We start from the raw sequence: 141164 nt of genomic DNA on the forward strand, positions 1-141164 counted from the left end.
TCCAACTTTTTGTGACCCCACGGACTGTAGTCCGCCAGGCTCCTTCTGTCCATGGGATTTCCCAGGCAAGAATACCAGAGTGGATTGTCATTTCCTTCTCCTGGGACTCAGGGATCGAACCCACATGTCCTGCATTGGCTGTGGGATTCTTTACCACTGAACCACCTGGGAAGACCATGTGATGTTAGAGGGATTTAAAAACTCAAAAACCACCAATATCGCCAACTATTTGGTCAAGGAGTTTGACCTTTTTAAAAACAAATTTAACCTTAGGAACAGATGTGCAGTTTCACAGACCGCATGTCCTCTAGGCTGGTGCCTCCGAATCCCATGTCCGGGGGAGCTGGCTTCAGGCTGCATCTGGGTAGGTTTAGGGGATACAGTGGCTGGTAAACAGATGCACGGCTTCAGGCTCACAGGGCAGCGTGCAAGATCCTCAGCTTCCTCACACCCTGCTTGCTCCCGGACTCGCTGTGATGCTGCAGTTAGCATAGCCGCATGGCTCTGTCTTCTGTTCCATTTCCTGCACTATTGCCTGGTAAAAGCAAGAATGAAGCGGGCCCTGCACTTGAGAGCCAAGCAGCTGAGTGAAACTACAACATGGAGCTTTGCTTTCTAAATTAATGCATTATTCGTTCATTTTTGGCTGTGCTGGGTGCTGGGTTTTCATTGCTGCATGCGGGCTTTCTCTAGTTGCAGTGATCAGGGGCTGCCCTCTAGTTGCACCTGTGCAGGCTTCTCATTGTCGTGGTTCCTCTTGTTGCAAAGCGTGGGCTCTAGAGTGAGGGCTCAGTAGCTGTGACACACGGGCTTAGTTGTCCCACAGCATGTAATCTTCCCAGACCAGGGATTGAACCTGTGTCCCCTGCATTGGCAGGTGGATTCTTAACTGCTGGACCACCAGGGGAGCCCCAGATCTTTGCTTAGTATCAGTCAGCAGGAAATTTCCTCCATGCTAAGCATGCTTGTGAGTGGAAGGAAGACTGTGGGTGACTTTGGGGTTTCCTTCATCATACGTGCCTACATTTTCCAAATTTTAAACTTAGTATATATTAATGACACACTGAAAAATACCATTTAAAGACTGAGCAGTGCTGTAGTATGGTAGACTAGGTTATTTGGACCAATCCTCCTATTCAAACTAGAAAATGATGGATAAACGTTGAAATGAGTCTTCTTAATGGCATTGGAAAGCTAACAAGGAGTCAGAATCACCAAATGGGAACCTAACCAGAAGTACATATGAAAAAAATTGGGTAGAGGCTGGGCTCAGGGATGAGTCTCTTCTGGGCACAAGCAGGCATTGCCACACTTTACTTCAGTTCAACAAGCTTGAAGTGCAAGGAGTGTTGTTAGTTGCTCAGTGGTTCCGACTTTTTGCAATCCCAGGGACCATAGCCCACCAGGCTCCTCTGTCCATGGGGATTCTCTGGGCAAGAATACTGGAGTGGGTTGCCCTCCTCCAGGGGATCTTCCCAACCCAGGGATTGAACCCAGGTCTCCCACATTGCGGGCAGATTCTTTACCATCTGAACCAACAGGGAAGCCCTGAAGTGCAAGGAGAGCTCGGCAAATCCTCGGGGGCAGGGGGGTGGATCTGAGAGGAGATACATTGCAGACGAACAGAGATTCCCTGAGGATCCTGACACAGCAGAAGTAAGCCGGCTCCCCAGAACCCCAGCAACTGGGGAGGTCACCCCAGTGCCAAGGAGGGTGGGAAGGCAAGGTCCCTGAGAAACTGTGACCACATCCCAGCCCTTCCTTGGATTTTCAGCCTCAATTTGCATCACCTGGATTGTCCAAAAGACAATCTGGACTGGATGTCAGGAGCTGGCAGTGCCCATGGCTGTCTGGCAGCAGCAAAAGCAATTCCCCTTGGGAGAAAGATGCTCTGGCTGAAGTCTTTCAAAGGTTATTCACAAGCAGTTCTTCAAGACAGAAGCAGCGTCACTGCAGCACAAACAGATTGATATATTTCCTCTAAGGACGAGACACGCTCGAAAATGTCTGCAGGGAACTGAAAGCTGTAAAAGTGATCCAACAGATCTGAGAAAAATAGACCCTTTGCAAATTACTAATCATAATCAAAAGTTATATGGACAAATTAGACAGATTTGATGGGGTTCAGCAAACAATCCATGAACCAGTAGGAGGAATTTTCCAGAAGGACGGATTATCCAGAAGTGCAGCACAGAGGGAAAATGGGGGAAATGAAGAGAGGTTAAGAAAGCCAAAGGAAAGGAGAAAGGAGCCCCAGAAGAGAAAGGAGTAACAGCATCTTCTGAAGGGAGAGTGACAGAGAAATCCTGCCACGCATGGCTTCATGGGGACCAGCCATTTCCAAGCAAGGTGAATAAAAAGAAATAAACAAACATATCTTAGTGAAACGGCAGGATAATAGAGAGGAAGGTAAAATAAAAAGCGGTTAGAGAAAAAGAAAATTATTTTCCAGAAGGATCTTTAGAACATCTCCAAATATCTGGAAACAAACTAACACTTCTAAGCAACCCAAGGGCCAAGGAAGAAATCAAAAAGGGAATTAGGAAGTATCTCGAGCAGAATGAAAATCAAAGCACAAATATTAAATTTTGTAGGATGCAGCTGAAACAGAATTAAAGGGAAATGAAGAGCTCTCAGATCAATGAATTGAATTACAAATAAATAACAAAGAGATCTCCAAATGTTTAGAAATTAAACACTTTAATCCCAGAAAGGAGAAAATTGTGCTATCACCCATGATGAAGCAAAGAGTCTGTATTTACCCTTTCCCCTCAAATGTCTAGAAAACCAGACAAAACATATGAAACAAAGGTTTTGAAGTCACTCCTTCCCTTCCCTTCCCTCTTCCCCTTCTCCCCCATCCCCTCCTTCTGTTCTTATTCCCAGCTTAATTTCACAAAGCATTTGAGGAATGCCATCAGGCTTGTCTCATTAGAACAAAATCTCCTCGAAGCTGGTGGCTGGGTCTTCTGTTTTGTATCTCATGTGTCCTGGTACAACGTCGCCAAGTTGTAGTAACCACTGGATGTTGTTAAATGAAATGATCATCTGTCAGTCCACAACCATTGTGACCCCACTTGGCAGCACACAGAATCTCTTAAATTTGTATTTTGCTTTGTATTTCTCTAAGCTTTTGAAAAACTTTTATTTCATTGGATTCTCTCAGGAGTTCTGTGCAGTAGGTGGACAGGTTTAATATGATCACTTTTCAGGTGGTTAAGTACAGAGATCCACTTCATCTGTAACACGCATGGAATATCTCTCCTGTTATATTGATTGTTCCTGGTAAGGATGATTAGAAGTTAGATGCCTTGTTAATCTTTTTTTCTCTTCTGGATTTCAACTTGAAGACAGCAGAGGGCGCCTGACTACATGAAAGGTACGCTCTAAATGTTAATGATAGGTTAGATTTAAGATTATTCATTAAAGTTTCAAAAATGTGAATTTCACTAAAATAGGACTCTGTACTTCATCTTTCTACTATTTTTGGATTCTGATCTCATTTTAAATGTTCTCTTCTCCCTCTTTTTTGGTAATGAGAGTTTCAATCTCACGTAAATCACCATGACACTATTAATTCCAAGAACCTTCCAATTTAGCTTCAAGATTCTTTCAGATAATTGAAGTATTAAATCCTGCATCTACCAGATCCTTCCAAATCTTCAGTAGGGAATAGGATCCCCCTTTGGTAGCTCTGAAGAGGCGACAACTATAATGTGTTGCAAACAGACATGCTGTGACTGAAGGGCCATCTTGCTTCAAGTGCATTGCCTCCAGATTACCCAATTCTCAAAAAGAATACAAGGATTAGGTATGTTCTTAGCCATATTGCACTAGAGGGAATGTAACAATTTCTGAGAGGCAGTATTGAGGCTTTGACCCCTTGTTGCTCACCGTTGAGGGTAATTATGTCTGCAGGCTCAGGGGCCAGGTTCCTGTGAAATTCTGCATTCCCTTCTGACTGACTGCTAGCTGGTTCTTTTCTCTGGCATCTGGAATGTCCTCCCATTCTCCTACCATCAGTGCTGGGGACAGCAGCAGCCTGAATCCTAGTCTACCCCCGCCCTCATAGTTCCCCAATTATATTTTCCTTCCTGAAGACTAGGTTTATGGACAGAGCTTGGAGCTGGCTGAAAAAGCACTCCTCCCTGGCTGCTCACTGATTAATAAATTGATTGGATCTAAGTGGATTTTGCTACCCATCAGTTCTTGGATTCTTTGGCAACCCACTCCAGTATTCTTGCCTGGAGAATCTCACAAACATCAGAGGTTGGTGGGCTACAGTCCATGGGATTGCAGAGTTGGACACAACTGAAATGACTTAGCACAGCACTCATAATCAACAGAAATTGATGAGGCCAGAGAAGAAATTCAGCAAGGCTTTATTGGGACTTCTGCTGCAGCAGGAGGGAGCGAAACCAAGTAGCAGGTTCCCTTGCTTGCTCCCAGATCGGGGATGGGGCAGGTGAGCTGGTCCCTTATACAGGTGAGGGTAGGGTTGGTCCAGAGGTGGGGGGGGGGGCGGTGGTGGCTTCCTCACTCCCTTAGTGGTGCTGTGTGCAAGGATCATGTACAGTAACCATGCTTTTGTTTCTGACTTCTCAGAAGTGGCAGTTGGGGTTTTTGTCTTTTTGTATCTTGTTCATAATTTGCCCCAACTGTGCATGTATGCGTGCAGTTGTTTTTAATCCCTTATAGTTTCTTTGCATTTTGTTTATGGAGGAGGCATTTGTCCAGGTGCAAGCACTGAGGAAAGGGTCCCAGGTCCCAGCCTGTCTCAATTTCTTTAAGGCTGAGTCTTGTGGTGTTTCACTCACAAAGCAGGAAAGATTATTTCCTCGTTTATGCTTTCCCTTTGCTGTGTGTTTGCTTGTCCTTGTCCTTAATTTGTTCTATTTCCTGATTCTGAGCATGAAATTATGCCTTCTAAGCAATGAGAGGCATTTTCACTCTGCTCTGTCCAAACCTTAGCAGTCCACGTACTATACGTATTTTTTCACATTTATTACGTTTAGTCAAAAGCTAGCGGGCAGTTTCGGTTTTCCAGACTTGGAAACTGACTGCTCTTGGAGCGGGGTCATTAGCCCTGCGCCATGATGGAGAGAGCAAGTCCCCTCACACAGTATACTTGAGGACAGTCACCTAGAAGGCGGGTGGGCAGGGCTGTTTTCCTTGCCGAGCACAGTATCCTCAGCCCCTAACAGTATCTAGTGCGTTTTACACCTTCGCTCGGGGTCTGCGAATCCTTTAAGAGCATGACCGTCTCTCCAGGGCAGGAAGCCACAGCAACTATTTAATTTGCCAAGGGTTCGTGCTACCGAGTAAGCCAACTAAGCCACTGTGCACGGGGCTCAGCACTGTTGAACAAACACGGCGGAGCGACAGGCGCCGCGTCCCCGGCACAGCTGAAGGGGGAAGAGGAAGGGGCGCGGCCACGCTGCTTCTAGGCGGACACCACTCCGAGCCCGAAGGCCCAGGCCGGTTTGTATAAACGGACCATGAAGGACTACGGAAGCAGCCACCCCCAGGAACAGGCCCCACCATTCGCCCGGAAACGCGCGAGAGGCGAACCGGAAGTGACGCACTCTCTACGCGCCCCCAGCACGTATTTCCTGCGCGCCGCGCGCCGCTAGAGTCTCACAGGCGGTTCAGAAGCCTCCTTGGATCCGGCGCGATGGGCAAAAAGGGCAAGAAAGAGAAAAAGGGCCGCGGGGCGGAGAAGACGGCCGCTAAGATGGAGAAGAAAGTGTCCAAGCGCTCGCGGAAGGAGGAGGTGTGCGGGCCCGGGGGGCGGGCAGGCTTCTTTCGTCCGGGGTCGCGGGCGTATCCGGGCCCCCCCTTGAGGGGCGCTGGCGGCGGCCGGGCTGATCCGGAGCACCTCTGCAAGCCTCAATCCTCCGCTTTAAACGGGGCACGTGACCCTCAGGGCAGCCCTGAGCAGTGAGCATCGGTGGAGGGAGTGGGACTGTGGGAAGTTCCGTAACTGTTGATGGTGACCAGGGCTATTTCTCTGTGTCTGTCCCTGTTTCCCTCTGTCTCTCCCTTCCTCTCCCTCCCTCCTTCCTTTCCTACCCTCTTTATCTTTCCACGTCTTTAGCAGGGTCTGCAGATGACTCAGTACTAAACTTAGAGGCGAGCGCTCTGTTCCTAATTGACTGTTGCTCAGGGACTCCCTAACCCAGGACAGTTTATAATGGTTAATGAGTGTTTGCTGCCTCCAGGCTTTGTGCTCCCTGGGCTTTCTCACAGCCAGTTGAGTTAGGTAGCTTTGGCGTCTCCACCTGACAGTCAGGAAATCAGAAGCTAACAGGTTACGCAGGTCAGCTGTGAGGTGGCCGGGAACTGAAATTTGACCAGACATCTCACATCCAGAGCTATTGACCACATACCCTGTCCCTTTTCTTCGTAAGGCATTCGTGTGTCTGTTTCGTCATCTATCAAATAATGAGGTTGGGCTCTTTCTCTCTCCATCTCCCGTCATTTTTCAGTTGGGGTTGGGGTGGGTGACTACCCTGGAGGTCTTTAGGGACAACTTAGAGTTCCGCTCAGCACAGAACTCATGTCTCAGATACCTGGTGACATCTGCACACAGGTGGCGGTCACACAGATTGATTCCTTCCCTTCTGCACGGTCCTGCTGAAGCCCCATTTCTTCACCCTGTCTGGGCGACCTGCATCTCCTGGGCTCTGCCTCCTCAGCAGCTCACTCCCCAAGGGCTTGCAGGGAAGGTTTTTAAAGACAGGGTGACAGAAGGGGCTGTCGCAGCATCAGCTCATGGACATTCTTCTGTTTGGTTGATAGTGAAGTAGTTGGGAATCAACGTCATCAACCTTCTGATTTCAGCTGGTCTGGAGTCTCCATCCTTGTGGGCAGCATGCAGTTAACTTCTTCCACTTGGTAGGGTTTTCAGTATCTGCAAAACAGCTCAATGGACATGGCTCAGAATGTCCATGGCTTAAAGTCAGAAAAGTCCTGACTTTAAGGCTAAGTTACTTTTATTTTGTCTTTCTTGACTTTTTTCTGCAATTTCCCACTCTTCTGATTAAATTTATTCTTTGGAACTTGAGAAGGCCTGGGAGGCTAAAGTTTTTCTACAGACAAGAGTCAGGCGGGGGACATGGCGGGGGTGTGCGGTGGGGTGGGATGGGGTTGTTCTGTCCTGGGAAGACCCCAAAGACCCCAAAGTCTTGGTTAGAAGACAGCACGGCCTGTGCTTCTAACAAAGGGGGCGACCAGACCTGCTCCCAACCACAGACATCATGGTCGCTCCTGTTCTCGAGTGACAGGGTGTTCAGTGCTTCCTGCTAACCTCGCCCAGCGTGCGTCAGTGCCATGACTGATACTCGCCCCATGACTGATACAGCAGCTCTCCCTGCAGGCCTGCTTGTCGCAACCATGCCTTCCTCCCACCTTGATCCCGTCTTCCCTTCTGCCTTAAGGAAGGTAATGACACTGGACTGGAACCTCTGAGTTCGTCAAGGTTCCACTAGTCCCTTGTTCACCTGTCCCTTCCTGGAAAGAGCCAGTGGTTCAGTAACTTGTCTTTAGTACCTAAAGGAGCATGTTTTGCACTCGGGACTTGGAGTCAGCAGGTCAGCTGTTACACAGAAGTAATAGGATGACAGGTGTTTCTGTGGACTCTTGTGAGGGTGCAAATTGGTAGAGTCAGTTGGGTCTTAAATTGTCAGTACATACAAAAATGGCAGATACAACATAGCAGTTGCACACATAAAGATTTAGCTTGGAAAAATTACCCCCAGCTCTGCAAAGACAGATCCTCCAACAGCCATGGTAGTATTGCTTGTAGAGTTTTGGAGTTGAATCAGATGTTCAGCAGCAGTGGAATGGGTGGAGAAGCTGTGTGGCACTGCCACCATGACAGCGAAGAGACTCAGGGCATCAGGCTGCTCTTTCAGCAGGGTAAAGCAAAGAAACAAGTTGCAAGGGAATATTCAGTGTGATGACATTTACATGGAATTGGAAAACTTGAGACAGTAATGTACAGAGCTTAGAGATACGTTAACAGGTAGTGAAAGCATATAGAAAGATGCCTGAGAGTCAGGAGCCCTCAGTTCCAGGCAGCGGCTGCTTCCGGGAGGTGAAGGGGGTACCATGGGGAGGGGGGTTGCAGGTGGCTGTTCAAGCCCAGGGCAAGTGATGTTCTGCTGAAAGAAGCCAAGAGGGAGCCTGGGCAGCTGGAGAGTGAGGAGGTAGGGTGAGACATGAGGTGGGCGAGGGAGGAAGAATGGCCTGGAAGTATTTGTAGGTGCAGGAAGGACGCCTCTCCGACTTTCAGGCCCTGCAGAGTGTGGAAGCTGGGCAAGAGCTGGCATGAGGTGAAGTGGGGAGAAACGATGGGGGACAGATGCCAGGTGTCAGCATGAGCCAGGTGCTAGGATGAGCGTTGACAGGCAGGTGGGAGACTTTGCTGTGACAGACGGGTCAGCATCCCTGTGGGCTGGGGGACACTAGTGTAAATTCAGGGACTGAGGGTGGGAAGTCTGAGTTCCAGCACTGCCCAGCCGTGTGCAGAAATAGGCACCTTAACCTCTAAATCTGTAGTTGTAACAGTGGAGATGTTCTTACACAGGTTGGCTGCAGCTGGTAGTTGACGACCCCCCCGCAGTGTGCAGGCACATGTCAGTAAGCAGACTGACATGTCTGGGTCACTTGGAACTTACATTTTGTTATGTTGGTAGAAGGTGGAAACTAGATAAATGAACTTAGAAATGTCAGACCCTGCTCTGCGGACAACAAAGCAGGCTGGTGTGGTGGCCCGGGCTTTGGTTTCTGGCGGTGATTGAAGGTGTTGGCGTGAAATTGGGTGGGCTTGTCTGAGAAGAAGGCCTTTGGTGGGTGTGGGGAGTGAGGGTTTGGATTGAGATGACGCATGTGCCGTGTGCCGGAGCTCAGGTGCTGAGTGTTTGTCCTGTGTCAGCTTCTGTGACTTTGAAGTGGAAGGAACAGTTCTAATTCCTGTCAGGTCAGGGGGTCTGAGGAGAGCTGACCCAGGCATTTGGCCATGTGTAACTGCTTGTCTGTCTGCAGGAGGACCTGGAAGCCCTCATAGCCCACTTCCAGACTCTCGATGCCAGAAAGACTCAGGTCGTGGAGACACCCTGCTCGCCACCTTCCCCACGGTAAGCAAGCTACAGGGTAGCTTCTGACAGTTTTCTGGTAGAAATTGGAAAGCTGCTTGAAACAGGCACCATGTTTTCATAAGTAACCGGGCACTTGGGCATTTCCATCATTAGAACCCACTAGATCAGCTCCTACTAGACAAGGCGCTTTTTTCACCTCTGCCTCTGACGGGTGGGAGGGAGGCAGTTCAGCTCTGTTGTTGCATGGAAACACGGAGAGGAGGTCTGCCGGCCCTGCTGCTCATCAGGGAGGTTATGCGGGTTTGAAACCCCACCTGGTGACAACCTGTGTTGAGGGTTTTTTGTAGACAGTGTTGTGTTAGTTTCTGCCATACAACAAAGTGCCTCAGTTGTGCATGCATACATAAATGTTGTTGTTGTTTAGTTGCTAAGTCATGTCCAACCCTTTGTGACCCCATGGACTGTAGCCTGCCAGGCTCCTCTGTCCATGGGATTTCCCAGGCAAGAGTACTGGAGTGGGTTGCCATTTCCTTCTCCATGTGTCTGAGGTTTTTAAAGGCTCCTCAGAGGTACAAAAGTTAAAAAATCAAGATGCTTTTCACTGTGCTCATTCATAGCGCTTTTATGTTCTCACGTGGAAAGTGTGACCATTAAACATAAAACTGTAAGCCATTTTAGATGGGTTTGTAGTTTATGTGAGGAGCTCCAGTGTCTGTTTTTAGGGTTTCAGACCCGGTGGAAGGAGGAGGAAGGAGCAGGCTGTGGTTTTTCCTTGGCTCCTTATCCCTTTGTTCTTGCCTCCTCAGCAAATGCCAGCAGTTCTCTGGTTTGATGCAGGACCCAGGGCTCCGTCATTCTTATCCCTGCTCCAGGCAGAGCATGGCCAGGACACAGAGCTCCTCGAGCTAGGAGCCCAGGGAGGCCAAGTGACCCTGATGAGGAGATGCATGTCCTTCGGAGAAGGGGAAATGCCTAACTTCCCAAGCATCCAGGGCTGTCTTGTTAAGCTGAGAAATGATTTGCTTCATTTCCTTCAGGCCTGAGTGGAGGCCTTGGCCCAGCACATCACAAAGGGAGGTGGTGGAGTGTCCCCTCCGCCTCAGTGGGGTGCAGGACATGGCCTGAATCCCACGACCTTGCCCCCAGCATGTGGTCGTTGCCTTTCAGGGTCAGGAGCAGTGTGCTTACTTCTGAGCGGACACCAGGGGCTTTCCCTAGGCTCCCAAAGGTTCCTCCTGTCCTTCAGTTCATAAATTCCCCTGGGAGTCAGGGTTTATTTTCATTTTATTTGTCATGTTATCTTTGGGTCAAGCCTAAGGGTCACATATGGTAGGTGGACATGTTCATCTGAATTGTTGAAGCAGATAAATCCATGAGATCGTGAAGGCTTTACCTGTGCAGGGCCCCTGAGGGAACTCGCTTTGAATGCGGGTTGATTTTTTTTGGGGGGGGGGAATGACGTTTGCCTTAAAGTATGTTGCTCTAAAAGTCAGGTGTAATGTTCCAGTATAATTTGAAACCTTGGCAGTGCCCTACGTCACCAGGTCACTGGGCAGCCTCCTGAAGGAAAAGGGCAGGTGCTAGAGATGAGATCTGCTGGGACACAGACCTTTCAGGGGTCACCTCAGTACTGTCTCAGTTCCTACCACGCCATCAAATTACAGGAAAAATCCATGAAAATCACCAAGTTTAAGTGTGTGTATCCCCACGTCTTTGCTCAGAGATGATTTAATGGGAGCGTGAGGGCAGGGTGCTCGGTTGTATTGGAGACCACGGTGCACTATTTTGACTTGAGGGTTTGACTACAGAGTTTCTCAGCCTATAGAATGTCTCTGTGTATAATAAATCCCCAGTTAACAACGACAACAAAAAAAAAACAGTTTTCCCTTTCCCTTTGAGAGGCATTGTTTGGCATTGATGTGGTAGAGGACATCTTGGGAACACTGCCCCAGGGGCTTCTGCACAGAGAGTGTTTTCCCTCCCCGTGGCCATACCCTTCAGTGCTTCCTGCTGAGATGTCAGGGCTCACTTAAAACTCCTGCAGAGCTGTTGCCTCATCCTCATGTGTGAAAGTAAGCAGAAAGGTGTGTGCATTTTCCACATGGAAGCAGTCTGGGATGTGTATTGAAATGCTTGAATAGTGGACCTCTGAAGACAGTTAGATTGTGATGTAGGAGGACAGAGCTGTGAAGCAGGACGGCTCTGGGGAGAGTGGCACAGGAGTAGGAGCCCCCGACTCCCCCCCGCCTGATGATGTTTCGCCAGATGCTGTGTGAGAGGCGCTGGGCCCTCCTGGGAGGCTAGCCTGGGTGTCAGTGTCCTGAGGGTGATGCTGCCATTAAGGGCGGTGCCTCAGCTTCCGTCCTCAGCCCGGCTTCTCTTTCCCAGAAGTTCAGGACAAGCTGGTCCCCGGTGGTGCAGCCTGTGGAGGCAGGGAGACAGGCCCTCAGTTTGGGCGTCACGTGGTTTGATTTTGTGTTGAGCTGCTGCTTGTGTCTCTTGCAGGTTAAATGCCTCCCTCTCCACTCATCCTGAGAAAGATGAATTAATCCTTTTCGGAGGTGAATATTTCAATGGCCAAAAAGTAAAGTATATATTTTATTCTTTCCCTTCAAATTTTCCTGAGTCTCATTTAGAGGAAAATTCCTTTTAGGCACTGATGTCAAATTCCCGTTGTTCTTTAACTCCCCGTCACGTGTCCTGCCTCCACACGGCAGGACTGGCCTGGGGTGTGGTCCTTGACAAGCCACCAGGGTCCTTGCGGGCCCTTGAGGGTCACGGCTCTTCCTGCCTGCATGAGGTGGGCCACGCCCTGCTGTCCTTCCTCGTGATAAGTTCCCAGAGGTGTTTGAATAGGCAAAGTGCTGATACATGGTAGAGCAATTGATAACATCATAAAAACTGTAAGTTTGATTTTTGAGCAGACCAGGTAGCCCTGTGTTTCAGAGCTACAGATGAAATAGTTCCAGAGTCCTGAGCTCAGCTTCCCTGCACGGCAGTCCACAGGTGGTCTTTGTCTTTGTGTCAGCATCCTGGAGGGTCCGGGAACTGGCCTTAGGAAGCACACTGCCCAGGGAGAGCTGGTGATTGAGCTCTACCTTCTGCTTGCCATTGCTTGTGTGGAAGCATCGTTCGTGAAGTTCCTCTTCCTTCCTGCAGACTTTTCTGTATAACGAACTCTACGTCTACAACATCAGGAAGGACAGCTGGACCAAAGTGGAGATCCCCAACCCACCTCCAAGGCGCTGTGCTCACCAGGTACGTGTGTGTGACCGTCGGCCTCCCCTCTTCTCATGTTGGGGTCCTGACGCAGGATTCCGTGACGGACTTTCGAGCTGGCAACCTCCTCACTCTGCTGTCTTCGCCTGGAATGTGTTTTTTCTATTTTTTGGCTGTGCTGGGTCTTCGTTACCACATGGGCTTTTCTCTAGTTGAGAAGAGCGAGGGCTGCTCTCTAGTTGCGGTGGCCTCTCTCATCACAGAGCAGAGTCCCTGGGGCATGCGGCTCAGTAGTTGTGGCGCACGGCCTCAATTGCTCCGCATCATGTGAGGTCTTCCCAGACCAGGAATAGAACCCATGTCCCTTGCATTGGCAGGCGGACTCCCACTCGACCTCCAGAGAAGTTCTCTTGTTCATTCTTATAACTAAGTATTTGAAACAGTGTTGGGGCTCAAAAGGTAGTTTGAAAGAGTGAAACCTCTCCAGTGTCAGCCTCCCAGGGCGTGACTGAAACATTCCTCCACACTGTGGTTCTCCTCCTGATTCAGTGCTCAGAAGTAGCCTCCTGACTTGAAATTGGGTCCACAAGGGGGACCTGCCTGCCTGAACTGCATCGACGTCTTGTGCATAGCAAGGCTTGCAGCCATTTGGACTGGTTCATATTTTGGAAGAGAAGCGTGCACTGCTTTTTGATTTAGAACCTAGATCTTAGTAAGCCTGGGTTTTAATTAGTAACTGGCTCTTGATAAGTTCGAGTCCATTCACCTGAGCCTACTCCAGCTCTGAGAACATGTGCACCCCGGCCTCCAGGCTAAGCACCGAGTCCTGTCCTGGTCCAGGAGTACTCTAAGTGCCCCCGCCCGATGCCTGGCCAGTTCCCGGGCCCCAGGCAAGCAGGCTGAGGGGCTTCTTTGGTGGTGTTTTCTTATCTGTTTCAATTAGTTATTAACTGTCCTTGAAGAACTAGTATCATAAGAGTCTTTGAGATTTTGGTTCAGTCATTTGGGCAGGCTCTGATTCATATGTATATCTTGTGAGTACTTCTTGAGTCTAGGACTTAATTTTATCCTTGTAGGTAAGGTTGGCTTGCTATTTACTCTGTGAATTTTCCAACAAATCAGAGCTATGGGAAACAGAAAACTGGGGGTGAAGTCTTTTGCCTAGAGATCATTATAGTGCAAATTCCACTGCATTATATTTTGAGATGTAAAAATTTCCTCATTTTGGACTAGTTCAATGAATGTGGTAACAGAAGCCACGTTCTTTATCTTCTCTTTAATCAATCACGGGTAGAAGGAGTAGAAAGAGAAATCTTATATGTGCACCCATCATTCTGTCATTTCTCTGAGATCCTAGATTTTTGGGGGTGAAGTTTATTTTAGCAGGTAATTTGAAAATTTAATGCCATTTTCTAAAATTAATACAGCTGGTGAGAGAAAGGAAAAGGCCACAAGGCCCCCGAAGGTGTGCCCAGCAGCCTCGTGGACCTCACTCATCAGGTCTGCCTGGTGCTCCCCTCCCGGGACCCTCCCTGGGTAGAATGTTCAGATGCTCCTGTCTGGGTGGACTGAGCAGGACTGTTGAGAGTTGAAGGGCGGGGGAGGAGGGGTTTGGGCGCAGCTGAAGTTCACCTCTTCTTACTCATCTGATGGTTTGTTTTTCCCGAAGCAACAACTCACTTGAAACAAAACACATTCTTGCAAACAGTAGAACAAACAGTTCCCTATGGTTTAAATAAAGAGTCACCTCTGTTCTCGTCAGCCTTTGTGTGTGCATGAGCAGTGAGTAGTCGGTGTTTACAGAATGCCTACTCCTGGGTGATTGGAATTGTGCCCACAGTGCCCAGGGGAGCTGCAGAAGGCATTTCCTTGCTGCTCAGTCACAGCTCTGTCATGTTCCACCTGAGCAGCAGGGGTGGCTTGCTCACTGGGAACTGGACATCTTTTACACGCGAGGCGCACTTCCAGGGCTGAGATGCACCAACAAAAGGACCCATTTACCGTTTTTTATTATGTCTCCTGGGTTGTTTTCTTTGGTCCTGGTGGCCTGGCAAGTTGTTAGGACTCGGCTTTCCCAAAGTGGATGCATGTGGCTGACATCAGAATCCACTCACAGAGTCTGTGTGTTGTTTTGGACTCCATTGTGCCTTTTTTTTTTTTGGCCTTTGGAGGGAGAGTTGTGACCTTAAGGTTTTCTGGACATGATTTTATTCCATTGAAGACAACAACACAGAAACCCAAATGCCTGGGAAGCGTACAGCCTTGTGTGACACGTAGGAAGGTAGACACTGGTGGGGGAAGCCCTGCCTCGGCCTGGGAGCAGAGCTGTCCTGCTTTGGCCACTGGACGGTGTTCGACCTTTGTTAGGTCCAGGGGACGGTGGCCGTCAGTCCGTTCAAACCATTACTTCAAAACAACTGTGAGTATGTATATGTGTGTGTGAACATGTGTTTGTAAAGGAGTTTATTGCTTTATTTTCAAATACATAAATTAATCACTCCAAAGTGGGCCAGGGGGCTCAGTGGTAAAAAATCTGCCTGCAGTGCAGGAGACACAAAAGCTGTGGGTTCCTTCCCTCATTGGGAAGATCCCCTGGAGGAGGAGATGGCAACCCACTCCTGTATTCTTGCCTGGAGAATCCCATGGACAGAGGAGCCCGGCAGGCTACAGTTGATGGGGTTGCAAAGAGTTGGACACAACTGAGCGCATATGTGTGTATTTTCTTTGTACTGTTCTTCCCAGTTGATGCATTGTTTGTAATGCTATCCCAGGCATTAAATAGCTTCTATAATAAGATATTTCAAAACTACGTTGTATCGCAAAGCGTGAATATACCACCCAAACTTCTTTAAACTCAGAAAAATGTGTTTTGTTTGGGCCTAAGCTAATTTTCATGTCTGGTTTGAAGATTTGAAATAGTTCCTTACAATCACTGGGGTTTTAGAGTCACAGGAAGTTGATTTGTCTTCTGATAGGTCAATGCTGAGAGGGTGCACAGAACTGAGTGGAAATGGCGTGGGGGGCCACATCACCCTGCATGTGTCACCGGGACCCTCCAGTTAGTCCACGGCAGGGGTGGCATGGTGATGGAGCCACAATTCTGCGGCATTAAGCTTAGTTAAGTGACAGCCTGTGCTGCAGTGAAAGCCTGGGGTGCTCCGAGGGTGCCTGGAGGCGGCGTCCTGGGAACCACTGTCTGACCGCCCAGTGTGTGCTTGTCCGTGGAGGTTTGCTGGGGCAGGAGGCGTTCACCCAGAATGCTTGGGCGTGCCTCGCATCCAGCTGCCCCAGCCCACTTCTCCTGTCCCAGCCACATGGTGCCTGCTGCCTTGGACACTGCTTCTGAGCCCCCGGCCAGGAGCTACTCGGCCACTTGGTGTGAAGATGTGCCCAGTGGCCTGCCCTGCTGCCAGAGCCCTGGGACTGGTGACACCAGGGCAGGGTGGCTCTCCGTCTGCCCCCTACAGGCATTCACTGACTAGGTAGCACCCCCACATTTTTGGGGTACTGGCAGAAGTGATTTCTGTGAAGTCTGTCCCCTCACGTGATTCACATAAGAGCAGCCAAGTTGAGTCTCCCCCAGCCATGCCCTCCCTGGGTGGCGGGCCCTCCAGGGAGGGGCTCCATTGCCCACTGGCCTCCAATGACTGTGGCTCTGTCGGCCCAGGCAGTCCTGCATAGTCCCGTGTGACCTGTGAGTCCTGGGCCTTCAGAACCAGAGGGGCAGGCCTTTGAGGCTGGGGTGTGAGCTTGGAACTGAGTGACCAGGGAGAGGTCTCCAGTTGGACTGAAAGCTGTCTGGCTGTGCCCTGACCCATCACCATTCTCTCAACAGGCCGTGGTGGTGCCCCAGGGTGGTGGGCAGCTGTGGATCTTCGGTGGGGAGTTTGCCTCTCCTGACGGAGAGCAGTTTTACCACTACAAGGACCTCTGGGTGCTGCATTTGGCCACCAAGACCTGGGAGCAAGTCAGGTAAGGTGCTGGGTGATGAGCCCAACCCCTGGGCCCACGCCTGTCCCCTGCCAGCATTTGGAGCTCAAAACACGTGGCTCTGGGAAAGCACATTGTGCAGGCCTGATGGTGATGGCGGTGGCATGTGGTGGCGTGTCCCGCGGTGACCTGCCAGGCTGTGTGTGACACGTATCGTGCTCCATTTTAATTGCTATATGGTTTTACAGCCAGGTTTTTCTCATTTACTTAAAATTACTCTGCCATGCACTCATTGTTTTCATAAGAGCTTTAGGATCAATTTTTCAGGTTCTGTCCTTAACCATTCTAATGGGATTTCGATTGGATTGCAGTTTGTAGATTGCACCTAGGGAAAATTAACACCTTTCTAATCCTCAGGGCCCCCCCTCCCACGCCATACTCCAGGAACGTTTCACATACCTGCTCTTAGGAGTCTCAGGTTTAATTTTGTCATTCAGTAACCTTTAAACTGGCCCAGAAGTAGACTTTCCAGTCAGAGGGCGTGTGTTCCTAGAGCCTTCTCCTGTGGCACTGCGGGCACAGCTCTGAGCAGCACCCAGGGGTCTTGTCTGGGGTGTTTCTACATGTTTTCAGGCTCCATCCTTGCTTCACAGCAGCAGGCACTACCGCGGGGCGGCTGCCTCGTCTGCACTAAGAGGGGGTGTCCTATAGGACTCAGGAGGTTCGATAGCACAAGTTGGTGGTGGAGTGGCTGGGAGACTTGTCAGCCTGTGAGGAGGGCTCAGAGCCGAGCGGACACCTGTGTTGGTGATTCTTGGACTGCGATGCCTGGGGATCTCTGAAGATGCATCTTCTTGCCCTCCTCCCTCCAGACGTCATCTGATCCAGAGCCTCTTTAAAATGGGCTCAGGAATCTGCATTTGACAGCAGCCCCTCCCCACTCCTCAGTGACCCTGATGCAGACAGCCTTGGATCTCAGCTGGAGGCTTTGCCTACCAGCGGGTCTCATGCTTATCTTAGGCACTGTTCACTGATGTGAAAAACGTCTGCTGCCCTGTAAGAAAACTCACGTAAAATGCCTCTTAGATCCTTCACAATGAAAAAGAGTGTGGATATGGCTTCTGTGATTTACTACTTATTGCAAAATGGAAGCACCTCCCCACTTGTGTGGCAGGGACGTGAGGGCCTAACTGACGAAGGCCCAGCATAGCTGCAGAGAAGCCGGTGGACTGATTACTCTGGGTGGCTTTGTCTTGGAGCTGCTGCTGCTGGTCACTGGGCCTGGTTATTAACACGCCGACATAAGGGCCATGGTGGGGAGAGCGGTGACTGCTGGCAGCTTCTCTGTAATTTTTTCTTAGTGACCGAGAAGCAAAGGGAAGGAGCTTCGGCCAAAATGAAGGCTGGTTTTGCTATTTCTGGGGAATATTGCTGAGCCCGGGGGAATCCACACGGTGTGGGCTCCAGTCCTGGGAAAAGTGCAACAGGAGTTCACTGTGAACTGAGTTTCTCCAGACTCCAGGATTTGGCCCTGCTCTCTAGAAAAGTATTAGAACCCCTAGAAGAGTTTCGTTTTCTAGGAAATGTTTTTTACTCTTCTGGGTGTAGTTTGAGGGAAAGAGAGAGAGAGAAAAGTTTACCCAACAGTGAAGGCAGCAAGGACAGGTTATATCGGCACTGGGGTCTGTAGAACCTTTTTCAGCTTGTGAATTAGCGTTTGTGGAGCCATGCCTGAGTACTGGCACGGGGGCTGATCCACAGTGCTCTTAATGTATGAAGCCTGGACGTTTCCACCAGTTTTTCTTGAGCAATGACACCAGGGACTTGACAGCTAAGTGGATATTATGCCCGAGCTCCTCGTCTGTCATCTCCATGGGGCCAGGAGCCACTGCCAGACCCAGCACCATCTCCATCTGGAACTTGATCCTGGGCTTCACTTCATCCACTTTGGTCTCTGTGTCCTCATTGTGGGTCTGCAAGGAAGGGAACCTGCCAGCTTTCTTCAGGCCTGGGCCCCACATTTGTGGGGTCTACTTGATCAGACTCTGAAGCCAAAACCATATCATACTTCTTGGCCAGCTTCTTATTCCTGTTGAATTCCTTTAGTGCCTTGATGTCACCGTGGGGGATACCCACAGCCTTGGCCTTATCACAGTGTTGCTGGTCTCCCAGAGCGTGTATGGAGAATAGGGGCGGGGAGTGGGCTTAAGCCTGATGGTCCTGAGAAGTGTTTGAGGGTCATAGTTCTTTTCGTTGTTGTTTGGGCCACGCCACACGGTGTGGGATCTTAGTTCCCTGACCGGTGTTTGAACCCATGCCCTTGTGTTGGGAGTGCGTAGTCTTAATCACTGGACCAGCAGGGAAGTCCCTTCTTGGCTTTTAAGCAGGCTTTTCTCCTGGGAAGCAGGGTGATTCCCAGACGTCTGCCTCGTCCTTCCTGTTTGCCCTACCCATGTTTCTGTAGCACGTTTACGAGTAGCCCCTTTGGAGACTTGGCTGTCTTCCTTTATGCACGCTCTCCATTCTAGCAACGTTTAATAGACGTCAGGACAGTTTGAAAACAAGAGGAAAAGTCCTGGTGTTACTAATGTCGAGGAGACCAGAGGTTAAATGTCAGCACAGCCTCCCGATTTACGTTCGGCAAGCGTGACCAGCTTTACTAGATGTTTTGAGAGTCCCTTCAGTCTCTGCCTTCGGTGGTAGGTGCCTGCACAACTGACCTGATTTTAAGATTCTGTCTACGAATCCTGTTTTTACTTTCGTAACATACAGCCTCTCTCCCTATGCTCAGCTGTATTTCCTCCAGAAAGTAGGGGAGAAGAGTGGGCTGTGCTCTGTGGACGTGCAAAGGCAGCAGTCGACATTTATCCACCTGTCCTGTCTCTTGTCTTTCCTGGAGGAAGAAATGGCAATCTGCTCCAGTATTCTTGCCTGAAACATTCCATGGATGGAGCTACCTGGCAGGCTATAGCCCATGGGGTCGCAAAGAGTAGGACACTGCTGAGGTACTGAGCACCTGTCTCTCACAGCACAGACTTCTCTGTGGTAGTTTATTATTATATGAACACCCCCACGAATGGTGGTTTCGGTACTGATCGTAATAGTTAAAGAAGGATACAGCTCTGATAGGCTGCCTGGATTCTAGAAACTGCTGCTAATTATTCTGTGCAATGTGATTAAATACTTAATAACTCCCCAAATCTGTTTTTTGAGTGGTGCTTGGAAAAGTGGGGCCAGATTCTGAAGGTACCTATTTGGTTATGGGGAAGATGCTGTTCCCTGTGGTTTGAGTCCGGCTTCCGGCCATGTCAGAACCAGTCTTGCGGAAAGGTCCCTTCTTTTTCTGAGGATGGGCCGCTAGATCAAGTTACCCATCAGCTCAGCCTGTGTGGCCTTGAATCTCTGGGGTTACGAGAGAAATTTTTCCCTCTGCTCAGTAAATGTCTCAGGAACAGCGTGGTACTATGGCATATCTTTTGTAAGGTGTAAACTTTAAAATAACTCGGGGATGCATTTGCATACTGAGTGCCTAACGCTCTGTTTGTATCCGAAGCCCATGGAGTTACTTGATGTGTGTGCATTTTCTGTAAATGTCACTGCAGCGGTGGGTTGGAAAGGGCCTGGGTGATGCTGAGTGGCAGCATGCCCTGCCAGAGCGCCGCACCACACGTAACTCGGATGTGCTGAAAGCTCTCCCTCCCACGGCAGGACACATGTATTTTTGTGCTGCTTATAGATCTGGCTGAGTAGGACATGTGAATTTTTTAAGACTCCATATTTAGGAGTGACGGCAGTTGAAAAGTGCCTGTTGAAGATTGAAATATAAACAGGTTTTTTTGGGTGAGTTTATTTTTCTGATGGGGTATATAGAGCCTTTTTATAGGAAAAAATTCCCATTTTGGTTACAAAACACAGCCGTACTTGGCTACTGCCAGGAAAGTTAATTGAGTCCTCCGTGCCTGGCCCACGGAAGGATGACATGCCCTTCAGATTCTTGGGTGGGAGGCCCTGACCTGGCCACCCTGGGGGTCATCTAGGGGCTTGGCTTGCTGGCACTGTTTCTGTAGGTCACTGGGCCTCTGCAGTCACAGTTACTAGAGTAGCACTGGGAACATTTGTGCTCGCCTGTGTACCTTTTCGGAAGTAGAATTGGAAGCGAATCTACTAGCTTTTGAATGAAAACCTGTTTCCCAGGTTGTGTATTTGTAAAGTGTTATAACAGAAAGTTCCTCAGAAAGGCAGTCTGCAGCGCACCCAGCAAGGTGGTGTTCTTCTCATTCACTTTCTCTGTTGTGTAGGTAGCTGTATGTTGGGGCTTGTCACCGTGGCACCCAGCACGGGGGCATGGGGTGGTGGTGTGGCCGCTTCTCCTGTGGCCTGCAGCCCGCTCCGAGGACAGTGCTGCTTCCTCTCTGCAGAGAGTACAGGCGTGGACCTGTGGTGTCGCGGCCTGGCACAGCCCCTCCTTCTGAACTTGTCCTTCTGGTGTTTTTTATCATGAATTTACATGAGAAAACATGCTTACTCGGTTTGTGGGTGATAAAAAGCTAGGGGGGAAAGCAAATAAGTTGGTTGGCAAATTCAGCTTTCAGAGTCATCTTTGTGGACCAAATCAAGCAGGATGAAATTGAAGTGGGGCTGAGTTTTCCTTGTAGGTTGCATTTGGAAGAACTGCCCATGGTAGAAGGGAAGAAGGATTTAGTAAGTTGAAATCCTGGTCGTCATCTGCATATGGTGACGCTACCCCAAGGCTGATGCTTAAAGATTGGATTAGCAGGATATAGTTGACAGGGACAGATAGTTTTTGGTTGACTTTCCATGGCTGAGTACATTGGTCAGTTTGAATGACATGTTAAAAGGAATGTTAGTAAACTGGGCATTAGGAGAGAGAGACTGGGATGCTGAGGCGTTCGAGGAAAGGTGAGAGAAAGGGATTTGTTCTAGATTGGAATAAGGAAGGACCCTGGGGGTCCTCATGGCCACGTATGATGAGTCGTTCATCTGAGATTTGCTGGTGGGGAGATGCTGGGATGGGCAGCTCGAGCTTCTCATTCATTTTGAGTCTCTGTTGTATCTTTTAGGGCCCGCGGTTTGGGGGAAAGCTTTGTAGAAAAAAGTGGAAATTGTAGAGAGGAGCTGGACTGGGGGGCTCAGGTTGTAACCATCCTTTGTAGCCTGGACTTGGTGGTTGGATTGTGTAGGTGGGAGAGCCAGATGGAGACAGCACCAGCGCAGAACAGGGTGAGCAGAGGTAGCTGGCAGATGGGCCTGGCTTGACCACGTCAGCACTTTTTAAATCGGGTCACTTGTTTCTGTACTCTTGAGTTTTAAGGGTTGTTTATTTTGGATAACAGCCCTTTATCAGGTGTGTTCTTTGCAAATATTTTCTTCCAGACTGACTTCTAATTCTCTTGATACATCTTTTGCAGAGCATAAGTTTTAAATTTTAATACAGCCCAGCTTGCATGCGTGCTCAGTCACTCAGTCGTGTCCGACTCTCTGCGACCCTGTAGACTATAGCGTACCAGGCTCCTCTGTCCATGGGGTTCTGCAGGCAGCACTACCGAGTGGGTTGCCGTTTCTTCCTCCAGGGGAGCTTCCCTACGCAGGGATTGAACCATGTCTCCTGCGTTGGCAGGTGAATTCTTCACTGCTGAGCAGCCTGGGAGGCCAGCTTGTCTGTCAGTCATTTTACATGTAGGCCTGGGATCCATTTTGAGTATTTTTTGCAAAAGGACACGTAAGGTTTGTGTCCAGGTTCATTCTTTTGCATTTGGACGTCCAGTTGACCCAGCACCATTTGTTGAAGAGACTGTCTTTGCTCCATTGTATTGCCTTTGCTCTTTTGTCAAAGATCAGTTGGCTGTACTTTTTAAAAAATTGATTAATTAGGTTTTGGCTGTGCTGAGTCCTTTGCTGCACACAGGCTTTCTCTCATTGCATCGAGTGGGGACCATTTTTCATTGCGGTGCACAGGCGTGCAGGCTTCTCGTTGCAGTGGCTTGCCTTGCTGCGGGGCATGGGCTCTAGGGCGAGTGAGCGTCAGCAGTTGCTGTGCGTGGGCTCAGTAGGTGTGGCACATGGGTTTAGTTGTTGCCCCATGGAGTGCATGGTCTTCCCTGAAACCATGGCAGGCTGACTCAGCCACTGGAGCACGAGGGAAGTCCTGCTTGACTGTACTTAGGAGATCTGTTTCTGGGCTGTCTTTTCTGTTCCACTGACCTACTTGTTTATTCTTTCACCAATACCCCACTGCTTTGGTTACCATAGCTTTGTAGTGTAGTCTGATGTCAGGAAGTCTGGTTCCTCCAGCTCCGTTTTTCTTTCTTGGGATTGTTTTGGCTATTTGAGGTCTTCTGTGTTTTCATACAATTATAAAAATCTTAATTCTGTGAAAAATGCCATTGATAATTTGATGGGGATTGCACTGAATCTGTAGATTGCCTTGGGTAGTATCCTTTTTTGACAACATTGATTCTTCCAAAGAACGTGGTATGTCTTTCCATCTGTTTATGTTAGTTTCAATTCCTCCCCTTCCCCCCCATCTTCAGTTTCTTTAATCTCCGTCTTATATTCTGAGTACAGGTCTCTTGTCTCCTTAGGTAAATTTATTCCTAGGTATTTTATTTATTTATTTTTTGATGTAATAAATGGGACTGCTTCGTTAATTTCTCTTTCTGATCTTTCATTGTAGTATATAGAAACGCAGCAGGTTTTTATGTATTAATTTTGTATCCTACAACCGTACCAAATTCACTGATGAGCTCTAGTAGTCTTCTTTTTTTTCATGGTTTTCTGTTATCATGTTTACAATTTCCTGTATATAGTTGCATGTCATTTGCAAACAATGACAGATAATTACTTCTTTTCCAATTTGGATTCCTTTTCTTTTTCTTCTCTGATTACCATGGCTAGGGCTTCCAAAATGTGTTGAATAAAAGTGGCAAGAGTGGACATCCTTGTTCTGTACCTGATTTGAGAGGAAATGATGTTAGCTTTGAGCTTGTCATATGGCCTTTATTATGTTGAATTAGGTTCCCTCTGTGCCCACTTTCGAAGACTTTTAGTCATAAATGGGTGTTTTGTCAAAAGCTTTTTCTGTGTCTGTTGAGACGATTATATGGTTTTTATTCATCAGTTGCTAATGTGGTGTATCACACTGGTTGATTTGCAAATGTTGAAGAATCCTTGCATTCTTGGGATAAATCCCACTTGATTATGGTGTGTGATCCTTTTAATATGTTGTTGTATTTAGTTTGCTAGTATTGTGTTGAGAATTTTTGTGTCTATGTTCATCAGTGATATTGGCCCTGTAATTTTCTTTTATGGTATCTTTGTCTAATTTTGGTATTAGAGTGATGGTGGCCCCATGGAATGAGTTTGGAGTGTTTCTTCTGCGGTTTTTTGGAATAGTTTCAGAAGGGTAGGTGTTAACTCTTCTCCAAATGTTTGGTAAAATTTGTCTGTGAAGCCATCTGGTCCTAGACTATTGTTTGTTGGAAGTTTTTAAGTTGCAGTTTCAATTTCAGTACTTGTGATTGGTCTGCTCATATTTTCTACTTTTTCCTGGTTCAGTCTTGAAAAGCAGAACCTTTCTAAGAATCTGTCCATTTCTTCTAGGTTGTCTTATTTTATTGGCATATAATTGCTTGTAGTAGTCTCTTGTGAGTCTTTATATTTTGTGATGTCAGTTGTAACTTCTCCTTTTTAGTTTCTAATTTTATTGATTTGACCCCTCTCCCATTTTTTTTTTTTTTGGTGAGTCTGGCTAAAGGCTTATCAATTTTGTTTATCTTTTCAAAGAATCAGCTTTTAGTTTCATTAATCTTTTCTGTTGTTTTCCTTTTTATTACATTTGTCTCTGCTCTGTTCTTTATGATTTCTTTCCCCTTTTGCTAACTTTGGGTTTTGTTTCTACTTCTTTCTCTAGTTGCTTTCAGTGTAAGGTTAGGTTTTTTTGTTCAAGACACTTCTTGTTTCCTGAGATAAGATGGTATTGCTGTGAACTCCCTCTTAGAACTGCTTTTGCCGTGTCCATCAGTTTTGGATGCCGTGTGTTTGTTGTCATTTGTTTCTAGGTTTTTTGTTTTTTTTTTACTCTTTGATTCTTCAGTGATACATTGGTTGTTTAATAACATTGTTTAGCCTCCACATGTTTGTGCTATTTAAAGTTCTTATGACTGATTTTTGTCTCATAGTGTTATGGTCTGAAAAGATGCTTGATATGATTTCAGGTTTTCTTAAAATTACTGCAGCTTGCTTTGTGACCCAGCTTGTGATCTGTCCTGGAGAATGTTCTACGTGCAGTTGAGAGGAATGTATATTCTGCTGCTTTCAGGTGGGATGTTGTACAAATACCACTTAAGCCCATCTACTCTAATGTGTCATTTAACGCACTGGGGGATTTTTGCAGAAGCTAACACCTGTGGCTGGCAATTTGTTACATGAGTGAGTTTTGTAAACAATTGTTCATGTATTTGGCTGGTTTGGACCTTAGATGTGGCGTGTGGACTCTCCAGCTGTGGTGCGTGGGCTCAGTAGTCACAGCACATGGGCTCCAGAGTGCGTGGGCTTTGGTAGTTGCGGTACCTGGGCTCAGTTGCTCTGCGGCACGTGGGATCTTCCCAGACCAGGGATCGAACCTGTGTCCCTGCATTGGCAGGGGGATTCCTGTCCACCGTGCCACCAGGGAGTCTCCCTTGTGAGGCTTTGATAAAGCAGTCTGTCTATATGTACAAGATTGTTTCAAGTTGCTGGTGTTAATTTCAAATGCACTTCTAATATCCTACACTTACATTCTCCTCGTGGTTGCTGAGTTTGGTGTCATATTTGTGTATGGTCTTTCCTACCTTTACCGCATGTTTGCCTTTACTGATGAGCTTTTCTGTTCATAACTTTCTTGTTTCTAGTTCACGGCCTTTTCTGCTTAGAGTTCTTTTAACATTTGTTGTAAAGCTGGTTTGGTGGTGCTGAATTACCTTAGCTTTTGGATGGCATCTCTGACTCGATGGACATGAGTCTGAGTAAGCTCTGGGAGTTGGTGATGGACAGGGAGGCCTGGCGTGCTGCAGTCCGTGGGGTTGCAAAGAGTTGGACATGGCTCAGCAACTGAACTGAACTTGCTTGTCTGTAAAACTCTTTAAAAAATGTGTGTTTACTGGGCTGCGCCTGGTCTTTGTTGCGACATACGGGCTTGGATGCCTTCTGCCCCTTTCCTCGTGTGTGCTGCCTGTTATTCCCTGGATACGGGGCGTGCGGGTGTTGTGGCCCATGCACATGCCTGGTATGACGAGGCAGTGATCAGTGCCTGCTTGTGGGTCCCCGCAGTGGTGGCGGCCGCTGGGCCCGTGGGCCTGTGGAACAGTAGGGACAGTGCTCGGTGCCTGCTTCTGAGTTTCTTAGCGGTGGCAGCCTGCGAGCTCCTGAGATGGCAAGGACAGTGACTGGCGCCCAGTGCCACCCATGCGCCCTCCAGATTGGGGGCAGCCCTTGTCAGGTGCTCGCGGTCTCTTGGCGGTAGTGGTGGACTGTGTCCTCCTCGTACAGCGGGGGCAGCGCCTGGGCCTGCTCGTGGGTCATGTGGCGGGGGCAGCGCTTGGGGCCTGCTCGTGGATCATGTGGCGGGGGCAGCGCTTGGGGCCTGCTCGTGGATCATGTGGTGGGGGCAGCGCTTGGGGCCTGCTCGTGGGTGTCTTAGCTGTTGTGACGCCCATGTGTGCCTTTGGAGTTCATGTAGGTGTGTCCTGTTCCCTGAGAGTATGTGTGCAAGGAAGGGAGCTCTGTGGTGGTCCTGCCCCTCCTTTGTGTGCCCCCAGCAATGGTGCCTTGCCTCTGGCGGGCCCAGGCTTCTTCCCAGTGCACCCTCAGTGGCCATAGTCCAGCCTCTTCAGGCTCTCTCGGTGCAGCTAAGCCCGATCCTCCCCCTGGATCTGACCTCTGACGCCCGGGCATCAAGCATGAGGCCCCCGCGCACACCTGTGGACAAGCGTCTGAGGCTGGGGAGCGCAGGGTGGCGGTCCCCGCTGGCCGTGCAGGTCCCTCTGTTGTGCCTTCTGCTCACTGGGTCCCGTGCTCTTCTCTGAGGCTTCAGAGCCCCTCCTACGTCCAGGCTGGTCTCCCTGCCCGTGAGGGGCCTGCCCCGGGTGCAGAGCCTCTCCCGCTCCTCAGCCCCTCTGTGGGTGTGGGTCCCTTTCACATCCGTTCAGTTTGTTTGCTTTTTCTTTCTCTTGCCTGGTTACGTGGAGGTTTTCTTGCGCTTTTGGAAGTCTGAGCTCTTCTGCCTGGCGTTTAGTAGATGTTCTGTGTGAGTCGTTCTACTCGTAGATGTGCTTTATTGTGTCTGTGGGAGCTCACGAACTCCACGTCCTCCTCCTCCACCTGCCAAGTGCCTATTTTTTGTATATTTTCAATTTTAGATCACCAGGTGGTCCTTCAGGCCGGAGTGGACATCGAATGGTGGCCTGGAAGAGACAGTTAATCCTTTTCGGTGGCTTCCATGAGAGTACAAGGTCAGTACCAACAGGAGGGTCCTCTTTTCCTGGTGTAGTAAGGAGGGGGCTCTCTGGGAAGAGCTGCTTAGAACACACTTGCAGGACACTGCCCATCCCTAAAGCAAGGGCTGACGGCATGGGCACATTGCTTGGGCAGTCGCACAGGAGGGCCCCGAGCTTGGTTTACTGCTCTGCTATCCCTGTTGTGGAATTCTTCATAATTGTTAAAATGACTGTTTATGAAGTGTTTCAAGAGTACAAAAAAACTTAAAAGTTTTGTGAAGAGTAATCTGTGTGGTCATCATCTGTATCAAACAAATTAGTTCGACCTTGAGAACTCAATTACAGTTTTATTTATCTTACATGTAGAATTTTTTTGCTAGATATCTGCCACATGAAATCTGAGAAAACAGTGGAATGTGATGAAGTCCTTTAAGAACCGAGCCCCCGGCTTCCTTAGTTCACCTACTGAAAGCCTTGCTCCCACGGAAGGGTGCATTTGGTGGTGGGAGCGGGTCAGAGAGTCCACATGCGCCCCCGTCCTGTTCCCAGTGCCCTGCTATGGATGGGTCTCCCATCGCCACAGTGGCCTGCCTGTGGGCGCAGGGCCCCAGACAGGGTGCCTGAGTGCAGGAGGAGTGGCAGGAATCATGTCCGACGGTGGAGCCGCTTGCTCCTTCCGCATGTCCGTGTGTCCTTCCTGCGGAAGCAGGCCCACCTCTCATCATGTGACTCTGACCCGAGCCCCTTGCCCACGGCTGCCTGTGACCTGCCTTCAGGGCACCATTCCCCCGTGTGTGACTTGGGCAGACCCACCTGCCCCGTTCGTCTTCCTTCTCAAGGCCCCATCTGTGTTTTGAGTGCTTTGCCCCTGAAGTCCCAGGAGCGTGGCGTGAGCAGGGCCACTGTGCCTTTTGGAATGCCTCAGAAGGCACAGTGTGTAGGAAAGGCACCTTTATTTTAAGTGAAGTTCACGTTTTCATGTTGCCACCTCTTTGTTTTGTCCCTGTGTTACAACAGAGATTACATCTATTACAATGATGTGTATGCCTTCAACCTGGACACTTTTACATGGAGCAAGCTGTCCCCATCCGGGACTGGGCCCACACCCCGGTCGGGCTGCCAGATGACTGTCACCCCTCAGGGCAACATCATCATCTATGGTGGCTACTCAAAACAGGTAAGACGTGCAGGACGCAGAGGGGCTTCTGTCTGCTGTGCTTTCAGTCTTGCCAACGATGAGAACCTCAAATAAGTTTGCACGTTAGTTTAACGTGAGTCTTTTCTGTTGTTTAGATGAGACATGGACAGAGGTGTATGGTCTCCTCCTCTGTGAACACACTGAGGTCCTGTACAGCCTTGCTGCGTTCTCATCCGTGTGCCACGAGGTGCACCCCCCCTCCTTCCTCTCTGCCCCACTCCCACTAAGCCAGTGGTCAGCCCTTGCTCTGGAAAGGAAAACAGTCAGTTTTCTGTAGTTGTGATCTGCCCGGGCCTCATCTAGACGTGAGAGACGTGGGCTGTGGCCAGGGCTGCCTCTTAATCACAGCACATGCTCCACAGAGCCAAACAGGATGATGAACAGCAAGCCGCCTTAGGCTGACCCCACTTTAATCAAGACAGGGTCTCATTCCCCACCGCTGCTTCTACAGCTACACAGACAGCGAGGGGGCAGTCCTAGCACCACGATTCAGAGCCCACTGATGCCAGGCCTTGGCATTGGATGGAATGAGAAGCTGGTCTGTTTGCCTTCTTGGGGGTTTACCAGAATTGATGAAAGACGCGGGTGTGATGGTGTGGTTCGTCTGGGTGGGGACACCCGTCACAGGAGCAGCGCATGGCTCCTCCTGCCCTTACCACCCAGCCTGGAGTGTCTGGTTGAGCTAGGCGGCAGCCTGTGTCAGCAAGCCCTTAGCTCATGGGAATAGACCTCTTGGTGGCTTCTGTGTTCCACAAACAGTCCATCTGGGGACCTCAGCCATCATCAACCCCAGTTCTGAAAAATCCCTGCCATTGTCGGTCCAGCAGAACCAGTGTGAAGTGGTGATAAAGACTGACCTCTGTTGCCAAGGTGCTGAGGGCGGCCTCTGGCCGGCAGTTGTGCTGGCAGGCGGAGAAGGAAGGCCCCGTGTGCCTCACTCTTCGGACACGGAGCCAAGAAGCAGTCCTGGCAGGTTTATGGCAGTGCGTCCTGGCCTGTCTAGAAGGCGCCCCCAGCACACACAGTAGGGTTGTTTGTCCACCTGCTGCGAGGCGGCCCAGCGTGCCCTTGACCTGCCCTGCTGTCCCCTGTGCTGACCAGGCCTTCTGCTCTGCTGTCAGGCTGCTGCTGTGTCTCAGTGCTCAGGCCGGGAGTGACGTGGGGGCCCTTGGCCCCTCCCTGGCAGCTCTGTGTCCCTCAGCTTGGTGCCCCCATGCCCCCGCTCCAGTCCTCCCCCAGTGCTGTTGGGAGTCCTTTCTCAGAGTGGCCGGGAGTCTGGTCCGCTGCAGTGCCACCTTGGAGTGCCAGAGCGCGCCCCCTGCTGGGACCAGGCACACCGAAGTTGGGAGCCGCCAGGGCTGTCTCCTGCTGACAGTTGAAGGGCCTGGCTCTGAGTGTGAGGCTGGGGCAGCAGGAGACTCAGGACATGGTCCAGGCAGGAGGACGTGGGGGCACGTGCACAGGCTGTCCTGGGCTCTGGGGTCACTGACGGTTGTGCTGTGACACCTTAGCGCTGTCACACTTGGCACACGTCTCTCAGATGTCCGTGTGAGCAGAGGAAGGAATTGTGTGTGAAGTGCACGCCCGAGTCACCACTCTGTGGAGTCAACATCCGCTCACCCTTGAGAACAGCCAAGACCCCAGGTGGATGCGCCACAGCCCCCGGGCGTCATGCCCACCCCGTGTCTTCCAGTGGGAGGGCTGAGTGTTGTGCCAGCGTGCTGGGCGTCACTGGAAAGGACAGCACAGGCCACCACGAGAGAGACCAGCGCACAGTGGGCTCCAGTTACCCCCGTGAGGATCGGGGGGTGGAATGGGGGCGTTGCACACCAGGAGGAGCCCTGACGGCTGCAGCATCCTTGCACCCCGGCCGCTATGTGGAAGCCATTGACCCGGTGGGCAGAGCGCCTGCTTGGGAGGGGCTCTGGCTCACAGGCCACAGGGGCCGTATTTACACGTGACGGTGAGGAAGACCCGCTCCGTTCATTGGTCTAGGAAGGATGGTTGCTGTCGGTGGAGCAATACCATGGATACCACAGGTGTAGGGGGCCGAGGGGGAGGGCTGCGCCGGCTGTAACTGGTTTCTAGTGACCTGCCTGCGGCGCCGACTTCCCCTGTGTGCCCCTGTGGGTGAGGCCTCGGTGTGGGCTTAGCTCCCGTGAGTGGGGGGCATTGGCCTGGAGGGTGGGCCTGGGGGTGGCAGCCACTTCCTGGTCAGCCTGCAGGACGGGAGGACTGTCTGTCTCGGGGACTGTGGCACGCAGAGGCTGGCCGCCTGACTGAGTTTCCCCACGGATGAAAGAGGAGGCAGGGGCCTGGCCTCGTCCTTGGTTCTAGGACGCTCAGGCCACAGTCCAGTCACAGAATGGGGATTGTTTCGTTTTCTAAAAGGAAAATAGCTTTTCCCTTTACATTAAACACAATGCATACTCATTAGTAAACAAGACAAGATGAATTATGTGCACTTCAGCTGAGAGAACAAAACCATACTGCCCAGTGATAAGGCCTCGCACCCAGACCTGGGATTCAAGGACTGTCCAGTGAAGTCCCAGGGCTCTGCGAGGAAGCGGCCAATTCCAGAACTGGGGCAGGGAGTGTGTGAACGGTGCCGGAGCCCAGGAAACTCAAGAAATCTGCGCCAGTGGGGCACATCATGGGCCTGGGACCCGCCCTAGAGGGTCCCCAGGGGCAGAGCTGGAGGCGTGTGAGCAGCGGAGTGAATCAGGTGGTGTCGGACTGTAGTCCAGAGGAGACCCGATGGTGCACGGGTGCAAGGCAGATGACAAGCCAGTGACTGAATAAATTCATACACGAGGAGGAGAGGCAGACGCCCTGTGCACTGTTCCACCCCAAGGCAGACCCTCCACCTTCCAGGAGGTGGAGCACGACCCCCAGCTCCCGTTAGAGGGGCTGCACAGAGGGACGCTCCTCCCACGAGGACAGGCTAGAAAGTTGGGGTGGGGGCGGTGACTGGACCACGGAGAAACCTGGTGAGCACCTCAGCCAGGTGGCCCAGGTCCACGTCTGCGATGGTGGCCACGGTGACAGCACGCACCCCTGGTGGGGTGGGATGGAGGGGCACTTGACCTCTGAGAGCCCACCTGGAACCCACAGCCTGTCCAGTCATGAGAACAGTGTCGGACGGGTCCCAGTGGAGGGCGCTCTACAGGACACACAACCAGCACTCCTCAACCTCAGGGTCACCAGAAACAGGCCAGTCTGAGCAGTCTTCATGGCCCAGGAGGCCTTAGGATCCACGACAGCCTGGTGGGCTCTGGGACAGGAGAAGGACGTTGGGGAGAACAGGAGTGTGAGTGAGCCATGGGCTCAAGTGTGGCTCATTGATGGTGCCACATGCACCCATGCAGTCAGGGGATCACAGGAAGGGGAACGGTGCAGGGCATATGGGAACTCTCCGTACCAGCTGCTCAGGTTTTCTGTACACGTAGAAATACTCTGAAGTTAAGAGTTTATTAAAAATCGGGAGTTTGAAGGACAAAGACCTGCAAGTAAAAGCTGTTGCCCCAGCAACTGGAGCCCCCAGGAGAGCCAACCTGCCAGGTCGCCGTCCAGACGCCTGTGCCCTGACGGGAGGTGCAGTGTGCACACTGGGTGTGCTCTAGAGAGCCACATGTCTGCCCGGGCCGTGGGCCTGGTGTGAGGCAGGGGGTGCTGCTGAGAGCTCGGCGCAGCCTCCGAGCGGCTGTGCCGGCGTCTGCAGTTTCATCCGGTCCTTGGACCACAGCTCGAGTCCTGATATTCGGAGGTGATGGGGGTGGAGGGCACGTGGGGTGAAGGCAGAGGGTGGCTGTGTGATGACAGGAGAGGTCCCCGCGCTAGCCCGTGTCCACCCCGAGCAGCGCTCGCCTCTCGGCCGCAGGTGTAGCCCTGAGCAGAGGGCTCTGTCTGTGCGGATGGGCTTGGAGGGAACCTGTTGTGTTTCAGATTTTGAAGCTGATCTGAGTGAAGCCTCCCGAGTCGCCTCCGCAGGAACTGGGACCACGAGCTTGAGGGGCTGTGCATGGTGTGGTGTGGCACTTGTTCTCACGGCTCCCTGTTCCTTTTGCAGAGAGTCAGGAAAGATGTGGACAGAGGCACCCAGCACTCCGACATGTTCCTGCTGAAGGCTGAGGATGGGAGCGAAGGTGTGTGCGCTGTGCCAGGGACAAGCCACGTGGGCGGCTGTGTGTCGGCGGGAAGGTGGGCAGAGGGTTTGGGGCTGGTGGGGAGCCCCTGCACGTGCCCCCTCACCCACGGGCAGGCCTGTGGACACCTCTCAAACAGTTCCCACATCCCCTCCGGGGCACCGAGGATGCAGAGTTAAAAACCCTGGTGGTGTCGGTCCATTCACGGTGCCTGTGTCATCTCTCACTCCTCCTGCTCAGTGGTGGGAAGTAGACTCCTGGAAGGCCTGTGGTGGGGTGAAGTCACCACTGTTCTTTTTTGTTAATTCAAGTATAGTTAATGTTCAGTGTTGTGTAGTTTCAAGTACTCAGCAGAGTGATTCAGTTATAGCTGAGTATCTCTGTTGCTTTTCAGATGGTTTTTCCTTATAGTTTGTAAAATACTGAATGAGGTCTTGTGCTCACAGTAGGTCTCTGTTGATTTTACACACAGTGACGTGTCTGTTAATCCCGTACTCCAAATCTGTCCCTCAACACTTTCCCCTTTGGTAATCCTGAATTTGTTTTCTGTCTGTGAGTCTGTTCTGTTTTGTGGGTAAGTTTACTTGTATTGTTCTTTTTAGATTCCACACGTAAATGATATCATATGATATTGTCTCAGTATGATCATCTCTAGGTCCATCCGCGTTGCTGTAAATGGCGTTGTTTCATTCCTTTTAATGACTGAGTCATATTCCACTGTGTATATGTATCGCATCTTGCTTCATCCATTTCTTCTGTCGGTAGTCACTTAGGTGTCTTCCCATTGTTCATTTTTTAAAGCTCAAAAACTAGTGATTTGGTGAGAGAAACCACTGCCTCCTCCCTACCCTACAGCCATCTCCTCTACTACATACGAGTTTAGGGTTTTTTTATTGCTATAACAGTGCTTTATACTGGCTTTTCTCAAAAAAGGACTGCAGTGCTGGCCTGCCCCAGGGCGTGGTATGAGGGGTCCCAGAGCCAGTAGGCCGGCCTCCTCTTCACCCCTGTCTTCACAGCACCTGCTCAGTACGCCAGGCGAATGTCGGGAGGCTGTGTGGACGGGTGACCTCTGCGTAGACCGGCCCTGGGGAGGCTGGCCTGGGAGGCACAGGCCACGGCTGTGCCCTCCTGCAGGTCCATGGGTCCCTACCTCCTCTCCTTGGCAGGCAAGTGGTCGTGGACACGGATTAACCCTTCTGGAGCCAAGCCCACACCGAGGTCCGGATTCTCAGTGGCTGTGGCCCCAAACCACCAGACGCTGCTCTTCGGAGGGGTGTGTGACGAGGAGGAGGAGGAGAGCCTGGAGGGGGACTTCCTCAACGACCTGCACTTCTACGACCCCGTCAGGAACCGCTGGTTCGCAGGGCAGCTGAAGGTAGCGTGGGCCCCCGGCCTGCGACACCTCCCTCACCTCAGGGCCTCCCCTGTCCCTGGGTCTGTGGAGCTCTGTGGCACCATCGTCACCGTCTTCACCATCACTGAAGGCGGAGAGCAGGTCGCCCCTGCCCTTGATGCCAGCACAGGCTGGGAGCGTGGCTCAGGGGCTGCTGTTCCGGGGCTCAGCTCCCTGGGGCTGCCTCAGGTCGGGGGCCTCAGAAACAGAGCCCTAGGGCCAAAAAGGAGGGCGGTCCACCCTGTGGGGAAGACTGGCTCCAGGCGAAGTACCCTGGTGCCTCTGATGGGGGTCGGATGGCGTGAGTGCTGTGCTGTGGCTCGGCCCTCCGAGAGGTCACCCTGGCAGGGTGTGGCCCGGGATGAGGGGCGGGCGCGGGGGCGGGGGTCCTCTGACACCTGGGCACTCGCGCATCGTGCTGCCCGCTCTCCGTCCGCAGGGGCCCAAGGCGGAGAAGAGGAGGCGCAGGCGGGGCAGAAAGGCGGAGCCCGGGGGCGCCGACAAGCAGGCGGCGAAGGGGCCCAGTGCCCAGGAGCCCCTGGAGGTGGTCAGGGAGGTGGTCTCAGAGGACGGGACCGTGGTCACCATCAAACAGGTGCTTGCTGCCCCCGGAGCGGCGGGACAGCTGGAGTCGGATGACGACGACGGCCCCGAGGAAGCAGGTGTCGCCCCGGTGGAGCCCAGCCCCCGCTCCAATGCCATGCTGGCCGTGAAGCACGGGCGCCTCTACCTCTACGGTGGCATGTTTGAGGCTGGCGACCGCCAGGTGACCCTCAGCGACCTCTACTGCCTGGACCTCCACAAGATGGAAGAGTGGATGGTCTTGGTAGAGACAGACCCGGGTGAGGGGGCGCGCCGTCCACCCCGCGCCCACAGAGTGCCTGCAGGCCCGGGCAGGGCGTGGGCTCACCCCAGCACCACTTGTGAGCCCCGGACCCACCCCAGGCAGTGTGGCCTGGACACCTGTTCTCCCCAAGGGGCCCTGTGTGCCCGGAGTGGACCCTCCTCCCCACTGCCCTGTCATACCACAGGCAGGCCACTGCTCAGTCCTGAGCTGAGGCTGAAGTACCTTCAGATCTTCAGTCTGGGGAGAGGCTTGGAGTGGCTGAGAGACCCTCCTGTCTCGGAGCACAGCCTCCCTGCCCAGCCCTGCTGTGAGAGCCAGGGGTGAAGTGTTGGCCTTGAGCCCCAGACGTGCTGGGTGGGCCCTGCGCTCACGTCCCAGTGTTTAGGCAGAGGGTGGCGTCCTCAGGGCAGCCGCACTGACACTGGTTCTCCCCTTTGCCTAAAGAATCTCAGGAGTGGCTGGAGGAGACCGACACGGACGAGGACAGTGAGGAGGCTGAGGGTGCCGAAGGTGGCGGGGAGGAGGACGAGGACGAGGAGGAGGAGGAGGAGGAGAGCGGCGAGGAGGGCGGGGGTGAGTGCTGGGGCACTGGGAGGAGGGGGAGGGGAGGAGCGTGGGGCCAGGGGAGGGGTCCACTCCCCCGAGCTCACAGCTCCCCTCCTTTTTTTTGGTCACAAGATTTTAAAGTTTACTAGGTTTTTGTTAAAGCTTACTTTGCTGTGTAGCTTAGATGGTAAAGAATCTGCCTGCAATGCAGGAGACCCGGGTCCGATCGCTGGGTCGGGAAGATTCCCTGGAGAAGTAAAGAGACTCCCATGGACAGAGAAGCCTGGTGGGCTACAGACCACGGGGTCGCACAGAGTTGGACACGACCGAGCAACTAACGCTTTCCTTCACTTCTTTCACTTTGCTGTGTAGACGTGCCCCCGAGGCAGGCAGCCGGTGTGCGTGTCTCACTGTGCGGAGGGCGTGTGAGCACTTGCTGTGAGCGGGGCCTGTGCTCTTTCCTCATGCAGTCCTCCATGGAAGTGGGGTGCTCACACGCTCGCTCCGCAGGACGTGGGCCCCTTCCTCACTGAACATATTTCTCTGTCCTTCCCCACCAGAGGAGCACCCCTCGGTGGCACCTGGTGAGCTGTTCGCAGACTACCTGCCCAGGACGGAGCAGCACTGGCTGAGGTGTGCGCGGGAGAGCGTCGGGCCCGGCGCCCCGGAGAGGAGGGTGCTGAGGGCCGCGCAGGCCCTGGCCCAGGCCTTCTACGACGGCTCGGCCGGAAGATGGACCAAGGGAGGCGCGGTTCCCTGTGGCTTAAAATAAACTGGCCTGGCCCGAGGCGCTGCCCCTCTTCTGTGCTGCACATCTGGCTGGGCCTCTGGCAGGTCGGGGCCGGACTGAGGGCGAGGGTGAGCTGCGTCCACAGTGCAGCGCCTGGTGGGACGCGGGGCCCACGGGGCTTCCCTCGGCTGGAGCAGGAGTCCAGCTCTGCCTGACTGCACAGTCAGCCGTCTCATTCGTGTCTAAAAGGTGCCGGTAGCCTCCTACCGCTTGCTGTACAGTTTTCTTGGTTCTTTGGAAAATAAAGTGCCTGTCGGTGGGTGGTCTGGTTGCTGTGCCGTTGGGCCTGGCCTGGGGTCTCCTGGTGTGTCTGCCGTGTCAGGGTTGCCTGGACCCTCTGTGGGCCTCCTGCCTGCTCCGTGCTGTGCTGGCTGGCTGGTGAGCCCACCTCCCCTCCCCACCTTTGGATGGGCTCCACCCCTTTCTCTCACTGGCTCCCCAGGACGGAGAGGGGGCTCCCCTGCGTGGAGAGGAGATCCCCTGGAGGGAGCAGGGCCCCCGGGTGGGGAGGGGGTGCCCATGGACAGAGGAATCTCTCCTTGGATTGAGGGGGAACTGCCCTGGACAGTGAGGGGACTCCCTTAGGGTGGACTCCCTGGGTGGAGAAGGGCCCCTGGATGGAGAGGGGACTCAGGGGACTCCCCTGGATGGAGGTGGGTCTCCCCTGAAAAGATGGGGCTCCCTTGGATAGGGTGGGGGCTCCCCTAGACTGAGAGGGGGTACCTGGGACAGGAAAGGGGCTCCGCTGGAGTGACAGGAGGCTCCCTTGGACAGAATGGGTAACCTGGGATGAAGGGGGACACCCTAGACAGATTGAAGGCTCCCCTGGACAGACAGAATTACCCAGGATGGAGTAGGAGTTCCTTGGGCTGGAGAGGGGCTTCCCCTGGAAGGTGAGGGGATTCTCCTGGAAGGAGAGGGGCTTCCCTTGGAAGGGGAGGGGCTTCTCCTGGAGGAGAGGGGCTTCCCCTGGAAGGAGAGGGGATTCCCCTGGAAGGAGAGGGGATTCTCCTGGAAGGAGAGGGTATTCTCTTGGGAGCAGAGAGGCTTCCCCTGGAAGGAGAGTGGATTCTCCTGGAGGAGGGGGGATTCTCTTGGAAGGTGAGGGGCTTCCCCAGGAAGCTGAGGGGATTCTGGAAAGAGAGGGGCTTCCCTGGAAAGGGGGGCGGGATTCTCCTGGAGGAGAGGAGCTTCTCTTGATGCAGAGGGGCTTCCCCTGGAAGGAGAGGGGCTTCCCCTGGAAGGAGAGGGGATTCTCCTGGAGGAGAGGGGCTTCCCCTGGAAGGAGAGGGTATTCTGGAGGAGAGGGGTTTCCCCTGGAAGGAGAGGGGTTTCCCCCTGGAAGGAGAGGGGATTCTCCTGGAGGAGAGGGGCTTCCCCTGGAAGGAGAGGATATTCTGGAGGAGAGCGGCTTCCCCTGGAAGGAGAGGGGATTCTCCTGGAGGAGAGGGGATTCTCCTGGGGGAGAGGGGCTTCCCCTGGAAGGAGAGGGGATTCTCCTGGAGGAGAGGGGCTTCCCCTGCAAGGAGAGGGGCTTCCCCTGGAAGGAGAGGGGATTCTCCTGGAGGAGAGGGGCTTCCCCTGGAAGGAGAGGGGCTTCCCCTGGAAGCAGAGGGGATTCTCCTGGAGGAGTGGGGCTTCTCCTGAAGGTGAGGGGATTCTCCTGGCAGCAGAGGGGCTTCCCCTGGAAGGAGAGGGGATCTCCTGGAGAAGGACTTCCCCTGGAAGGAGAGGGGATTCTCCTGGAGGAGAGGGGCTTCCCCTGCAAGGAGAGGGGCTTCCCCTGGAAGGAGAGGGGATTCTCCTGGAGGAGAGGGGCTTCCCCTGGAAGGAGAGGGGCTTCCCCTGGAAGCAGAGGGGATTCTCCTGGAGGAGTGGGGCTTCTCCTGAAGGTGAGGGGATTCTCCTGGCAGCAGAGGGGCTTCCCCTGGAAGGAGAGGGGATCTCCTGGAGAAGGGCTTCCCCTGGAAGGAGAGGGGATTCTCCTGGAGGAGAGAGGATTCTCCTGGAAGGTGAGGGTTCTCCTGGAGCAGAGGGGCTTCCTCTGGAAGGAGAGGGGATTCTCCTGGAAGGAGAGGTGATTCTCCTGGAGGAGAAGGGCTTCCCCTGGAAGGTCAGGGACTTCCCCTGGTAGGAGAAGGGATTCTCCTGGAAAGTGGGGGTTCTACTGTAGGAGAGGGGCTTCCCCTGGAAGCGGAGGGGATTCTCCTGGAGGAGAGGGGCTTCCCCTGGAAGCAGAGGGGATTCTCCTGCAGGAGAGGGGCTTCCCCTGGAAGGAGAGGGGATTCTCCTGGAAGGTGAGGGTTTTACTGGAGGAGAGGGGCTTCCCCTGGAAGCGGAGGGGATTCTCCTGGAGGAGAGGGGCTTCCCTTGGTAGGAGAGGTGATTCCCCTGGAATGTGACAGTTCTCCTGGCAGAGAGGGGCTTCCTTTGGAAGGTGAGGGTCTTCCCCTGGCAATAGAGGGGCTTCCCATGGAAGGAGACGGGATTCTCCTGGAAGGTGAGGGTTCTCCTGGAGGAGAGGGTCTTCTGGAAAGAGAGCAGTTCTCCTGGAAGGTGAGGGTTTTCCTGGAGGAGAGGGGCTTCCCCTGGAAGGAGAGGGGTTTCTCCTGGAATCTGAGGGTTTTCCTTCAGGAGAGGGGCTTCCCCTGGCGGAGAGGGGCTTCCTCTGGAAGGAGAGGGGATTGTCCTGGAAGGTGAGGGTTCTCCTGGACGAGAGGGGCTTGCCCTAGAGGAAAGGGGCTTCCCCTGGAAGGAGAGGGGATTCTCCTGGAAGGTGATGGTTCTCCTGGAGGAGAAGGGCTTCCCCTGAAGGAGAGGGGCTTCCCCTGGAGGAGAGGGGATTCTCCTGGAAGGAGAGGGGATTCGCCTGGTTTGAGCTGGGGCTCTCCTGTACAGAACAGGGGCTTCCCTTCATGGGACAGGGTCAGTGCAGTGTCCTCCTTCCATCGCCCTCATGGGGTCCTCCTGTTCCGGTCTCCCCTGCCTGGCCTGGCTGTCTCTGTCCTGCTGCTCCCTTGGGTGGCCAGTACCCCAATGTATCTGTGCCCATGCCTTCACATCCCCAGTGCGGGCGCACAGTGTCCCAGAGGTAGTGTTCCTGGGCTCATGCACACGCGGTACAAGCACAGCTTTGTCTCTAGTTTTACAGAGACAAAGGCAGCTGCGCTTGCTTCCTTTCAGGCTGAGTCAGAGACATGGTTGGTAACTGGGGCCTGTGGTTTCTTGGTCTTGCTTCCTGCCGGGTTCCTGATGTGGGCAACTCTGGGCAGAGCAAGACTGGCCAGCCTGAGCCTGGCTGCCCGTCACTCCGCCCTTGTATGGGGTCCTCCTCTTACCAAACTGCCTGGTAGAAAACCCGCGTCCCCCATGAGACTCATGACGCCAGGACAGTATGAGCTGGGTGTCGTGAGCTGGCCACGTGTGGCCGTGGGCACAGGGGTTGTGATGTGTGGCAGGCACTGTACGTCAAGTTTCCGAGACAAAAGCAGGAAGAGCTGGAGGCAAGCCCTTGGGTGAGCTGAGCTTCACCCAGAGGAGATGGCCTCCGCCCAGGGGCCTGGGGGGACCCGCAGGCCTGGTCCTGCTGCTGGGTCAGGAAAACCCAAACTAAGAAAGGGTGAAAGACAGAAGCAGCTCGTTTCACTCTCCCCAACATTCGTCGGCTTCAACAAGTCCGTCATGTCCCAGGCTTGTTACCTGGACCTTTCCTTGGGGCTCTCGGGAATGTTCTCTTGGGTTTTTAAGTGGGGTGGCCATATGACTTACTGTCCAAACTGGGACTCTAGAAACAAAAGGGAGCCGTTTGATGAGCAGGCCGGCACGCTGGGGGACTTTCACCGGGCCGTCCAGGAGTCTGGGCACCCGCCTTGCACTCTGCACACTTCCTGAGGGAGTTGTGGGCTTCCTGAAGGTAGGAAAGTGGAGAGTGCCCTTACGCTCCCACAGAGCCCCCATGGAGGGCGTCCAGCAGGGAAGCGGGCCCACGGTTGCGTTCCTGCAGCCACGCCGAGCTCTTCTGCACGGACCCCGTCTTCCCCGTCGGTTGTCCGGGTGCAGCTCCAGCTCCCAGCCTGGGGGCGCCCCGCCCCGCTCTCCACAGCCCAGCTGAGCAGCCCAGGTCTCTCGGTTTCTCTGCCCTGGTTTTCACATCTCGAGCTCGGAAGCAGCTGTCAGGGGACAAGATGCCTCTCGCGAGGCTGCTCTGGGGTTAATTAAAGCCTGCCAGCGCTCCGCACCACTGGTGCTGCCACCACTCCTGTTCTTCTCCGTCACACGTGTCCACCCGGGACGTGCCTAGCAGTGGCGGGTCAGCCGGCCTGGCCCAGAGGGAGCCCGTGGACGTGCTTGTTGGGAAACCCGGGGTGCCAACAGGTTGGCCGGCCAGCCGGCCTGCGGGGCAGTCCCGTCTTTGACCACCATCTGGAAACCGGTTAAAAACTAGCTTGCGGAGCCCGTCAGCCCCAGGGTGTGATGGTCTTGGCGGAACCCACCTGGGATTCCCCATTCAAGCAGGCGCTGCTCCGTTTTTCAGGGGTGCTGCCGGCAGCCGGACGCGGGATGGGATGCCAGCCTGCCTGCGGTGAGACCCCTGCCTCGAATGATGGGCGTTTGTGCTGCCGCTGTCTTGCACGCGGCTCAGGGTGTTTGCATGTGAATGAAAACCTGTGCGGGTACCTGCCTGCGCGGGTACCATCTGTGTCCTGCAGTGCCCGGAATGTACCAGAGGTCTCTGACCTTTACCAAGTGTCGCGGATGGAATCACAGGACACACACCCAGCACAGACGACGCGCAGAGCTGCGAGGAGCAGGCATGTTTATTTGGTTCTCTCCAGGGCTGCGGCAACCACGCGGTAGTAAAAAAAAAAAAAGAACCAAAGATGTACAAAAACATGGAACATCCCTTTAGAATGTAACAGCATCAGAAATGTATCTTCTGCAGATCCTCCCTCCCTCTCCTGTGTCCCCCACTCCCCCGAAGAAGACCCCCAAACTCAACCCAACTGGGAAAAGGAACAGGGGGTGAGTCTGTAACAAAAAAAAAAAAAAAAACTGAATTTAACTGGAACATGCTCTAATCTTTAGTTTATTTCTGGTTAAAAATATAGCAATCCAGTGCAGTGTAGTAAAGAAATCTGCTCGAAACGCAGCAGAGAGACAGCTGAACAGAAGCAGAGCAAGCAGAGCCCACGGGCGCCGAGCCCTGGGCCTTCCCAGGCTGAGCGCGGGCCCCACACACGCATCCGCGCACGCGGCCCGCCAGGCGGGCACCCAGACGGTCTGGGACCTTGGTGTTTAGTTTGGATGGTGGACAGCGCTGGCGGCAGACACACCAGAACCTGGTCTTGTGGGGCTGAAACAAGTACGTTGCATATTCTGGAGGTGGATATGTCATGACTGCTCAGGAGCTGTCAAGGCCCCCTGGGTTGCGACCACATTCCTGTCCTGGGACCTGACCAGCCCCCAAGTGCGCGTGAGGCATCTAGGAAGAAAACGCGTGTCTGCCGGGGCAGTGGAGGCAGGCACAGGACGAGAATGTGGAGACTGCGGGCTCAGAGACAGCCAGAGAGGACCACGTGGCGTGGGGGCCGACCGTGCTGTGGACCTCGGCAGGAGCCTGGACTGTGGACCTCGGCAGGAGCCTGGACAGTCATCTTGTGCCCGCAGTGCACGAGCGCCACGTGCTGGGGCCCAGGCCCAACGGCAGGCTGTCCCCATGAGGCCTCTCCCCCATCCCCAACCACAGTGCTCCCTCTCTCCTGCCCCCAGTGCCAGTCCCCTGGACGCCCACTGCACAGCAGCCCTGGGGGCCTGGGTCGGTGGGAGAGGGAGAGACAGTGAGAAAAATAAGGACTTGGCTATAAGACTTGGTGTGGGGAGGTGGCCTTGTGAGGAGGGCCGTGGGGCAGTGCCAGGGACCGGGGTGTGATGGCTTCACGGGCAGGAGAGAGGGCAGATGCCTGCCCCCGCTCCTGGTGTGCAGCAGAGGTCTGAGACGGAACAAGGCCCAGGGGGATGCCCACGCCTATCACCCACTCGTCCAGAACAGGAACGCAGGGTTACTGGACTCCCTGTGTGCGGCCCGTCCCCAGCCCCTGGCCCCCGCCCCACCCCGCCCCAGCCCCCCACGGCTGGACCACCAGATCCTCTGCCCAGGCTGCCCCCTCCACGTCCCAGATGGAGTGTGATGACGACGACGATTTTTTTTTTTTTGCCGCGGACTTGCCGGGATCCCTTTTCTTTCCACGTCAAGCTGGAGGGTCGGCGTGCTGGCCTCCTTCTGCCATGCCACACAGCATAGTGTTATACAAGCAAGGAACTGTGGCTAAAATCCAAAAAACATTACCCAGAAAAAAAGGCAAACTGTGAGTAATACCCAATCGTGTGGTTCTGTGAAAAGACTCGGAAGTTGTCATTGGGTGTCCAAGCGACGAGCCTTCCCTTTTGTTGTTTCGCTTTGAAACGTCTCCCGTTTGTACCCCAACTGTTTTTTGCGAACGTGACAATCTCCTCAGATGAAAAAGTTAATAAACAAAATGGCGACTCCGATGTTTAGCAAGATCACCATGGCAACCAGGATCGGCGCAGAGCCCTGGAACAGAAGGAGAAAAGGTGAGGTGAGCCTGAGGCCGCTCCCCTCCTCCTGAGCCAAACTAGGGGTTCCAGGAGGCTGCGGGGGGACGGACATGGATCACTGAGGAACCAGTCAGAGGCTCCCTCGAGCGTCCAAGTCTGGACTCTGAAGCCCTTCAGGCCCGCACCTCTCCTGCCCCGGGTCTCTGAACACGGTCGCCCCCTGGCATGGTGTCGCTGCCTCCAGCTCTGCACAACCAGGCTTCAGAAGTGGCCCCTCCACCCAAGTGTGGCCCCAACCCAGGGAGGGCAGAGCTCTCCAGTCCTCTCCACAGGCTTGTGGCGTGCAGCCGCTGGGAGCCCCCTGTGCAATCCTGGGACACGAAGCCCACCAGGGCACGCGGACCCCAGCCCTTCCCTCCCTGGACCTCAACCCTCTGCAGGCCCCAGGGCTGTACAGGGACAAACAGAGCGGCTGCCCCCGCCACCCCAGGTCTCTGTGGGAAGCCCTTCCATGGAAGGGTTCGGCAGTGGTGGTGCTCCCATAAGTAGCTTTGTCTTAAAGCACCCAAGACGCGCTTTAAGAGGTTTTAAAGCAGGAGCACGGTTCAGGGGGCTAAGTATAAAGCCCTTCCTGCATCTCCCACTCTGCCCATTGCTTGGCTTCCTAAACTAACCGCGTGCGCGTGCACACACACCACACATGTTTCTGAAGGAGAGCTGGGTGCTCAGTCCGCGAGGACCACCTGGGTTCAGAGAGGGCAGGCGTGTCTCAGGACAGCCCTCCACTTGGACACAGGCTCACACTGGCTGCTGGGGACTGGGCACGCTGCGAGGGGCCCTGAGGGCTGGTCACACGGGGCGTCTGTCAGCCGCTGGGCCGTGGTCGGAGAAGTTTCATGGGTCCTGCCTGCCGCCATGTGGTCGAGGAAGCAGGGAGTGTCTACTTCCAGGTGGGAGCCAGGGGTGGGGGGAGCAAGGGACCTGGGGGGTCCCTCCGGGGTGCAAGAGCCCCAGCGCTCAGTCTGGCCCAGGTCTCTGTCCTCTCCTCCAAACCGCCTGCCCTCCGCAGTGGGTGTGCAGGAGACAATGTGGACTTCACAGCTGAGCAGGAGGCGCCCCACCCCCAACAGGCCCAAGGAACCTGGGTCACAGCCCCGCCCGGGTATCTGATCCCAGGGGCCTGAGGCACTATATCCATCTCACCCACGTAGGAGCGGACACGCCTGTGTCCCACCTGCTCTGTCTGGCCTCTGGGTTTCCGTCCAAGACACAGAACTTTTCTTAAAGGTGAGGACAGCAGGGGGAGAGGTCTGAGAAAGCTGGAGTAAGGTCTGGGGGTGGGCGTTCCAGGATGCCCATTTCTTTTGGGGGAGCTTTCAGAACCACCCAGGTGCTTTTGCTGGAAAGATGGCCTGGGGGAGTAACCCTCTCCTGGAGCTGTCAGAGGCAGTTGGGGAATCCCCGTAGGTGGGCTTCCTGCGGGGGAGGGTACTGAGAGCTAGATGGGCGGGGTCGGGCTCTCGCTGTCCACCCCCCATCCCCGACCCTGCCCGGGACAGCTGGTGCCCACTCACTGTGCTGGCCTTGAGCTCGTCCCCGTTCTCATCGTCAGACTCCAGCGCTACGGGCGAGGACCTCTGGGGCGGGGAGAAGGTCAAGTCCCAGCGCAGCAGCCGCGGCTCCGCCCTGTCCCCCAGCCTCAGGCTCTCCAGCCTCTGCACTGCGGGCTCCGCGCATGGGGCCGGCCTGGCGTGCTCCTTGTTCTGGGACTTGGACCGCAGTCTCTGGGCCCCGAAGGCCCGGTCCTCGGGGCGGTGGTCCTCCCCGGGGCCCCGGCCGGCGCCCCCCTTGCTGTAGCGTCTTTTCGGGGGGTGCACGTCCTGTGCGTACGAGTCCATCCTCAGCAGGGGCTTCATCTCCATCTCGTAGTTGCTCAGCTTCTCCTCGTCCAGCTCCAGCAGCTTGGGGCCCCCGGGGCCGGGGTTGCCGGCCCGGTGGTGGGAAGTCCAGGAGAAGGTGGTGGGGGACTCCGTCCGCCGCTCCCGGGGCTTGGGGTTGCCGGACTGCTTGTGGCCCGCGCCCCGGGTGCGGAAGTCATCGGCCGGCTGGCCGCTGCGGAGGACGCCGCTGCGGACGCCGCGGGAGCCTCCGGCCTTCTCCTCGGCCCAGCTGTTGCGGGTGTAGTCCCCTCCCCTGCCCTCCAGCAGCATCTGGATGTCCCCGCCCCGCTCCTCGTCCACGGAGACCTGCCGGGAGAAGTGGGCCATCTTGTTCCTCGCGGAGGGGGCCGGGGGTGGGGTGGCCGTGGGGCTGGAGGGGAAGCTCTGCAGGGGGCTGTCGTCGGGGGTCAGGTCCGAGGGGGTGGTGCCCTTGCGGTACAGCTCGGGGCTGTCCTGCTGCGGGGGCGTCCCCGTGGAGGTCACCTCGATGTCGTCGCTGGAAAGCTGATGCTTCGGCCGCTGGTACTCGAGCCCTGTGGCAGGGAGGAGACAGGTGCCGGCGGGCAGGTAACTCGGGGGGTTCTGTGCTCAGGCCCAGAGGGGACCAGGATTGGGCCAGGCAGCACTCACTGCCTGCCAGTGGGTGGCGGGGGGGCAGAGAAAGTGGGAGGACAGTGTTCTCAAAGTCCCGAGGAGACCCCCATCCCCATCTGTGGGCACTTTTGAGGGTGACCGGATCAGGATGATGGGGTGGCCCCCAGCTGCAGAGGTGACCCGAGGTCCGAGAGTGCATCCCCAGGCTGCACCCCCATGCGTTCCTGCTGAGGACAGAGCGTCTTGTGCTGGGTGACCCTCCGCAAGGCAGGACGTGGAGTTTAAGTGACAGTCCCACTGCCCCTGCCCCATCCTGGGTCCTGGGGTTCTCCAGGCCGCCGTGAAGGCAGGACTGAGAGCAGAGCTCCAGGGGGTGGTCCCAGGACGGATCCGACCCCAGCACCTCAAGAGCCTTCCAGTCGCTCTGGGAGACGTGCATCTAGAGCAGTGATCCTGAGCTGCGCGAGGAGGGTGGCGGGTGGGCTGCCAGGACCTCAGCCTCTGCAGACCCTTGGACCAGTCACCTCCCTTCTCCCGAGGAGGGAGGAGGGTCCCCGGTCTGGCTGACTCGAGGGGCTTCTAACTCCTTTCATCCGCTCCCCACTCCGAGAGCACAGGTGGGCACCCCCTGAGTGTCTCCGAGCTTCACTGACCAGCTCGGCCACCAGCTCGGTCATGTGTGGCTGCTGATGTTTAAATGTGGACTAAAGAGCAGGCTAGGGGCTTCAGTGGTCACAGTTTCTGCGTGGCGGGCAGCCACCTGGTCGGGCAGAGCAGGGTCAGAGTTTTAGAACAGCCCTGGGGGGTGCGGAGCACACCAGAGCCTTGGGGGACAGGCAGGCAGGAGGGATGCAGTGGGCTGGCGGGGGGCTCTGGGGCACAGCCCGTGGGAGGCGTCCAGGGACCCCGACCGCGCGGACTCACCATTTTCCCGGTGCTGGAAGGAAGGGGAGAACTCTTTGGCAGTGATCCGGGCGATGCGCGCTTCCTCCTGGGCCTTCTGGGCCGCGGTGAGGGCTGCCTCCGCCTTGGCCCGGGAGTGGGAAGTCCTGGGCGGGGGAGACGGGAGGGCAATGAGGGCCCGGGATGGGCCAGGACAGGGCACCCGACACCTCACTCACCCACACAGTCCCACCAGGGCCTCGGTGCCCTCCAGCCGCTGTGGGCACAGGGCAGGCCACACTCGAGAGTGGAACCTGGCCTGGGACGAGCCCAGTCCTGCCTGAGGAGTGTCCCTCCTCCCCGGGTCCTGGCCACAGACTAGACCCCCGACTGACTCGTCTCAGCCTCCAGGGGTGGGCTGGTGCTCAGTGTGGCCCTGACCAGAGACGGGGATTCTGGGGGTGGCTATTCCCTGATGGACAGGGCAGCCTGGCATGCTGCAGTCCACGGGGTTGCAAAGAGCCGGACATGACTGAGCGACTGAACTGAACTGATGCCACCGCCAGCAGCGCTCAGAGTGGGCCGTGCTCCAGGTGGCCGGCCTGGAGTAGGAAGGGGCGGGACCCACCAGCCTGGCATAGAGAGGGTGCCAGGGCCCAAGGAGTGTGGCCTGCCTGCACACGAGCTCTGACCTGCCCCAGGCGACTGCTTAGCCTCTGTCCCACCCTGTGTGAAGGGGTGCTGAGCCAAGAGCTGCACAGCTCCTGTTCCCAGGTCACAGGACAGGATGGGTTTGCTGGCCCCTGGCCCCCAGCCCAGCATTTCTTCCCTCCAGACCCTGTCCTGGCCACCACAGTGCCTCCGCAGGCTGGTGCCGCCAACCCTGTGGACGTGGAGGAGACACACCCAGGGGGTCTGAGAAAACCACCCAATGTGGGTGGGAGCCGTGGTTTCCAGGTGATGAGAGAAGGCGAGGCCCGACTCCCCTTAGCACTCAGGGCGATGGTTCTCCGCAGTCGCTCGGATTTGGTGATGGCCCTGCCCTCATGTGGGGGCACAGGCCCAGCGTGGGGACCTCACACCCCAGGGTGGACACGGGAGCCACAACTCCAAACGAGCTTGATGTACGGCCCAGAAACTTCCAGAAGGACAGCCTCTGGCCCAACGCTCGGACCTGTCCCTCCCCAGCTGAGTCCGCATGAGACACGCTGGGGGCAGCGCTGGGTCACCCAGACGGAGGGTCTCACCTGCCTCTGGGTTCCACTTGTTCCTGCCTCCTGTCCTGGCTCCAGGGGCCTGCTTCCCAACTGCCAGTCCCCTGAGACGATTGCAGCCTGCCCCTCCAGGGGCCTGCTCCCTCCCCCGGAGCGCTCTGAGCAGCCTGGCTACACACCCCTCAGCGCCCATGGGACCCGCTCCATGGGTTCCACCTGGAGACCTCTCACTCCTTGTAAGCCACAGGGTTCTGTTTTTTTCAGAATGCCCCTGCAGGACGAGTTTACAAGAAGAAAACAGGGTGTGACATACACAGACAGTGTGCACGTCATCACGTGGGCAGGAGTGCAGGACCCAGAGGAGCCGCCTCCAGGCTCCCCCTGCCCGCCAGCCCGCCGCCTCACCTGGGAGCCGGCCGCTAAGACAGAATTAACCGTAAAAGCACAATGTTGGGGAAATTCTTCCCTTCCACACGGTTTCCGAACAACGGGGAAAGACAGAGTCCCTCAGTGTGGCTGCCGCCCGGGCCCCTCGGAGTGGAAGTGGAGAAGCAGCGCCCCGTGGACGATCCCTAGGGGAACCCGTGGTTGTCATCATGACAGACGAGGGGCAGGAAGCTTGGGGGGCGGCAGAGCCAGTAATGCGGGACCAATTTCGAACACGGAGCTCATCGGTTGTCATCAGTTGATAAGCCATGGCTGCAGCCCACGGGCTCCCGCGGGGTGTCCCCCACCTGCACCCCTGAAGGCACAGGGCATGTCTGTGGCCCTCAGGGGCTGTCCCGTCCGCCCTGATGGGGGCACAGCTGGCCGAGGCCCGTGTTCACTTTGAGAACTGGCAGGGTTGCGTCAGACCCGGCGAGGGCCACTGTGAGGCCCCGGCTGCCCAGGCCCATCTTGGGGCCAGAGCCCTGGGGACAGAGGGGCAAGAACCGAGGCAGGGTTTCCGGCTGCGGGGGTCCCATCGGGTGAGCCAGCTCCCCTCCACGTCTCCCCCTCCTTCTCTGTCCATCTGCCGCGTGGGACCCGGTGAGTGACCCCTTCATGGAAACCCCGACCTGGAGACCAGGGCACCCTGAAATCGTACTCGAAGTGCTCCACCTGCTTCCTCCTTCCCCTCAGCAGGGGCCCACAGTTTTCGTCTGACCCCGTGAGGCCCCACAGCCCCACACACGCTGGACTGGACCGATGGTCCAAGACTCACACCGTCTTGGACTGACGGTGTGACCTGGTTCCTGTAAGGCAGCTCCCGTAGCTGAGAGGGCTGCGGTCGGGGCAGGAGGCCAGCTCCCTTGGAACCTGCCCGTGGGCCGGGGCTTGCCTCAGCTGATGCTGCAGCTTCTCCAGAATGTGCCAGGGGCTGGCTTTTGTAGTAACACTTTATTGAGATATAACTCAGAGTGTGTATTATATATATAATAATGTGTATATATATAATATATATGTAATAGTGTGTATATACATAGAACAGTGTGTGAATATATATATCGGTGTGTGTATATATAATTGTGTGTATTCATATATAATAGCATGTGTGTGTGTATAATAGTATGTATGTATATATATAATAAGTAGTGCAGTGGTAAAGCGGAGAAGGCAATGGCACCCCACTCCAGTACTCTCGCCTGGAAAATCCCATGGACGGAGGAGCCTGGTAGGCTGCAGTCCATGGGGCCTAAGAGTTGGACACGACTGAGTGACTTCACTTTCACTTTTCACTTTCATGCATTGGAGAAGGAAATGGCAACCCACTCCAGTGTTCTTGCCTGGAGAATCCCAGGGATGGTGGGGGAGCCTGGTGGGCTTCCATCTATGGGGCCGCACAGGGTCGGACACGACTGATGTGACTTAGCAGCAGCAGTGGTAAAGAATCTGCCTGCCAATGCAGGAGACGCAAGAGATGAGGTTCAATCCCTGGGTTGAGAAGATCCCCTGGAGGAGGAAATGCAACCCACTGCAGTATTCTTGTCTGGAGAATCCCATGGACAGAGGAGCCTGGTGGGCTACAGTCTATGGGGTCACAAAAGAGTCGGACATGACTGAGCACACATCCACACACACATGTATATAGTAATGTGTGTGTGTCTATATCACAGTGTCTGTGTATACACACTAGTGTGTGTATATTGTATGTTAGTGTATTATTTAATAGTGTGTGTATATATATATGTAATTGTGTGTATATAATAGTGTGCATGTATATACTGTGGTGTGTATATATAAAATCGCATGTGTATCTGTAATAGGGTATCTATAACAGTGTGTGAATATGTGTAATTGTGTGTATATCTATAATAGTGTGTGTGTATGTATAAATATAATAGTATATGTATATATATAAAAGGGCTTCCCTGGTGGCTCAGTGGTAAAGGATCCGCCTGCCAATGCAGGAGACGTGGGTTCAGTCTCTTGGGTGCTAAGAGCCCCTGGAGAAGGAAATGCAACCTACTCCAGTATTCTTGCCTGGAAAATCCCATGCTTAGAGGAGCCTGGCTGGCTACAGTCCTTGGGGTCACAAATGAGTCGGACATGACTTAGTGACTAAACAACAACAATATGTATATAACAGTGTGTGTATAATACATGCACATGTGTATATGTGTGTATCTGTAACAGTGTGTGTGTGTATATAATACTGTGTATCTATAACAGTGTGTGTCTATGTGAGTTTGTATATATAACAGTGTCTGTATACATATATATAGTTAAGTGAAAGTGAAGAAAGCGAAGCTGCTCAGTCATGTCCGACTCTGTACTACCCCATGGACAGTAGCCCACCTGGCTCCTCCGGCCATGGGATTTTTCAGGCAAGAATACTGGAGTGGGTTGCCATTTCCTCCTCCAGGGGATCTTTCCCACTCAGGGATTGAACCTGGGTCTCCTGCACTGCAGGCAGACTCTTTACCATCTGAGCCACCAGTGAATCCCATATATATATATATACACACACACGCACACACACACACAATATGTATATATAAAAATGTGTGTATATATAAAATAGGGTGCATATATAATTGTATATAATAGTGTGTATCTATAATAGTTTGTGTATATATGTGTTTATAATAGTGTGCATGTCTATAATACTGTCTATATAATAGTGTGTCTACAAAATTGTATCTATATAATAATGTCAGTATATATAATAGTGTATCCATATAATAGTGTTTGTATCTATATAATAGCGTGTGTATATATAATAGTGTGTATACCATATCTAAAATAGATAGCCAATGGGAATTTGCTGTATGGCTCAGGAAACTAAAACAGGGGCTCTGTATCAACCCAGAGGGGTGCGATGGGGAGGAAGATGGGAGGGAGGTTCAAGAGGCTGGGGATATATGTATACCTATGGCTGATTGATGCTGAGGTTTGACAGAAAACAATAAAATTCTGTCAAGCAATTATCCTTCAATTAAAAAATAAATTAAAAAAACTGTATATATACATTAGTGTGTGTACATATGTGTGTGTATATATACATGGATATATAGTATATATATTATGTACACACTATTGTATATACACCCACTATTATATATAAAATACTGTGTATCTATGTAACAGTGTTACAGTGTGTTGTATATAATATATATGTAATAGTGTGTGTGGAAGATCCCCTGGAGAAGGAAATGGCAGCCCACTCCAGTTTTCTTGCCTGGAAAATCCCATGGACCGCAGAGCCTGGTAGGTTACCATCCATGGGGTCGCAAAGAGTCGGACACGACTGAGCGACTTCACTTTCACTTTCATAATATAATAGTGACTACACACACAATGTATACGTATATAACTCGCCCATCCGAGGAGCACAATTCGGTGGTTTTAGTCCATTTGTGGAGCTGTACTACAACCACTGCAGTCAATCCTAGAATCTTCTACCCACCCCCAAAGACGCCGCTCCCTCTATCAGTCACCCCCATCTCCCCCAGAGCCTCCCCACCAGCCCTCGGTGGTCAGCAGGGTTCCCTGTGTGGACGTTTCATGCATGTTTGAGTTGACCGAGGGAGACGCACGTCACAAGGGCGCCGCCTGGGAGGTTGCGGGGCAGGGGCGTCCGGCACGTCCACAGGCCACGCAGCCACCACCCCTGTCCAGTGCCGGGACCTTCGCACCAGCCCCAAACAGCCGCCTCCCCAGGGCAGTCACTCCCACCTGCACCCCCAGCCCAGCACCAGGGGTCTGAGCCTCAGTTCAGCCCCTCCCATCGCTGCATGGAGACGGTGACCCCCTCCTGGGTGGAGTGGCGGGGCGAGTCCCAGGGCTGCTCCTGGGGTCTGAGTGGCGCGCCGCCACCACCCTGTGCTATCTCTACTCCCGGGGACCCGGGGTCGTCACCTGGCTAACGAGTGTCCCCCAAGCCGGTGACGTCCACGCTGAGCCTCCTGAAGGCCCTCAGACGTGACGTCGGGACGGGCCTGGCCCCCAAGTTGAGTGTGCTCCTGTCATAGACAATGGAACCCTGAGAAGTAAACGTGTCCAGGTTGTGAGCCAAGCAGTGGAAGCGCCTCAAGCGAGGAGGCTGCAAGGACAGGAGGGTGGGGGCAGGGCTCGTGTGTCTCCAGGTGTGCCTGTCATTGGAGCGGGTGCCTCGAAGCCCTAAGAGTTCCAGGGACAAGGTAGGTGATTAAATCGTTACTCCCACTGGGGGTTGGAAGCAAAGAAAAAAGTATGGGAGACCCTGTATGTTCACGTCACTCCAGAAAGCAGGTTTGCTTATCCCCAAAACCATGCAATAGGAGCAGGAGACATACCCTAAAACAGCAGAACGGTGGTGGCACGAGACCCGCTCCCTGCCCAGGGGGCTCAGGCAGTTACTGATTCCTAGGACGTGTTCATTAAAGCTATAAGGAAAAGGCGACATGATACTGAAGCCTGGGATGATGTCCCATTTTTAGCATATGTTACCACCTTTTCGCTCATTTCCAATGCCTCACAACAGTCCTGGATTGACCAAGCAGGGACAAGAAGACTCCCCTGCCCAACCTGGAGGAGAAGCTGATGATGGAAGCCTGACGCCTACTCAAGAATGAGGAAGAAGGTGGTCTTTTTCTCCTCCCCAGTTTTCCTTTGATTATAGAGCTGTAGCCCACCTTCTCGTCCACCCACCTGTAAGCCTCACAAGCTTCCTGTTCTAATAAGCGGCTTCTTATCTATGGCGTTGTGTGCTCGTGCGCGGGTGCTAAGTTGCTTCAGTCGTGTCTGGCCCTTTGCGACCCCATGGACCGTAGCCCACCAGGCTCCTCTGTCCATGGGGATTCTCTGGGCAAGAACGCTGGAGTGGGTTGCCAGGCCCTCCTCCAGGGGATCTTCTTGATCCAGGGATGGAACCCGAATCTCTTGTGTCTCCTACATTGTCAGGTGGGTTCTTTACCACTAGTGCCCCCTGGGAAGCCCTATCTATGACTTTGCCTCTTGCTAACTTCTTTCCATGCTGAGCAGGCTGATGCATGAACAGACAGTGGAGTATTCTAGGGTCAGGAAGAAGGAAGGATTCGGGCTGAGCACAGAGAGGGTGCTGGAGGGCCCGGGCCAGGGAAGGACTCTGAGCTCCCCGGGGCCCAAGGCAGGCTTGAAACAGCATCGATCCCATTCAGGGGGTTTGCCGGACAGAATCAAAGCCTCGGCTCAGAGAGAGGTGGCCAGCCTGGGCTCTGGGCCTGGAGGAAGCATCTTGGCTTCCAGGCTTCCTCAATGCAGGATGGGGAGCCACACAGGCTGAGTCCAGTACTAAGTGTGGAAGGCTGGAATGACCCAGCGACCAGCACTGTGGGCCCGGAGGGGACAGTGCACGTCCGAGTAGGTTTGGTGACTCCACGTCGACACCCCTCCCCTCCCTCCAGGGAGCATCCCCTGACGCCCGCTAACGGCAGGTCCCCACACTCACTGTGACAAATGCCAATGCTGGAGCCCAGGGATGGGGCGGCAGGAAGAGGACCGTGGGGGAGCGTGGGCAGGGCAGGCCCCTGGGGCAGAGGCAGGGCCAGACTGCGGGCCATGGGGGATGTGGCACAAGGAGGGTTTGTGCGCTGTGAACTAGTGGGGCTGCTGGTCCGTCATTAGAGGAACGACGTGAACCTTACTGTATCAGCGCCCACCTGGAAGAACTCAGTGCAAATCCCCCCAGAGGTCAGGCCAACAGGCGTCACCTAGCGCATCTCTGCACACACATCCTGTGTAAACACTCGTGTGCCATCCCCCCTGTCCCAAGGGAGACGTGGCTCAGACATGACAGCAGCTCTGGGGATGGGCTCATCCAAGAGGCTGATGGAGGCCCAGCTTTCATCAGGCCCAGCGTGATGGGCTGTTTCCCTGTTTATTCTGAGCCCATGGAACTAAGAATAAGCACCTCCTGCCCACCCTCCTGGGAGGCCCGGCTGGACGGCGGGAGCTGGGTGCCCATCCTCAGACAGCCACCTTGGCCTGGCCTCAAAGCCAGCGTGGTGGGTGTGGCTGAACCCCGACCCCCATATCCAGCCCCCTTCATGGTCTATTTGGTGAACACCCCCTCGACCGGAGGCTCCCAGAGAGGAGGTCCCACTGTTCCCGCCTGCTCGGGAACACACACACGCACACACACCCGCCGAGAGGGAGGGATGAGAGACATCCCAGAGGGGCCGCGGTCTGGTTCCTGCAGCTTTGCTTAGTAAAAACACACGGACATTAATCCCCCAACATCATACGTATATTTACACATATACGTTCACACATATATAAAAAGAACACGCTGCGGCAACCCTAAAATAAAATTAAATCAAGCAACTGCATTTAATAGAGAAGAAACCTCCCAAGGCATCGCGAAGGTTCCCCGGAAGTGAGACATTCAGGGCTCTCGGCTGGCAGTGAGGTGACGGCCCCCATGGGGACCTGCCCGCTGGGGATGCTGAGCAGGGTTCGGGCCGGCACTGTGAGCCGGCTGGGGAGTGCTGGGTCCCCACCACCTGGCAGGTCCACCTGGTGCCCTGCACCTCTGCCCCCTGTACCCCAGCTCCCAGAGAGGAGGGCCGGGCGTTCCCGCCAACCAGGGGGACACCACCTCCCAGACACAGGGCTGCACAAAACAAGGCCATAGGTGCATCAAACGGATGGACAGATGGGTGGGGCGTGCAGTGACCTGCCTGGGTCCCCTCGAGCTCTGTCCATCTGGGAACTGGGAATGTCACCTTATTTGAGGGTGGGGTGTGTGTGATAAAACCCCAAATGGCCAAGCCCCTCCAAGTGTCTGACTCAGCAGGTTTGGGCGGGCCTGGGAACCTGAGCTTGTCTGCAGCCAGCCCTCTGCCCCCAGCTGACACTGCAGTGAACTGGTTCGACGTGTTCCCACACCCCAGACTGAGGCGTGCCCACCCCCGGGGCTGCCCCTGGCCGCCCAGCTCACTGTCTGCTCAGGAGGAGGTGTGTGGTCCCACTCGTGGCCGCCAGCCCCCCTCCCCAAGTCCAGGCTTGACCTTCTCATGCCCGGATTCAATTCAGCACTTGTTGAGCGCCTGCTGTGCGCGTGTAGGGATGCCCAGGGTTCAGGGGTCCTCTACACACTGTCGTGGGCACTGTTGACCCTGGAAGCTGGCTGGTTTCCACACCTGTGATGACCCTGAGGTCGGTGTGTGGGTCACTCCTCACTGACCAGTCAGGAGACTGAGGCACCGGGATCTGGCGCGCTCTGGGGCTCAGGGCAGGGACAGGTACACACGCTTCTCCAGCCAGTGAAGGACCGTCTTTCAGAGGTGGAGACGTGCCTTGAGCACCTTCAGGGGGAAGGCGCCAAACGGAAGCCAGGTGTTAGGGCTCCCACCCACCCCACTCCTCCTCCTGACGGCCTTCTTGAGGGCCCCCAGGAGCCTCTGGAGCCCACCCACATGTGATTCCAGCCGGGATGGCCAAGCTGAGCATGAGGTCCTCGGTGCCAAGGGCTCCTCCACGGGTCCAGGAAGAGGTGTTCTTGGCCCAAGGAAGAAGGATCGTGGCCCTGCCCGCCTGACAACCTGGGGCCCTGCCCTAGCTGCCCAAGGCCATGACCAAGCTCCACGTCCATCTCTCATCCCCACGGCCCCTGCCCTCTGGCCTTATACTGTCCTCCCAGCAGGTCTCCCTGCAGACGGCACCTGACCTCGTCACCACCACCTCCTCCCTCTGGTTTTATAACGGTTTAACTGAGGTCGATCCATGTCCCTCCATGACTGCCTTCACGGGCTGTCTTCTCCATGTATGGCATCCCCTCCCCCAACCTCGTAAGGGCGCTGTCCTTGGACTCAGACCACCCCTATCTAGGATGACTATGTCTCCAGACCCTCACTCTGGTTGATCTGTTCCCCAAAGAGGGCTGCGCTGGGTCTCCAGGGTGTCTGCAGGTGGAGGTGACTTCTCAGGGGTACCACTCAGCCCACCCTGGTGGGTGGGATGTCAGGCTGGGGACAGGGGGCGGAGGAAGGGCAGGTGCCCCACTGTCCCTCCAGCCCCAGCCCCACCAGCCCCCACCCCGGCCACAGGATCTCTTCTTTCTAACTGTTGTGAGCAAGGCCGCCCCCTGCCTGGAGGAGGGCAGAGCCAGACCTGTATCTGTCCCCACCTACACGTGGCCTGAGTAGTGTGGGCATCTCTAAGGGCAGAATCCAGGGCTTAGTTCCCTTGAAGAGAGGCTGGTAGGCAAGCCAGAGTCGAGGGGAGAAAAAAGGGGAGACAGAGGCGCAAAAGCCTTCCTTTCATAGGCAGGGCCAGTGCAGTAACCCTTTGCCTTCGCATCGTTAGGTCCTTGCTAGGGGCTTCCAGCCGAGAAGCAGTGCATCCCTATAGATGGAAATATGCAATATGCAAGGCTGTGTGTACACCAGTGAGAACGCAGTCCCAGGCATGGACGCTCCCCCAGGACGACTGGGCTAAAGGCAGGTGGCTGAGCCCTGAGCCCCGAGTGGGCAGACACAGCAGAGGGGCCCCCCGCACTGCGTCGCCAGGAGACAGGGTGGGGCAGTCAGGCCCCTGAGCAGCTGGGCTTCATCTCTTTCTGACACTTCAAGGTAACGGTAAGGTGGAAGGGAGGAGCTGGGCCCTGTTTGAGTAAAGGTAAGGAGGCCATATATTTCTCATTCCCAGGGTCAAGGAGATCTCCCAGACCACACATGTGCGGAAATCAGAGGAGGGAGGAGTGTCAGACCATAATATGTCCCACCAACCTCCCAAAACCCTCGTGCTGGAATCCATCTTGGGTAAAAGATGCACATATCTGGGAGGGCCCTGGGTCAGATCGAATATGGACACGAAGCCAGACAATGCGAGATGACTGGCCAGAGAACACCTGGAAACTGCCCGCCGTGTGAGCATTTACACCATCTCCCAAAGTGCAAGACTCCCTGAGCCTGCCCACATATCCTTCTTCATGTTTTACTTATAATAAACATTCTACCTGTTTCACAAACTTTCCTTCTCTTTGCTGAACATTTTCTTCAAAGAAGAGAAGACCTGGAGACCCACTTCTAGCTGCCAGTCTCTGGTGGTCTAGTGGCTAGGATTCGGTGCGCTCACCTCCAGGGCTCGGGTTCAATTCCCCGTCAGGGAACTCAGATCCCACTTCAAGCCGCTGCAAGCTGTGGCCACCCTCCCTTCAGCCCCATGGCCCCTTGAAGTCGGCAAAGCCCCCATCTCACAGACAAGACAACTTGGGGCCCCAGGGGTGGAGAGGCTTGCTCGGGGTCCACAGGGGTGGTACAGAGCCCAGGGTGCGTGGGATAGGCCAGGGGAGGACCAGACTCCCGACCCCTCTGAACAGAAGCCGCATCCAGGGCCTCATGTGGCCCCATCAGCTGCTCGCTGGCTCCCCATTCAGGACTGCCCTCATGTCATCTCTCCCTGTCCACACCTTCGGGCCACAGAGGAGAGCAGAGACGGGGCAGAAAATGGAGAATGGAGGCTTTTTCACTAGGAGAGGCGCCGACCAGAGCCTGCTGGCTGATGGGGACTCCGACGGTGCCAGCCAGGAGCCAGGCTGTGGCGAGCACCATTGGGGGGGCATCAAATCCCCACATGACCCAGTTCACAAGGGAGAGAACCGAGGCAAAGGAGACCCAGCATCACCCCCAGGGCAAGCATGGCTCTCAGCCCCCACGGCCAGGTGTGTTACAGAGAATACTCGTATGTTGTAGACATTGAGAACACGTGTGTGCTGACTTGTGTTCCCCCAAATATACACGCTGAAGCCCTAAGCCGGGCACCCTCGAGTCTTTACTGAGGTCATCGAGTTAAAATGAGGTCACTTGGGTGGCCCTGATCCAGTTTAAACCCTTAAACCCTGATGACCGGTTTAAGAAGAGAGACCAGCACACACACAAAGAGGGAAGGCCACGTGAGGACGCAGGGAGGGGGGAGGGTCTACACGCCAGGGAGAGACGCCCCCAAACCAGCCTGCCCAGAACTCAATGCCAGACGTCCGGCCTCCAGGACTGGGAAGGAATAAACCTGCCATTTGAGCCCCCGTCCACTGCCTCAGTCCATCCAGACAAGTAAGGCAGGGGGCTGGCAGGATCTTCAAAGATGACTCAAGTCAAAAAAGGACAGTAGCTGGGACTTCCTTGGTGGTGCAGTGGTTAGGACTCCACGCTCCCAATATGAGGGGCCTGGGTTCAATTCCTGGCTGGGGAACTAGGTCCCACAGGCCGCAACTGAAGATGCTGCACATTTACGGCTCAGTGCAGCCAAAAAAGCAAACAAACAAAAAACAAGCCAGAATAAAACAAGGCCCTTATTGCAGCTATTTTAATGGCATTTTCTACTGAAGCCAGGAAACTGGTAAGGGTCTGTACTGCCTGAATCCCACCTGAGGCCCTGAAAAGGGTCTTTCATCTGGTCAGACCCAGTTAGAGCGTCTAAGATGAGCAGCCCAGAAAACCAGGGAACATTCTGGATCAAACTGCGACAGCTGGCCTCTCTTCCTCCTGTCATATTTCCCCACTTCCCCCTCCACCTCTTTTTTTTCTATTAAAAAAACCTTCAAAGGAAGAGAAAAGAGAACTCAAAGTGATGAAGGAACTGCCGTCCAGTGCCCCAGCAGGTCCAGCGAGGCTGACTCACAAAGCACAGAGCAGACGGGGGTCAAGATGCCTCACAGAGGGACGTCCGGCCCCAGCGCTGAGACGAGAGGGGGCGGGGGAGGCCCTGAGGTCACGGGTCTGACGCTGAGACCCCACCCGGTGAGCAGCCTTGGGGTCTGTAGGAGATCCTGGGGCTGCAGTAACAAGTGACCACCAACTGGGGGCTTAAAAGAGAAACCTATTCTCTCCCAGTTCCAGAGGCCGGAAGTTCACACCCCGAAGCCCTGGAGAGCTGTTCCAGGCCTCCCTCCCGGTTCCTGCAGGGCTGGTGGTCCCTGGCAGTCCTTGTCATGGGGCTGCGCCGGTCTCTGCCTCCATCTTCCCGTGGCCTCTTCCCGTGTCTGTGTCTCTCCTTGTCTGCCTCTTATAAAGACACTCATCATTGGATTTGGGCCACCCTGAGCCAGAATGATCCCGTGTCAAAATCTTTAATTACATCTACAAAAACCCTTCTTCCCAATAAGGGCATGGTCTAAGGTTCCAGCTGGACAAGTCTTCTGGGGTCCACCATCTAACCTACTGAAAGGTACTGCTGTCACTGTTCAGTCATGTCCGACTCTCTGTGATACCATGGGCTGCAGCACGCCAGGTTTCCCTGTCCGTCACTATCTCCTGGAGTTTGTTCAAACTCATGCCCATCCAGTTGGTGATGCCATCCAACCATCTCATCCTCTGTCACCTCCTTCTCCTCCTGTCTTCAGTCTTTCCCAGCATTAGAGTCTTCTCCAATGAGTTGGCTCTTCACATCACGTGGCTGAAGTATTGCAACTTCAGCTTCAGCATCAGTCCTTCCAATGAATATTCAGGATTGATTTCCTTTAGGATTGACTAGTTGGATTGCCTTGCTGTCCAAGAGATTCTCAAGAATCTTCTCTGACACCACAATTTGAAAGCATCAATTATTCGACACTCAGCCTTCCTTATAGTCCAACTCTCACATCTGTACGTGACTACTGGAGAAACCACAGCTCTGACTATACAGACCTTTGTCAGCAAAGTAATGGCTCTGCTTTTTAATACGCTATCTAGGTTTTACAAAGCTTTTCTTCCACGAGGCGTCTTTCAATTTTGTGGCTGCAGTCACCATGCTACAGATGAGTATAGTCCTGTAGTCACTATAGGGTATTAATTCTCCACTTCTCTGAAACCTTTGATCTCAGGCCAAAATAACTCCCAGAAAGTGACCCCCCCGCAACTTGCCCCTCTGAGAGCAACCCAGGTTTCCCAGGACCCTCATCAATTCCCAAGAAGGTATGATGGGGGTGAGTGTTGGCATCCAGTCTCCATCCACCTCCTTCTCCATCTGGGGCATGTTATGCCTCTCTGGGTCTCAACTGAAAAAGGTACAGTAACAAGGATCCTGTGGGGTCTCAGTAAAGGTTCCTGAGACAGGGCGTAGATGGCACACAGCTCAGTTTTCCTTTTTAGTGGGTATTTCATAGACGAGGTTTGCACGGTGGGTAATTTACATATCATAATTATGACATAATAACTTCTCCTATTTAACGGTGCAGTTCAATGATATTCAGGGTACTTAGTCCTGTAACTGTCACCATAACCGGATTTTACATTTTCAGCACCACTAAGAAATCTCATGCCCATTAGCGCTCACGGCCGTTCCCCGGCTCACGGCAGCAGCCAGTCTGCTGTTCTGTTGTTGTTTTGATGGAAGTATTTCTCTGGGGAGGAATTAAGGGCCGGCACTGGCAGGGGAAGGGCAGCTGTGTTTGACTGGGTGCAGCTGAGGGGGTGGGAGACCGGGGGCAGGGCCTCGCTGCAACCCTCTTCCTGCTCTTCATGGTGCCTGGCCACTTCTGAACTTCCTTTGTTTTGGACAGTTCCTTTCTGAGTTAGAAAATACAACAAACTCTGTGGATGGCAGAAACCAATGCAATACTGTAAAGCAATTATCCTCCAATTAAAAATAAATACATAAAAAAAAAAATACACCAAACTCTAGAAAACCACCCTCCTGGATCAAAAGAGGAAACGGCAGAGAGGAGGTATAAAACTCAACCCAGACACAGACACGCCCTCCCACGGCAGGGCCCCGTCACCGCCAGACACCCCCTGGGAGAACAGGGCTCGCTCGTCCCCTCGCTCCAGGTGGGCTGACAGCCACGCGCTGGACACGTGGGGGCACCAGGGACTCCGAGCACAGGGGGAGGACCCGCCCTGAGGAAGTGGGCGGCCTGATGGGGAGGCTGGTTTGGACACGACCACGGAGCAGTGTGCGCTGGCCGTACTCTGGAGTGGACACGGGTCTTCCCGAAGCCTGAGAGGAAGGAGCTGGCCAGGCAAACAGTCCTGGGATGAAGTGGCAGCGGGGTTCAAGGCCCGGGGCAGGGGAGCAGGCCGTGTGCTGGAGAAGCTGGGGAGGCTGATGTGGGTGTCTGCCTCATAGTGGGGCAGTGGGACCAGCCCGGAAGATGTAGGTTTAAAAATCTTCCAGTGCCCGGCTATTGTGGCTGGATGCTCTCTCTTTTAAAAAAAAAAAAAAAAAAAAAAAACACACACACACACACACACACACACATGTGTGTATATATAGAAATGTGAGTTCTTTTTTTTAAAAAGGGTTTAAATAAAAACTGTGGAGAATGAGTGTGAATTCCCCTTCCACCCTCCCCATCTACTCAGCTCCACAGTGCTGAGTAGACAGCGGCTCTGTTGTGTCTGACTCTCTGCGACCCCATGGACTGTAGCCCACCAGACTCCTCTGCCCATGAGATTCTTCAGGTAAGAATGCCAGAGTGGGTAGCCATTCCCTTCTCCAGGGGATCTTCCCGACCGAGGGATGGAACTCGAGTCTCCTGCGTTACAGGCGGATTCTTTAGCGCCTGAGCCACCAGGGAAGCCCCCAGCCCCACAGTAACTACTATTAACTCTGGCCGACGCCCTTCCAGCTCTCCTTCTACATAAAGGGATCCCTTGCTTCTCCAAAGTTCACTTTATGCCACTTTGTTTTTCAGAAAAACCTACATTCATCCCTGTTTTCCATCATTCATATGAGAAGAGAGGAAAACTGAAAACAGAGTTCAGGGCTGGCTGTGCGGCGAGAGGGGCCAAGCCCCTTCCCAGGGAGCCACAGCCAGAGTCTCAGCATCAGCCGCTGGCACTGTGACCTCCATCGGAATCTGTGGGGTTTTCTTAAAAAATATAATTGGATTTATTTATTTGTTTTGGCTGTGCTGGGTCTTTGCTGCATGGGCTTTTCTCTAGTTGTGGCGAGCAGGGGCCACTCTCGAGTTGGGGTGGGAGGGCTTCTCACTGCGGCGCCTTCTCCTGGGGTGAAGCACAGGTCTAGGCACGCGGGCTTCAGTAGTTGTGGCTCACGGGCTTAGTTGCTCCGTGGCGCGTGGGATCTTCTGGAGCAGGGGTCGATCCCGTGTCTCCTGCACTGGCAGGCAGATTCTCTACCACCGAGCTGCCCGGGAAGCCCCTGTGCTTTGCCTGGACTTTCTTGTGCATCTGAGAGCCAGATGTGCCCCGAGGTCCTTGTAGTTCAGTCGCTCAGTCGTGTCCACCTCTTTGTGACCCCACGGACTGAAGTCCTACTTCTTTGCTTCACATCATTCCAGCTCAGGAGAGAGTTTATACATGTGCTCTGCTTTTGGATAGTGGGGGAAACCCACACGTACAGGCACACTCGTTTGAATACAACTGGGGTCACACTCCACGTACTATTTCCTGAGACTTGCTTTTGCCTGTCGCATGTCACACACATTTCGACGAATGAGTTCCCCGTGGTTTTCCACACTGTTTCTGAAGCCTGTACAGGCTCCCACGCTAGGAAGTCTGGACGCCGGCACCAGCCCCGCCCCCGACCTGGTTCTGCCTCTCGCCTCTTCTGTTGTCCGCCTTCCACTGTGTCTTGGACATTGTTCCACACCAGCAAACGCAGGCCTTTCTTGTTCTCTTTCGTGGTTTTTGAGCCAAACACACTGGGCCTGCCCCACGGACAGATGGGTAGGCTGCTCTCTACTCAGTTGTTTTTTTTTTTTTACAAATCAAGGGCCAGTGACATCCTTGTGCCTTTGGTACTGACACACAAATCCACCTTCAGGACACGTTTCCAGAAGTGTGGCTGCCCATTTCCACATCTCCAATTCAGTGGGACACTTTTTTTTTTTCCTTCCCAAGCTGACAGATGAAACAATATTATACCCTTGTAGTTTGAACCTGCACTTTGGTTATTAACAGTGAGGGTGGGTTTGTTGTTCATTTCAGGACCGTTTGTAAAGATATGTTGAGGCTGCCAGCACCATCCCCTCTCCTCATTTAACAGGTGAGAACACCAAGGCCTCTGCAGGTAGGGCCCTGCTGGTACTGCTGGTGCGTTGACAAGCCCACCTGTGGCCTGAGCTGGGCAAGCCCAGAGAGAAGGGCCATGATCAAGGGGGTGGGGGTGGGGCTGGAGGTGGGGAGAGGCACACCCTAGTTGCCACGGCAACCCACAGGCTCTGCCGCTCATTAGAAACTCGTCTCTTGAAGAGTTGATTTTCCACCATCATCTCTCCCTCCTTCCCGCCACCTCCCTCCAGGCTGCAGTCTATGTTTAGAGCGAGCACCCCCCTTCTCCTCCCGCACCCCGCACCCCAAGCCCCCGCACACCAGGAATAGCAGGCGAGCTGCCGCCCCATGAGTAGCCTATATTCCCACCCAGCGAGGGGGAGATGGCTGATGCCAGCACTACCTTCCAGTGGGCAGGCCGCATCTGCCAGGGGTTGTCTGTGTGCCCAGACAGGGTGGGGGCCAGGGAGAGGGCTGGGCAGGGGTGGGACAGAGGGAAGGAGACCAGGGTAAGGCCCCATGGAATCCACAGTCACTTAAAACCCAGTTAAATAAAAAAATTTTTTTTTTTTTTTAAATCAGTTTAAAAGGAAGCAGGTCCCTGCCCTCTTTGGTTTGCCTACTTACTGCTTGAAACTTGAAATAACTCAGTTGTGTTCAGTTTCACAAGGCACCAGACTGTCCACATCTGGACTGGGCCCAGGACTCTGGCCCCCATGGCTCTCCAAGAACCCTGAGGCAGCCCGCCCCGTCGCCCACCAAATTTCTGTGACCTGGCTTAGCTCAGCGTGGCCTGTGTGCCCAGCCCGACATCCCCGGTCCCACGGAGCAGCAAGCAGTGGCGGGACATGGGCCCCTTAACAACACTGGCCACACTGTGGGACTGGAAGGGCAGGCAGGGCCCGGAGAGGTCAGGGGGCAAGCAGCTGCAAACTTGCCCCTGGGATAAAGGACAAGACCTACGTGCTGCCCCATCGAACTGCACTGAGTTAACACAGATGCCAAGGATCAGGCATGTCAAGATGGTGATGCTGAGCATCAGGGCCCTTTGGGGTCGGGGACCCAGATGACCACTCTACCTACAGCCCACCCAGTGCCCTGCTTACCCCCGCGGCCCCCTCTGTGATGGCAAGACTGCGTCCTGACTCCAGGAGGGCCAGGACCCGATCCCACTGGCCCTGGGATCTCTTGACCAAAGTCACTTCTGTGGGGAAGTCCTTCCTGCACCCCCCACCCTTTCCCCTTGGCACTCAGGGACCAGATCCTGTTCCTGCCTCAGCGCGGATGCTCCGTGAGCAGCATCTTCCTTCTTCCTGCCAAGTACCAAGGACAGCGGCAGGGGCCAGACCGGCCCCACCAGGCATCCGGGGACTGGACAGATGGTGGACGGATGGTGCAGGTGAGTGATTCTCCAGGAACACTGGCTCCCCAACCCTGCCCCATCCCAGTCCCTTGAGAATGGCTGTGCCCGTCTCCGGCGTCTGTCTGGGGCACAGAGGTATCTCAGGAGACACTCTCCTGCTGAATGAGCGGATGGAAAAGAGGGTGTAACGGCATGGCCAGTCGGGGGATGGCGCTGTGGGTGAGGGATGGGCCTTCGTCCAGGGTCCACCCACGGATCCAGCACCTGGCCATTCACACAGCAGAACCCACGGGCGCTGCTGGCTGGTTGATAAAACAAAAACCAGGCCAGGTGGGCCACGTGTGCCCAGGCCTGCGGGCCGGCCCTGCACTGAGATCCTGCGGGTGGAACCTGTGGGCTCCCTCCTCCAGGCCTCAGTTCCATGAGGAGTGGAGACAAAGGCCGCTCAGAGGTGGTGCCAACTTTCTGCCAGGTCCCTCTACCTGGGCCCCCGTGGGTGCAGCAATCACCCACCCGTGCCCATTCGGAACCGCCACTGGTGACCCCATCACTGCTTTTGCTCCTGCAGAGTGACAGCGAGCTCGATCAGGGCCGCAGGCTTGTAGGAACTGGCTGCCAGTGGTGGGATGGGCCTCGTTCAGTCCCTGACTTGCTGTAGGAAGTCCCCACAGTCCAGGAAGGGCTGAGCTATGCTGGTGAAAAAGTCAGTCACTCAGTCGTGTCCAAATCTTTATGACCCCACAGACTGTAACCCGCCAAGCTCCTCTGTCCATGGGATTCTCCAGGAAAGAATGCTGGGGTGGGTATCCATTCTCTTCTCCAAGGGATCTTCCTCACCCAGGGATCAAACCCAAGTCTCCTGCATTGCAGGCGGATTCTTAACCGTCTGAGGCACCAGGGAGCTGTGCTGGAGGCAGAGCTAAAGGAACAACTCCCACAGCCTCCTGGACACGGGGCTGGGCTCCACATGTAGCTGGATTCTTGCTGTGTGATGCTGGCCCCCCATTTCCTCCGATGTTTGTTCCTTGTCCTCCCTCCGACAGCTCCAGGTCCTCTGCCTGCAGTAGCACTTCCTCCAGGAAGTCCTCCAGGTCTCCACCAGCTTCTCTGAGCCCCAGAGCCCCTAAACATAAGCTCCTCAGCCAGAGTGAGCACACGAAGGCCCCTGCAGGGCCAGGCACAGGGTCGTGCCCTGGATCAGCTGCTGGTCTTGCCACGAACGTCATTAATCCTCCTCCCTCTGCGCCATCCAGCCTGCCCCCCTCTCCTGGGCTGGTGGCTCTCAGGCATCCGGCCTACCGGTCCCAGCAACCCGACGCCCTGCAATTTCCATGTGGCATCCATCCCAGTGGCTGGTGTGAGGATCACCCCGCTTTACAGAGGAGGACGCTGTGGCCCAGGGGAGGTTGATAAGCTGCTTTGGGTGACAGACGGGGCAGGGGTAAGATCCTGCCTGCTGAGCTCAGGTGCCCGCTCCTCCCACTCTGATGAAGCTCCAGTCTGGGCACAGGCTTCTGTCTAACAGTAACCAGTCTCTCCTTTTCTTTTTTCAGCATCTCCCAAGTCAGGTGTGGGTGGAACAAGACACCTGGTCTGGGCTCGGAGCCCCACCCTGCAGGTGAGCATCCTGGATCAGGAATCTACTCACTGACCTGACATTTCCTGCAGGTGTACAGGGGGGACCAGGGGCTTTCAGCCAACTCCACCCGGGAGGACCCAGGGTGGACCCCGACACTGGACTGCAGACGTCCCTCGTCCTATGGGACGTGAGGTGGTAGATGCCAGCAGTACCTCAAGGCTCTGCGTCCAGCTGGAGAATCTGGGGGAGATTTCATAACTAATCATCAGTTCTCCAAAGACACAGCTGCGCGGGCTTAAGCTCACGGGACCTCACAGAGGATTAATGAGATGTTTGTAAAAACTCTGGAGCTCCCCGGAGGCCAGATCCCCGGCGAGTGCTAGAAGCAGGCAGGAGGAACCCCGCCGAGGGAGGTGGCCCGAGGGGGTGGGGGCTCGGAGGCATGGTCCCAGGGGAGGAAGGGGAGGAGATGGCACTGGCGTCTAGCTCTTAAATCGGTAATCTGAGGGCACAAGGGGCTCATCCCTGGCCACGAAAGATCTCTTTAGAGATTGAGCCCCAGTCACTGCCAGGGAGGGAAGGACAAGACCTTGCCCCCTCCATCGGCTCTTCCGACTCTCCCTGGATACTGGGCAGGGCCAGCCTGACAGGTCACTGTTCGTGAAATGAAACCCCCGGCCCTCACACAACAGAAAGGGAGAAGTTATCACCTCCTCTATGAAATTAAGCAGGATGAAGGCTCAGCTGTGCTCACCAGCTCCCCACCCAAGTCCCACCAGTGGGGCCCGGATTTGAGATGGACCAGAAAGGGTGTGAGCAGGCACCTCACCTCCAAACACCTGTAGGTGGGGTGGGGCTCGATGGGACCCCAAATCCTGGTGTCCACATCAGAGAATGCAGCATGGTGCTGGAGCAAGGCTGCCCCCAAGTGCCAGGTCAGCCCCGGCCAAGGCCCAGCTCTCAGGCGTTCAGGCAGCAAATGTGGGGAGTCTGGGTGGAGACCAGGAGGACTTCCTGGAGGAAGTGCCACTGCAGGCAGAGGACCTGGAGCAGTCAGAGGGAGGACAAGGAACAAACATTGGAGGAAATGGGGGCCAGCATGCTCCGCTCACCGATGCACAGCCAAAGAAAAGAAACACCCAAAGCAGGATGGACAGAGCCTGAACACTCCCCTGGTGGGCCAGTGCCTGTGGAGCTAGAGGGTGGTGTGACACTTGTACACAGAGTCAGAGGCCCCTCTTAGGGCGGGCACTGCCACTCACAGCCCACCAGCCAAATCCAGCTGATGCCTGGAGCTGAGAGTGGGTTTTGCGTTTTCAATGATTTTAGGAAAAATGACTTCCTCGCTTGCTCCTTGGAAGAAAAGCTATGACAAACCTAGACAGTGTATTAAAAAGCAGAGATGTTACTTTGTCGACAAAGATCCATACAGTCAAAGCTATGGTTTTTCCAGTAGTCATGTATGGATGTGAGAGTTGGACCACAAAGAAGGCTGAACACCAAAAAAATGATGCTTTTGAACTGTGGTGTTGAAGAAGACTCTTGAGAGTCCCTTGGACTGCATGAGGATCCAACCAGTCCATCCTAAAGGAAATCAGTCCTGAATATTCATTGGAAGGGCTGATGCTGAAGCTGAATCTCCAATACTTTGGCCACCTGATGCGAAGAACTGACTCGTTAGAAAAGACCCTGATGCTGGGAAAGATTGAAGGCGGGAGGAGAAAGGGACATCAGAGGATGAGCTGGTTGGATGGCATCACTGCCTCAACGGACATGAGTCTGAACAAACTCTGAAAGATGGTGAAAGACAGGGAAGCCTGGCACAATGCAGTCCATGCGGTCGGAAAGAGTCGGACACGACTGAGCAACCGAACAGCAACAAACGGCGGTCCAGTGCTAACACTCCAAGCTCCCGACGGAGGAGGCCCGGGTCCCATCCCTGGTCAGGAAGCTAGATTCCACGTGCCGAAACCCAAACCCAGAGCAGCCAAATAAATAAGATAAAAATAAATAAATATTTTTTTAAAGAAAAAAAAAAAAAAAAGAGATGATTCTATGACAGGGGAGCTCAGGGCCACCAAAGCCTAAAATATTTACTGTCTCATCCTTTACGGAAAAGCATGTTGCCACTGATGGAGGGGAACTTTGCAGGTCAAGGACTCACACCACTCTAGCTCCGAGGCCCTGAGATGGAGGTGCCTGGCTCAGGAGCCCAGCTGTCACCACCCAGGACCAGGACCGGGTTCTCCACGCAGGTGTGGGGGTAGTGGTTCATGGGCTGCCTGGGGTCAGGGCCGACCGTTAGATCTAACCTCAAAGCCGAGGATGGAGCCACGATGACCCACCTGCCAACTGAGGACGGAACACTCTGGACAAGAGACAAAGTACTTTGAACAGCCTCAGGAAATGGATGAGTGTGGATGTGGTCGCCAGGGTGAGCTGGGCCGGGCGGGATGCGGCAGAAACCGGACTCGGGCAGGCAGGTGCAGGTAGGGGACAGTTTTAGAGGCTGGTGAGTGGACCAGCCTGTATCCCATCCCCTCTGCTCCCAGCTTGGAGCCACAGGGGAAGGCGTGGTGAGCGCTTAGCGTCAGGGGCTCACAGGAGACCATTCCCACAGCGGTCAGGGATCAGCCTATGGTCATTATCATGGACACAACCTCACAGCAAGGCCCAAGCTCAAGGCCCAGGGAGGAAGGGGTCTCTACCCCAACCAGCAGGTGGGAGAGACCACAGCCCTTGCCAGCCCTGACCTGGCTTCTTGGACCAGCCCCTGAGGTGAGACAGGAGGTTCCAGGCAGGCCCACGGTCCAGGGCGGGGTTCCCTGAGAACTCCCTGGGGAAGAAGGGTCTAGTCTGACCACTCGCAGTGAGCCCCTTACCTCCCACTGAAGACAATGCCTGTCGGCACCTGCCCCTTGTGGGTATAGACCCAAAAGAACTGAAAACAGGGTCTCAAAAGGATATCTGCACACCCACATTCACTCCAGGATTATTCACAACAGCCAAAACGTGAAGTGACCCACATGTCCATCAACAGACTCGTGGATAAACAAAACGTGGTCCATCCACACAGCGGAGTATCATTCAGCGTCAGAAGGAGGATTCTGACACACATCACCACGCGGATGTACCTTGACCTTAGGCTCAGTAAAATAAGCTGGATGCAACTGTACAACTCCACTTTCGTGAGGTTCCGAGAACCACCAGGCTCACACAGAGAGTAGAAGGGCTGTGGCTGGGAGCTGGGGAGGGGGCTGGGGCTGGAGAGGGGATTGGGAAGGGGCTGGGGAAGGACTGGGGATCCAACTCTTTCGTCTCCTGCATTGGCAGGTGGATTCTTTACCACTATCACTACTGGGGAAGCCCATACATATGGTGGTGCTACTGGTCAAGAATCTGTCTGCCAACGCAGGAGATGCAAGAGACGCGGGTTCGATCCCTGGGTCGGGAAGATCCCCTAGAGTAGGAGATGGCAACCCACTCCATTGTTCTTGCCTGGGAAATCCCATGGACAAAGGAGCCCGGCAGACTACAGTCCATGGGCCACAGAGAGTCGGACACGACTAAGTGACCTAAGCACAGCATGTTATGTATGCTTTACAAAAATTTTTTACATTAAAAAAAAAAAAGTGCTGCAGGCACCAAGGGCCAGAGAGGGTGAGCAGCTCACTCTGGAGCTTCATGTCCACAAGTGGGAGCCCCGGTCCGCTCCCACAGCGCCTCCTGGTGTTCCTCCCAGCCCCTGCCCAAACCCACAACAGACGGTCTGGATCACTAACAAGGCCCTTCCACTGAGCCCAGACTTGGCCTCAGAATCCTTCTCAACCCGGAGCCCAAGGTGGCTTCTGCCCATCAGACAAGGTAGGGGGTGGTGCTCACCCCAGGGCCTCACAACTCATGCAGTCCAGCACGAGGCCCCAGACGCAGGGCAGGCCATCTCAGGCCTTGGCTGGGCCCCCTGGCTGGCCAGATGCCTCCGCCAGAGCCAGTGATGACCGAGGTCACGGCCACGGTGGCACCCTGCCTGTGATCGCGCCCTTGTTCAGCTACTTCACACAATTACTGGGCCTGTCAAGTCTCCTGCCGGGCAGACAGCTAACAAGGGCACGTTCAGTCGGAAAGGGCAGGAGCTGGGCTGTGGGGGGGCAGACGCCGCACTCCAGGCCGGCAGCCAGCAGGGCTCCCAGCTGCCCGCCCACCAGGCTGGGGTTCAGACTCCCATAGACTCTGCCAGCAGCCGCCCAGCAGCTTGTCCAGCTTCCCCACAGTGGAAACAGGGAACACAGCCCTGCTGCACCCTACCTCACTGCCACCAGCGCCCACCATTTAGGGTCAAGGGCAAGTCCCCTTCTCACTGTCCTCCCTGTGCCCAGGGTCTGTGTCAGAACCCACAGGGAGAGACAGAGGCAGAAGGAGACACAGAGATGGAACCCCTGTCCCAGTGCTTTTGGGAAAAAGGCAAACGGCAAACACAGAATGCTCCAGCCAGATGTCACGTTTGGGGTTCAAATCATGGCCCTGCTGTTGAATAGCTGTGACCCCCAGGAGGGGACTTTCACCCACTCTTGCTCACTCGTGAAGTATTTGCTGAGTATCTCCTCAGTGCCAGGTTCTCACCTGGCCCTGGAGATGCCAGTCAACAAACAGGCAGCACCCTGCACCCAAAGAGCAAGAGTCTGGGGCAGGTGGGGTGGAGGAAGCCAGGTTCCACCTCCCTAATGTGGGCAACACAGTGCCCGAATCCTGGGGCTCAGGGGAGGCTGCACAGAAGAGTGGAAGCTAGGTCCTCAAGAATGACCGCCCTGTGACCAGGTGTGCCTGGAACAGCTGCTGCCCACCCAGGAACCCTGGCCCCACTCCTGCATAGCAGCGCATGGCTGCCCAGAATAAGGACTACATTTCCCAGCCTCCCTTGAAGCTGGGTGGCCATGTGACTCCGTTCTGGCCAATGGGGTGTGAGCTCAGTGTCCTGTGCACCTTGGAGGGGACAGTGTGGATGTTCCATGCAAGACATAAGCAACTCCTTTGCACCGCTATGAGCTTCTTATTGTGGCAAACGGTATGGAGTTAACCCTCTGGAGCGTGCAATTTGGCAGCAGGGGTGACATCCACAGTGTCGTGTGACCATCAGCACAATCTATTTCAAACCCATTTCCAGTGCCCCAAACAGAATCCCAGTACCAGTCCCAGGGACTCTCTGCCCTCCCCTGCACAGTCCTGGGAACCTCTGCTCTCCTTTCTCCTCTTCTAGGTATTTCACTTGAATGGAGTCAGACAGGACTTGTCCTTTTGTGTCTGGCTTCTGTCACTCAGCACCACATCCCCGGGGTTCATCCACGTTACAGCCTGTATCAGACCTTAAAACCGATGTTATTTTAGGTCTTGTCAATCTGCCTCCTTCCTAATACACCAGGTGCTGTGGACTGAGTTTTGTGCCCCCTGAAATTTTTATGTGAAGCCCTACCACTGCAATGTGACTATATTTGGTGAGAGCACTTATAGGAGGTCCTTATGGATAAATGAGGTCATAAAAGTGGGGTCCCCATCCAGCAGGACTGGTGTCCTTATAAGAAGGGGAAGAGAGCTCTCCGCATACACAGAGGACATGCCACGTGAGGACACAGAGATGGTGCTGCCTGCCCCCAGGGAGAGAGGCCAGAGCCGACCCCACAGGCACCCTGACCTCAAACACTGCAGACTCTAGACCTGGGAGAGACCACGTCTCGTGTAAGGCCTGTGTCTGCGAGATTTTGTCACATGTCTAAGACACCAGGGATGGAGCAGGACAAGGATGCCAGGAGTGGGTTAGGCTGAGGAAGGTGCTGTGTTTCCTCAGTTGTGAAGCAGGCACACAGGCTCCTGTGCTGCCCTGAGGGCCAGTGAAGATGGGACACGGAGGCCTCAGCGTGACCAGTGGCATCCTGCTCGTCTGACCAGCTCGGGGAGGCCAGTTCACGGTCGGGGCACTGACGAGTTAACTCTGGGGGTTGCTGGCAACCCTGAAGAGACCTACTCATCCAAGCCCCACTGTCATGGCCCCGTCTTTGGCGGCCCCACTCAGGTCAGCTTGCAGAGGGTGGCCGGGCAGTGGTGGGGCCGTGACGGCAGTGGAGCAGCCGAGATTCCAGGTGTGCTCGGGCCCTGTGCTGTGCGCACTTGCCTCCCGCCTCATTTAACCCCGACTCCCCAGGAGGCGGGCCGGGCAGAGGCACGGATGGAGACAGGTGCTCGGTTCTCCACGTACTGGTAGGGACGCCGGCTGATGCTGTGCTGATCGGCAGTAAGTAGTCTAACTGCCACTCCTGGGAATAGTCATGATTGTTGAGGGGAAAGAGGAAATGAAAATCAAAACCAAAACAGAAAATGATCCTGTCCTACAGACAGAGAAACCAGCTCAGCAAGGAGAGGCAACACTGCCAAGGTGGCCACTGGCCGGAGGCCAGCTCTGCACCTCGTGTGCGGGATTCTGTGCTCACAGGGGTTGGGGGGAGGGGCTGTTATTGATGGAGGTCCCCACCTCTCGCCAAATACACACCAGCAAGACTTTGAAGCAGGAAGACCAGGGCCATGACGAGGCTGGAGACATGAGCCACAGCTCTTTCTAGCCCCGGAGTGCCACCCCCTGACCCCCGAGGGAAATGGTGGCACACGGCCCTTGTCCACAGTGGACCACGGGAGCCCCCGTAGCCACGCCCTTCGGGTGCTTGGCAACAAACAGCAGCTTGTCTGCAGTGACAATGTTTTCCTGGAGCCAAACCAGGGCAGGGATTTATTTTGAGTCCTTGTTGGGAGGTGCCAGGTGACCAGTCCATGTGTGCGGTCACCCTTCCACAAGAAGACGGTGGACTGGTGACCAGAACCTGAAGGACAGTGTCTGTGGGCAGCGAGAGGACCAGAGTCTGGCAGGAGAATCCTTCTGATTCCTGAGTTAGTGTTTAGGTAGCCTCTTGTGAGCTCCCACCACCCTGAAGATCCCAAGGTGGAAATATAATTCCTGAGGGTTTCCTGGAGGCAGGGACATGCTGAGCATTCTACAAGTGTCCTCCCGGTCCATCCCAACTGCCCCCAAGAGTGGGTCTATCATCACACCTGACATACTGACAGGGAAACCAAGGCTCAGCGAAGGCTCACGTGAGAGCCCACCACGGCTGGCCTGACCCTACAGCCCCTAACCCTTACTACTCAGACATGTTTCTCTTTATTAGAGAGGCCCCCTCCTTCCCTTTCTCACTCCTTTACCTACTGGGTGCTGAGAAGGAAACAGTCCTAACTTCAGGGAACTCATAACCCAACAAACAGACAAAAACTGCACCGCCAGACAGACGCCAACACAGAGGGGAAGAGAAAGTGCTTTGGGATCACAGAAAGGGAGCAGCTGATCCCTGCCTCAATCAGGGATGAGTTTGGAAAGGTATATCTGAACTGGGTCTTAAGGGGTGCACAGGAGTTGGCTGGTGGAGCTGAGGCGTTCCGAGCACAGGGAACAACGTGTGCAAAGAAGAGGCTGCCCAGAGGGTGTTGGGGCGGGTGTGTGGGACAGAGGGCCAGAACACAAGGGCAGCCGTCCAGCCGGGGATCTGGACTTTATCCTGAGGCCTGGAAGCACTGGGACAGAGAATAGCAGACTGCTGACCCTACGGCTGCAGATACGCCCGTCTATCCACTGCAGAGATGTACGCAGTCTCTCACCAGCCCCTCACCGGTGGGTGGCAGCACTGAGACCTGAGACTCACAGCTGGAACTCTACTGCCTACACCGTCCCTCCCCCGAGCCCAGAAGCCCAGGGCAGGGCTAGGAGCTCAAGGGAGAGAAGCCAGAGAAGCCAAGGTGGGATGGGAGAGCGGCCAGCATTCCTGACACGGCAAGGTCCTGGAAGCCCAGTGGCAGCTGAGGTTCGGGGAGGGGTCAGGGTCCTGGGCAGCTTCAGTCTCTTCCCCGAGGGACCCCAGCCGGGGAGGGCTCTGCAGTAACCCCTCTGGAAGATGAGCTCACCGGGGCCTCGGGGCTGGAGGGACCGGGTCTCCCTGGTGACAGCTAGAGTCGAGTCAGTTCTGTCCCCAGCAGGGCCCTTCTGCTCCCCCAGGACAGCACTGTGGCCGAGGGCTCCGAGTCAGGCGGGTCAGTGCAGACAGCTGCACAGCCCTGCTGGGGAGGAGGTCCCTCCCTTGGTGCCCGCCAAACCCAGCCCAGAGCTCTCCTGGGCACCACCCCGGGGAGGCCCACCCTAGAGCACGGGGCAGCTCTGCTTCCCGGGGCAGGTGCCTCCAACCAACACACAGAGCCCACAGGGGAGAGACACGAACATTCACTAAAACCCAAGCTGCCGACAGATCTCCCAAGAAGATGCCCAGATGGCCAAGAAGCGCAGGGAAAGATGCTCGAAATGTCAATTGAAACCACAAGGAGGGACTTCCCTGGTGGTCCAGCGGCTAAGACTCCATGCTTCCAATTGCAAGGGGCCAGGGTTCAATCCCTGGTCAGGGAACTAGATCCCACGTGCTTCAACTGAAGATCCTGCATGCCACAACTAAGGTCTGGCAGAGTCAAATAAAATAAATATTAAGAAAAAACTACCATGCAAGGAAATCCACTCCACACCCACGGGGGTGGCTAAAATCAGAGACGCACGGGAACAAGTCAGGGAGGATGCTGAGACACGGGACCCAGTGCTGACAGGGAAGTCAGAGGAGCAGACTGTGGGAAACAGCGGGGCAGCACCTCTGAACGTTAAACCCGGAATCGCCATTCGGCCCAGCAATTCCTCTCCCAGGTACCCACCCAGGGGAACGGAAAATGGACACCCACCCGAAGATTCCTACACGAACGCTCACAGCGGCACTATTCATAACAGACAGAAGCAGAGACCACCCAGCTGCTCATCAGCTGGGGAGGGGATCGACAACACAAGACCCATGCGCACGGCGGGCTGTCACTCGGGTGGAGAGGGATGAAGCTCAGACACAGGCTGCAGCGGGGCTGAACGCTGACAGCATGACAACACTGCACTGAATGAAGAAGCCAGACAAGCCGCACCACGTACTGTCCTGAACAGGCAAACAGAAAGAATTAGATCTGTGGCTGCCAGGGGCTCGGGGAGGCTGCTAAGGGGTACAGGTTTCTTTTGGGGTGGTGGAAATGTTCTGAAAGCAGCAAGGACAGCTGCACCACTCTGAACACTCTAGAGACCACTGAGTCGTGCCCTTTAAAGAGTGACGTGATGGTATGTGAATGTGTCTTCATGGGAAGAAGCGCGGCTGAGGCACCTCTAACCTTCCACATGGACGGGAGAACATGATCTGAGAGTGCTCCCTTCTGGAGCTGGACAGAGGTTTGCTTGCCCAGTGCCCCTCATCAGGGACCTTCCCTCCTCCACTGCACTCCTGATGGGGTGTCAGGATGTCCATCCTCTGACCACACCCCTCACATCTCAGGTGGGCACATGACCCAGTGTGGCCAATCAGCAAATTCCATCATCAAGGGCAATTAGCAGGCAGGTGACTCCTGCAAAGCCAAGCTGAGCCTTTCCAGACCATAACTATATGGGCCCGGGAGAAAACCATCTCGCCTCCCCGCCAGGACCGAGAACTCTAAGGAGTATGTGAATGCAGACCTGGTGGCCTTTCCCACCGCATGCAGAGAACCTGCTGGAGAGTGGAATCAACACACAGAGGAAAGCAGAACCAAGAAAGGGAGAGAATGACAGAGCCTGACATTATCGGAATCCCTGGATCCAGCTGTGCCTGAAGCCAACCCAGAGACTGGGAGCCAACACAGGGCCTCTCTGCTTGAGCTACTTTGAATGATGATGCTACTGCTTGCAACAGAGTCCTGATTAATGGAACCAAGTCACATTCTACAAGACTTTAGGTTTAGAGAAAACTTCAAGTGGTCACAATGACTCTTCAAGATCCCCCAAAGTATATACACTGAGCGGCTCTACTGCGCAGAATATATAGGTCTTTAAACAGCAGACACCAGTAAGTTCAGAGGCGCTTACACACCGGATGTTCTGTTCTTCCCAGCTTCTGTTTCTCCTTCCTGCCTTGTCGCTGGTAAGGCTGAATCCATAACTTGTTTGGCCTGTGTCATGCAGCATGTGGGATCTTAGTTCCCCAAGCAGGGATCAAATCTGGGTCTCCCTGCAACGGAAGCATGAGGTCTTAACCACTGGACCACCAGGGAATTTCCAAATCTGTAACTTCAGTGCTCACACGGTTTATGACACCTCCGGATACCAGACAGGCTGGGAGAAGATGACCCCTCCGCCCTGGCAGAGCCTATAAGTGGATCTTTCGAGAGGCAGAGGGGAGCCTGGGGCAGAGTCTGGGGTGGCAGCGGGGGTAGGTGGGGGTGCTGTTGGCAGGCAAAGCCTGAAGCTCATATTGGAGCAGAGGCTGGGCATTGTGAGAACAGGGTGGTCAGCAAGCAGTGACCGAGGAAACCCCTTCTATCTCCCCAAGCCATCTGCAAGCTGCACCCCTCAAACACACACCCCTTAAATGAGGATAAGGCAGCTTCTTATGGAAGATATTCAAGGTTAGAAAAAGCACGGGAAAGCTAAAGTGGCCCCTCAGAGCTTGGGACACGAAGACCCAGAGCACATAAGACCCTGAGACCCAAAGACACTTTGTAGGGAAGCAGGGAGCTCCCCAAGAGAGTAGTAAGTTTTGTTCCAAGCCCTCCGGAGGCCAGCCTAACTCCGAGGCAGGAGCTGTGATCACAGGAGTTAAAGTGAGGCAGTGGAAGAAGGCATTCACATCTGCAGGAGCCGTGGCCGTGCAGCAGCCGTGCAGAGTGCAGACCCCAAGCTCACATCCACTGGGGATCTCAGAGTGGGGCCTTCTTTGGAACAGGGTCTTTACAGATGTAATAAGGTGACACTGGATGGTGGCGGCCCTAAGTCCAATGACATGTCCTCATAAGAAGGAAGGACAGACACCAGCAGAGGTTGGAGGGATGTGGCCACCCCACAAGGATGCCTGGACACCCAGGGACTGGCAGAGACAGGAAGGACCGCTCCCCCACCCACTAGAGAATCCAGAGAGACGGTAACGCTGCCCACAGCCTGATGGTGGGCTTCTGGCTCCAGGACCGTGAGAGAACATTCCCGTTGTTTAAGCCCACCCCATTTGTGGCACTTTGATATGGCAGCCCCAGGACACTCACACAAAGGATCAGGAATGTTCCCCCAGAGGACTAATGGTCTAGCGTGGCCGGACCCACACTGTGTGCGATAAGCACAGTGATCCTTTTATCCAGGATCACCCACGAGGGCCGTAGCAGTCAGCGATGCCAAACAACGCTTTTCAACAATCCCCCATCCCCAAAAGGAGGTGATTTAAAATAATCATTATTCTTGCTTATGCATCCAGGTGTCCCCAAGTGTCCCTCTCCCCCACCCCCAGGGATGGGGGCTCCCAGGGCGTGTTGTCACGGCGACGGCAGAAGTACAAGGAGAGTGAGCAGAAACACAGAGAGCTTCCCAGGGCCTCAGCCTGGGACGGGGCCCTCCATCACTCCAGGCTGGTCCCTCGGACCAGGCAAAGCCTGTGGCCGAGCCTCCAGGGGGCGGACCATAGTCACAGGGCCAAGGGCCTGGGGGTGAGGAACAAACATGCAATCTACACACATGCCTGGCTCTTCCAGGCTGCACTGAAGCTAACTTTGGTTTGATGAAACTCCTCAGTTTAAACTCAAATTAAACTCGGATCTGACGAGTGTGGATATGGTCGTTTCCACATCTAGGGAGGCAGGCACTCGGGTGGGGAGACTGAGGCTCCGTGGCTGCCCAGGGGTAAAGGGGTCAAGGGCAGGGGAGTCTCCTCTACACCCCCTCACCCCTCTTGCCTGCTCTAACACTTCACAGGGAAGACAGCTGCGGTCCTGTCTTTCCCGGTGACATGTCACTCTTCACAACGACCCCACTGGGCACATCACCTCTTCAACCCATTTCACAGGGTTGAAATTGGAGACCCAGGGAGTTTCTGTCCCTTGCCTGAGGCCACAGACCTACTAACAGCAGATCAGTTTACTATTTCCCCCAACGACGGGAAAGAAACAGGCTCGGGCGGTAACAGGAGGGCTTGGGTTTAGATTAGGATGAAAAATCCCTGTGCCACCAAGTCTGGGGACAGGTCACCAAGGCCACAAGGGAGGCCCGTCCTCCAGGCCGTGGAAAAGGCCACAGCTTCTCTGTGAAGGGGCGAGTTCAACAGCCCCCCAGCCCAGAACCCTGGGCCAGGGCTCTACCTGGACACGGCCAACACAGGGCCCAGGTCACCCCAGGCGCCTTCTGATGCCAGGTGGGAAAGCTGCCCGTGGGTGAGTCAGAGCTCCGCGCGTCTGTCTGACAAGTGGCCCAGAGCAAAGTGGGCAGCGATCCTAATCCCATCTGACAGCCTGAATCCCCGACCCCACGCGCAAGGACCGGAGGTGACAGAGGTGTGGGCACAGGCTGGCACCCCAAGCCGACACCCTCCAGCCCCGGGAAGCGGCTCACAGACGCGACACACAGGCCCAAGGCCAAGTGCTCCTGGGTCTCTGGGGTGGAGCCAGGTCTGGGGGCTCCCTTGCACCCCCAGGGGCCCTCAGGCTGGCCCCTGACCCGGGCATTTCCAGGACCTGGCACCCCACTCCCCAGCCTCTTCTTCTCCTTCCTTTTTTTTTTTAATGTTGGGAGGCCAGAGCCGGAACAGATGGCTGTCGCCCACCAGAAGGCCTCTCCTGGCGTGTGGCCGGCCCTCCCCGGAGGCAGGAAGCCGCACGTACTCCTCACCGAGAGTCCATCTCCGCAGGGCCTGGAAGCACGGCTGCAGAGCAGGTCTCCTGCCGGGGGCGGGAAGGGGCCGGGCCTGCCCCCTCTAGAAGGGGGACACCAGGTGACACAGCCCACCCGGTGCCAGAGCTGGGGGCTCATGGGCTCCCTACAGAGCTGCAGCAACCCAGAACAGCACACATTTATTATTCTACGGTTCCAGAAGTCAGAAGTCCAGAACGAATCTGTCTTACAGGCTGAACTGGGGCTGGTTCCCGATGGAGGCTCCAGGGAGATCCATCTCCTCCCCTCTTCCAGCGTCTGGAGGCACCAGCACCCCCTGGCTTGTGGCCACGTCTTCCTGACCTCCACTTGCAACATCACTTACTCTGCCCTCTCGCCTCCCTCCAACAAAGACCCTTGTGATGACACTGGGCACCCACCCAGGCAATCCTGAGTAGCGCCGAATGTAATCACATCCGCCAAGTCCCTTTTCCCAAGGAAGGTCACACATCTGCAGGTTCCAGGGATGGTTAGGATGTAGGCTTCTTGGTGGGGGGCAGGGGGCTATTACTGGCTGACTGCAGGGAGAAACGCCTCAACGACAGAGCAGTCACTCAAGGCCGCCCCACCGCCTCCTCTTGCAGCCCTCCCTCCCAGCCAAGGTAAGGTGATGGAGCCTGGCGCCAGGCAATGAGGCAGCACCTTGCACACGTCACTCAGCCACGCACACTTGCTCTAGGGGGTCGTGGTGGGAAAGACCTGTGCCAGCCGCGGAGCCAGGCAGACAAGAACAGTCTTAGCTGCCTTGTAAGACTGCAGGATGGGATGCAGACTTGGACCAGGCTTCCCAGGCGGCGCTAATGGTAAAGAACTGCCTGCCAATGCAGGAGACATAAGAGATGAGGGGCCGATCCCTGGGTTGGGAAGATCCCCTGGGGGAGGGCGTGGCAACCCACTCCAGTATTCTTGCCTGGAGATTCCCATGGACAGAGGAGTCTGGTGGGCTACAGTCCCTGGGGTGGCAAAGAATCAGACACGACTGAAGAGACTTAGCACACACGTAACAGCTGGACGGTGGTGCACCCGTAACACAGATCATGACGCAGATGCCAGGGCAAAACCCTGACAAGGAAAGAGGTCTCTGACATAAGTGATGGGAAAAGGGAACCAAGCTACAGAACAAGTCGACAGTACAATTCCTTCACCGTGACCCAGGATCCTGTAGGTGTGATATGGTTATCTGCGCACATGTGGAAAAAACTGCGATTTCCTCTAAGGAGACGGACAGCCCACGTGGGACACGGCTGCTCAATACTGTTTGCCTTATCGTGTGAGTGCTCCATTACTCAGCTGTGTCCAGCTCTTTACAACCCCAGGGACTGTAGCCCACCAGGCTTCTCCGTCCCTGGGATTCTCCCAGCAAGAACACTGGAGTGGGCTGCCATTTCCTTCTCCAGGGGATCGTCCCGACCCTGGGATCGAACCCTCATCCCTTGCATTGGTAGGCAGATTCTTTACCACTAGCGTCACCTGCGAAGCCATCCCCCTTATTGCTTTAGTATTTTCATAAGGATGTATTATACTTTAACAAGGAATGATATGAACATATTTTAAACCCATAATAAACCACAACCCCCACCCTGATTTCAGGTCCTTAAATATTTTGTTTTCTTTAGGATGGAAAGATGCCCCAGTGAGACAGCCCCAGGCAGTCTCCCCTGCAGATAATGCGCCCTCCCTGTCTTGACCCACATGGGGCTCATGCACTGTCCCCCTGCCCCCAGGGCTCTGGGGATGACCTGCTGAAGACACGTAACTGACAGGAGCAGAGAAGCCACAGCAGGGCTTCCCTGGTGGCTCAGTGGTAAAGAATCCACCTGAGGAAGCAGGAGACATGGGTTCGATCCCTGGTCCGGGGAGATCACACATGTCGTGGAGCAACTAAGCCTGTGAGCCACAACTATTGATCTAGAGCCCAGGAGCCACAACTCCTGAAGCCCGTACGCCCTAGAACCTGTTCTCTGCAACAAGAGAAACCACCGCAATGAGAAGCCTGCACACCGCAACTAGAGAGCAGCCCCTGCTCACGGCAACTAGAGAGAAGCCCACACAGCAAAAAAAAAAAGAGAGAGAGAGAAGCCGCAGCAGAAAGCTTAAAGCAAACAGGTATCCCCGGGGCCCAGACAGACGCCAGCCCAGGATCGACATAAAAAGGTGACTGGGGAGGTAGGCGCCTGTCCCTGAGCAGACCTCACCGAGGTTTCACGCGTGAAGCCCTCCTGTCCAGGGGCAGGGCTGGATTTCGAGAGCACTTCACGGAAGGCAGCCAGCACCCCTCTATTCACAGAGCCCCCAGTCTGGGTCCAGGTCTGAAGGGGCTGAGAGCAGGTGCAGGGCAGCAGGCAGCGCCGAGATGTGAGTTCTAGTCCTGCCTGGGCCACCGCCTGACTCTGAGACTGGCTCCGCCCTGCCGGCACGGGGTCCTGACTCTCAGCCAGGCTGCCCTCGGAGCCCGCTTTCCCACCTCCCTGGCGGGGACCACCCCCGTCCTTCAGAAGGGCCGGCCGGCCTGGCGCGAGGATGTGGTGTGCAGTCCCCCACGGGTGCAGGAGGGAGGAATGGCTGCCCCCTGCCAGGAACTTGTCATCTTCCACCTAAACGTCAGGTCAAGGTCCCTCCTAGCTCCACCTGCCCACAACTGCTCACTCAGCAAAGCATCAGGAGACAGAGGTATCAGCTGATGCGCAGCACGCGGGCCTGTGGCCATAGCCCTGCCGACCACCACGACCACCGGCAGCCTTGGCGCACCTCCTGCCCCCACACCCCTGCCCCGTGGGGACCCTGCAGCCTGGAACCGTGAGGCCGCCCCGCCCACACCTCCTCCCCTCTCAACCCCGAGCACAGCAGTCACTCCCAGGAAGCAGAGCTGGCCCCATGCTCCAGGCTGCGGGTTTAGCGCCAGAGGGCAGCCTGGCCAAGAAGAGGCGGCGGGGACAGGAGTGACTGTTCCACTCTCCAGCCCCTCCCTCTCTGGCCCCTGCAGGGTCTCGGGGTGAGGACAGCGAGCTGTTACATTCATCAGATTCAGGCTCTGGTGTAACCCCTACAATCCAGGACCTTGGGGGAAATTTACCTCTCCTCCCTCCATGGAGCCAGCTGACCCACCAGGCCCCACAGGACTGACCACGTCTCCGGGAGGTCGGGCCAGAGACGACCAAGCCCGCGGGAACTTGCAGTTCTACCCTGTGGGCTTTGCCGAGGACGCTGCCCTGCTGGACCGCAGGCGGGTCCGTCTCTCGCCCTGGAGAGTCTGCGGGCACCCAGGAGCAAGAGGGGACCTGTGATCCTCCTGGGATGAACGATGTGGCTGTGGCTCCTGGGGAACCTGGCCCAGCCCCACGGTAGCCACGGTCTTGATTCCAGGTCACAGAACCGAAGGAGGTGGCCAGGCCCCTGACGATGAGGAGGGGCGGGGCTGAGCATCTTCATTCATTCGTTCAGAACCAGCTTCTGTGCAGACAAGACATTGCTGAGAAGTCCCCAGGGTAGGCCAGCGGGGCCTCTGAGCCCGCCTATCTCTGCAGACCGACTGGCCTGGCACACCTTTCCCTCAGCCCCGGCTCCACGTTACCTGACTGGGCAGGAAGCTCCTCCACCTCTCACCTCGGCCGCAGGCATGTCTGCTCCCCCCATGGGGGCCCAGCCAGCACCAGCATCCCAGGGGCTCCCCAGGAATGCAGGTTCTCAAGCCCCACCCGGATCTGCTGAGGCAGAAGCTCTGGGGGTGGGGGGCATCTGCATTTTACACACGTCCTGAGGGGGCTGGGGCAGGGCTCTGGAGCCCAGGTGGCACCCCTGTCGAGGAGCTTGGCATCTCTGGGCGGGCTGCCTGTGTGTCCCTGGTGATGCCAGCCTGCATGACGGGTAGCGATGATGGGGACCAGCCTGCAGACCCGGTGCTCAGGAGGAACCCGAGCTCCCCATCTCAGCCATGTGGCCCGGCCCTGGCCCTAGAAGCCAGGGTGGGTGCGGTTCACCCTGAAACAGAGGGAGCAGGACCCCGTCTGGGACCTGAAGCTCCGTGCCGCCCCCCTCCCCAGGAAGGCCCGTGCCCGTCCTCACGGCAGCCGCCCTCAGGGAGGTCCCCGCACTGGGAGAGAGGGCACATACACACAACCGTTTCTGGCTGGCTCGGCTCAGCGACTGCGCCCTCCTAGGCCTGAGGACACGGCTTGCTGACGCCAGGCCGGCTGCTGGCTGTGACAGTGACCACAGCCCGCCCGGGGCCAGGCACTCCGCGGCCCCACGCGGCTGCTGCAGCTGCCTTCACGCTCCGGTGGAGGGCGGGCCTTGGGGCTCCGGGGCGTCCACTGGCTTCGCTCTCCAGGACGGCAGCCTCTGGCTTCTCTCTTTTTTTTTTTTAATCTAAGCCCATTGAGAAAACGCAGGCAAGTGCAGCTCCTGCCGCAGCCTGGAATGGAGGCTCGTCCTCACCGTGTCTGGGGACCGAGGACACTGTCCCCTCCCACCTCTGACGGTGGCCTAGGGCACTACGAGGTTGCCAGGCTGAGACCACGTCAGGGTGTGCATTCACACCCACCTCCCTGCAAGGCTGGGGCACGAGGGGAGGGGCCGACCTGGTTCAGGGGTCACCTGGGAGGGTAGCCAGGCCCCACACTTGCCGAGGGCACTGCATGCTGCTCCATGCCATCTGTCCACAAGGACCCGGCCCACAGAGGGTGAGTGCCCTCCCCAGGCTGCTCAGCAGTGGTGGGCCAGGCTGGACGTTCAGCGAGCCAGCACGCAATACACGGAGCCAGCCTCAGGCCTTTGCAGCAGGCAGGCAGCTACACGGGGATCCAGGTAGGGGTCCTCGGGGAGCTGGCTCTGAGGTCCGCCCACACCACCACCTCCATGTACTCCTTCTTAGAGACCAGCACCCCCAGGTTCTGGGGTATGTCAGAAAACTGCCCCGCATCCCATGTCCCCAGTCCCAAGAGGTTCACTTGAGTGACAGACTTTCAAATAAAATCAGAACTTCCCTGGTGGTCCAAAGGCTAAGACGCCACACTTCCAACGCAGGGGGCCCGGTTCAATCCCTGGTCAGGGAACTAGAGCCCACATAGGCCACAACTAAGAGTTCGCGCACCACAACTAAAGATCCTGCAGCCGCAACAAAGACTGAAGATCCCGTTACTACCGCCAAGACCCGGCGCAGCGGATAAATAAATATTAGCAAAAATAAGATAGCCAATTCCGGGGAATGCTGTCCATGAAACCTTTGTGCTTCTGCCTCACAAGCCCCTAAATCCCTGACGACACTGACCCCCTGCCCTGTAGAGTGCCTCGTATCCACTAAGGTCAACAAGACAAACAAACACAAAAGGTAAAAAATAGATGAACTATTGGAAGGAAAGAAAAATGCCCAACGCCAGCAGGGTCTCTGGGTGATGCACGAGACCCGCCTTAGGCTGCTCCCTGCCTTCATGTTCCATCATCCAGTTTTTCTATGTGGAGCAAGGGTTATATATTCATAAAGGAAAAAATAACTAGGGAACCAAATTCGATTGTAAAATACCAGAGGAGCAGTGATAAACACTGCTCCTATTTATCGTTGAACACTTCTGGGGGAACTGGCAGGGGTGAACAGAGCAGGGCTGGACCCCGACATTCAGGCAGTAATTCCTTTTTCCCCTTGGCTTCTTGGAATGGGTTTTGTTCCCCTCTAAGACCTTGGATGTGAGTGGCAGATATCCTGCCAACAAACCACAGCCACCTTTTTTTGTTCTTCCAATATGGATGGAAGGTCGCTGAAAACCAGAACCAAATGGGCTAAAGTTTTATTAGCAATGAGGTTGGGAAGGCCTGAGCTGTAACTGAGCTGGGTGTCTCCCTGGAATAATCCCAGGCTTGCCCTGGCCGGGAATTCAGAATCATCCAGAAAGACTTAGTGTCTGTCCTCCTGGACACCTCCTGTCCGGGCAGCCTGAGGCATCTAAAGGGCCCCAGACTCCTGTCCCAGGCCCCATGACCCTCGGGGCTGACCCCAGGGCCCTACCCTGACCCAGGAAAGTACACAGATGGCAGGAAGCTCTCGACACACTCAAGTCAGGAATGGTTTCCTGAGAATCCAGGAGCGTGGCCACCTGGGGGCCCTGGTTTTCAACTGGGTGGCTCCCTTCAACCTGGGGCTGGCAGTTCCTGCTGTCCACGGCCTCCCACAGCAGCGCGGGGCAGAGCCAGGCTCACACACTTTCATCTGCACTTCCCGGGAGGACCCAGGGACCCCTTCTACCAGTTCTGAAGTTCTCACCCCTGCACCAATACAAAGCCACCTCAGTAGCCAACACAGCGCCCGCCTACAGTCAACTCTGGAACCTGCTTAGGGTCTGGAGGCTGCTGAACCCACACAGTGAGCCCCATGTCCCATGAACAGCTGATGGCCGACAGCACCAAGTTGTGAGTGACTCCTGGGTGAGCGCCCACAGCCCAGCCCTGTTCACTTGGTGCCATCTCCAGGGCCTGTGGAGAATCTGCCTCAGGCTGGGGTGGCCGGGACAGCTACCCCCAGCCTCCCACATCCCTGCAGCACCCGGCACTCCATGCCCACCTGGGAATGAGGCCGTGGGGGCACACACCTTCCTCTCAGCCAGCAGCTGTGCTATGCATCCTAAGAGAATGGCCAACATTGTTCTCCATCAAACACCAGCATATAAAACAAGGAAGAGAGGGGAAGGGAGGTTTGCTCCATTTGAGGGGAGGTTGTAAGACCCAGGGCCTCCTCAGATCAACCATCTCCTTGCACCATCTCTGAGGAACCCCAGGGTTCCACAGGGCATAGTTTGAGAAACACACACGTAGGCATCGAACCAGGCAGCACAACCAACCAGACCAGGTCCAGCGACCCAGAACCGCCCTGTGCCCCACCCCCCATCACGCCGCCCCTCACCCGCCTACCTGGAGGCCGCGATCTCTGCCTTCTGCTTGGCTATGGTGGCCGCCCGCTCGGCCGCCTCCACGGCCCGGTCCACCTTCTCGCGGATCTTGCTGGCGCGCAGCGGGATGAGGTTCTTGCGCTTGCCGCTCACGAGGATGTTCTGCTTGTACTTGCCCTCCTCCTTCGTGCCGTCGGGGAAGGTCATGCAGCCGTAGCCATGCCGCCGGTTGCCCGCCCACTCGCCCTCGTACTTCAGCCCGTCCGAGCGCTGGCTCACGCCGAAGCCTGAGCGCTTGTCGCTCTTCCACTCGCCCACGTACGTCTCGGTGGTGGTGGCGTCGATGTCGTCCTCGATGGCCGACAGCTCGGCCTCGCCCTCGCCCAGGCTGATGGTGGAGTGGATGTCGCTGGCCGTGGAGCTGACCGAGCTCATGCCGGCCTCGCTGCGGAAGGAGCTCTGCTTGCTGCGCTGGCTGGCCAGGCTGCTCTTGGACTCCGACTTGCGCAGCTTCAGCCCGCTCAGCAGCGAGCGCCGGAACAGCCCCTTCTTCTTGCTCTTGAGGATCTCAGAGTCGCTGTGCGCCACCAGCACGAAGCCTCCGCGGGACACGGCCGGGCTGCCGGCCACGGCGGGGGAGGCGTCGGGGTGGAGCGCTGCGCCATTGGTGTGCTCGCTGCGCAGGGAGTTGATGGAGGTCCTCAGGGGCGAGCGGATGACCGCCGCCATGCCGTAGGGGACACTCTGCCGCACGCCGTAGCCCTGGCGCATGCCGCCGACCCACTGGCCCTGGTAGGTCCCTGCGGAGACAAACGAGAGGGTGAGGCTCGCGGGCGGGAGGGGTGACACGGCCGCCACGGTTCACCCCGTCCTGGGGCAACTCGGCCAGGTTTACATCGAGGCAGTCAGACTGTCAGCCCCCAGGTGGTGTGACGATTTCTATCAGGGGTGGTCATTTTTTTGAGTGCTGTCTAAAGTATACCATTCTTTTTTTTTAATTTATTTTTAAAATGTGTTTATTTTTTATTAAAGGATAATTGCTATGGATGTGAGAGTTGGACTGTGAAGAAAGCTGAGTGCCGAAGAATTGATGCTTTTGAACTGTGGTGTTGGAGAAGACTCTTGAGAGTCCCTTGGACTGCAAGGAGATCCAACCAGTCCATTCTAAAGGAGACCAGCCCTGGGATTTCTTTGCAAGAACTGATGCTGAGGCTGAAACTCCAGTACTTTGGCCACCTCACGTGAAGAGTTGACTCATTGGAAAAGACTGGGATGCTGGGAGGGACTGGGGACAGGAGGAGAGGGGGACGACAGAGGATGAGATGGCTGGATGGCACCACCAACTCGATGGATGTGAGTTTGAGTGAACTCCGGGAGATGGTGATGGACAGGGAGGCCTGGCGTGCTGTGATTCATGGAGTTGCAAAGAGTCGGACACGACTGAGCGACTGAACTGAACTGAACTGAATTCCTTTACAGAATTTTGGTGTTTTCTGTCAAAACTCAAAATGAATCACCCATAGGTATACATATGTCCCCTTTCTTTTGATCCTCTTTTCTCATCTCCCTCCCCATCTTACCCTTCTAGGTTGATACAGAGCCCCGTTTGAATTTCCTGAGCCTTACAGCTATTTCTCCGTTGGCTATCTATTTTACATATGGTAAAGTAATTTTCCATGTTACTCACAGGTGGTCATTTTTAAAGACCCTTCCCTCCTGTTTCTCGAAGCTGAATTCTGCTCCCTTAGGGCTTGGGGAGAGGGAGAGAGGAGTAAGAGTCTGATGCCGTCAGGGGTGAACCGCAGAGCTCCTCAGGCACATGGGCACAAGGGTGTGAGAGAGACAAAGAAGCACACCCTAGGTGAGTGGCTCCACACTGGCCTCGTGGGGCCCATGAGTGACAGATATAAGGACACAGAGCCAGGCTACAGACTGAGTACTGACGAGACAGTCTTGGAAGGTAGTGAGTTCTCCATTGCTGGAGGCATCCAAGAAGAGTTGGGAAGACCACCACACCTGAAGGCATGAGAATTGGCAGACCTGATGTCTCCAAAAGAATCCAAAGTGATAGAACAGTCTTATGGACTCTGTTGCAGAGGGAGAGGGTGGGAAGATTTGGGAGAATGGCATTGAAACATGTATAATATCACGTATGAAATGAGTTGCCAGTCCAGGTTTGATGCACGATACTGGATGCTTGGGGCTGGTGCACTGGGACGACCCAGAGGGATGGTATGGGGAGGGAGGAGGGAGGAGGGTTCAGGATGGGGAACACATGTATACCTGTGGCGGATTCATTTTGATATTTGGCAAAACTAATACAATTTGTAAAGTTAAAAAAAAAAAAAAGAATCCAAAGTGGAGACTCAGACACTCGTACCTGCACGAGCCCAGCAGCATTACTCACTAAAGCCAGAGAAGATGTGGTCCATCCAACAATGAAACATTGTTCATGCAGCCTTCAAGAGGAAGGCCATCCTGCCATTTGCTACAACATGGATGAACCCTGAGGATACCATGTTCGGTGAAATAAACATGTCACAAGGGACACTCACTATTTGATTCCTCTCACAGGAGATATCCAGGAGTCAAACCAGACAGCCTGAAAGTAGATGGTGGGGCCGGGGCTGGGGCAGGGAATGGGCAATTATTGCTTATTGGGTACAGAGTTACTGTTTGGGGGGACGGTAGTCCTGAAAGCAGACAGAGGTGATGGCTGTGTGACACTGTAAGAGTGACTGACGCCACTGAACTGTGCACTTAGAAATGGTTCAAGTGGCGAGTTTTATGTTATCTATATATCTTACCACAATCAAGCTAAAACATCACAGCACTGGGCTCATATTCTTGCTCTGCTTATTGGCTGTGTGACTCTTAACAGGACGAGTCTCCATTTCTCCTGCGTTAGGTAGTTATGCAAATTAAATGACACTCCACACACAGCAGGGCGGGGCTCTCCATCCTTTCTTCCATCCTCCCACCCCCCCAATATCAACAGCTTTTCCTGCCTCGGGCCACAGCTGCCCATGCTGGGGCAGAGAGCCAGGACTTGCACCCTGGGTTGTGAGAGGGACACTGGACTAGCCTCTCGGTCCTGGATGGCTCCTCCCCTCCTGGGTGGGTGGCTGTGTGAAGCTGGCCCTTTAAGGCCAGACCCTTCCACCAGACAGCGGCCTTCCTGTGGCCAGTTCAAGCTGGGAGCCAGCAGCTGTTGCAGGGATCTTTCACTCCCAGCTTCCTGCCACTTCCACTTGCGGGTTGGGGACAGATAAAACACAGGGCCCCGAGTTAAATCTGAATTCCACATGGACAAGTAATTTTTAGGGAATGTTACATGGGACATACTTAGGCCAGAAATGATCAGACTGATGACCTGAAATTCAGGGTTAACTAAATGTCCCACGTGTTTATTTGCTGAATCCAGTCGCCCCCGCTGGGGTCTCCCAAGATGTCACCCCAGGTTTCTCTGGCAGCCCTCCACAAAGCTGAGGATGCCCTTGCATGAAGAGACTCAGCCCACCTCCCCACCAACACCCCTGCACCCCCTCAAGGCAGGCTGAACATATAGCTGAGGACACATGGGGGCTGCACACCCAGCCTTATGGAGGAGGTGGGTATGGGGGTAGAGGGAGGAATTAGGAGGGGGACAGACACGGGATCGAGTTCCCAGCTCCATTCTTTCTGCATCTGTGACCTTGGGAATGTCTGCTTTAAGTTCCCATGCCTCAGTTTCCTCACCTGTAAAACAGGGAAGATGGCTGTGCGATTAAATGCGGTAATCCACGTAAAGTGTGGAAAGGTTGTTAACGCTCAGTAATCAGCAACTATTGTTCATCACCGTCATTAAAACCTTAGGGATACGTAAAACTGAATCCCTTTGCTGTACACTTGAACCTGTCACAAGACTGTAAATCAACTATACTCCAATATAAAACAAAAAGTTTACAAAATGAAAGAAAAGTTGGTTAAGAAAGAAAACCTCAGGGATAAACAGCACTTTACCTGGCAGGTGAGGAAACTGAGGCTCAAAGAGGGACAGGATTCAACCCCAGGGTTCGCATCCTCCCCCTGCCAGGGCTCTGCACGCAGTGAGGTCCTGCCTACCCTCGTCCAGAGGGCACCAGGCTGGAAGCCACACCTGGCATCCTGTGAGGTGCGGGCCACTTCCATCCCTGAGAAAATGATTGCCCACACTCCCTCCCTCAGATAAAAGGGTAATAACAGGGAGGCGTCGGGGAGTGGGCCTCCCTGTGTCTATCTTGGAGTCTGAACGACGTCCCCACAGGCTGGAGGGCGTGGTTCCACCTTCCAGACGTGGACGCGGAGTCCATCGCATACACGGAGGCAAAGGCAAGCTGCAGCTTGCTCTGAGCATCGGTGCAGGCAAAGCAAGGGTCCCAGGTAGGGATTCGAGCCTCCCTCCCACTCTGAGCTCCTGAGTCCTGCTGCCCTGGCTTTCCACAAGCCACGCAGCTCTGCAGAGGTGAGTCTGTTTTCACATCAGCGAAAAAGCTGCTCGGCATACTATGCCTGAATTCCATGATTCCAGGGGTCCCTGGACAGGTGAGCTGAGGCTGGAGAGGGTCAGAGATGTGTCCAGAGGGTGTGCCCAGACAGGAGCAGATGCTAAAGAGAAGGCTCCGCACAGCCAGCCTCCGCTTTAAAATACACAGCCTCAACGGACAGTCCAGGGAGATAGCAGGTTGGTGGTCGCCAGGGGCTGGGGGAGGGAGGACGAGAGTCATGGCTATCAGGGTCAGGGTTCCTTTTGGGGTGATGAAGACAGTCTGGAATTAGATACATGGTAATAGCTGGTAGCAGAAAAATGAGCAGAAGCAGAGAAACAGGCTTCCCAGGTGGTGCTAGGGGTAGAAAACCCTCCTGCCAATGCAGGAGACGTAACAGACGCTGGTTCGATCCCTGGATCGGGAAAATCCCCGACAGAAGGACATGGCAACCCACTCCAGTATTCGGGCCTACAGAATCCCATGGACAGAGGAGCCTGGCGGGCTACCGTCCACAGGGTCGCAAAGAGTTAGACACGACTGAAACAACTTTGCATGCACAGTGAGAAACATCAAGACAGAAGATGAACTGGTCACATTCTAGGTGATTTAAGCAGAATGAGGGCCTCGGGGCTTTGAAACAAATGCCTGTGGTTGCTGGGGCCCTGCTGGGCCAGCCTGCCCAGCGGTGCTGGAGCCTGGGGCGTGAGCACCAGGAGTCAGGAGCCCCGAGTTCAGAGCTGGGGCTTTCCACTTACCCCAGACCCGGGGACCTCACTCCACCTCTCAGATCTCCTAATTCACCTGTGACATGGGGGTGACAACCATGAGCATCCTCTAGACACATGGAGCCGTGGGTGTGGCCTCCTGCACACGGTGTGATGCGGGCAGCTGAGCCTTCCGTGCTCAGGGCGTGCAGCTTTATTGTATTTGCACTTTCGTTCCCAGTCGGAACACATTTCTGAATTTACACCTGATGTCAGTAAGAAAAATGAATTTCGATATTACGCTCTTGATCAGCTCTGCTGTGACCTGCTGGGATAGCTGGGCCCAGTTTCGAGGCTGGTCCAGATCAGGAGAAAGAAGACAGGCCTTCAGCCAGGAGCCAGCTTCTCCCAAAGCTGGGGCTCTGGGCTGGCCCCCGCAGGGCCAGGTCCTTTCTTCTCCTCCCATCTCCCTTTCTTGTTTGGGGCCAGTAGAGGATGGGTTGAAATCAAACCCCTGGTTCTCCATGGCTGTTTCACTGAATGTGGTCGGTTCTTGAAAAAGACTAAGTCCGCCGTTTTGTTTTATATGCCAAGCAGCCTGCATGTGGAGAGACAGAAGCCAGCCCAGTGCAGACAGAAGACCGCTTGTGGCCCTGCATGGGCACCCTTGCGATGCTGCAGGGTCAGTCTGGGTGGCGCAGACCCCAGGGCAGGGGCAACTTCCTGTTTGCACTCTGTACCCTGACCCGGGGCCCTGCAAGCCCTGTGTCTGCCCCTCACAGGGAGACACCCAGATGAAGATGAATCATCCAGGGGGCAGCTGGGGGTGGGGGGGCAGGTAACCTCAGGGTGGGTAGGGTGGCACACAGGTGACCCACTCAGGGACTCTGCACATTGCAATGAAGATAAGGGATGACCCCCGTCACCCAGAATTCAGAACCAGATCTCAGTGGACCTCAGGTAAGGAAACAAACCTCCCAAATGCGGCCTGGGAGATGCCAACTGGAGTGACCCAGGCCTGCAGAGAAAAGCCAATAGGGTGTGAACACCAGCAGGTCTCAGGCTTGCGGGGCTGTCCAACATCCCCTGAGCTCCTGGCCACAGCCCCTGCGTTCCTGACGAGCCTTCCGGGAAGGCCAACACTGTGCCCAGGGACCCACTCGAGCGCCACTGTGACCGTTGCTCTGGGCACACCATGGACACTGGCGCCGTCTGGTTCTGAACACCACCAGGTCCAAATTCAAAAGCTGGCTCTGCCCCACGGCCCTCAGCCAGCGGAGATCCAGGCCTCACCCCCGCTGCCAGCCTCTTGGGTACTGTGCACAGTCTGCTCTTGCTGACTTATTCAGGTCTCCCCAGAGCCCTCGCGTCTCTCACACACTTGTATTTTCTTACCCCTCCCCAGCCTCATCCACTGAAGTTTTTCCAACAAGTTCATCACAGACACAACGTGTTCAACTGTCAATGTTGTGATAGTTTCAGGGACCAGTCTGGGGACAAGACAGGTCAGTCCAGCCAGATGCTGTGTCCTCCAAGAGCAAGCCCTGGGCAGGATGGGGACTGTTCTTCCTGGGAAGGGCATGGAGCCCACAGCAGATGGGGGCGGTGGGGGTGCTCAGGCCAGGGCCCCATCCTGGAAGGATGCTCACCCATGGCACCTGACGGTGAGGGGGCAAGAAAGAGCCCCACCTAGGGGAAAACTGGAGGGAATCATGGGAAATGCAGGGTGTGGACACCAAATAGGAAATCCTCATAGAGATAAGATGCTACACCTTCAAAATGAGAATCAAATGCAATTTTTAAAAAAAGGAAAAGGAAATCAGAGAAAAAGAGTTCCTGGAAATTAAAAGTGTAATGGCCAAAATAAAAATTTTGATGTGAGTTGGATGATAAAGTCAAGGAAATCTTTCAGAAACTAGAACAAAAAGAAGTAGGCAAAGTAGTGAGAGATAGAAATTTAGAGCCATCCATGAGTCATGTAGATGGCTTCAAATCTATATACTAGGAGTTCCAGAAAGCAAGGAAGGAAAATTACCAAATATGTAAAATGGGAAAGTGTCCCAGAATTGAAGGATGTGAGAGTCCAGGCTGAAAGGGCTCAAGACACCCTGCACGACCAAGGAGAGAGACACAGGCCAAGCCCAGTGAAACTTCAGAACCTCGGTGGGCAAAGGAAGACCCTAAGCGCTTCCAGAGAAGAAAAAGAGACTTCACACAAAGGGCTGAGAGCATGGCATGAGACCTTTCTGTGGCAACACCGAGACCGAGACGTTGGTGGGGAATTTCTCCCACTCAAACTCGGAACAAAAATGACTTTCAATCTAAAACTACATATACAGCCAATCGATCAAGTAATCAAGCCACAACAACTATCTTCCATGCATCCTTTCTTAGGAAGCTACTGCACGATGTACTCCACCAAAACGAGGAAGCAAACCACAGAAGAGGGAGGGCATGGGGGATCCAACAAACATGAGGGGAAGCGGTTTTACATATGCGCACAAAAATACCACGGGTTTGAGAGTCCAGTTATATTGATTTTTTCCCAATGGTAAAGCCTACAGTGGTCGAATTCCAAGATGCAGAACTGCATATACTGTAGAACTACATACACTGAGGTTGACTATCCATTATACATAGATTTTCAAATTCATGGAGGGGCGGAGCTCCTCATCCTGACACTGTCCAAGGGTCAACTGTACATAACTTATAGCAAGCAATGAAAGAAAATATACAAAATGAAATGTGTGTATACTGTATATATGTAGAGAATTTGGTGGATTTGTTCAGACAAAAAGCTGTATGGAGTAGTATTTTATTGAGCATTTGGAAGGTGGGGAAAGAAATGACCAGCATAGTGGTGAGTATTCCCGCCTGTCATGTGGGAGACAGGGGTTTGATTCCCTGACGGGGGAATCAGGACTTTCCTAGTAGCTCAGCTGGTAAAGAATCCATCTGTAAGGCAGCAGACCCCGTTTCGATTCCTGGGTCAGGAAGATCCTTTGGAAAAGGGATAGGCTACCCATTCCAGTATTCTTGAGTTTCCCTGGTGGCTTAGGTGGTAAAGAATCTACCTGCAGTGTGGGAGACCTGGGTTCAATCCCTGGGTTGGGAAGATCCGCTGGAGAAGGGAATGGCTACCCACTCCAATGTTCTTGCCCGGAGAATTCCAAGGACAGAGGAGCCTGGCGGGCTACAGTCGATGGGGTTGCAAAGAATTGGACACAACTGAGCGACTTTCACTTCATACATTTGAAAAATGAGGCAGTTACTAACTTATGCTGCACAGGAGAAATACTTGAGTGTATACAGAATCAGTGCATTGCTTGCCCCAGGAATAAGTAATGCTTAATAGTCTCGTAATAATGACAACTCACAACGAATTTAACAGAAGAATTGTAACCATGCTGAAACAGTTAAAGGGAAGAGGAAGGTGGTTCTAAAAGACTGAGAAGCTTTTATTTAAGTCCGACTCAAGTATACACATAAATATACATAGGCCATGCGGTTCTTTGTTGCTGCACATAGACTTTCCCCAGTTGTGGGGTGTGGCTTCTGATCGTGGGGGCTTCTTTTGTTGCACAGCACGGGCTCTAGGGCAAGCAGGCTTCAGTAGTTGCAGCACACGGGCTCAGTAGCTGTGGTCACGGACCTAGCTGCCCCAGGCACGTGGAATCTTAGTTCCCGGATCAGGGATAGACCTGCACTGGCAGGTGGATTCTTAACCACTGGACCACCAGGCAAGTCCCAAGACTAAGAATCTTCACCTAAGAGTCCCATGCTGACTCTGAGGAAGTCAGTGCGCGCGTGTTCAGTCGCTCAGTTGTGTCTGATTTCTTTGCGACCTAATGGACTGTAGCCCCTTAGGAAGTCAGTACCTAACAGCTAAGAGACGATGAGCCAAGAAGCAGTCAGCACACAGATGTAGAAACTCGGAGGTGGGTCTCTGAAGACACGGCTACAGGAGTTTAAAGCTGTAGCTCTGGGGCGCAGTAGGGGTCGGGATCCTGCTGATTTTGTTCTAAGTGCTACTGTTTGCAGCGCCCACTGACGTCTTAAACTCTGGGCACGTCATCGTGACAAAGATTAAATGTTTCAAGGGGGATGAGACTTTGACGAGAAAATTCTCACAATAGTGGTCTTATGCCTGTTTCCCAGATGCAGAAACTAAGCCTCGGGATTTGTGTCTCGTAGGGGCCCAAAGGTGAACCTGGATGTCGAGCTAAGCCCTGCTCCTCACAGAGGACGCTGACCGGGAGGATGCCCAGCCCAGTATTTAGCAGGTGGGTAGAGGAAGTCATAGAGGAAGCCCAGGCGGCAGGTCGGTGGAGGTCTTAGAGGGATGGAGGGGACAAAACTCCCTGAGAAGGCATCAGATATGTCAGATGAGAGGCAGGAAAGGTCAGTGACCTCAGAGGCCGTGAGCATTGGGTACAGGTGACGGCCATTCCCACGCTGAGGACAGGACACCAGCCAGGAAGCCACCCCAAGGCTGGGAGGGGCTGAGAGCAAAAGCAGAGCCCGTGGAGACCAGCGAGTATGGGCCCTCGTGCTGCCCAGAGGGCAGGGGATTTAGGCGTGCTGGCCTTGGACCAGGAAGCCACCCAGGGAGGCCCACCTCCACGGTGGGGGGCAGGGTCCTCAAAGGCTGGGGGAGGACCAGGCTCAGAGCCAGCCTCAGCCGGCATTCTAGGTCGTGCCCACTCGACCAACTTCACACCAGCATTGCTCCTTCCGCACCACTCATCTTTTACTGTCTCCTTATCCACTCATCCTGGGAAGGTTTAGGGTTTTTTTTATTTTTTAAGATGAATAAAGATATTTCTTATGGATTAAAATAGAAAAAGCTTAAAAAAAGATTAAATGTCAAGAGGGGATGACAGAGGATGGATGGCATCACCAACTTGATGGAATTGAGTTTGAGCAAGCTCTGGGGGTTGGTGATGGACAGGGAGGCCTGGTGTGCTGCAGTGCAGGGGGTCGCAAAAAGTCAGACGCAACTGAGCAACGGAACTGAACTATAAAGTCTACAGAAAAGCAAGTGCAAGTACAGACGCACACGAGTGTGGCGCATGTATTACAGTCAGCGAGCCAGTACTGACACATCTCATCACCCCTGGTGTGGCCCATCCCCTGATTCTGGATAAATGCAACATGTATCCGCTGTTACCGAGACATGCAGTGTTTCCATGCCCTAAAAGCCCTCTGCACTCGGCCTGCTCACCCTCCCTCCCCCAGCGCCTGGCCACCGCTCAGTTTTTACTGTCTCCACCGTTCTGCCTTTCCAGAAAGTCGTGGGGTTGGACTCAGTATGAAGCCTTTTCAGACTGGCTTCTTTCACGTTGCAACACGCACTTCAGACCTCCGCGCCTTTTGTGGGCCTGAACCATACTGTGTCCTCCACTCCAACTCAGGAGTACCTTTGCTGCTTAAGTTTTGGTGATTACGAATAAATGGAAGGTCTTTTCCACATCAGAAAAACAAGAGATGGGTCTAACTTCAGATAAACGAACACTGTTAAGTGAAGTGAAAGTCGGCTCAGTCGTGTCTGACTCTTTGCGACCCCATGGACCATACAGTCCATGGAATTCTCCAGGCCAGAATTCGGGAGTGGGTAGCCTTCCCTTCTCCAGGGGATCTTCCCAACCCAGGGATCGAACCCAGGTCTCCCACATTGCAGGGGGATTCTTTACAGCTGAGCACTGTCAAGCCAGGGTTCTACTGAACTTCCTTGCACTGGCTGCCTTCTCAGTTGGAGGCACCAAGAAAACCCTCCAGGGCACTCAGGTCGGGAACCACAGCCACAGCGTCCAGGGACACCATCCGCTGACATCTGCTGAGCTCTTACCATCTACGGAGGGCCAGGACCTGCCATCACATCAGGGAGCTCAGAGCGGTGGGGTGACTTGTCTGAGGCCACTCAGCAGGCAGGGGTGAAGATCTGAACCTCCCTCCTCTGCTGTCCGCAGAGCTGGAAGGGGCTGTGGGGAAGAGGGGCCGGCCCACCCCCGGCACCACCAGCTGACGCGTGCACCTCTGGGGCGAGTCTAAGGAGCGGCTGCTCTGTAGACCCCAGTCAGCGGTCCCTTCCCTGAGCTTGCTTCTCTCTGGGCTGCACTCCCTGGGGAGAGCCCTTCTGCTCGCCTGTCAGTCACTCTGACCTCCCAGGGAGGGCGGGGCTTCTGACCTCCCTGCAAAGTGCTCACAGCGGGCCCCAGGGAGCCACGAGGGAGACACTGCCCATTTTACAGACAGAAAAACTGAGGCGTGATGAGGTTAAGGCTCTTGCCCAGAGTCCAGATGGAAGCGGCTCAGCTTAGGACCCCTGCCACATGTGCCGGATTCTCAGGCCTGCGACCTTTCTCCACTGCCCACCGGGAAACTCTGAGAGCGGTCTGCATCGAAGTACACAGCCTCCAGCTCCCCCCACACCAGGCCCCCTGGCCCAGCGGTCCTCACTCAGGGTGGCAGGACGACTCACCCCATAGGAGGTCCCTGTAGGATGCAGCTCTGAGCCCGGCATTAAGGGGCTGGCCCCGGGCGGCGGGAGGGCCCCGGGCTTCGCTCAGCAGCAGCAGTTGCTGCTTCTGACCCAGTCATGTCAAGTCAGCCTCCTCTCTAGGGGCAACAGTTTCAAGGCACAGGCTGGGGAGAACTGGGCATCCCTCCCGTAGCCCCACCTCCTCTCAGGCCTCAGTGAGCAGGGACCACCCCTGCCCACCTCTCCTGCCCCTCCCCCTGGGCCTGAACAGGGGAGACAGGAATAGAAGGCAGGGCTCCCAATCCCGCCACCCAGGAAGTCTCCTTCTGGGCCCATGCCTCCCTCTCTGGTCACCCAGGGGATATCGTGATTCAATTGCAGAGGCTGGCAGGGCTGGCCTCTTAGAAGTGAGGGGTTCATGGAAGCAATTGTGAGGTGTGGCAGCGGGGGCCATTGGGCAGGAGTGGGAGGAGGAAGCAAGGGAGCCCCCTCCTCGGGGAGGGCCCTTCACCAGAGTGGCTGGAAGTCAGGCAGGTCTGAGCACAGATCCTGGAAGGATGACCCGACCTGGGCCTCTATCTGCAAAATGGGGGTAAAATTATTTCCCCTCAGGCTAAAGAAAGGGGGGAGGAGAGAGGAGCTGGAGCCAGACCGACACTCAATGCCTCCAGAGCTGCCCTGAGACACCTGACATGGCTGTGACTCTGTGTCCCCTTCTGTGGAGGTGACAGCAACAGTGTCCACCTTGTGGGACACTCAAGGGGAGAAAGTGGATTTGTACTTGCAAAGCGCCTCAAGATGGTGCGTGGCAGGTTCTGCATTAAGTACATCACATCAGAAGCCACGATTGTCTAGCACGTGACCAGGCAGAGGCCTTGGGGGCTGTGAAGGACAGTGGTGGCCGTGGCTGCTCTGGGCTGGGGTCTCCAACAGCATCCACAACCTTGATGAAATGCAGATTCTCGGGCTCCCCTGGACCCCTCAAAGCAGAAACTGTGGGGGTGGGCAGACCACCAGGGCTATAACACCCTCTGGGTTTCTCAGCACTTGAGGTCAAGAACCCGGGTTGTCCTGTTAGAACCCCTGCAGGACCTTAAACTAATGACTGATGCCCCATCCACCCAGAGACGCTGATTCAGCGGTCAGAGGCAAGGCCTGAGCAGAGGTGGGTTTTAAAAAACTCAAGGGGGACTTCCCTAGAGGTCCAGTGGCCAGAACTCCACATTCCCAATGCAAGGGGCCTGGTCAGGGAACTAGATCCCACATGCCGCAATGAAGATGGTGCTATGACTGAGACTCAGAGCCGCCAAATAAATAAATAACCATTAAAAAAAAAAAAAAAAAAAGCTGGCGTGTGATTCTTATTTCAGGACCAATAACTGTTTTCTTTGTTACGTTTTTTGAGGACCAAGATTTTGCTAAAGAGCTGCCAGAGGTCAAGCTCCCAGCTTCCCCCGAGGCCGCAGCCTCTGTTTCACACTTTCTGGGGAGCCCTGCCGGTTCTTCTCAGGGACAAGTGCTACACACACACACCAGACACCCCAGGACCATGGCCTGGGCCCAGGCTGCAGGCTGAGCACCCGGGGAAGGATGGAGGATTGGGGCTCAGGCAGGTCAGATCCCTCTGAGATGTGACTCGAGTTCTGAGCCATTGTCACAGGAAAACAGCCAAGCCCACCACCAAAAGCAGGGGCTCCCACACCCCCGCCAGCCTGGGCCCTAGTGTGCAGGGCTTTTTCCAAAGCCCTCAAACGTGGAGAACAGGCTTGCTGGTCACGCTCAGTGTGAGAGCCTCCCCAGGGTCCCTCCCTGTCCCTCCCGGCTTCCTGTGGCTTGGGGACAGCCCCTCCTCTAAATGACAGGTTATCCCAACCCATAACCACCAGACATCTTCAGAGTGCCAGGGGCTGAGGGTATAGAGAACAAAGAACTTCACGGATCTGAGATTTAGGGGGACAGATTTAGAGACACTAGGTGAACCGCACCCTGAAGAAAGCTAGAGCAGGGCAGCGGGGGTTGGGGGTGGCGGGGAGGAACATGGGTGCAGCCACCTGCAGGGGGCGACACTGAGCGTTCTCCACGCTCGGCACAGACCGTGTGCTCAAGAAATGATTTTCTCCAAACACAGACTTCACCATGTCCAGGAACAGATTTTCAGGTTTGGGTGAGGGGTGGGGGGCTTCGTAAAGATGTCTCAGCTCCCAGGAAACTCTTTTAAAAAGAAGCTGAAATGTAAAAGGGTTCAGACTCTATGGAAAACAGTCTGGCAGTTTCTCTAAAGCGGAGAGGTCCAGCCTGACCCAGCAATTTCATTCCTGGCTTGATACCCAAGAATGAAATGAATAAAACACACGTCGACACACAAACCTGTACAAGAACGTTCACACAGCAGTACTGTGTGAGACAACCCAGAGCTCCCTCACTGGACAACTGGATAAACTGAATGTGGTCCTTCCATACGCTGGAATATTACCCAGTCTTAATACCCACGTGGCCTGTAGTCAAGCTCTGACATGGATGGACCTCGCAAACGGTACAGGGAGAGAAAGAAGCCAGACAGCACAGGGTTCCAGCTCCATGAATTGTCCACGGTGGACAGATCTGCAGAGACAGAGAGCAGACTCCTGGTTGCCGGGGGCTAGGGGATGAGCAGGGAGTGATGACAGCTGCGCACAGGGCTTCTTTTTGAGGTGATGAAAATGCTCTAAAATTGCCTGGTGATGGCTACACAACTCCGAATATACTAGAGGTCACGCGATCACACGCCTTAAATGGGGGAACTGTATGTTGTATGAACTGTGGCTCAAATATAAAAAACAGAGCCTCGTTCCGCAGAGCCTCTGCAGTCTGAGCAGGGTGGGCCCTGGGGGGGAGCTGGCCCCGCCCTTCCTCTGCCTTGGGGAGGGCCCTGGTGGTCTCTGCACGTACCCCCACCACCACCGACAGGCATCACAGCTACCCTCACCACCCCAGTGGGGACATGACCACTTCCTGTCAAGGCCAGGAAAAAACCCTCTGATTCCTGGGTTCCATGGGGGCTCCCACAGATGAAGACTCCCAGAAAGCCTGCTCTGCAGCCCAGGGGGGCCCCACAGCTGAGGAGTATTTCCAAGCGGTGCCCTGAGCTCCCACAGAACACCCCCAAACCCAGAGGCCCTGGCAGCAAGTGGTGTGGAGAAGGCTCCAGTCAGGACTTCCCACGGGACATGGAGGTGGGCTCTCTGATTTCAGGCCATACATCTGCTCCCGAGGTGGGGGGGTGCTGGGGCAGGGACCCCCCACCCCAGGATCGGTGGGCTCCCAGTGGGAGGGAGGCATTGGGGATTGTGGGTGAAGAAACTGTATCCTTATTTCACTGGCAGCAAACTGTGGTGGTGGTCGCCAAACCCGGGGCTCTGTCACCCCCGGAAATGGCAGGTCCAGTGTGGGTGGCTGCAAACACCCTGGCAGAGCGTTACACCCAGGCCCGCCGGCCGGAGAGCTGAACACAAGGCTCACACGCCCACCGTGCCGGATGCTGGGCCTGGGCCCGGGACACGCGGCACCACCGCCCTGAACCCGCCCCGTGGACCCCAAGGGCAGAGGGAGGGGCAGGAGAGGCCCACATGGTGTCCACGGGCCAGCAGACCCCCGACCTCCACCGCCCCTCCAACTCAACGCCCAAGGGGCCTGGGGACCTTCTGGAGAGGCAAGGGTGCTGGGAGGACCCAGGAGCCCCCAGCGCTGCCCCCTGCAGCCTGACTGGCCCAGGCTCAGAATCACCCCCGATGACCCTCAGGCAGCTTGCTGGGCAGGGGTCCAGGCCTGGGGTTCTCCTACAGGATAGCCCAGGGAGCGGCTCCGGGCAGAAGGAGGGGGTGTCCCCAGGTCGGGGGGTTCTGCTCCACAGCGGGGTGAGGCGGCCCTGAGTTTTCACCCCAGGACTTTGGACCAAACTGACAGCAACTCAAGTGGGATCAGGCCGTGGGCTGCTTGGGGGATGGGGACCCAGTTGTACCGAGGGCCCCTCACTGTCCAGAGAAGGGGGCGCAGGGCTGAACACTGAGGCAGGGGTGCCTGCCTGGGACACGGGAGCAGCCTGGCCGCCGGCAGTGGGACAGACCACCCACCCCCGATCGCCCCCGGCCCTGCTCAGGCTGCTCTGGGCTTCAAGACAGCCGGCCTCAGGGGACAGCTGCTGGGGCTTTACGGGAAGGTGCGTGGGAGGGGCTAGGCGCTGGGCTTCTGAATAAGGGGGGACTGAGAAATAACATGTGTGCCCTTGGAGGGGCGGAAGGGCTCATTCTCCCTTGCCGCCCCCGCAGCCCGCCCCCAACTCCCTGGCTCTTCCCCCTGAGCCCTGCCTCTCTGCCCTCCATCTCTCTCTGCCCTTCCTGTCTCTCCTTCCTTCTGTCTCTCTCCCCTGCTCTCCTCCCTTCCCCTCTCCTGTCTCTCCACTAATACAGTCACTAACCCGGCAGCCTCCAGCCCCAAGAAAACCCTGACTTCTGCTGTATTTCTGCCGCATTCTCTCGGGGACTCAATTCATTTCCTCCACGTTTGGGCCCGGCCCTGTGGACACAGCCGCTCAGGCCCCCACGCAGGATGCGCGGGTCCCCAGTCTGTCTGGGCAGCGCGGAATGCTGGGAGAATCCGGCCCGGCTGTGGACTAGGACCTTGGGCCCCAGCGGGTTACCTCCTAGCTCGTTTCTCCTGACCATCGAGTTGATTCTGTGCAGACAGAAGGGTCAGGCCATGGTCCCCACGCACCGGGCGGGGGGTCTGGGCCCCAGGCACGGCCCGTTGTGCCCAGCCAGACATAGCCACACTGGTCCCCCACCCCTCATCCGTACTTCCCGGGGCTGCCTTGTTCTCTCTGCCTCTGGGGGTGATTAAACATCTCCTCCTTGTGCACCTCTAACACCTGTCTCTCTCCTGAAACTCTCAGGTCTCTGTGGAAAAGCGCTGCCCTAGAAGGTGTTCCCAGATGCCCAGACATCTGCCGGTCCTGTCCAGGATTCGCTGACACAGGTCCCCAGCCTGTGCAAATGCACACCCTGCCCTGGGGCTCTCGGACCCCTCTCTCCCCCAGGCCTAGCTCACTGCCCAGCACAGTCAGTGCTCAGTAAATACCTGCGTGGGTCCCTGCTTCCCCACAGACACCACTGCCGTTCTCTCTTGGCCGGTAACACAGAACCTAAATGGAACCCATCACAGCCACCTCACTGAGGTAGACAGGACCGCCTGGCCCCTTAGCTGGTGTGCTGAGGTCCCAATGTTTACTGAGCCCCTGCTGTGTGCCTGGCACTGTGCTAGGTATTCGGGCCAAGAGAAAGGCACCCACAATGTATTTCAAGGAATCTGTCACCCAAGGGGGTGGCAGCATGCCAGTGGGCACCCTGGGGGTGGCTAAGAGTCAGGTGCTTCAGTTTAAGTCACTGTGGTATCTACAATACATAAAAAAAGCTTTAGAACCAAATAATATAAAGACAAATAACCCCATCTTAAAGTGGGCAAGGATCTGGACAGACATTTCTCTGAAGTCTCACAAATGGCCAAGAAGCACGTGAAAGGATGTCCACCTTCACTGGTTATCAGGGAAACACAAATCAAAACCACAGTGAGACACCACTTCACACCCACCAGGATGGCCATAATCAAAAAGACAGATGTAACAGGTGTTCGAGAGGATGTGGAGGGATTGGAACCCTCAGACCCCTGCTGATGGGACTGCAAAACCACGCAGCTGCTTTGGAAGAGTCCCCCAGCTCCTCAAAAGGTGAAACACGGCTACCATCAGACCTCGCAGTTCCACTTGTTGGTATTTACCCAAGAGAACGGAAAACATTTCCACATGAAACTGTGTCCACAAATGTTCACAGCAGCAATATTCACAGCAGTCCAAGGGTGGAACCAATACAAACGTCCATCGACGGATGGATGGATAAACAAACCGAGGTCTATCCATATAGACTGCTATTCAGTCTTAAAAAGGAAAGAAGCGGCTTCCCTGGTGGCTCAGTGGTAAAGAATCCACTTGCCAATGGAGGAGACGCGAGTTTAATCCCTGATCCCACATGCTGTGCAGCTGAGCCCGTGCTTTAGAGCCCATGGGCTGCGACTACTGAAACCCACATGCCTAGAGCCCGTGCTCTGCAACGAGAGAAGCCATCCCAATGAGAAACCCGTGGAGCACAGCTAGGAGTAGCCGCTGCTCACCACAACTAGAGGAAAGCCCACGTAGCAGTGAAGACCCAGCACAGCCAAAAATAAAATTAAAAAAAATTTTAAACCAAAAAAAAGGAATGAACTTCTGATACATGGCATGTGGATGGACCTGGGTGCTGAGTGAAATAAGCCAAACCCAGAAAACCACATGCAGAGTGTAGGATTCCATCCACATGAGATGTCCGGAACAGGCAGGTCCACAGACAGCAGAACAGGGCTTGTCAAGGGCTGGGGGGCGGGGGGCAGTGGGGAGTCACTGCTTAATGCAGAACAGGGTTTCTTTTGTGGGTGATAAAAATGTTCTAGAATTAGGCGGTGGTGACAGCTGCACAACCTTGTGAACGTTCTAAAGAGCACCGAGTTATGCACTTTAAAAAAGTGGATTTTATGTAAATTATATCTCAATAAACAGTACGATTTGTCTTCTCTCAGGGCGCAGGCGTGACCTGGGACCACCTATGGGATATAATAGGATAAGTGGGGAGGATGTGAAGCACAGAATGGGGGCTACCATCCACCCTTGGGGTTTGTGAAGGATCCACAACAGCAGTAATAGCAGCTTATTCATGGAGCATCTGTGGGTACCAGGTGCGAGCTTGGAAATCGTCGCCTGAGCTCATGGACCTTCAGGAAGGCCCGCGCAGGCTTGTAACCAGTGGCCTGTGGTCTGAACTCAGCCCTGTGCTCTGTGATTCCATGGCTCCTGGAACCCAGCTCTCCCTCATGACTTGGGCAGGTCACTCTATCCTCTGTCCCTGCTTTCCTGGTCTGTAAATGGGCACACTATGTGGGAGTGATCAGATGGCCTAATGGAGGAAAGTGGTGGCCATGTGGACGGGACAAGCGAGGACCGAGTCCCTGGCCCGCCTCTGTCCTGCTGCCCCCTCGGTCTGTCTTCACCCCCCACCCTCCTCCTCCTCCTCCTCCAATTCTGAGTCCTAGGGCCCCTCTGGGAAGACGCCTCCCCTGACTTTCAGCATCACCTCCCACAGGACGATGTCCCCTGAGACCCAGACTCACAACCCTCACCACACCCTGTCCTCCTCCGACCCCACATCCACTCCTCCCCGGGGTCCCCTCAGCCCCCAGTTCCTGGGCACTGTCTGCACTCCACCCCCCTGTTCTGCCCACTTCCAAATCCTCAGGCCTCTGATTCTCCCCTGTGCACTGTACCCACCCAGACCCAGACCATCATCCCCTCCCTCCTGGACACCTGCACCCCTCCTGGGAGCCCCCAGCTTCCTCTCTAGCCCCTCCTTTTCCTTCCCCACCCAGCAGCCAGAGTGATCATCCAAACACAGCCAGACAGCTGCTGCACGGCCCAGCAAGCGCACACCTGGGCATTTATCCCAGAGAAATGGAGGCTTAGGTTTGCACAAAGCCTCTGCGTGGAAGACTGCAGCGGTGGTATTCATAGCAGCCCCCCGTGGGAACACCCCAGACGCCCCTCAACAGGGACAGGGCGCCTCTCCATTCATGGAGAAGCACAGTGGGCAGTGAAAGGAACCAGCTGTTGGTGCGAACAATGGCCTGGATGGTCTCCAGGGAACCACAGCGAGCGACAAAGGCAGCTCCCAAGGGCTCCATCTGTAGAATATTCTTGAAATGAGAAATGACAGAAATGGAGAGCAGGTCTATGGTCCCAGAGGCCGAGGAGACCGGTACGGGGGGAGCGGGGAGGAGGGACGGATGTGGCCCTAAAGGAGGACGGAGGGTCCGGGTGGTGACGAAGATACTCTGTCTGAGATAGTACCCAGGCTGGCATTCGGACTGTAACGCTGTACTAGAGTTTTGCAAAATGTTACCGCTGGGGGCATGTGGTGGAAGGTTCAGGGGATGTCCCTGTATCATTCTCACAAGTGCGTGTGAATCTACAATTATCTGGAAACAAACATTTAATTACGAAAGCACAAACACCAGATCGCACGCTGCCCTGCTTAAATCGTTCAGAGCCCTTCCCTGGCCTCTGGACAAAATCCAGCATCCTTCCCGCAGCCCGGAAGCTGAGCCCGGACACTGTTCCCCTCTGCCCCCTCTGCTGCAGACCAAGCCCTGCCTCCGGCCTTTGCACGTGCTGTCCTCCCCGCCAGCACCTTCTCTCGCTCTCCACAGGGCTGCCCTCTCACAATGCCAGCTCCCTGCTAAGGGGTCATTCATTCACCATCCAACCATGGTCCCCCAAGGTCCCCCTGCTGCAGGCGCTGTGGCTGGACTGGGGGTCACAGTCAGGACCACAGATGGGCCTCTGCCCTTCTGGAGCTTCCAGTCCAAGGAGAGAAGATGCCACAGGAGCCAGTGCACAAGCACGGGTACACAGGGAGGGCCCAGGGGCACCGAGGGGCCAGCGGGGGGGAGGGGGTGCCACCCCTGCAAAGCCACAGACCACCCTCACTGTCCTCACCAAAGTGCATTTCGACTGCTGCTTTTTATCTCAGAGCGACCCACGAGCAGCCAGGTCTCCAAACTCACCAGTAACAACCCAATGCTTGGGGGCAGGGCCCCGAAACGCACACGCATTGGCTGAACATCTCCAGGTAGGCAGTGGGGCCCCAGCTCATGCCCCGACTTTCCTCCTACAACCAGTCTCCGAGAAAGCCTGCGTGGCTTGTGACAGCGGCCGGGCACATAGGGTCTCACCTGGCACTCCTGGCAGGGCCCCCCCAAGCCCCCTTAGTCCCTGAAACCCTCCCACTGAAAACCCCTCCAGGGCTTCCCACAGTGCAGGTGCCGCCCGGCCCACAGGAAACACCTCCTGTCCCCATTAGCCGTCCTCAGCCCCGATGCAAAGACCCGCTGGGGTGGGGATCAGGTCTTCTCAGCACGCTCCTCACGACCACCCGCATCAGGCAGTCCCCCTGCAGGCCCCTGTGCTCTCCTCTGAGAGCCCATCCAGGCGGCCCTGGTCAGACCACAGGCAGTTCAGTGCCTGTTTCAGCATTTCCCATCTCCCCTACCTCCCTGAGCCTCGGGCCACCCCCCATCTGTAAAATGGAGGGGTCACGCTTATCTCACAAGAGGACCACAGGGAAGAAGCCTGGGCAGGGACTTCCCTGGTGGCTCAGTGGTTAAGAATCCGCACTTCCAATGCGGGGTTCAATCCCTGGTCGGGGAACTAAGATCCTACGTGCTAAGGGGCAACTAAGCCTGCGCGCCTCAACTACTGAGCCCGCACCGCAATGAAGAGCCCACACGCAGCAGGGAAGACCCAGCACAGCCAAAACTTTTATAAAAAGGAAGAAGGAGTCTGGCTCACCCCCAGCTCAAAAGGCCAGACACTCACCAGGCATGGGAGTGAGGGTAGCTGACAGAGGGCAGCTGCAGGGAGCAGGGTGGGAGTAAGGTCAGGGCGTCAGAGGCTGGCTGCAAGCGTGGGCCCTGGAGTCCTCCAGGAGAAGCCTCGGGCTGTGGGCCTTTGGAGTGGAGCATCCTGAGAAGGAAGGAGGGATGGAGTGGCAGGGGAGGCCCAGTGCCCACTCCTGCCCTATGCCTCAGACTCAGACCCGTAGGAGTCTGCAGGTCCTCTGTCCACTTCCCACTGGCTGTGAAATCTCAGCTGTGAAATCTACGGACACCCATGGAGAATGGCAGGGTTCTCATTTGGGGTCTACGGAGAAGCCTCAGGGAGTCTGCAACCCCCAGAGGTGCCCACAAAATGTCACAGGACTTGCCTGCCCCTGGGAGAGGGCCAGAGTTCTCGGGGCCTGGGAGAACCCACGTGTTTACAAATGTGGACGAAGGCCCACTGGAGGTCCAGGCTCAAAAGATGGTGTCACCCTCTCCGGCCTCTGCTTCACGGTGAGATATGGGCTCCTCTGGCCCCAGCTTCCTCAGCTGTAAGGAAGGGGAGATGAAATGATGGCTCCACTGGGGAACACCATCGCTTGGGACTGTGGGCGGCTCTGGGCCAGCTGAGCCCAACACCCAACAGTCATGCAACCTCCTAAAGCCACGGAAACTGCACACTTCACCTTCTCATCCCCTAAATGAGACCCCATGCCTTACCCCAAGGGCTTCCCTGGTGGCTCAATGGTAAAGAATCCACCTTCAGTACAGGAGACTTGGGTTTGATCCTTGGGTTAGGAAGAGCCCCTGGAGAAGGAAATGGAAGTATTCCTGCCTGAGGGAATCCCATGGATAGAGGAGCCTGGTGGGCTACAGTTCATGGGGTTGAAAAAAATCGGGCATGACTGAAGCAACTGAGCATGCACACCTTACCTCAAACCACTGATTTAAGGACTACAATTGATGCTTGCAAACTGTGGTGCTAGAGAAGACTGTTGAGAGTCCCTTGGACTGCAAGGAGATCAAATAAGTCAATCCTAAAGGAAACCAACCCCAAATATTCATTGGAAGGAATGATGCCAAAGCTGAAGCTCCAATATTTGGCCACCTGATGTGAAGAGCCAACTCACTGGAAAAGACCCTGATGCTGGGAAAGACTGAGAGAAGGAGGGCAAGGGGGTGACAGAGGATGAGATGGTTGGATGGCATCACCAACTCAATCGACATGAGTTTGAGCAAACTCTGAGAGACAGTGAAGGACAGGGAAGCCTGGCGTGCTGCAGTCCATGGGGCTGCAAAGAGTCGGACGTGAGCTAGCGACTGAACAAGCAGCAAAGGACTAAAAGAAATAACACTTGTGGTAAGTGCACAGCTCAGCCCCTGGAACAAAGTGGATGTGAAGACAGTGAGTACCTTTCTTCCAAAGGAATCTCCTGGCTTCAGGATTCCAGTTAGCACGTATTCACCTTGGAGCTCTTTCAAACCAAAACTGGTATGACATTGCAGTGGGTTGAAAAATGTCCCCTAAAAGAGATGTCCAAGTCCTAAACCCTGATACCTGGGAATGTGCCCTTATTTAAACATCTTAATTTATTTTGGGCTGGGCCAGGTGGCATGTGGGATATCAGTTCCCCAACTAGGGCTCAAACCCATGCCCTCTGCAGTGGAAGCATGGAGGCTTAGCCACTGGACCGTCAGGGACATCCCCTGTGTGCTCTTATTTAGAAAAAGGGTCTCTGCAGATGCAGCGAACATAAAGTCCTCGAGATGAGATCATCCTGGACTTTGGCTGAGCCTTAAATCTAATGAGAGGCATCCTTTCAAGAAACAGAGGGGAGACACAGAGAAGGAGGCTGCTGGTGATGGGGCAGAAGTGAAACATCGCTTACCCTCATGGATGTGGTGCTGGGGAATGCTAGTCTATTTCATTGTCGTGAGCCATGTGACCCGGAGTTTAAAACACTGTCCAGAGCGGTGACTCTCAGCCCTGCCTCCTTTGTCACACACCCAAGCCGGATGCCACCATCCGAGATCCTGGCTGGAGAGGTGCCGCATGGAGCCCAGACACGTCCCTCCCTCAAACCATCCTAGTGATCCCAACGTGTGGCTGAGGCTGCTCTGGACACAAGGCCATTGACCAAACCACACATAAGAATCACCTGGGCAGCTTGAAAAAGGACTCAAATACCCAGGCCACACACAGATCACCCCGTCAGCATCTCTGGGTGGGGCCCGGCACCACGTATTTTTCATAGTGCCCAGATGACTCTGCATGCAGCCAAGGTAGGAACTTGAATGGAGCTGCCCACATGTGAACCTCCTGGGCATCTTGCAAGCACGAGGATTCTGATCCTGCAGGTCTATGGGAGGCCTGCATTTCTAACAGTCTCCCTGGACACCATCCTTGGTGGAGCTACTGTGTGGCTGGGGATGAGAAGGGCTGCCTAGCACCGTGGTTCTAGAGGTGGGCTCCTCGGACCAGTAGCATTAGCATCAACTGAAACTTGTAAGAAATGTAAATTCCTGGGGGTACCTCTCAGACCCAGGAGGTCAGCAACCTATCTTAACACACCTCCCAGGCGACTCACACACAGTCAGGTGGAGGACACCCTGGCCTGGGGTAAGAGACAGTGACAGGCCAGCACCAGCAGCAAGACTGACCCTTGATTCAACCGGAGGTCTCCAAAAGCACCAGGGAGCCCTCCCTGTGTCCGAATCAATAACTTTGACATTCCAGGGAATTCGTGAGATGACACATATGGAAAAAATTGCTATGGTAGCTCAAATGGCAAAGAATCTGCCTGCAATGCAGGAGATCCCTGGGTCGGAAAGATCCCCTGGAGAAGGGAATGGCTGCCCACTCCAGTATTCTTGCCTAGAGAATCCCAAGGACAGAGGAGCCCGGCGGGCTACAGGCCATGGGATCACAAAGAGTTGGACACGACTGAAGTGACGAACACTTTCATCATGGAGAGGAGAAAACCGACGCTGAGGACAAGCCTCCTTCAAGGCCAGCAACTTCAGTCCTGGTGTAACGACCGCACTACCCCCCGCCATTCAGACTCGGCTCAGGTGCCCCTCCGAGGATGCCTCTGGGGCTCACTTAAGGACGGACATGGCTCTCCCTTCCCTTCACAGAACCCTCACCTGTGGAATCTCCTTTTGAGATGCCGAAGTCTGGCATGAGAAACTCCTAATTATTTTACATATTATAGTTTTGTACCCAGACTACATATTTTTCTGTAAAAGTCATGTCATGCTGTTTCTTGTGTTTTAGATTTTATTTGCTTATTTCTTTTCCAACAGCCTACATTACTTCAAACTATGTACTGTATACATAGTGCTATGGACTATGCTTGTGTCCCCCCAGAACCGTACGGGCTTTGGGAGGTGATGAGGTCATGAGGATGGGGCCCACCATCATGGGACTGGTGCCCTTATGAAGGAGACCCCACAGAACTCCTCTGTCCTCCCCCCATGTGAGGACACAGAGAAGCCAGCGGTCTGCAACCCAGAAGGTCCTCACCAAACACTGAATCTGCCAGCGCCCTGATCTGGGACTTCTCAGCCTCCAGAAGCATGAGAAATGAATGCTGTTGTTTATAACCTCCCCATCCCCCACCTGGTCTATGGTTTTCCGCTGCAGCAGCCCAATGGGACAAAGACACAGAGTCAGGCGCAGCAGATACTGCCAGGTGGACCCACTGAAAATGAGGTTTTAGTCTTTACGCTGTGAGCATAGTAGGAACTTGGTAAATGCTCCATTATTGAACGAATCAAGCTGAGGAAAAGGGACCATTAGAAAGTGGACAGATGAAAGGGTACTTATTTTTCTGCTTGTGTTTCCTAGCACTTAAAAAAATATTTATTTATTTGGCTGCACTGGGTCTCAGTTGCAGCACACAAGCTCTCTGTTGTGCCGTGCAGGCTTCTTTGGTTGTGGCACACGGGCTCCAGAGTGCGTGAGCTCAGTAGTTGCAGCACATGGACTTCCTTGCCCCATGGCACATGGGATCTTATTTCTCCAACCAGGGTCCAGGCTTTCCTGGACCACCAGGAAAGTCCCTTGCCTAGCACTTTACAATGAATGCTGTTCATTAGACAGTATTCCAACAATGTCTCCTGGCCATGACTGCCTCACAGCATTAGAACATCTTCTCTATTATTCACTGTATTCAACACCATCCATCTTACTCATGGAAAACGCTGGCAGGTCTATGAGCAACAACAGAGCTGATAACAAAACAAAACCAATCAGGGAATTTTAACAGTGATGCTTTAGAGGGTTTTTAAATTTCCCTTTAACTGTCTACATCCAGTTCTAAGCTCTTGCAACAGGATGGATGTGTGAAATGATGACAGTGAATGAAATTACCAAATACTGCTTCCTTTGCCCAATGGATTCATCCCACACATATTTACTGAGTGACCACTGTATGTGGGCACTACTTTAGTGACGGGACACACAGCCCTTCCTGCACGACTCTTATGCTCCACACTGGTGCTGTACAAGACGACTTTCTGCGATGACAGAAATGTTCTGTCTCTGCACTGTCCAAGGTGGTGGCCTCAAGTCACAAGCAGCATTTAAGCGTGTGGAATGCAGCTAGCATGGCAGAGGCACTGAGTTTCTAAATTTCATTTAATTGCAATTAATTCAAATTTAAATTCAAATGGCCACATGCAGATTGGGCAGAATTGCTTCAGATGACTAATCCATTGATGCTGATTTAAACAGAACGGAGGCAAGACCATCTTTCATTGTCTGCAACAGACAAAATCCTTCCTTTGCTGCCGTGTGTGCACTTCCTGGTGTGCACGTTTTCTCTTTATTTGGCCGTGCCACGTGGCATGTGGGGTCTTAGTTCCCTGACCAGGGATTGAACCCACACTCTCTGCAGTGAAAGCTCAGAGTCTTAGCCACTGGATGACCAGGGAAGCCCCTGGTGTGCACTTGTAACCCTTGTACACCCCATGGGAACTGAACACACACAACCCAAGGCAGAAGTAAACCTCAGGTTTGATTTGCATGAGTTCTACTAAAGGACCCCATTCCAACCCTGCCCACCCTAGCTGGGAAATGCCCCCTTGGCTCACAAGGAGACACCGAGAAGGCATTCAACTGGCCAGTAGACAAGGTCTTAGTGGACGAAGTGCCCAGAGGGAATCGGAGCAAGGCAGTCTCTCCCAGCAGCTCAGGCAGAACAGGGGAGCGCTCTCCATGGTGCTGAAGGGGCCGCTCCCGTCTCTGGAACAACTGGTGAGCCGGCCCCTTGCGCTAGTCCACAGAGCCTGTTTGGCAAAGCCAGGACCCCACATAACACCACTTTCATCAACCACGTGCCCTTTCCCAAGCCAGGAAACTACAATCTGGGGAGCAGTTGATCCAAGAGGAGACGAATCACTGCAGAAAATTCAAACATCACCCGTCCTTCCAGGGCTCACAAATCTAATACTGTACTGACATTGAAGGACCTGAGGAGTGTTTTATACAGACTTATCAGCTCAGGGTTGATAGCTAGCTGTCTTTAGAGCTGTGGAGACCTGGCGGAAGATGAGGAAGAGGAAAAATGGCAGACACTCCTGGCCCTGCCCTCTTGCCACCATCACCACCTTTTCCCGGGGGCTTCCTCTCTCCACAGGCATCCTCAGAAGATGGACCCACAGTCCCCTGTCCTTGGGTTCGTTGCATGAACTGTTAGTGTCAGCGAGGGCCACTCACTAGCTACCCAGTGGATGGCTATTTTCGGAGGGCGCTGATCTTCACCAGCTCAGTTAGGCTTCCTAATATAAAGCCCGTCAAATTGCTCCAGGGCTGTGCTGGGTGAGGGGACTTTTCAGTAACACTCCTCTCTCAGCTATTAGTGGCAACAAAGAACTAGTTATTTGCTTTCCCTTCTCCTTTCACCTCACGGAGCCTTCTCCCTCCCCAAAGGGGCTGAAAGACTCTCTGAAGACACACTTTCATCTCCAATTGCCTTTTGTTTCTGAAATGATTTCCTACTGGCTCAATATCCCTGTCCAAGGACCTGCTTCCTCCTAAATTAAGCATTTGGATTAAAAAAAAAAAGTTCACTTTTCACATATTCCAAGCACCAAAAGTCATTTATTTTGATAGAGGGTTTCCCCCACTTAAAGGGGGAGGGGTACTGACTGCCTAAATGTGTATTTAAAGTGGAAACAAAGCCGCAGACCCATATAAGTACCCAAGCCCTGCTCTGTGGCTGGCACCCTCTCTTTACGGGGAGTGCCGCTTCTCGGGAGGAGCGGAGGTGGGGGGACCTGGAGTACCTGGCAAGCGAACAGAGCTGGAGGGCGCACGTGGCTGTGTTTTGGGGGACAGGGTGGAAACCGTCTCCAGTGACAGGTGTACTGTGTGCGCGCACGCAGGCGCAGGGGGTCTGAATTTTGACTGTGGGCGTGTGTGATTTGTGTGGGCCGAGGGATCTGGGCCAGTGAACGGAATCTGTATGTGAGGGGGAGCGGCCGGGTGTGTGCAATGACTCACATCTTTCGGGCTGTGGGAGGGTTTTATTTGCGGGGGGTAACTTTTGGTCCAAGGGATCCTGTGCACATGGCACCCGACAGGAAATATTTACCTGTGCAGCAAAGCAGGGGTCCATCAAGCGGAGAAGAGGGCCCGGGTGGGGTATCTGGCCGTGTGCTCCTGCCTGCAACTCCTCTGCGCGCCCAGAGGAGAAGGAGGGTGTGGAGGGAGAGGAAGAACCAGCATGGAGCTTTGCACAAGGGAGTTCAGGGAGAGGTGTTCCGCACAGAAGCAAGAGCTTGGGAACCGCCGCCCTGAGTGTGACTCTAGGTGCCGCCCAGTGTGCAGCATCAAGTCACCGGGCTCCTCTGAGCCTCTGCTTCCCAAAGTGGGAAATGGGAGGAAGGAGAAAACCAAGCCCAGAAACGAACAGGGACTGAGTGCTGTGGTCATGCAGACACTCGCCACATGCCCGGCACACAGTAAGTGTTGAGCATGGCCGTTTATTAACATTTTCATGATCATTATCGTCATGTCTGGCTTTTGGTTCTAATAACGATCATTGTAAGTGACATTCATTGCATGTGAACTCTAACAATAAAACGGTGCTAAATAATAATGAATGCTTACTCTATTCCTGGCACTGCCATGTATACCACCTCAATTAAGCCCCACCTACTTCACAGTCGTTGCTATTGGCCCTTTGTATGGCTTCAGAAACAGAAGCTCAGAGACGTTAAGTAACTCACCCCAAGGTCACAGAGAAGAGCAAAGGCACAACCGGGATTCAAGCCCAATGGGTGTCGACCCTACAGCGTGTGCTCCTGACACCCTTGTGCCCTCAGGCCTCACCATCTCTTCAGGGTCACCCGACAGACAGTGGAAGCCACTCAGCTCAGTTGAGTGAGCAATGCCGGCCTTGTGCCTGGGGGAGGATGAACCTGGAGGAGGAGGAGTTGGCAGAAGTGTCCCCAGTTGAAATGGATTCCATACCAATTCCAGCTAAATGTAGAATACATTTGCCGTTGGTGCATTATTCATGAAAATCGCCGTTTCCCCAAGTCAGCACTGGGAGCTGGGCGGCTGCCCGCCCCACATCCCCATCCCGTGTGCAGAGGAAAGCAGGGCTGGAGGCAGGACCATGAGCTCGTTAAGACTCTGCTGGCCCTCTCCAAGCATGACCCACGCTGCCCACCAGTTGACTTGGGAGCAGGCGTGGAGACCATCACTCAGTTCTGGTAGATTACGAAACATCATGTCAACTCTGCTCGCCCCGCGCACTGCTTGAGGGCAAACATTCGCAACAGCCACCCCCTTCCTAGTGAGGGGTGGGGACTGGGTTCCAGTAGCCCCAGACGTCTGGCCTGATTATTCCAGGCCACAAAGGTCGGTTCGACTTTCTGTGCTGCCTTGTCGCCAACCAAAAGGCAGCAAGTTGGCCTGGCACCCTGCATCCTTGTGCCTGCCTTGGCTGGCACACAGGTGATGGGATGTGGGTGAGGATAGGGGGGGTCCCACCCTGGACAGACTAGGGGTTCAAACCCTCGCCTCTGCCACCAAAGGTTGGGGGCTCAGTCCTGTCCCATGGGCTCCAGGGCCTCCCTTGGCTCGGTAGGTGGTGGACATGACTCCCTCCCCTGCAACCTGTGAGACTCAAGCAAGATGATGTGGAGGAAAGCGTTTTAGGGGGTGGACACAGTGGAGCTGGTTGGTAGCCGACGGAGACCCAAGGATGTCCACCCAATGACAGCAGCGCTTCTCACAACAACACAGCCCGTCCTACACCCGTGGCCCCCACAGGATCGGATCCTCTCCTCCCAGGGAAACCACCACCCTTCCCTCTAAAATGGAAGCTCCGTGAGGGCACAGATTTCCATCCAGCAGGGTCCCGAGCACCTGCTCATGGTAGGCACTTGGGAGGTGTCTGATGAACAGAGGCTAGAATTCCATGGGCCACTGAAGATCTCTGGGGAAGGGGGGCCGACCACGGTGCTGGACCTCCCTCGCAGACACCCTGCCGAGTCCCACTGGGGACCGGCCCAGCCCCTCTCCTCCCAGGCTCCAGTCTCCAGGCACAGACACAGCTGGCAGAACCTCCGGAGGGAGGGATCTGCAGAGCAGCCAGACCAGAGCCGCGGGTGACGGCTGCCCTGGGCTCCCAAAGTGCCCAGCTGGGAGCGCCAGGCTGCTTGGCCGCCCACTTCAGCCACCCACATCTGCTGCCTGGGCCTTGCCGTGCCTGCACACACACACACACACACACACACACGCCCACAGCCTAGAACCCAAGGAGGGCTGTCTGTTCGGCCTGCCCCGGGCACCCCAGGGTCAAGGAAACTCTCCAACCCACTCCAGGAGAACAACAACAGCACAGAAGAGGCCGCCTGGGACGGGGCGCCATGGCTCTGACAGGCAGGAGCGTTATATAATTAACTGCCCCCCACGCCTCCTCCCCTCGCAGGAATAACGAACCCTGCCTCTCAGTTGCATAAGCCAAAATAATAATTACTCTCCAGCCCTCTGACACTCCTGGATGTGGCCGGGGAGCAGGTGTTTAGCACAAGCTTCAGGAGCCTCAGAGAGCGAGCAGGGGACCGCACATATGTTTGTGACTCTTGTGCCCAGCAGAAGCACACAAGTCCCCTCCAGTCCCCACTCCTTTCCCAGGCATCCGAGCCTGAAAAATTAGCCAGCCGCCAAGAGGGAGCCACTCATCAGGATAAGCTCCCAGATGGGGGAGGGGGCCTCTGGGGAGCAGGCTTGCTTGGGGTCTGGCTTCCAGGAACAGAAGTGCCCCACACCTCTCAGATGCCCCGAGGAGTGGACACTGGAGTGTCTGGGACAGCCAGGGCTCCCTGCACAGAAACCATCTTAGAGCCGCGGAGGGCGGGCAGCACGCTGGCTTCCGGCGCCGGCTCAGCCGGGAATGTGGCGGCATCTTGGGATGAAGGCACGGAGCATCCCTGAACTACCGGTGAAAATGATTCAGCCGCTGAAGGCGAGACTCCTGGGCTCACGCTAAACAGATGGGCCTCCCTGCCTCCCTCCCGCCAGCAGCCTGCTCCAACAGCGCTAGCCCCGCGTCCAACCACCTAGAAGTTTATTGCCTTGTTGTGACGGTTTGGGTGCGCGTCCCCCGCCTCTAGCTCTCCCAGCCGCTCTCTCTCCATTGGCTTGGGCTGATCAGGACTAAGAGAGGCCCGGAGGCACCGCAGGAAAAACAAGCAGCAGAGCAGGGGCCTGACTCCCAGAGGCCGACACCCAGGGAGCTGGGCCAGCAAGGGGGGGGGCCCTCTCCCAGCCCCCCTGCGCCCTTGCTGGGTCCCAGAGGAGGCCGCGGGCCCAGCCTGGCCTTTCCGGCCTGCTCTTGGACGATGCACTAACACCCGGCTCAGCTCCGAGGCTCCCGGGCCTGGCACTGCTCCCAGAAAGCCCCCAACACCCTTCCGCTGGCACAGGGGCGCTGTCCCCCACCAGGCAGTGAGGCAACCTGTAGCCAAGGCCGCTGTGGCCTCCAGGGAGCCCCAGGAAATGCCCCAGGTGCCCACGGCCTTCTGGAGGGAGAAGCTCGACTTCCCCAGAGATAAAACAGAAGAAGCGAGAGAAGAAGGTCCCTCCTCCGCCAGCCCCCGCGCGCCGGGCGCACCTACCTCCATCGGAGTAGGTCTCCGTGCCGTAGCCGTCCTGCAGCCCGTTGCTCCAGGTCCCTTCGTACTTGGCCCCGTTGCCCGTGCACTCCCGCACCCCGTAGCGCCCCTTAAATCCGTGCGTCCACTCGCCCTTGTACACCCACTTCCCCTTGCTCTCCAGGCCGATGCCGTGGCGCTTGCCCTGCGCCCAAGTGCCCTGGTACGTGTTGCCGCTGGGCCAGGTGTAGACGCCCAGTACCTCGAAGCCGTGGCTCCACGAGCCGGTGTATTCGCCTTGGCCCTTGGGGCCGGTGCAGACGCCATGGCCGTGCGCCTTGCCGTCCTCCCAGCCTCCACAGTAGGACCCTCCATCGTCAAAATTAAACCTGCCCCCACTGGACATGCATGTAACTCGGTTTGCAAATCCCGCAAACGGTGAAAAAAAAAAAAAAAAAAGGCGATCAACAAACCGGAGTCTTGGTTGGCTGGCTGGCTGGTTTTGTTTTTTTTTTTTTTTTTTTAAGGAAGAATGGAGAAAGCAAAAAACACAGCGAACAGATCCCGGGCGGCGGACGGCCGCGGCGTCGGCTTCGGAGGAATTCAAGTCAATTGGGGGCGATTATTCATTTTCGAGCTGCGCCGCGGAGCCTGACCAGCGTCTCGCGCTCCCGCTGGAGACAGGACCGGAGGGGAGGAGGGCGGGGGAGGGGAGGGGAGGGGGAGGGAGGGGGCAGGAGCAAGAGCGGCTGGTGCGAACGGCTCCACCTCAGCGGCAAGTGCCCCTCGGAGGCGAGCCCGCCGGGCTGGCCGCGCAGGCCAGGCGGGGACGGCGGCGCTCAGGCCCGGGGCGCAGTCCCCCACCTGCGGCTGCCGCGCTGCGGGCGCCCGAGGGCGGCGGCGGGGCCCGCGGGCGGCGGCGGCACGGGCGGCGGCGCGGGCGGCTGCACCATATTGGGGGCCGCGGGCCGGGCCGGGCCGGGCGGCGGCGGCAGCAGCAATGCGGCGGGTCGGGCGGCGGCGGCGGCGGCGGCGGCGGCGTTGGTGGCGTGCGCTCTGGGCCCGGCTCGCGCGCTCGGGCCGGCGCGGCGCGCGCCCGCACCCCGCGCCCCGCCCGCGCGCGCCCCCCACCCCGCCGCCCGCGCGCCCCCGCCCGGCCGCCCGGACCCCCGCCCCGGCGCGCCCGCGGCCTGGAGAGGGGAGCTGGCCCGCCTGGCTGAGGGCGCGTGGCGCGGGCGGGGACTCGGGGCGCCCCGCCCGCCCGGCGTCACCTCTTGCTCCGATCGGCCTGGAAATAGGGGTCCAGCCGCGGCGCCCCAGACGCCCCCCCTCCCCCCGTCTTTCCCGGGACTTGGGTTTAAAGGGACAGGAACTGCGTAACGGGAAGGCGCCCAGCACCCAGGGCGCTCTCTGCCCCCTCCCGGGAGCCTCGAGGTGAAGCCGGGGCCGTAGGCCTTGGGCAGGCCAGGGGCGCCCCGCGCGTTTCGGCTAGCCCACCGCGCGCCTCGCCCCTCGCGCCCGACTCCTGTCTGGGACGCCTGGCCCTGACTTGACTGGAGAGGCTCTCTGCGGACCACAGGTGGTTTTCTCTATGACAAATGATCCTTCCTTTTTCCTTACAGGCGATTTGGGTCCACATGTGGGGGAAAGGGGATGCTCGCCTTAGAAAGAAAACTGGTATTTGGCCATTGGCCCCTCCCCATAAATTAAGAGAAAGTCCAGCTACGCACAAACCTTGAAGTAAAGACACCCAAATTCCGTTCCTCCCCTGCGCCCCGGCCAACAGGTAGCCCCCCTCCATCCCGTGAGCCGTTGCGCTTTGGGGGAACAAAGTGGAATCGCCTCTCAGGCGTAATTAGGTCTCTCTCCACACACACTCCCACCCCCCACCCCCCACCCCCAAAAGATGGTGTCTGATTCCTGGATCCGGGTATCCTGGGACCAATTTGAAGTGCATTTCCTGGACCATAAATCCGCAGGCAGGAGCCCGAGTTCCCAGCTCTCCGAAACGTGTTGGGCAAATGGCAGCAGCCAAGTGCTGCGCGGCGAGATTGCACAGGGTCGCGGCTGGTTGCAGTGGGGGATGGGGGTTGGGGGTTACTCAGAGGAGCAGACCTTGCCGCCGAGGTTTAGGCAGGCCAGGAGAGCTGCACTTCCGGGGGCAGCGTGGGGGGACGGGGTTACACCTCCAGCCAGCAGTGTTCCCACCTTTGGCTCTCAAGAGAAAACCAGCCCCTCCTCCTCCTAGAATTCAAGTCCAGTTTATTTTCTCCCCGGGATAACCAAAGCCCCCTCTCTGAAGGGCCATCGGCCTGCAAGGCTGTACCCTCTTCACCACCCCTCATCAGAGAGACAATTAGGGAGTTTTCAGTTTTGTTCTGTGACTTGGAGTTACTGGGATTCCGTGCACCTTCTAGGTGGCGCCTCCCTGTGCCCTCTGGGAGGTTTTCCTACATACCTAGGGGTGGAGTTCTTGGGCCTAGCCTGTCTTAGACTTAATGGAAGTAGCCCAACGGCCCTCCAGAACACCTGGAGCAAGTGCCCTGGGTTTCTGGTTCTCTGCTTCCTGGCTGAAACTCAGTGTTATCAGGCTTAGGTCTGCTTTTATTGTATTTTGTCTCTCTAAAGTCAAGTCACTCAGTCGTGTCCAACTCTTTGCGACCCCATGGACTGTAGCCTACAACGCTCCTCTGTCCATGGGATTTTCAAGGCAAGAGTACTGGAGTGGGTTGCCATTTGTCTCTCTAAATGGATATGAAATAGCATCTCAGGGCTGTTCCGTGTAAATGAAAGATTAAATGTTGTGAAGGGCTACAGACTTTCCTCACAATTCAGATTGAAATCCTGCCTCCACCAACTGGCAGCTGTGTGGCTCTGGACAGTCCCTTAAAGTCTCTGAGCTCATTTTTCTCATCTGTAAAATGGGCACAATAACAGTTTCCATCAGAGCACTGTGAGAATTTATCTGAACTGAGTGCCCAGTGCCTCATAGGTGCTCAAGATATGGGACGTGATGTTATTAGAAGGCCAATCCCCAGCGAAGGTCATGGCTTTCTACATGGGACACCCAGCCTTCAGCCTGCTCCCCTTAACACAGCTGACATAAAATTGCCATTTCTCTTGGACACTCTGCACTTTCTTTCTTCCATTTTATTTCCAAGCTGTCTTTTGCTGATTCAGCGGCCCTTCCTCACACAAGCAGTGGATTGCAACTGAGATCTCATTGGGAAATGGTGATTGGTTCCAAATAATTACTGGCCAGCACCTTCTACCTCTAGCTAATGCATACCCTTCCCCCAGGCAATTCCAGCACACACCCCCAGGACCCCTCCCTCCCCTCCAGGTTTGGTCAGATTAGCTCCAGCGGTTTCAGACTCTTTCCTGAAATGCAGATATTAGAGGGATTCATTTTGTGCAATTTGGAAATCATTCTCCCATAAAGTAGGGCTGACAGTATTGATTTCATTTTGGAGGAAACTCTCTAAGTTTATAAACGTAGTACCACCCAGCAATTTCAAAACACAGACCAGGGAGAAAAAACAAAAAGCCAGACCCCCATGTGGAATTTAACGACTCTGTGCACCAGGCTCTAGGGTGAACAGCTCATGGTAGTGACCTCAGGGAACTCCTCAGGTGACCTGGGCTTACCCACTCAGCTTCCACAAAGGCCAGCTTGGAGGGGACTTCTCTGGTGATCCAGTGGCTAGGACTCCATACTCCCAATGCGGGGGCCTGGGCCTCCATCCCTGGTCAGAGAACTAGATCCCACATGCTGCAGCTAAAGATCTCCCATACTGCAATTAAGACCCAACACAGCCAAATAAATACTAAATTAAAAAAACAAAAACAAAAAAAACACCAGCTTGGAGCTCTCTCTGTGAAGTGCCTGGCCAAAGGAAAAATAATGACTGAGCAGGATTCCAGCCAAAGCTGTCCAGTTTTCCAGCCTCCAGGACTGAGAGCCCCCATTTCCCTGCCCACTCCCTCTTCCTATGACCAAGAAGTTTTCTGATTTTGGCTTCAGAAAGGCTTCTTGGTTTCCCTATCTAAAGAATGGCCCCATTTCACCTCCACAGAAGCCTGTGTGTTTCCTTCAGGGAACTGAGCTTCAGTCTACAGTTTACGGTTCGTCTTCATGAATCACTGCTGATGGTGACTGCAGCCACGAAATTAAGATGTTTGCTCCTTGTAAGAAAAGCTATGACCAATCTAGACAGCATATTAAAAAGCAGAGACATCAGTTTGCCAACAAAGGTCTGTGTAGTCAAAGCTATGGTTTTTCCAGTAGTCATGTATGGATGCAACAGTGGGACCATAAAGAAGGCTGAGCACCAAAGAATTGATGTTTTCAAACTATGGTGCTGGAGAAGACTCTTGAGAGTCCCTTGACAGCAAGGAGATGAAACCAGTCAATCCTGGAGGAAATCAACCCTGAATATTCATTGGAAGGACTGATGCTGAAGCTGAAACTCCAATACATTGGATACCTAATGTGAAGAATCGACTCATTGGAAAAGATCCTGATGCTGGGAAAGATTGAAGGCAGGAGGAGAAGTGGGTGACAAAGGATGAACTGGTTGGATGGCATCATCTACTCAATGGACATCAGTCTGAGCAAACTCTGGGAGATAGTGAAGGACAGGGAAGACTGGTGTGCTGCAGTCCATGGGGTCGCAAAGTGTCGGACATGACTGGGTAACTGAACAGAAACTTCATGAATGTGCCCGTGTTTACCCGACACTGTGAGATGCCTGCATCAGGAGCCCCCTTCATTCCTGCTCTCTTAGAACATAATGCTGATACTTCTCCTGCTGGGAGGTGGACTGGCTGGTGAGTGTAGCAGAGGGGGCGCAATGTGATTTTGAAGGTTACAGTGTAAATGCAGCTTCTGCTTCATGCTCTTAAGATCCTGGAGAGCTTGGACCCCACTCACCATGATGTTAGGAAGCCCAAGCAGCACTGGGAGAGAAACAGAGCCTCCAGCCATCAGCCCAGCTGGACTCCTGGCCCACAGTCAGTTCCAGGTGACAGCTCTGTAAGCATACCATTTTGAAAGTAGGTCTGCCAGCTCCTGACTAGGTGCTGCAGCAAATACCATGTGGATCAAAGACCCCACCCACAGGGCTTTCTTCACCATGCCTTGTTATAATTCCACATAATAATATTTTATCATATCTACATGATGATCTATATTTCCTTTATCTGACATGGATAAAGAATACGGTGTATATATGTATACATCCAATGAAATATTCAGATCATATCAGATCAGTCGCTCAGTCGTGTCTGACTCTTTGCGACCCCATGAACTGCAGCACGCCAGGCCTCCCTGTCCATCACCAACTCCCGGAGTTCACCCAGACCCATGTCCATCAAATCAGTGATGCCATCCAGCCATCTCATCCTCTGTCGTCCCCTTCTCCTCCTGCCCTCAATCCCTCCCAGCATCACAGTCTTTTCCAATGAGTCAACTCGTCCCATCAGGTGGCCAAAGTCCTGGAATTTCAGCTTTAGCATCATTCCTTCCAAAGAAATCCCAGGGCTGATCTCCTTTAGAATGGACTGGTTGGATCTCCTTGCAGTCCAAGGGACTCTCAAGAGTCTTCTCCAACACTACAGTTCAAAAGCATCAATTCTTCGGTGCTCAGCCTTCTTCACAGTCCAATTCTCACATCCATACATGACCACAGGAAAAACCATAGCCTTGACTAGATGAACCTTTGTTGGCAAAGTAATGTCTCTGCTTTTGAATATGCTATCTAGGTTGGTCATAACTTTCCTTCCAAGGAGTAAGCGTCCTTTAATTTCATGGCTGCAGTCACCATCTGCAGTGATTTTGGAGCCCAGAAAAATAAAGTCTGACACTGTTTCCACTGTTTCCCCATCTATTTGCCATGAAATGGTGGGACCGGATGCCATGATCTTCGTTTTCTGAATGTTGAGCTTAAAGCCAACTTTTTCACTCTCCACTTTCACTTTCACCAAGAGGCTTTTGAGTTCCTCTTCACTTTCTGCCATAAGGGTGGTGTCATCTGCATATCTGAGGTTATTGATATTTCTCCCGGCAATCTTGATTCCAGCTTGTGTTTCTTCCAGTCCTGCGTTTCTCATGATGTACTCTGCATATAAGTTAAATAAACAGGGTGACAATATACAGCCTTGACGAACTCCTTTTCCTATTTGGAACCAGTCTGTTGTTCCATGTCCAGTTCTAACTGTTGCTTCCTGGCCTGCATACAAATTTCTCAAGAGGCAGATCAGGTGGTCTGGTATTCCCATCTCTTTCAGAATTTTCCACAGTTTATTGTGATCCACACAGTCAAAGGCTTTGGCATAGTCAATAAAGCAGAAATAGATGTTTTTCTGAACTCTCTTGGCTTTTTCCATGATCCAGCGGATGTTGGCAATTTGATTTCTGGTTCCTCTGCCTTTTCTAAAACCAGCTTGAACATCAGGAAGTTCACGGTTCACATATTGCTGAAGCCTGGCTTGGAGAATTTTGAGCATTACTTTACTAGTGTGTGAGATGAGTGCAATTGTGTGGTAGTTTGAGCATTCTTTGGCATTGCCTTAGCCATAAAAATGAATGAGATAATGCCATTTGTAGCAACCATGGATGGACCTAGAGATTTTCATTCTTCTTTTTTTCTTTGAGGTATAACTGACATACATCATACTAGTCTCAGGTGTACAACGTAATGATTTGATATTTGTATATATTGCAAAATGGCCACCACAATAAGTCTAATTAAAATTAACATCCATCACCACACAGAGTTATAGATTATTTTGTGTGTGTGTGATGACAACATTTAAGGTTTACACTCTTAGCAGCTTTCAAATATGCAGTCAGTGTTGTTAACTAGAGGCCAGGTGATGGCACCCCACTCCAGTACTCTTGCCTAGAAAATCCATGGACGGAGGAGCCTGGTGGGCTGCAGTCCATGGGGTCGCTAAGAGTCGGATACGACTGAGCAACTTCACTTTCACTTTTCACTTTAATGCATTGGAGAAGGAAATGGCAACCCACTCCAGTGTTCTTGCCTGGAGAATCCCAGGGACGGGGAAGCCTGGTGGGCTGCCGTCTATGGGGTCACACAGAGTCGGACATGACTGAAGAGACAGCAGCAGCAGCATGCTGTGCATGACATCCCCTGGCTTACTTGTTTTATACATGGAAGTCTGTACCTTTTGACCTGCTTCACCCATTCTGCCCACCCACCTCCCCTGCAACCTTCAATCCAATCTGTTCCCTGTATCGGTGAGCTTCTTTCCCCCTTTTTAAAAAAAGATTCCACACATAGTTGCAATGAAATATTTGTCTTTCTCTGCCTGACTTAATTCACTTAGCATAATGCCCTCAAGTTCTATCCATGTTGCTGCAAATGGCAAGATTTCACTCATTTTTATAGCTGAATAATATTTCATCATATCTATATCTACCTATCTCACATGGTTAAAGAACATGTGAGATATATATATATATACACACACACATGTAATGAAATATTACTCAGCCATAAAAAATGAGGTATTGCCATTTGCAGCAACATGGATTGACTTAGAAATTATCATACTGAGTGAAGTAAGTCATACAGAGAAACACAAATATCATATGATATCACTTATATGTGGAATCTTTTATAAAAAGATACAAATGAACTTATTTACAATACAGAACTAGACCCACAGACATATAAAACAAACTTATGGTTACCAAAGGGGAAAGGGTAGGGAGGAATAAATTAGGAGGGTGGGATTAATTTATACACATGACTATATGTAAAATAGATAACCAACAAGGACCTACTGTATAGCACAGGGCACTATACTCAATATTTTATAGTAGCCTAAAAGAGAAAATAATCTGAAAATAATATATATATATAATATATATACTTTTTCAGATTATTTGTATAATATATATACACACATACATATAATACAAATAATACATATATTCTATATATATAATATAACATATATACACATCATCATATCATCACATCATATATATATGTATATGTGTGTTATACATATAACTGAATCACCATTCTCACATTTGAAACTCATACAGCATTGTAAGTCAATAGTTCAATAAAATAAACTAGGATATGTGTCCTGTCAATGGGACAGATAATTTGAAATTGAGAATAAAAGAGCTTTGAAAAACGGCAGGCGTCATTTTACTTCCTTATTTACAAAGATCTAATGGCAACCCACTCCAGTGTTCTTGCCTGGAGAATCCCAGGGATGGGGAGCCTGGTGGGCTTCCGTCTATGGGGTCGCACAGAGTCGGACACGACTGAAGTGACTTAGCAGCAGCAGCAGAACTATCTATGACCCCAGGGAGCATTGTCACTGGGTCATTTCCATTTCTAGATAAAGACAATTATGAAGAAGAGAGAGGTGGAAGAATAAAGAAGGAAGAGAAGGATAAGGAAGAAGTGATTTGGATGGATTAATGAGAAGGAAAAAGAGGCTGTGGTGATGATGGTGATGATGATGCTGATGACAGTGGTGGTGATGGTGGTAATGGTGATGGTGGTGATAGTGATGATTGTGGCAATGGAGATGGTGGTGATGGTGATGATTGTGGTAATGGTGATGGTGGTGATGATGGTGACGCTGAAGGTAGTACTGATAATGATGGTAGTGATGATGATGGTTATGGTGGTGATATGGATGATGGTGGTGATGGTGATGATTATGGTGATGATACTGGTAATGGTGATGGCGGTAATGGTGGTGATGGTGATGATGGTGATGGTGATGATTGTGGTAATGGTGATGATGGTGGTGATGGTGATGATGGTGTTGGAGGTGATGGTGATGATATTGGTAATGGTGATGGTGGTAATGGTGGTGATGGTGATGATGGTGGTTATGATGATGGCGGTGATGATTGTGGCAATGGTGATGGTGGTGATGATGGTGACGCTGAAGGTAGTGCTGATAATGATGGTAGTGATGATGATGGTTATGGTGGTGATACTGATGATGGTGCTGATGGTGGTGATTATGGTGATCAGGATTAATTACTACATTCATGTGTCTGGCTCTGTGTCAAGCACTTGACATTTGCTATCACATTTAATCCTATGACAACTTTATGAGGCTGGTATTATTATTATCGCCATTTTACACATGAGGAAACCTGAGACTTGGACAGGTCAAATCAGTTGCCCAAGATGGAAATGAACCCAATCAGTTCAGTTCAGTTCAGTCGCTCAGTCGTGTCCGACTCTTTGTGACCCCATGAATTGCAGCAGGCCAGGCCTCCCTGTGCATCACCAACTCCCAGAGTTCACCCAGACTCACATCCATCGAGTCAGTGATGCCATCCAGCCATCTCATCCTCTGTCGTCCCCTTCTCCTCCTGCCCTCAATCCCTCCCAGCATCACAGTCTTTTCCAATGAGTCAACTCTTCGCATGAGGTGGCCAAAGTACTGGAGTTTCAGCTTTAGCATCATTCCTTCCAAAGAAATCCCAGGGCTGATCTCCTTCAGAATGGACTGGTTAGATCTCCTTGCAGTCCAAGGGACTCTCAAGAGTCTTCTCCAACACCACAGTTCAAAAGCACCAATTCTTCAGCGCTCAGCCTTCTTCACAGTCCAATTCTCACATCCATACATGACCACAGGAAAAACCATAGCCTTGACTAGACGAACCTTTGTTGGCAAAGTAATGTCTCTGCTTTTGAATATGCTATCTAGGTTGGTCATAACTTTCCTTCCAAGGAGTAAGCGTCTTTTAATTTCATGGCTGCAGTCACCATCTGCAGTGATTTTGGAGCCCAGAAAAATAAAGTCTGACACTGTTTCCACTGTTTCCCCATCTATTTGCCATGAAGTGATGGGACCAGATGCCATGATCTTCGTTTTCTGAATGTTGAGCTTAAAGCCAACTTTTTCACTCTCCACTTTCACTTTCACCAAGAGGCTTTTGAGTTCCTCTTCACTTTCTGCCATAAGGGTGGTGTCATCTGCATATCTGAGGTTATTGATATTTCTCCCGGCAATCTTGATTCCAGCTTGTGTTTCTTCCAGTCCAGCATTTCTCATGATGTACTCTGCATACAAGTTAAATAAGCAGGGTGACAATTTACAGCCTTGACGTACTCCTTTTCCTATTTGGAACCAGTCTGTTGTTCCATGTCCAGTTCTAACTGTTGCTTCCTGACCTGCATACAAATTTCTCAAGAGGCAGATCAGGTGGTCTGGTATTCCCATCTCTTTAAGAATTTTCCACAGTTTATTGTGATCCACATAGTCAATAGAGCAGAAATAGATGTTTTTCTGGAACTCTTTTGCTTTTTCCATGATCCAGTGGATGTTGGCAATTTGATCTCTGGTTCCTCTGCCTTTTCTAAATCCAGCTTGAACATCTGGAAGTTCACGGTTCACGTATTGCTGAAGCCTGGCTTGAGAATCTTGAGCATTACTTTACTAGCTTGTGAGATGAGTGCAATTGTGCGGTAATTTGAGCATTCTTTGGCATTGCCTTTCTTTGGGATTGGAATGAAAACTGACCTTTTCCAGTCCTGTGGCCACTGCTGAGTTTTCCAAATTTGCTGGCATATTGAGTGCAGCACTTTCACAGCATCATCTTTCAGGATTTGGAATAGCTCAACTGGAATTCCATCACCTCCACTAGCTTTGTTCGTAGTGATGCTTTCTAAGGCCCACTGGACTTCACATTCCAGGATGTCTGGCTCTAGGTCAGTGATCACACCATCGTGATTATCTGGGTCGTGAAGATCTTTTTTTGTACAGTTCTTCTGTGTATTCTCGCCATCTTTTCTTAATATCTTCTGCTTCTGTTAGGTCCATACCATTTCTGTCCTTTATTGAGCCCATCTTTGCACGAAATGTTCCCTTGGTATCTCTAATTTTCTTGAAGAGATCTCTAGTCTTTCCCATTCTGTTGTTTTCCTCTATTTCTTTGCATTGATCACTGAAGAAGGCTTTCTTATCTCTTCTTCCTATTCTTTGGAACTCTGCATTCAGATGCTTATATCTTCCCTTTGCTCCTCTGCTTTTCACTTCTCTTCTTTTCACAGCTATTTGTAAGGCCTCCCCAGACAGCCATTTTGCTTTTTTGCATTTCTTTTCCACGGGGATGGTCTTGATCCCTGTCTCCTGTACAATGTCATGAACCTCATTCCATAGTTCATCAGGCACTCTACCTATCAGATCTAGGCCCTTAAATCTATTTCTCACTTCCACTGTATAATCATAAGGGATTTGATTTAGGTCATACCTGAATGGTCTAGTGGTTTTCCCTACTTTCTTCAAGTTAGGTCTGAATTTGGCAATAAGGAGTTCATGGTCTGAGCCACAGTCAGCTCCTGGTCTTGTTTTTGCTGATTGTATAGAGCTTCTCCATCTTTGGCTGCAAAGAATATAATCAATCTGATTTTGGTGTTGACCATCTGGTGATGTCCATGTATAGAGTCTTCTCTTGTGTTGTTGGAAGAGGGTGTTTGTTATGATCAGTGCATTTTCTTGGCAAGACTCTATTAGTCTTTGCCCTGCTTCATTCTGTATTCCAAGGCCAAATTTGCCTGTTATTGCAGGTGTTTCTTGACTTCCTACTTTTGCATTCCAGTCCCCTATAATGAAAAGGACATCTTTTTTGGGTGTTAGTTCTAAAACGTCTTGTAGGTCTTTACAGAACCGTTCAACTTCAGCTTCTTCAGCATTACTGGTTGGGGCATAGACTTGGGTTACTGTGATATTGAATGGTTTGCCTTGGAAACGAACAGAGATCATTCTGTCCTTTTTGAGATTGCATCCAAGTACTGCATTTCAGACTCTTTTGTTGACCATGATGGCTACTCCATTTCTTCTGAGGGATTCCTGCCCGCAGTAGTAGATATAATGGTCATCTGAGTTAAATTCACCCATTCCAGTCCATTTTAGTTTGCTGATTCCTAGAATGTCGACATTCACTCTTGCCATCTCTTGTTTGACCACTTCCAATTTGCCTTGATTCATGGACCTGACATTCCAGGTTCCTATGCAATATTGCTCTTTATAGCATCAGACCTTGCTTCTATCACCATCAGCAAACAGTAAAAAAGCAGGCTTGCAACTACCACACTTTTCTGTCTTGAGTGTGCAAATATCCCCTCACTGGGAAAGTTGTCGTCTATGGTCAAGCTACATGTTTGTACATTTTAATGAATGGTTATATAGCATTGTCCACGAACAACCACCCAGGCAAGGAATTGAACATTATCAGCATCTCAAACCCCCTAGTGTGTTCCCCTTAATCATAACTTCTCTCCCAAACAGAACCATTAATCCGAGTTTCTCATTATCTTTTTTTCTTTATAGTTTTACCACCTGTGTATGTGTATTCCTAAGTCCTGTAGTTGAGTTTAGTTTTGGAACTTTATGTGACCGAACTTATAATACATGCACTCTCTTTTACCCAACATAGCTCTATGGCTCATTCATTTGCTTAACAGTATAATATCCCACTGTATAAATACATCAGATGTTACTCGCTCCATTCTACCATAACTAGCCATTCGGGTCAGTTGTTTCCAGTTTGGGGCTATTAGCACAGCTACTTTTGCTTTCTAGTTTATGCGTTCTGTAACGTGTGCACACACCTCTGTACCGGGAACACTTCCTCATTCACAAGACTCACCATCAGCCTCCCTCCCCAGGAACCAGGCTCGGCAGGTGCATCTCCTCTGAGTTTTGTTGACACCTGTGCTCATCTGGTTGTAGCACATGTCGCTCTGCCCTGTAGTTACATGTCGCTCTGCCCTGTAGTTATTTGTAAAGTCATATGTCTTAATTCATGGTCTCATCCACTTACAGGCAGGGGAACACTGCAAGGTGGGACCCCATCTGATTCCTCTCCTCCCCTCTCTGTGCCTGGCATGGTGTCTGGCACACACCAGGAGTGTGATCGTTGCAGTCGAGTCAATGATGAATGAACAAGCCGATGAATGAATGGACAGTGGGTGTTCCCTAAACATTTGCTAAACCAGAGCTTGTCACGTAAGTGAACGCTGGAGCCCGGAGGTGCTGTCAGCTGGGGCTGCTTTCGATCCGTGTTTGACCTTGTCTGACACTCTGATGTCACAGTGGTGGCAGTGGGGACACAGACTATGTATGGGCAGAGGAGTGGGAGGATTATGGAGGCTTCTCGCACACTCCCTGCTCAGCAGGCAGGGTGTCGGGGTGGGGGGCAGAAAGGCGTCCAGGAAAACGCTTACCCACCCCCGTCCAGATCGCTTGTTTCTGTTCCCGCCTCCTTCTCTGCCTCCCAGGGCTAATAAGGGTGATTAGACCTCATTAGACTGAGGCAGCTAGTGGTTTCCTCCTGCCATTCCCTTATCTACTCTGTATCCGATTCGTCCATCCCTGTGATGATTAGCGAGATGGCAGCGGGGTTGGGGGTGTGTGTGTGTGTGCTGCAGGGTTGGCCTGAAGAGGCTTGTAAATCTGCTGGTTCATCAAAGGGGAGGATGAAAGTCCTGGAGTCTGGGCAAGGGCCATGGGCAGGGGCTGAGCTGCCGTAGGTGGTGGGTTTACCAGGATCAAAGACAGTGTAGAAGGGCTCAGAAGCTGGGGAGGTGAAGTCGCAGTCGTGGATGGGAGCCTCAAGCAGTGTGGACCAGGTATGCGGGCCAGGCCAGGTGAGTTCACACCTGTCCTGTCAGGAAGTGTCTCATCAGAGCCCACTGGAGGTGGGATCACACCCAGCCTCCCTAACCCGGTTTACAAGGCCTCCCTGACCGGTGCCTGCCTCTCCGTCCACCTCCTCCCCTCCCAGCCCCTATGTCCCCTTGGCCTGGGCTGCTGGCTCTGCCCTCATCTGTTCTGCTCCCCCTCCCGCCGCATCCTGTTAGGTCTCTGCTCTGTAACTCCTTCTCCCAGGAAGTCTGCCTGGCCCCCCGACCACTTCCAAGGCCACGGTGGGTGGCCCCGCCTGTGCTGCCACAGACCCTGGGGCTTCTGTGCACCCGCAGCGTGTGGTCCAGACTTGCTTCTCCCCAGGGTTCTCTGCCAGGTGGCTGATGGCAGGGACCGGGGCTTGCTGGGCTGACATTCTATCCTGACTCAGTGTTGGTCCAGAGCAGTGCTCAACGAGTCCCTCAGGGGATGATGGCATGAAGATGGTGGGCCAGTGTTTGCCCAGGACCATAGAGTAACTCAGAGGTCACGTGGTCTGAGGACCGCCTCCTCCCCTCTTCCAGTCCTTCCCTACCCCCACCTTGCTTTCCCATGGATGTAGCCTCCCCCAACCCCTCTGTGCCAGTTGGAGCCGGCAGTGCACGCAGGGCTGCTCAGAATCCAGTACTCTGCTCACACAAACGCACTCAAGAGTCTTCCCAAGTCTTAGCCCACGTGCTGGGCCCCTTCACCCAAGGGCTGAGGACCTGATTTAGTCCCCCAAATCAGGTGGTACCTGAAGGCCGGTGTTGTCTGAACTTACTGACTTACTCAAGTACAGAAGCGAACGAACCCCTTTTTGCACACAGCTCTCTCAGCTGGGTTCTCCGGGTTTTGCAAAAGGGTGTTTTTAAAACATCTTTATTGAGGGACTTTCCTGGAGGTCCAGTGGTTAAGAATCCACCTTTCCATGCATGTGGAAAGGTGATGTGGTGATGTGGGGATGTGGGTCCAATTCCTGTTCAGAGAACTAAGACCCCACGTCTTGTTAGTGTCCAACTAAGCCTGGACACGGCAAGTACTGGGCTCCCACCACACAGCTAGAGAGAAACCTGCACACCACAACAAAGATCTCTGGTGCTGTAGATAAGACCTGACACAGCCAAAAATAGGTTAAAAGAAAAAGACTACATAGTACATAATTCATATAAGATATGAAGTCCTCAGAAAAGGCAGATTCATTGAGACAAAACTGAAGAGTGGTTATCTAGGGCCAGGAAGGTTGGTGAGAAGGGGAAAGTGACTGCTGACAGGTACAGGAGCTCATTCTGATGCAATGAGAAGGTTCTAAAGTTGATTGTGGTGATGACTCTGTGAATATACTAAAAAAAGAAATTAATAAAAAATTTTCAAAAACTTTATTGAGATATAATTCACATACCATATAATACATACACTTAAAGTGTAGAATTCAGGGTTCTTAGTATAAAGTTGTCAACCAGCATTACAATGTAATCTTGCCTTTTCATCACTCCCAAAGAAGCGCGGTACATATTAGCAGTCACTCCTTACCGTCCCCTCCCCCAACCCCCAGCAAGCTCTAATCTGCTTTCTGTCTGCACGGATTTGCCTGTTCTGGACGCCCCATATAGAAGGACTCATACAATGCAGGCTCTTTGTGACTGGCTCCTTTCACTGGGCATAATGTCCTGAAGGTTCATTCATGTTTTAGCATCAGTACCTCGGGCCTGTTTGTGGCTGAGTAACATTCCGTCATGGGGATGGACCGCATTTGGCTCACCCATTCATCAGCTGATGGACATTTGGGTTGCTTCTATTTTTGCCCGCTGTGAACAATGCTGCCATGAGCATTTGTTTCCAAACGTTTGTGTGCATGTATGTTTTCAATTCTCTTGGGTATAAACCTAGCAGAGGAATTGCTGGGTCACGTGGTGACTCTCTTTCACCTTTGGAGGAGCTGCCAGACCGTTTTCCAGCCCAACTGCACTGTTTTCCTTGTGACTTGTGACGCTGAGAATCTTTCCATGTGCTTACTGGCCATTTGTATGTCTTCTTGGGAGAACTGTGTATTCAAGTCCTCTGCCCTTTTCTAAATCTGTACTTTTCTTATTAAGCTGTAGGAGTGCTTTGCACATTTTGGATACAAATCCTTTAACAGATAAACTGTTTGCAAATATTTCCTTCCATTCTCTAGGTTGTCTTTTTACTTTCTTCATGGTTTTATCATTTGCAGCATGGAGGCTTTTAATTTTGATGAAGCCCTTTGTATCTGCTTTTTCTTTTATCCCTCCTGCTTTTGGTGTCATTCCTGAAGGATCTTCACTAACACACCCAACTTCTTTGAGACAACTGGCCACTCCTCTTCCATCTGACCCGGCTTGTATCCTCAGAGTGCAGTAGTCTTGCTTCCCAGAGAGCCTCATGCTCTGGGGATGTAGGGGTAGTTGAACCAGTGATGAGTCATCAGCACCCCCAACAATGTGTTCTTATGGAAAGCATCTCAGGTACCTGAACAGACGGGTTCTGAGACACACACGTTCCCATTCCTACTGTAACCACAGCTGATAAGACACTGGAGGGCTTCCTAGAGGAAGGGTCAGTGAGACATGAAGTGGCAATCACAGAGCAAGAGCACCAGTCAAGCTCGGACCTTTGGGGGCCTACACCCTGGAGTGTGCTTTAATCTGGTGTTTCCAGCCCACTGAAGCCTCCCTGAACCCCGACTAGTCAGAGAACATGCCAGGCCTTGAGCTCACAGGAGCTGGTCTGCGCTCTGCTCAGCCAAGTGAATTGCTGACCAGACAGGCTTCTTTCCCAGCCCCTTCTCCCAATCTCTCCTGCCTCCCAAACACAGGCTCTTTACCTCAAACCCTCAACAGCTCACTTAACATTCATTCAAGAACCCCTATGCCAGGGCTGGGGGTATGGCAGAGGACAAGTGTGGCCTTTGCCCTGGTGGCAGAAAGCCGTCTGCGGAAGCCCAGTGCGCTCTGCTCACAGCCGGCAGCCACAGTTACTGGTGACGTGGAGACCAGACTCGGCTGGTACAGAGCTGTCAGTGGAGGGATCCCCACCCGATGAAGAACGAGCCTGGGGCAGACTCAGGGGAATGCGTCTTCGGTCCTAAGCCTGCCGCTTGCTCCTCTGTGGCCTTGGGCCACACTCTCAGGGCCTCAGAGTCATCACCTGTCATGTGGGAAGAAGAATCAACGCCGCCTTCCGGCGGAGAGTAGGTGACGTGTGACTGTCACTGTTGACCCAGCTGCAGGCAGTGACAATCCCTTCATTTAATGAAGAGCTGGCCTCAGTGTTACCCACTGAATCCATCCCTCCCTGTGGGAGGCACTCCCAGGAAAAGAGGCAGAAGCTCAGGAGTGGGGAGGGCCTGAGCCTACTGGCTCAGGGGTCTCTTGCTCCCTGGAGAGCTGGGGATAGAGCGATCAGGGTTCTTGTAACTTCTCACCGGTCAACTCCCCACAGTGGGGCCACGGCTTTGGGAAAAGGAAAGACAGTTCCCCATCATGACAAGAGTCGGGGGCTCCCTGAAATATAGCTTTCTTCTTTGTGGGCAGGTTTTTAAAATGTATTTGGTTCATCTTATAACCATCAGATTTACTGTACACACTTTGGAAAATACAGGAATGCACACAAAAGGTGAAAGTCATCATCGCCCCCAAGTCCAGCAGTTACACAGGCAACAATTGATTTCTTTATTCCCAGGCTTTTTCTTCTGGGTGCAGTTAACACAGATAGATTTTACAAAAGTAGGAAGACGCTTTTGTACTTCCTTTTTTTTCCATTTAGCACATGTTCTGCACATTTTCTCATTTCATTAAATTGTCTTCTACGGCCCAGGTTGCTAGTGTCTGTCCAGAGCCATCAATAATAGCGAATGTTAGATTTGAATATAGTTTCCATCTCTTTAGAGCTTTATAATGTTTGCATTGTGCTCGTATGTTCTCCGTGCTCTCCATATGTTAATTCATTTAACCCTCACAACAACTGCATGCTCTCAGTGGACTATTATGACTCCTTTTACAGAGAAGGAAGCTGAAGAACAGAGAGGTGAAGCCACTTGTCCAAAATTACACAGTTCCTAAGGGGCAGGGCCGGAGAAGGCAATGGCTCCCCACTCCAGTACTCTTGCTTGGAAAATCCCATGGAGGGAGGAGCCTGTTAGGCTGCAATCCATGGTGTCGCTAGGAGTCAGACATGACTGAGCGACTTCACTTTCACTTTTCACTTTCATGCGTTGGAGAAGGAAATGGCAACCCACTCCAGTGTTCTTGCCTTGAGAATCCCAGGGACAGGGGAGCCTGGTGGGCTGCTGTCTATGGGGTCGCACAGAGTCGGACACAACTGAAGTGACTTAGCATAGCAAGGGGCAGGGCCAGGATTCGAACCTGGGCAGTCTGGCTCCAGGGTCCACGCTGACTCTGAAGTGCCCTGGTTATGAGCAGAAATGGGACAGGGAGGGCACTTAGGGTACAGGGTGGGGTAAAGGGGCAGACTCCCCCTTCTCTGGGGCTTTGGAAGACACATGGAGTGGTATCTCTGGGTCCAGCTTGTGACTGACGCTGGGCTATCTGTGCCTCTGATGGCCGGGAAGCCATTGTGCTCGTCTTGTGGACTTGTGCACCTGCCAGCCCCTTCGAGAACCTGGGAACCCATTTACAGTGACACCTTGGAGCTGCAGCCATAGGGGCTGGGGGTCCTCTTCTGCCCCTAATCCCCAGTCCCTTGGTCTCAAGCACCAGGTTCTAGGATGTGGGTTGCCTCAAGCTACCCGATGCGATGCCAGCCTGAGTCACCACAGACACGTGCTTTCCCGGCCAATGGCAGCCATGGCAGGAAGAGCAGGCTCACAGGCCTCAGCTGGGAGAACCAGAGTCCCCCACACCCCCGGGAAGCCACGGCAGCCCCTGGGGTTCCAGGGCATCTTACAGGGGCAGGAGGAAACTGTGGACCTCAGCCCAGCTTCTAGGGGTGCTATTCAAGTGCACAGGCGGGCCTATCAGGGACTGGTATCCACGCCCCCAAACCAGAGGCAGGGTGCCTGGTTGTAAAGACAGACCACGTCCCCCTGCTCCCACGCCCAGTGCGAGGTGCCCCCATTCTGCCCACTTCTTGTAAACAGCACCACCATGGCCATGCTCACCCAAGAGGCAGGGGACTGCTGGTGGGCAGCCCGAGCTCAACTCCTCACCCTACTGTGCCCTGGCAGGCGGCCTGGGGGTCCTTAACTTTTGTGAGCCTCAGTCCCCTCTTGGCCAGCCAGCCCCATCCCAGGGTTACGCCCAAGGACATGAAATGAATGAGGTGTCCGTCGTGTCTGGAGTAAGCACTGCATTACTAGGTCAGACTTTTCCCTGTGTGGATCTCTGATTGCTTCCTTGGGATAAATTCCAAAATTCAGACTGGCCACGTCAAAGGGCACACACGTTCTGCAAACCAGCTGCTGCCGGATGGTCCTCCCTGCTACAGTTCAGCCTCTCATCACAGAGCCTCCTGGCTCTAGTTCTGGGTTGGCAGGACTGGACAGGCCCTGAGACTCTGCATTTCTAAAGTGGGCAGTGCTGACACCCAGGTCCAGGACCACCCCCCAATGGCAGGGGTCATCAGGTGCACACAGGTTCTCCACCAGCCCTCCTTGTAGGAAGCCGGGTTCTTGGCGGGGCAGGGCGGACCACAGCCCCAGGCAGTGTCAGTGGCAGGGCTAGAAGGCCGTCCTGGCGTGCTGCCTGCATCTCAGCGTGGAGCCTGAATCTCTGCCGTTAGCCGCCAGTCCAGCGGAACTGTATGCGGCCAATTCCAGAAAATGCACTTTATCCAGAGAGGCCAAGAGAGACCAGCTCTCTGCACCGAGGCCAGGTGACTGGGGTCCAGCCCTGCACCGCCCAGAGGGCCTTTCCAGCAGCCTCTGGCCTGTGGCTTCAGTTCCTGCGGCGGCGCTGCAAGCGGGCCCAGAGCAGACGGTGGGCCGAGGGAGACCCCATCTGGACGGGAGCGTCCGTGCAGCCACCTCGCCTCGCTTTCTCCCCGCCCGTCAGATGCAGTGTGCACGCTGGGCTTCCACTCCAGCCCAAGGGGCTACAGAGCCTGGGCATTTCTTGAAATCAGGGATCAGACAAACAACCAGCTCCACTCTGGGTAAAAGGAAGGGGGAAGGCACAAAATACATAGGGTGTTTTTGTTTCCTGTGCAAACCACATGAAGTTGCTGAATTGGGGCCTTTTTTGCCCTCCAAAAGGGCAACTTCATTTGGTTCAGTGCTAAGTTCGTGGCAAACCTCCGAGGCTGCTTTATAATCGGCCTGTTCTCAGGATGCACCGTCACTCTTCACACACATTGCCACCAACACTGACCATATTTCAGGGAATCAGACGTCAAGGGTGCTCGGAGCCCCTCTGTCCCCTGACAGCTGAGCTCACTTTCAGTCCCTTGGGGGGCGTTAGAGGGCCCAGGCCCCCCATCTTCCCTTTCCAGCATTTTAGGGTCATTTCCTGGAGGAAGTTCCCGTGAGCACTGTTGGCCAACGAGGCAGACAGAGCCCCCAGAGGCCATTGTCCATCTCGCGCCAGAGGGAGCTGCCCTTCTCTTGTCTCCCACCGAGACTCCAAGGGTCATCCCAGGGAAGAGCCGTGAGGTGGGAGGGGAGACGGAATCCAGACAGAGGGAGACCTCTGTCTGATCCCCGGAGACAAGATGCCCATGTGTGATGGACTAGGGACTCGCCTGGCCCAGCCTTCCTGAGTCAGGAGGTACGAGCTCCCAGGTATCAGAGTGCTGCGGCTGGGCGGGAGGGACCAGGTGGACCACCCCCTCCACCGCCAAGCGGGGGGTCTCAGGTCGGGAGAGATGAGCAGCCCATGCACCCATGATGAGGCTCACTGGGGGGAGCAGGACGGCCAGCCACGTGGGTCCGAAATGGCAGGGAAGGGAGACTGGCCTGGGTCTTGCTGTGATTGGGGGTGAGGTGTCTGCTCTCAGAACGGAGCTGCCAGCAGCCACGAAGGAGGGAGCACCCACTTCCTATCAGCCTGCCCGGACGTGGGGCGTTGGTGCGGAGGCTTCATAGCTGCCAGCAGTCCAACATCCAAGTCGGAGTCAGACTCTGCTATGCGCCGACACACCTGCCTCCCGTATCGCGACTCAGTGACACGAGTGACCCAATCCAGGCCCAGGGAGGGAGATGACCCTAGGAGTCTCCAGCACCTTAGTGTCTGGGGCAGGGGGTGCATTCAACCCACCTCTCCCCACAGCATCCTCACAGCAGCTCCGCTGTCAAAACACACTCAAGACTTTACATTGTGCCTGGTTCAGCCTGTACCAGACACCCATGTTCCACCACCCAGACTGAACAAATGTTCATCTTTTCCGTATTTGCTCTGCAGTGTTTTTTAAGGAGATCAGCTTAGAGTGGAAGCTCCGCCCCGTCCTTCCCCTCTCACCTGGCTCAGCGGCCACTTCTTGCCAAGTTATTGTGTATCCCTCCCACTATATGCCATCGTCACGTGTGTCCCACGAAATGTCCGTAAAGATGGTCATACCATTCAAATCCTTTAGCAGTTCTTTTTCCCTCCACCTGATATAACATTTTAGGTTCATCTCTATTGATTCAAGCAGCTGTCATTCATTTTAAAGGTGAGGATAGAGGTTGGCTTCTCCAGTGGTTCAGTGGTAAAAATCCGCCAGCAATGCAGGAGACTCGGGTTCAATCCCTGGGTTGGGAAGATCCCCTGGAGTAGGAAATGGCAACCCACTCCAATATTCTTGCCTGGAGAATCCCATGGTCAGAGGAGCCTGGTGGGCTACAGTCCATGGGGTCATAATGAGTAGGACACAACTGAGCAACTAACACACACAGAGGTTATTCCACTGTGAAACTGAGCCCCAGCCAAGTTAACCATCCCACATCCTGCTAAGATCAGGGATGGTTCCTGGGTTTTGCTTTTAGTCTTTTTTTTTTTTTTGACAAAGAAGATAGGATGTTCAGCGGGTAAGCAGTAGAGGCAGGAGACAGGTCGTCATCTGCTTTCCCAGCAGAGCATCACCACAGTCTTGGACCCCTGTTTAAGCCACACACCCCAGCAGGGCAAGGCCATCTGTTGTGGTCGCTTTAAGGTATGTGCACAGGGGCCTTCCCCAGTGGTCCTGTGGCTAAGACTCCATGCTCCCAATGCAGGGAGCCCGGGTTCCATCCCTGGTCAGGAAACTAGATCCCACAAGCTGCAACTAAGAATTTGGACACTGCAACTAAGACCTGATGCAGCCAAATAAATTAATTAAAAAATAAAAGTATGCCCACAAATTCCTGGACTCTCCACCCCTCAAGAGGGAAGCTTTATTCTCCTGCCCTGAGTGTGGGCTGTACTCACCCACTTGCTCACCCCTGACAAATAGAACAGGCAGGTGTGGTGTGGCATCATCGCTAAGTTACAAGAGGACTGGGGCTTATGTCTTTGTCTGTCTGTCTTTCTCTCCCTGTCTCTGATCACCCACTCTGTGGGAAGCCAGCTGCCCTCCCCAGAGATGTGATGAGGAACTGAGGCCTTCCGAGAACAGCCAGTGAGGCCCTGCGGGCTGCTGGTAACCACAGAGTTACCTTGAAAGTGGATCCTTGATGCCCTGTGTGACACCTTGACTGCAGCTGCTCAGGCACTTCCTGGACTCCCGCCCCACGGAAACATGGGCTAACTAATGCACACGTGCTATTTAAGCCCCTGATTTCAGGGCGGGGTATTTGTTATGCAGCAGCAGATAACTGACACATCCATTCTGCATCACTCAGAGGCCAGGAGGCTGGCAGACTTGGGAGTCTGGCTGGCTTGACCACCCATAGTCTCGAAGCATCTCCTCCTCACAGCATCCTAGCCTCAGAGTGAGTGTGCTGGCCCAGGAGCCACCAGCATGGACCTGTCACAGCACCTGCGGCTGACCATGATGACAAATGCCTCCTCTTCCCTTTCTCCTCTGACTCCATCATCCTTTGCCAGTTCCCTCACAGCCCCGACTGGCTGCATCTCCAGGGACTGAAATACTACAAAATAAACTCAGACCTAGCCTCCAGCTACAGACAACTAGCCCCCCATTATGCTTTTTTCCTGGGCTTCCCTGGTGGCTCAGATGGTAAAGAATCTGCCTGCAATGCAGGAGACCCCAATTTGATCCCTGGGTCAGGAAGATCCCCTGGAGTAGGGAATGGCTATCCACTCCAGTTCTTTCCTGGTAAATCTCATGGACAGAGGAACCTGGTGGGCTACAGTCCACGGCGTTGCAAAGAATTGAACATGACTGAGAGACTTACACACACACACACACACACACACACACACACACACGCTTTCTTCCTGAGGGTAAATTTCTGATACAGCATCCAACAACTTTTGCCACATACAGTGTTCTGGAAATATTAATTAGGTTGGTTCAAATGTAATTGTGGTTTCAGATTGTGAATTTTAAATCATTAAAACTAGGCTCAAACACACCTTTATTAATCAAAATAGGAACCATTACAATGAACATATTTTTTCCAACGGAACATAAGTTTGTTTATTCCTGTGGTGTAGAAATCCATGCTTCAGGATTTGATAAACCCTTGTAAAGAATTTTCTGTCTCCTTCTGGTTATGGAAGTGTTTTCCCTGCAAAAAGTTGTCGAGATGATTGAAGAAGTGGTAGTCGTTTGATGAGAGGTTAGGTGAATATGGCGGATGAGGCAAAACTTCATAGCCCAATTCGTTCAACTTCTGAAGCACTGGTTGTACGATATGCATTTGGGCATTGTCGTGGAGAATAACTGGGCCCTTTCTGTTGACCAGTGCCGGCTGCAGGCCGTGCAGTTTTCAGTGCGTCTCATTGATTTGCTGAGCATACTTCTCAGCTGTAATGGTTTCACTAGGAGTCAGAAAGCTGTAGTGGATCAGACGGACAGCAGATCACCAAACAGTGACCATGACCTTTTTTTTTTTTGGTGCAAGTTTGGCTTTGGGAAGTTCTTTGGAGCTTCTTCTCGGTCCAACCACTGAGTTGGTCATCACTGGTTGTCATATACTGCTGGTGCTAAGTCGCTTCAGTTGTCTGACTCTTTGCGACCCTATAGACCATGGCCCACCAGACTCTTCACTCCATGGGATTTCCCAGGCAAGAGAAATTTCCCACTTCCCAGGCAAGTGGGAAATTTGCCTGGGAGTGGATTGCCATGTCCTGGAGTGGGTTGCTATGTCCTCCTCCAGGGGATCTTCCCAACCCAGGGATCGAAACTGCATCTCTTATATCTCCTGCATTGGCAGCCAGGTTGCCACCTGGGAAGCCTGGGTTGTGTTATAAAATCCACTTTTTGTTGCTGGTCACAATCTGATCGAGAAATGGCTCACTGTTGCGTAGAATAAGAGAAGATGATTTTTCAAAACAATGATTTTTTTTTTTTTTTTTGCAGTCAGTTCATGCTGCTGCTGCTGCTATGTTGCGTCAGTTGTGTCCGACTCTGTGCGACCTCATAGACCGCAGCCCACCAGGTTCCTCCATCTCTGGGATTCTCCAGGCAAGAACACTGGAGTGAGTTGCCATTGCCTTCTCTAATGCATGAAAATGAAAACTGAAAGTGAAGTCACTCAGTCATGTCTGACTCTTAGCAACCCCATGGACTGTAGCCCACCAGGCTTCTCCATCCATGGGATTCTTCAGGCAAGAGTACTGGAGTGGGTTGCCATTGCCTTCTCCTAGTCAGTTCATGAGGCACCCATTTACAGAGCTTTATCATCTTTCCATTTTGCTTCAAATGCCAAACAACTGTAGAATGGTCAATATTGAATTCTTTGGCAACTTCTCATGTAGTTTTGAGAGGATCAGCTTCGATGATGGCTTTCAATTGGTGTCACCTCCTGATCACTATACTTCTCATCTTCAAGGCTCTCATCTCCTTTGCAAAACCTGAACCACCACTGAACTGCAGGCTCTCGTTTCCCTTGCAAAACCTGAACTGCACTGTATGTTCATTAGCAGTTCCTTGGCCAAATGCATTATTGATGTTTCAAGTTGTCCCCACTGCTTTACAACTCATTTTTAAAAATTAATTTATTTTAATTGAAGGCTAATTACTTTACAATATTGTGGTGGTTTTTGCCATACATTGACATGAATCAGCCTTGGGTATACATGTGTCCCCCGTCCTGAACCCCCCTCCCACCTTCCTCCCCATCCCATCCCTCTGGGTTGTCCCAGTGCACCGGCTTCGAGTGCCCTGCTTCATCCATCAAATTTGGACTGGTCATCTATTTCACATATGGTAATATACATGTTTCAATGCTATTCTCTCAAATCATCCCAC

The 141164-nt window shown here is 54.0% G+C and overlaps 2 protein-coding genes and 1 pseudogene across 6 annotated transcripts; 1 reads left to right on the plus strand and 2 right to left on the minus strand.

Moving 5' to 3' along the window:
- The first annotated feature begins 5614 nt into the window (after nucleotides 1-5614).
- Nucleotides 5615-35938, plus strand: KLHDC4 (kelch domain containing 4). 4 transcript variants are annotated; one of them, XM_070388581.1, is made up of 12 exons: nucleotides 5615-5773; nucleotides 9049-9140; nucleotides 11607-11685; nucleotides 12261-12359; nucleotides 16156-16292; nucleotides 26666-26758; nucleotides 27761-27920; nucleotides 32011-32086; nucleotides 33256-33464; nucleotides 33922-34324; nucleotides 34774-34902; nucleotides 35436-35938. In XM_070388581.1, the coding sequence occupies exons 1-12, from the start codon at nucleotides 5675-5677 to the stop codon at nucleotides 35645-35647; spliced, it is 1788 nt and encodes a 595-aa protein (XP_070244682.1). In that variant the 5' UTR covers nucleotides 5615-5674; the 3' UTR covers nucleotides 35648-35938. The 4 variants fall into 4 exon arrangements, with proteins under 4 accessions (XP_070244682.1, XP_070244683.1, XP_070244684.1 ...); XM_070388582.1 differs by lacking the exon at nucleotides 5615-5773 and adding an exon at nucleotides 7409-7443; XM_070388583.1 differs by lacking the exon at nucleotides 5615-5773 and having other exon boundaries at nucleotides 9058-9140; nucleotides 11607-11662.
- LOC102275024 (large ribosomal subunit protein uL1-like) lies at nucleotides 17707-25829 on the minus strand (annotated as a pseudogene).
- Nucleotides 35939-42176: 6238 nt separating the features above from the next.
- Nucleotides 42177-116583, minus strand: JPH3 (junctophilin 3). Of its 2 annotated transcripts, XM_070386877.1 has the most exons (5): nucleotides 116202-116583; nucleotides 84905-85682; nucleotides 45700-45824; nucleotides 43816-44714; nucleotides 42177-42257 (listed from the first exon to the last, which is right to left on the minus strand). In XM_070386877.1, exons 1-5 carry the CDS (start codon nucleotides 116581-116583, stop codon nucleotides 42177-42179), a joined length of 2265 nt encoding a protein of 754 aa, XP_070242978.1. The 2 variants fall into 2 exon arrangements, with proteins under 2 accessions (XP_070242978.1, XP_070242980.1); XM_070386879.1 differs by lacking the exons at nucleotides 42177-42257; nucleotides 43816-44714; nucleotides 45700-45824; nucleotides 84905-85682 and adding an exon at nucleotides 115624-115643.
- Nucleotides 116584-141164: the final 24581 nt, after the last annotated feature.

Source organism: Bos mutus, chromosome 18 (genome assembly GCF_027580195.1).
Source record: "Bos mutus isolate GX-2022 chromosome 18, NWIPB_WYAK_1.1, whole genome shotgun sequence".
NCBI lineage: Eukaryota > Metazoa > Chordata > Mammalia > Artiodactyla > Bovidae > Bos > Bos mutus.

Excerpts from the sequence above, each read along its gene's own strand:
- KLHDC4 (XM_070388581.1), top strand. The coding sequence starts at position 5,675 with ATGGGCAAAAAGGGCAAGAAAGAGAAAAAGGGCCGCGGGGCGGAGAAG. Across the intron at positions 26,759-27,760 it reads GGCTTCCATGAGAGTACAAG|AGATTACATCTATTACAATG; the intron begins GTCAGTACCAAC and ends GTGTTACAACAG. Across the intron at positions 32,087-33,255 it reads GGCTGAGGATGGGAGCGAAG|GCAAGTGGTCGTGGACACGG; the intron begins GTGTGTGCGCTG and ends TCTCCTTGGCAG.
- JPH3 (XM_070386877.1), bottom strand. The coding sequence starts at position 116,583 with ATGTCCAGTGGGGGCAGGTTTAATTTTGACGATGGAGGGTCCTACTGT. Across the intron at positions 85,683-116,201 it reads GGAGACCTACTCCGATGGAG|GGACCTACCAGGGCCAGTGG; the intron begins GTAGGTGCGCCC and ends TTGTCTCCGCAG. Across the intron at positions 45,825-84,904 it reads GCAGAGATCGCGGCCTCCAG|GACTTCCCACTCCCGGGCCA; the intron begins GTAGGCGGGTGA and ends TCCCCCGCCCAG.